The sequence below is a fragment of the Poromitra crassiceps genome (assembly GCF_964638095.1).
Source record: "Poromitra crassiceps genome assembly, chromosome: 1".
NCBI lineage: Eukaryota > Metazoa > Chordata > Actinopteri > Beryciformes > Melamphaidae > Poromitra > Poromitra crassiceps.
The window spans coordinates 47,426,096-47,539,833 of NC_139623.1; the positions used below are offsets into that span (position 1 = coordinate 47,426,096).

At 43.5% G+C, this 113,738-nt stretch overlaps 2 protein-coding genes across 2 annotated transcripts; one reads left to right on the plus strand and one right to left on the minus strand.

Annotated features, from left to right (window-relative positions):
- Positions 1 to 6,995: 6,995 nt before the first annotated feature.
- Positions 6,996 to 74,652, plus strand: rsf1b.1 (remodeling and spacing factor 1b, tandem duplicate 1; the record flags this gene model as incomplete). Its single annotated transcript, XM_083646141.1, has 19 exons — positions 6,996 to 7,149; positions 20,310 to 20,401; positions 22,077 to 22,169; positions 41,137 to 41,342; positions 42,955 to 43,073; positions 51,101 to 51,267; positions 54,208 to 54,271; positions 54,427 to 55,232; positions 56,013 to 57,197; positions 57,311 to 57,601; positions 59,907 to 60,011; positions 60,127 to 60,206; positions 60,294 to 60,348; positions 60,435 to 60,550; positions 60,680 to 60,747; positions 60,861 to 61,074; positions 66,598 to 66,806; positions 67,118 to 67,297; positions 74,024 to 74,652. 19 exons carry the CDS (start codon positions 6,996 to 6,998, stop codon positions 74,563 to 74,565), a joined length of 4,746 nt encoding a protein of 1,581 aa, XP_083502267.1. The 3' UTR covers positions 74,566 to 74,652.
- Positions 74,653 to 85,191: 10,539 nt separating this feature from the next.
- Positions 85,192 to 98,213, minus strand: LOC310783572 (aquaporin-11-like). The gene is made up of 4 exons (XM_083644465.1): positions 98,029 to 98,213; positions 97,028 to 97,436; positions 87,239 to 87,355; positions 85,192 to 86,522 (listed from the first exon to the last, which is right to left on the minus strand). Exons 1-4 carry the CDS (start codon positions 98,197 to 98,199, stop codon positions 86,416 to 86,418), a joined length of 804 nt encoding a protein of 267 aa, XP_083500591.1. The 5' UTR covers positions 98,200 to 98,213; the 3' UTR covers positions 85,192 to 86,415.
- Between the last annotated feature and the right edge of the window lie 15,525 nt (positions 98,214 to 113,738).

Consider the following 113,738-nt stretch of genomic DNA (forward strand, 5'->3'; position numbering starts at 1 on the left):
AGAACCTAGCACAGTATTAAATACTGAGTATCTCATGAAAAACTATTAATATTGCATCTTTTGTGTTTAGCTAACGTCACAGCATTGTAACATTTAGTGCAGCAAGAAAGGAAAACTACTGTAAAAATTGTAACCATTCTTGTTTAGAACTAGCTACATCACACATCTCCTGAAAAACCATTTATAATGCACTTTCTTGATTAGCTACATCACACCGCCATCTCCTGAAAAAACATTAATATTGCACCTTTCTTGTGGCTATACATCACAGGAAAACATTTATAGTGCATCTGACTTGTTTATTGATGTAAATTCCCTGCACATTAATGCCTATTTAACTTAGCCTGTAAATTTCATGTACATTCAATGTAAACTCTTATTATATCTAACTCTGACTGTAAATTAATGTAAATCCACTGCCTATTTAAGATATATTTAACTCAGTCTGTAAATCTCATGTAAATCCAACGTAAGGGTTAGGGTTAGGCATTCATATTTATCATCCACAGAACACTTCACCACTCATGTACATATTGTATATATTGACTCGATTTGATTTGATTTGATTGCACTTGCAACCTTGCGATTGCCGTTAGTGATCTTCCTACTTCTTATCCCTGTATATTGATGTAACCGCTACGCTGCATACAGTTTGAGTTGAGACAAATTCCTCGTATGTAACTTCCATACTGTGGCAATAAAATTGATTCTGATTCTGATTCTGATTCTGATTTAGCTCACTTTAGCTACATCACATCTGAAAAACAACCAGTCGGGTGTAATAAGTAAATTAAGTTTAATTATTATTATTGTTATATTTTTATTTTTTAAGAACTCATCCAGGGGCCGGTCTGACTTGATTGGCAGGCTGGATTTTGCCTGCGGGCGGCCAGTTGAATATGTCAATATACAGCATGTCCTGCATTCAAATGTATTTTTTTCCTGATATATCTCAATTTAGACAAATTCAATTTCATTCTATTTTCACTTTTCACTTGAGCAGATCTGTGAATCAATAGCAATTCCTAAGTATTTGAGCTCATGTAGGCCTACCCCTTCCAGCTTCCACTTCCAATACAAGCAGACATCATGTTGGAAAATAACATTCCATCCAGTTAGACAAATTAACCACAGCATACTGTTTTAGCATGCACATGCACAACTGCATACTGTACATCTGACAAGTCACATTAGATGGACAATTAGCTGACAGGTTGTTTAAATATAAAGACTAAACAACAAAAGCCCCACAACTGAACATTGAGGTAGACTATCACAAGTTACAAATGTGGTGCTGTTTTCTCTACCACACTGCCCCCCCCCCCCCCCACACACACACACACACACACACACACATACACATACACACACACACACACACACACACACAAAAATTACAGGAGGATTTTTTTTTAAGTTTCCAATAACAGGAGGGGGAAAAAAATAGTTTCCATCTTGAGAAAAGATTTTCGCGAATAAAGTCGAAATTTCGTGAATAAAGTCGAAATTTAAGCACCAGGCAGAAGAAAAAATAAATCAGGAGCAAGTTTTTATTTATTTATTTAAAGAATAAAGTCAAAATGTTGAGATTAAAGTCGAGATTTTGTGAATAAAGTTGAAATACTGTAACGAGAATAAAGACGAAATGTTGAGAATAAAGTCTAAATGTATCATTGCCCCTGGAGCATTATCTCCAAAGACCAGACAGGCTAATAGCGCACTCAATCGCGTTCTTAGTAGTTCTTAGCCTCTCTGGTCCATTTGGATTACCAGGGGCACAACATGTCTTAAGACCAGAGAGGCTAAAAGCTAGGCTAGGCTGGGCCTAGACACCCAAGCCAGCCACCCCCACCACCAGGCTGCCACTACCCAGGCTAAGAGCCCCTCTCCCGGCCCCAGACACCCAGGGCAGCCACCCCCACCTCCAGGCTGCCAAAAAAAAAGAAAAATCAACTCCATCAAAAGAAGTTATAGGAGAGCACCGCCCACAGTGTATAGTCTATATACTGTACATAGCTCAGTCTCCGACTCAGTCAGTGGTAGGCTATATCCTGAGTTTTTGAAGTGTTGCTATATTGATCGCAATGCCATATGACTTCAGTTTATCGTACCCACCCATCCATATGCCAGAGCGCATTGGGACCTTTGCAGTGACAATGCATGTGTCTTACTAATTAATGCTACGTTTTGTACGTTAATAGTAACGTATAAAACGTTATGTTAGGAGTAACATATCTCCTGAGCTTATAATGGTAACGTTAACATATTACTGTGAGAATATTGCTGATAATCAGTTGTTCAACCTAAGATATTGCAATAACATAAGCCAAATGTTGGCTTATGTTATAAGTTATATGTTATAAATATAATGCTGACAGATTTGAGACTTTGAGAGATTTACTTTGAACCATTTGGTATGTCTATCTGCCAGCGTGTTTTTGTCAATAAACATTGCCAACAAAGAACCTTGTTGTGTAGGCTATGTACTAAGGTAAATCATGTACCCGAATGTACCGCAAATATCACAGAACAAGCCCATTATAGTTGTCTGGTCAGAGAAGGCAGGTAGTTAATAAGATGTGATATAAAGATCTTTGATGTCGAGTGAACCAGCTTGGACCAAATGATGAGGAAGAAGAATGTGAAGATGGAGAACCAACCGACTGCTTCAAATCAACAAATTATTTATATTGATTGAAATATGGTTATCTGTAACAATTCGGCATACACAAAGGCTACACCATGCAACATATATTTCGATATAATTCAAACTTTAAGAATGGTTTATTTTCCACCATGGTGGGCTGGACTGCTGTGCGGTTACCTATATTTGTGTCAAGTGTTGCTTGGTAGATTATCTATATATGCCTAATTTACCAGAAGACATATTCATGCAAGACCTTAGGCTATGTTGAGTTCTATCGATCCAATAAAGTATGTTTTCAAATAAGGATGACATATTAAATTGCTGAGCTTGGCGGATGCCTCAAGACAAGTGTGTATCATCTTTAAATGTCCAATACCATACAGAAGAGCAAATTGAACAAACGACCAACAGCATTCAAGTCTGCAAAAACTTGTGATTATGTCACGTTAACATAACCTTATGATGCTTACTGTATAACATGGGCAGACCATTTAACGTTGCTTTACATACATACATTAGATAACGTTAAATGGTCCGCCATGTTATGAGCGTCACGTTACATGTATGCCATATATACAGTTACGTGTGTCTACTAACATTATTAAAATATCATAAAGTAACGCTATTTTCTGATAATTTTCTAAAGTATGACTTGGCACACCGGCCCGTTTCCCGTGTGGTTGGGACATATCCTCGCATCCTCCTGGAGCTCTCTCTCCCTCGCTTCTCTCTTCTCGCAGTACTGACACCTCCCTTCAGTGCAGGGGCGTCGTGACAGGGCGTCTGCGTTGATATGGCGTGCTCCGGCCCTGTGCTCGATGGTGAAGTTGTAGTCCGCTAGCTTTTCCAGCCAGCGACACACCTGCCCCTCTGGTTGTCGGAAGGACCACAGCCACTGCAAGGCTGAGTGGTCAGTCCTGATGGTGAATTGAGGCAGACCCAGGAGGTAGTAACGGAAGTGCTGTAGTGCCTCCACGACGGCGAGGAGCTCCCGGCGGGTGACGCAGTAGTTCCGCTCCGCTTTATCGAACGTTTTGCTGAAGTACGCCACCACTCTCTCCCCGTCTGGCCCCACCTGGGACAGCACGGCTCCCATACCCCCGTTGCTGGCGTCAGTGTCCAGTAGGAACGGCAGGGTGCGGTGTGGTGCTCTGAGCACAGGGGCCTCCGTCAGCGCCTTCTTGAGGGAGTCAAACGCCTGCTGGCATTCTGACGTCCAGTGGAAGTCGTTGTTCTTTTCTTTCAGTCGGAACAGGGGCTCTGCGATTTTAGAAAATCCCTTTACGAATCTCCTATAGTATGAGGCGAGCCCCACGAAGTTCTCGAGCTGTCCCTTGTCCCCGGGGGTGGGCCACTCCCCTACCGCCCGTGTCTTCTCCTTTAGTGTGCGGATGCCCCCTGCGCCAATGCCGTGCCCCAGGAACTCCACCTCTCGCTTCATGAAGTGGCACTTATCTGGGTGTAATTTCAGGCCCGCCCCCGCGATCTTCTCCAGCACCCTCCGTAGTGCCTCCAGTGCTGTCCGGAACGAGCTACCGTGTGCCAATATGTCATCCAAGTAGACGACACATTCTCTCTGGGGAATCTCCCCCAGCAGTTTCTCCATCAGTCTTTCAAACGTTGCTGGGGCGTTGCACAGCCCGAAAGGGAGGACTCGAAACTGCCACAGCCCTCTCTCAGTGCAGAAGGCAGTTTTCGGCTTGGCTTCATTACTGAGGGGCACCTGCCAGTAGCCACTGCGCAGGTCTAGTGAGGAAAACCAGGAGGAGTCCCCCACCACATCTAGCAGTTCATCAATGATGGGCAACGGGTACGCGTCTTTCTTCGTCACTTTGTTCAGTGACCTATAGTCCACGCAGAACCTCATTTTGGAGCCCTGTTTCTTTTTTACCATCACCACCCCTGATGCCCACGGGCTGTCGGACGGCTCGATGATCCCCCCTCGCAGCATTACCTCAATGGCCTCATTCGCTGCTTCCTTATATGCTGCCGGGAGTCGACGGGGACGTGATCTGATGGGATACGCCCCCTCAGTATCTATCTGGTGCTGCACGAGGTGTGTACGGCCCAGTTCCTCGTCCGAAAGGGCGAAACTCTCCTTAAACTCTAACAGCAACTCTAACAGCTCCTCTTGCTCCTCGGGCTCTAACCCGCTACGGTTGCGTTCCCACATCTCTCTTATCGCCGCCACCCTCTCTTCCCCCCCGCTCGTCTTTGGCGTCTCTATCGACGGGGGTCCCAGTGGCGTAAAGGGGGCTGCCGTTGCCGACAGGGGCTGGCTAGTGGCCGGGGGAAGGGGCTGATCGTCGGGGGAGGGGTTGAGGGGAAATGAGGCTGGTGGCTCGGGGGCATAGCCCTGCGGGATGCTAGGGCCGGTGGGGGAGGAGCTATCACTGATGGACGGGAAAACTGCAGCGTCCCCGCATGTCTCCATAGCTCTCACCGTGAGTGGGTCTGTTCTCGGGGCTTGTGGGAGGGGCATTAACTTGACTGTGGGGCCGCCAGGGAAACACAGGGTGTTTTCCCCTAGGTTCATTATGCAGCGAGTAAACTTAAGAAAGTCTAAACCCTCCCCTTCATGGGAGCCAACTCACCGGTCACTGTCCGCAGTTCCTTCACTGTAGACTCCAACTGCACTCCCACCGGAACGAGCTCAGGTCTCAGTATCGTTGCAGTGGACCCGGTGTCCACTAGGGCCACATGCTGCACCCCCGCCAGGCTGACAGGGACGTAGCAGGACCCCAGAAATTTCCCCACCCTTGTCCACCCCACCACCATGTCCGATTCGGCGTTGTTCTCCGCTCCGGGGGAAAATGGAGCCTCACTCCTCCAGCTGTGCCATCAGGCTCCTTCTGCCGATGACCGGGCAGCATGGGACATGATACCGGGGGTCCGCTCCGTCCCTTCTACACGAACCCCGCGTCGTTTCCCCGCCCCCTCCCTCGCCTGCGGCATTCCCTTGCCAGATGTCCGGGGCGGTCACACTCCCAACAGCGCCTCACTTCCCGTTGCGGTGGTGTTGCACTGGGCGGAGATTGCAGCGTCACAGCCCGTATCAGCTCGGTCATCTGTTCTGTCAGCTTGTTCGCCCATGCTGGTTCGTCCTGGGCCGGGTTGTACTCCACTGTAGCCCTCACGGTGGGGTTGCCCCCCCCCCCCCCCGCGCTGTCCTCCACCGCCGCCGCCCCCATGATCTCTCTCTCTGATGCCAGCTCCAACGCCTCCGGCAGCGTCCTTGGGCGTGCCAGCTCGGTCTGGGCGCGCAGCCAAGGCGGGGTCAAAGCTCGGACAAACTGATCCCTGGTGAGTGCACTCTGCACCTCTGGTGACATTTCAGTATATGCCCTTCTTGATAGAGTCTCAATGTCATTAGCCAAACCACGCAGTGACTCGCCAGGCTGTCGGCGTCTGTTGCTCAGTTCGGCGCGTTGTATACTCGGCAGCTCACAACGCCCGAATCTCCTCTGCAGGGCCCCCACCAGTGCTCCATAGTCACCTCTTTCCCCATGGGCTTAGCATTAGCAAGCATGATGAGGCGTCATCCGCTAGGCACCTAGCTAGCTTCATTCCTTTCTCTTGCTTTGTCCAGCCCTCATCAGCCGCTATCAGTTCGAATTGGGCCTGAAACGCCTCCCAACTATGTTCACCGGTGTACCTCTGTGTCTTGGCGGGGGCCCACCCACTGTTCCTCGCTGGCGCTGGCTGCCCATGATCTCCACCGGCCTCCGCTGCTCCACGCACGGGCCCCCGTCCGCCCGCGGGGTCCGGCTCGGTGCTGAGTGCTGCCCGCTCGAAATCCTCCATCGTACGTCTGTATTCCTTCTTCACCCGTCTGTATTCCCCCTTTATGCTCGCCAGCGTATCCTTCCCCACGGACACCGAGGTTGTCTTAATCTTCGGTTTGGCTCCGTTCCCCTCCATCTCTCTCTCCTTTTTTTTTGTTACCGCGCGAGCAAGCGGCAAAGTTCGTAAATCCCACTTCTGGACACCAATGAAACGATCCGCTCCCGGGACCGTTACGTGAGGAAGAGAGGAGGCAACAGGCTTCGGTACAGGCTTTTTATTCACAGTTAGTTAACACTACAACTCTAGGCGGTTGTCACGCTCTAGCTAGCTACCGGCCTCCTAGCTTATCCAGACTCACGCAGGCATGCGCAGACCCGACCGGAAGAGGAAGTTTTCGCACTCATTCCCTTCCCCCCAGGAACCACCCTCCACATCAGTTCCTACCTAAACCCAGAGTCGCCACAGTATTATCAGCCAAAACAGGTAATCTGTTTTACTTTGAAAGCTGTCCCCGGAAGTCTTATATTTTGTTCCGGCTAGCTTGACACTGGTGTGGAAAAAGATGGCTGCTTCGGCGGCAACGGCGAGTTCTTCCCCCGGGTTGTGTCCAAGTTATGCCGTTATCTGCTCTTTCCTGGAGCGTTATGGAGCTCTGCTGGACCTACCGGAGCTCACCTTCCCTCAGCTGGAGCGATACCTCCGGGACACATCCTCAGGTAGGGCAGAGAAACACCACACCGCTAACGGGGAGGAGAGACTTCACCATTGCATTAACGATAGTGCTAACGTTACCGAGCTAGCAGGCTAGCAGCTAGCTAGTTGTGTGTGTTATTGTGTGGTTTTCTAACCTCGTTGTTTACTTAAATACAATTTACCACTGCCCCAGAGCTACAATTCGAAGTGGAAAATGTGCACATGCATAATTATATTCTTTTTCAGGTGTCAAGTGGCCGAATTATCCGAGCTTTTCTCGCAGCTTTGAGCTTTTAAATTGTGTTTAATTTTTTTTCGCCCAAGCAGCCTTTATCTGCTTTTGGACTCGTTGTAATACAACGCAGAAAGAAATGTGCATTGATGACAGTAATGACAGAGAGGAAGATTTTCTCATGGATTTGGTGAACACATTGTGATTTTAGATAGGCCTACTCAATCGAGAATTATGGCATTGCGTGAGATATGCATGCAATTGTGCGCTTTATTTACAGTTACAATATTTTGGCATAGTGGTTTGCTTGAGCTGTGTCAAGCCCTACAGAATTATATAGATAAAAAAATCGAACTTCCGGTTATACGTTTCAAAGTAATACTTTTTGAGGAATGCAATCTTTCACATAACATTATAGTTTTTGTATCTTGAAATAGTTGTAGTTTCACTATTTATTGAATCTGATTATACCTGAGACATTTTTCTTGTTATGTTTATCACTCAACTGTTATTTGTTTTTCCGATAGTGGGACATTTCCTACCTGTATTTTGAAAGCAAAAATCTCTTAACTTCCGTTTTTTTGTCGCTGGCACTTGCTAACTTGACTGAGCTTTTCGCTCTCGGTGCTTTGCGCATGCGTCCCCATTTCCCCATTGTGAAGTCTTCCTGATCGAGTATCTTGTAATTTACAGTGCACCTTGCATTCAGCTGCTCCATTGAAATGAACTGGCACAACAACCTGTTGATATTATTTTGTTTCATTCAATGTTTCAATGATATTATTTTATTTCAGTCGTCACATTAAAGTAGACTACTGCTGGGACTACTACAGCTCTTTTGCTTGTCGTTACGTACCGTTATGTCAAACTTAAAGAGCATGGTGCAGCTTGTCGTTACGTACCGTTATGTCAAACTTAAAGAGCATGGTGCAGGTTGGAGACCACATTGGGACTGGTATGTAGCAATAGGATTCTCTCTCTTAGTTTTTTCTACCCCTCCCCTCTCCACACTAGTGCTGCACGATGTGGGGAAAAGGTGCGATTGCAATTATTGTGGACAATATTGCGATTGCGATATAATAAAGAAATGGTATCTGGGGATGTGTCGGTATGAATTTTTGACGGTATGATAACCATGGACAAAAATACCACGGTATCGCAGTCGCAGACTAGTGTTGTCACAATACCAAAATTTTGACTTTGATACCGATACCAAGTTTAGTATCACGATACTCCATACCGATACGATACTCGATACTAGGGGTGTCACGGTACACTCAGTTCACGATACGATATGTATCACGATACTGGGTTCACGATAACGATACGATACGATACGATTTTAACAATATTTTTTTAAACTTGAATAATGACAATATATGACTGGAAAAGTAGTATTTTATTTGAAATGCACAAATACAAAACATGCTGTTGTGGGAAATTGTTATTACAATAACAACTAGAAAAAACATGAGATTGGAGATAAGGCTTATCTTGAAATAGAATGAGTTACACCGTCACTTAGATTTACTTTGAACTAAAAGGTTTCTCAGCAGTATAAATTCTCATTATGCATCTTCAAGACTTTTCTTAGTCTATTTTTTATGCATCTTCAGTTTTTCCTGTCAAGTAAACAGTTTTGCCAGAAACTCAATTGAATGGTTTCTCTCCTGTATAACTTCTCATGTGTCTCTTCAGAGACTTGTTCAACTGAACTACTTTCCACACATTGAACTTCAACAAACAAAGACGTTTCTTTGTCTATTTTTGAAGAAAAAAAAAAGAAAAAAAAAAATTGCGATATGAGATTTCATCTCAACAATACATATCGTGACGTTTTACTATCGCGAAATTTCGTGGGACGATATAATGTGACACCCCTACTCGATACTGATTCAATACCAAATAAATCAGAAACACAATTAAATTGTACAGGCCTGAACGAGGCCCCTGCCAGGCATGTTTTTTTTTTTACTAATCCATAAATGACTAATATGAATGAATAATGACATCACAGTCATTATTCTGTGATGTTAATATGATCCAAATCTGGCTTCAAACGGCCAAAATTTTGGTCGCCAGCGAGGGTCCCCCCTGCGGTCGGTTTAGGTTTTGAAGTCCCTCCAGGCCTGAAAAAATTTCTAGGGGAAACACTGGATAGTGTCACTTAACAGACATTTACATGAAAATCTTTGAGATGATCACTTTAATAAAAAAAAAGATATCAGATTTTTTTTAGTATGTATTAACAAATTCGAAATACATATCTGAATGAAATAAAAGTCTCCCCACACAAATATTGCTTTTTCACCCACAGCTCTATATTTTCACAACTTTAGAGTGACACCTAACGCTACTCTTCATAACTGATTGCAGATGTAAAAGTGAAACTCATGAAATGCCAAGATTCCCCCATGACATAAATGCATCTTAAATCTTGTCTCAAAAGAAGCAAAAAAGTAAAGCAAGACCAATCACGATAAATAAAGTAGGGTTGGGCGATTGGAGGAATATATTGCAGACTGATGATAGGCCTTTTTCACAGTGGCCATTTTGTGTCGAAAAGGCAGAGTAAACACAGGTGCAAGCTATTTTTCGGATCAGCAATAAATAAATAAATAGGCTATATCAGATTTTTTCTCTCAAAATTAGATTTTCGATTTGAATTTTTAATACTATTATACTTCTCTAACCATTTGTTGCCCTGCACAGCTCAAAAAATATTTTTTTCTCATGACACAATTTATGCTTTTACTCTGAAGGCAAAACAACCCAACTTCCTGTTTTAGGTGGCACTGCGCCTAACTTCCTGCCTGTTGCTTGCTAACGTAGTCACATGACACGGGTACAGACCAGACCGGGTGAGTCTGGAAACATAACGTTGATGCTACGTTATGCTACTCGGTGGCCCCACGTGTTGTTTTGTTGTTATGCGTCCAAGGCAACATTTCACCGTCCGGTGATAATGTGTTCGTGAAACGTGTGCGTGTGTGTGTGTGTGTGTGTGTGTGTGTGTGTGCGTGTTGTGGCTCGTGCTATCTTGTGCAGCGCGCAACATGCTGCTCGCATTCCTGTGCTTTTTCAGAGGTGTTGAAATAAGTTTGTTGTCTTTAGTAGCCACTAGCCACAGCCTTCAGAGAGACTTTACAGCGAAGGGATGAGGAAGCTCACTTGTGCTTGCCATGATGATGCCTGTCTGTGTCTGGCTGCGCTGCAGGCGTTCTCATACACTAACGTTAAACGTTGAATGAAACGAAGGGGGGGGGGGGGGGGGGGGGGGGGGGGGGGGACCAAGACGTTCCGAACCGTGTGCCGAACCGTGGGGGCTGATCCGTACGGGTCACGGATTATCCGTGATCCGTCCCAGCCCTAGTGCAAGCAAAACGGTAATGAGGGGTTCCAACTTCCATGACGTTGGCTGAGTCCACCGACTGTTGATTTTTGGGGAGATTTTTTCAGGCGATTGTTGTCATTTTAATTTACTGATTTAATTAAAGCGTGCACGAATATGACGGAGCGAGAGGGAAAGAGACAGAGCGAGAGAGAGACATGCGGCTCAGCTGTACACACACACACACACACACACACACACACACACACACAAGCGCCACACAGCGTCGAGCTGCACAGCAATGGGACTGGGACAGTCACAGAGAGCTTGGGGGACATTACACATTACTAAACTACAAATGCTCAAAGGAGCAGGAGCAGAAACAAGCGTTTGACACCGGTGCGCTCACCTGGGGAATACGACATGCAGGATGATTAGGAGCGATGCGTCCTCGCATTTAAAATAACTGACGAAGTCTGACTGAAACTTAAACGCAAAGTAGCCTGTAGAACAAATACCCGAGCTATGCGTCCTCTGATTTAAATTAACAGCCAAGGTCCGTCTGAAGCTGAACTGAAGCTACTCAAAGGAAGTAACACAAGCAGCCTGTAGATACTGAACATTATTTGACTGTTAGATTCATACACCTTTTCCGCTTAGCTCCACTCTCTCTGCCTGCCCGTCTGTCTCTCTGCCTGTCTGTCTGTTAGGGCTGGCACAGATCAGAAAACCCACAGTTCGGATTGCGTGACGGATTTTGAGCCACGGATCACGGGTTTTTCGGATCAGCAAAAAAATCTCAGATTTTTTCTCTCAAAATTAGATTTTCGATTTCGATTCGATTTTTTAAAGGGCCCATATTTTGCTAATATAATGTATTATTATTTTATTGTTGGCCTCCAGTAGAGTAACTTATTGCATCATTCATAGTTGAAAAAACTCAGTTTATCTTGTACTGGCTCTCACTGCCACCTTCAGTTCAGCCTCTGTATGAAACGCTCTGTTTTAGGTCCTGTCCTTGAACCCCCACCCTCCGGAAAATACTCCAGGAGGGCAGCGCGAGGAGTTTTTGTGTTTGGCCGCGGAACGTGATGCCCTGCTCGGCCAGCCGCCGAAGGAAATGTCCCGGCACAGCCCGGGCCGAGCGGAGCTAGGGGATAGATAGTAGGGCTGTGGCGATTCACTTATCTCCCGATTCGATACTATCACGATTCTTGGGTGCCGATTCGATTTATATTGCGATTCTTAAGTATTGCGATTCTACGATTATTGCGATTCGATATTACGATTTATTGCGATTTTTGTTTATTTTTTTCTTTTCTTTTTTCAGTTTGTTTGCTTTTTTACACTAGATTAGAACATGGGAAAAGTTGAATCATACACTAGAGACTGTATATTATATATCATGAGTAGGGCTGGGCGATATAGTTAAAAACAGGGGCGGACTGGGATCATAATTCAGGCCGGGCATTAGATACCAAGCAGGCCAGGCCGATATGGGCCAACGCGCGTGAAATTTGGGCCGTTTGAAGCCAGATTTGGGCCGTTTGAAGTCCAATTTTACAATGAGATGCACCCACTTTAACCCTGAAGTGTAACTAATAAAGTAATAAAACCACTAGTAAACCAGTAGGCGTCGCCTAGCCTGCTGTTCAGTGAGTGGCCTGACTGCAAGCACCCAAAAATTTTTTTTTTTTTTTTTTTTTTAATTTGCGATTATCGATTCTGGAATAAAAGATAGATCCAAAAAATCGCAATACTTAGGTGAATCGATTTTTTCCCCCACCCCTAATAGATAGCTAGGGGGATGTTGATATATCAATTGATAGCCTTGCTTGTTACGCCCAAGTCACGTTTGTTATCGATTAGGGATGCACGATATATCGGCAATCATATCGGTATCGGCCGATGTTAGTCATTTTTTAACATATCGGTATCGGTCCGATGTTGCAATGTTAATATCGGTTATCGGTATCAGCCAAATTCTTCACATTGAGATTAAATAATGCAGTAAATCTATGACTTATGGGCTTTTACAAATGTTTTTGAAATAAAGAAATGCATTACTTTTTCAAATTCAGTGTTTACATGTGTTTTTCAGTATGTACAACATTTTATTATCATAGAAATGTGTTTTTATACAGATCATATCGACATCGGTAAATATCGGTTATCGGCCATAACAGCAATGTTAATATCGGTTATCGGCATCGGCCAAAATTTTCATATCGGTGCATCCCTATTATCGATGGTCAAATTCGTTTTGACAATCCCTTGCTCGTTTATATAATTGTTTTACAGCTCCCCGCCCTGCCCGGGGAGCTTCACTCAAGCCACAACACAACAGCTAATGTAGCTAGTTAGCTAACTTCCCAAATGCTTGTGACTATAGTGTGCCTCTCATAGCAAAGGCTACACGGACCAAACCAAAATGAGGACTTGGAGAAGTCAGCAAGTTGGACTAACGTTACAAGTTCTGAAAATGTGTGCCTTCGTCATTCATCGGTTGTTCATGTCTATAGCCGTTTTCCCGCATGCGCTTTGTACCGCTAAATGACCGGAACGTGGTCTAATGCCTGCATGTGTGAAAGTTGTCGTGCCGGTATAAGCGCGACCCCGTCATCGCGGAGATTTCACCAGTTTCGAGCCAGTCAGAAGAGCGGTATGCGCGATAGTGGACTCAAGTGTAGAACGGGTCCAGTCATTTCCCGCGACACTCTCATGGGCGAGGTGTACACACGTTGCTTAATGTTCCAGCGGGCATAATCTAATCATTCGCGCACATTAAAGCAAACTGGCGAAAGGATCTTGTGATAATAAGAGCAGTAGCCTATGTCAGCTTCATGTGTGGGTGTGCTGATTTTCCCCTCTCCTCTCTGCTGCCTGCTCGCTCTCTGGCCACAGTCCGTCCTCCTCCTTCAGTGACAGCCCGACAGGGACACAGACGAAGCAAATGCACGAAGCGAAATGTGGAAGTATTTTGCTTACGTTGCCGACAGCGAAGGCAAGCCCGGACACATCAAACGAAGCCAGTCTGTAAAAAGTGCTTCAACGCGACGCAGGTGAACAGATAAACAAGCAAACTTATTTCACCATCAATCTGAAGAAATTTGGGCTAAGGCCAGAAATCCTTAGTGACTTCTACAGAGGCACCATTGAAAGCCTGCTGACTGGCTGCTTCATCACCTGGTACGGGAACTGTACCACCATGGACCGCAGGGCGCTATGGAGAGTGAGACGCGCGGCCCAGCACGTAACAGGACGTGAGTTGCCAGAACTGCATGAACTATATAAACAGCGGTGCCTCAGGAGGTCCCTGAAGATCATCAAAGACACAAATCACCCCCACAACAGCCTGTTCTCCCTGTTACCCTCAGGGAGAAGATACAGGGCAGGGCTCGACATTAACGGCTGCCCGGTTGCCCCGGGCAACCAAAAAAAAAATAGGGCAACCATTTATTGGCCTTTGGTTGCCCCAGGGGCAACCACATTTTAACATGCAAAAAAATATGTACAGCAGCAAACAGCAAAATATACACCAAATAAATATGTTTTAATAGGCTACTTGTTGTGAGTGACATATATGTGACATTTTATTTAGAGATGCTCCGCAATCGATTTGGCCTCTATTGGCTTTGATCGGTGTTCTCAAAATAGCCGATCAAAGCAGGCCGTCAGATGCATTCCAGACAATTAACTGTGCGCACCTAAAATGACTAAACTCCTCTCCATTCCACAGTTTGGAGCCCGCTAGCATACAGCAGGCTGCTCTAACTCAACATGTCCGTGGAGTGGAGATATTTACTCTTGAAACACCAAAAAGCAAGACAGCAACTTGTAATGACAAGAAAGGGGAAAGTGATTACTGAGAAGCTGTCTGTGTTGCCGTGTGCATCTCTCTCTCCCCCTCTCTGATGTTGCATCAGATGATAGTGTTATGGAGTTAATCATACATAGCAACAGGTTGTATTCATTTACACAAAACATTTCAGTGAAAATAAAAAGACAAGAGACATATCTCGGCAATTAAATGTATATTTATTACTTTTCACGGATGAATTGTTTGTAACCTGTCTGCTGCATGTGAAACGGTACATCCTCGTCTCTCTGTAATGCAGTGCGGTCTAGATAGACGAGCCGTTCCAAAACCGGAAGTCTCCAGATGCGGAGCGTACCACTTGGTAGTTTCTGGAGGGGGTTTCCGGGGGATCAGACCAAGTGTTCAAAGTGGCAGGGGTGTTTAATTGTTGGTTTGTTGAAACGATGGTTGAAATGTTATTTAATACATTTGAGTGGAAATGGAAATGTCTAATGACCTAATTGTTCTTGTTTATGAACCAGGTAGCTAATGTTATGAGATAATTAATTGCCAAATACTAATTATGTCTCTTAGCAGGAGCCAGCTACAGGCAGAGGGTCCTTCTCTAAAGCAGCAATGCCTAAATAGTTCAGATTTGATTCATAATAATAATAATAATAATCCTTTTTTGCCTTGTATATTTCCTTCATTTTGTCTGCTTTTTTCAAGTTGTATTTTTCTTTCCTATTTTCTTCAATTGGCCAAATTTGTGTCTGTACTGTATATTCAAGAAAAAATAGCTATGGTATCGGAAAAATATCAGTATCGGCAGATATCCAAATTCAGGTATCGGAATCGGATTGGAAGTGAAAAAAGTGGATCGGTGCATCCATACTTATGACTGCATAGTATCTTAATTACTCAAAATATAAGGCGACTAAAATTGGGCAACCATATTTTTATTCGGGCAACCAAAAGCTCTTGCCAGGTTGCCCCTCCGGCAACCACTTTTAAAAGTTAACGTCGAGCCCTGCAGGGTTCCAAAAGCACGCACAAATCGCTTGAGGAACAGTTTCTTCCCGCAGGCCACGAGACTCCTTAACATACACAAATAGTGTAGTAGCCGTACTGTACCGTACTGTAGCTGCTACCATTACGTATGTCTAATGTTTAATTGTATGTTTAATAAGGAATATGCTATTTGCACCTGTATGTCAAATACGCCGAATTTAAAACGCCGAGTTTAATTGTATGTTTAATAAGGAATATGCTATTTGCACCTGTATGTCAAATACGCCAAATTTAAAATGTTTAAGCACATCTAAAGTATGCACATGACATGTGCACCTATGTGCAGTGAATATGCCACTGTCTCTGACTTGTCTTATCACTATACTGCCTTATTGCTTGTTGTGTCTCTTGTTGTTTTTTTGCACTAATATGCCCTGCTATATTTGTACTATGTTGTAAACGGAGTCCACAGCACAATAATTTCACACGTGATACTTGTACCATGGAGTGACAATAAAAATCTTGAATCTTGAATCTTGAATCTTGAGTTTTGCCTACACGTCACTCCCCACCCGCTCTGCAGTGCCGCCCCGCCCCCCAACATACAGGCAATTTCGCTGCTAGATTCCGACATGCAGAGGAGAGGTGTGAAGGGAAATGTCCGATATTGACTTACAGGTAATTTTCCGGTATGCATGTGGGAAAACGGCTTATGAAAGGCAGCTGTGCTGCTAGGCTAATGGCAAGTGCTAACGTTACCCAGCCGGTGGTAAGTAACGTTAGCGCTTCCTAGCTGCTAGGTACAACCGATGCTGGAATGAGACACATATTTTCAGAACTTACCACTTCAGTCCTACATCCTGGCTCACTTCCAAGTCGTCCCCTTGTTCTGTGTGAAAGTGAAAGGCAGATACGGCCGAGACGAGTGGAAATTAGCAGCGCTACTGTCGGTCGGCAGTGTACTGGAGCAATGTCAACACAGGGAAGGGTGGGGGCTAGAGGGTGTGCACGCGCTGCGTGCCGGCCGGCCACAACGCTTTGTTGCCAGGGTAACAAGTCCTGCCTGACGTCACCAAAACTATGGTTCTCGCACAAAATCGGCATAAATCCATGTAATCTCGTCTACGAGAGTTCATGGGCGGGAGGGGGGGTTCATGGGGGTAACATTAAAACACTTTCACATATTTATTTGAAGCTTAGCCCATGTTTAATATGACCATCCAAGATTGTAACAACATATATATGATGCAAAATTAAGAAATGCATAATAGGGCCCCTTTAATACTATTATACTTCTATAACCATTTGTTGCCCTGCACAGCTCAAAAAATATTTTTTTTCGGGGGGTACGGTGGTGCAGTGGTAAGCGCTGTCGCCTCACAGCTCGAAGGTCCTGGGTTCGATTCTCACCTGGGACGCTGTGAACGCTGAAGGAATGCGTGCCCGTCCGCATGTCCTCAAGTACCCACCGCCCGGGTGGAGTCGTCAAAAGGGCCCTTCTGTGTGGAGTTTGCATGTTCTCCCCATGCCTCCCGGGGGTTTCCTTCATATAGGAACCCCCTTCACCAAAACATGCAATATCCTGGTTGCTAATGTGGTTCCTCCTCTGGTCGTTAAGGGCGCCTGTTCGGAGGGAGGGGAACCGGTTGGAATAGCGTGAACCTCCCACGTGCTATGTCCTACCGGTGAAGCTTCACCTGTCAGGTGAAAAGAAGCGGCTGGCTAACTGCCCATGTCTCGGAGGAAGCATGGAGCCAGTTTCGGCTCTCCCCAGATCGGCAGAGGGTTAAACCAGGATAAATAAAAGTAAATGAGCAGCAATGGGGGTTAAAAATGGGATAAAAAAATCGAGGGGGGGTATATATATATATATATATATATATATATATATATATATATATATATATATATATATATATATATATACCGGTATATATATATTCTCATAAAGAAGAGTCACTTTTTCAACTTGATATTTCACTTCCACACTTGCCACCCCCCCTTTCCCCTTCCCTCTCTCTCCTGTCCCTCCTACACGCTCCCTCCCTCCCCTCTGTTTTCCTTATACCCCTGATTAGACATGTTAATTGTCATTTGTATCTGTTGTAGGGTTGTGCGATGTCATGAAAATACCCATCGTGATTGTTTTACAGTGAAACATCGTTTTGGACGATGGCATCGTCGCGGGTGGGGGGAATAATGAATTATTCATTAAGTCGCTGCGTTGCTGTAATTCCATTTGGCTAGCCGCTGCAATGCCTTCACGTTAACAACACAGGACAGCTGAGCTCTTTGATACCAGCGGGCTTGGATAGGCTATTAGCCTCTGCTCTGTGCTACAGCAGAGCAGAGGCTGTGTCTGAGTTAAAAACTTTGGCACTTCCATGTGAATAATGGCTCGGTATTGGAAACTGTGTATTGATAACATGTACTGTATATCGCGTGAAGACATTAGAGCTGACCTCCCATTGGTTAGAGCAGTGGTTCTCAAATGGGGGTCCGCGGACCTTTGCCAGGGGGTCCGCGAAAAGTTTTCAAGTAATGCTTGAATGCTACATGTTAATTATTCCTTCTCAAACTACTTCCTACATGGTGCTAGTCTATCAAAATATCTTGGCTGTCATTGATTGTGTTGCATAGTGGTTTTCTGTACTGTTGACAAATTGTGATATTGTAAGTCGCTTTGGACAAAACAAAAGTGTCTGCTAAATGACGTAATGTAAATGTAATGTAATAAATAAAAAAATAAAAAATTGTGCAAAATCTTCATAGTTCAATGAAAATAGAGAGCCGCAGGGATGACGTATTTTTGTAGGCTGAATGCGGAAGTCCCGAACTTCCTGGTTCTTCACTGTTTCTGTCTATGGGATTTTTGAATGGGTTTTTGGCGCGATGCTTCAAATAATGTCTGTGGGCAACGCAAGTTTAATCAAACGCGAACCAAGGTTCAGCGGGATAATCTTCACACATGAGGACCACTTTCATGAGTTTTGTAGCGTAAATGCGAGCCCTAGAAGTAAAATGCTCGAGCTAAGCTAATCCAGAACTACACACTGTCGCATAGGCTTCACGTCACGTCAGCACTCAACCTGGACTGTTGTTGGATGTGTGCACTGATTACCCCGGGCTGAACGGGGCTGAACCAGGTGAGGGAAAGAGAATTTCCCTGTTCGCCCTTAAGTGGTGACGTTATTGACGTATATATCCCCATCGACTCAAAAGTGTAGTCTCATTTAGCCGTTTGCTAGCTAGCCGTCCTTTTAACGGCACGTAAAAGCTTCAAAACTCACAAAAGTGGTCTTCATGTGTGAAGATGATGTTACTAAACACTGGTTCGCGTTTGATTAAGCCAGCGTTGCCCAGAGAGATTATTAGAAGCATCGCGCCAAAAACCCATTCAAAACTCCCATAGGCGAAAACTGTGAAGAACCAGGGCTGTTAGCATCGATGATTTCCGGACTCGTTACTGCGGCTCTCTATAGTTTATGCTTTAAATCTAAAATGGTTTATGGATTACATTCTAATAACAAACCTATCAAATTAAAAGTCATGCACGTTACCGTGGAAACAATTAAGCTTAGCCCAAAATCACAAATCAGAATGAGGTGGTCCCCGGTATATTTTCTATCTTGTAAGGGGTCCTTGGCTGAAAAACATTTGAGAACCTCTCGGTTAGAGGACCCGCGCATCCGAGACGAGTCTCGCGCTAGAGCTAGCTCATCGCTCATCACTCATTCTTCCTAGCTGCTAGCTGGCTGCTAGCTGGCCGCTAGCTACTTTTAGGTGATCGCTCGCCTCAAACTCGATGTACTTCGGTGATATTCTAATTCCGTTTTACACAAGGTGCAAACTACGGCTCTCTACTTGTCCACTGTGTCATTCGGGGAGTTTTTTAAAGTAAAACGAGCCATTTAGAAGCGTATTGCTGTCGTTCTCTTCCATGCCTGCACAAGCAGGAGACAGGAAACCGAACGGCTTGACCACAAGTACGGGTGCGACGAAGGGACAAAATAGCGGCATGCGATTAATGCGATTAATAAAAAAAAACGCGTTATGGTCGGCCCTTAATCGCATCGCGATTAACGCGTTAGCGATGACAGCCCTAATCTATATATATATATATATATATATATATATATATATATATATATATATCTATATATTAGATATATATACTTTACTTTACTTTATAGACTAAAGAAAAGAAAAAAAAAAAAAAAAAAAAAAAAAAAAAAAAATATATATATATATATATATACCGTATATATATATATATATATATATATATATATATATATATTTTTTTTCTTATTAAAAAAAAAAAAAAAAAAAAAATATATATATATATATATATATATTTTTTTTTCTTCTTTAGTCTATAAAGTAACCGGTAGGCCAGAGGCCAGTAGGCAGAGAAATCACCGGCCAATATAATGTGAATGTAATTACAGAATGTAATACACATTACCAATGGAGCTTGTTAACGCAATATCTCAGTAACACCTTGACGGAATTTCTTCACATTTGACTCAAACGTCAAAATCTGGACAGACATGGATGTCGACTGCTCACTTGTTGGTGGAAGCATATATCATTGGTCATTCTAGTTGAATTAGTTGGTGTATTTTTTTTATTTTTTTTTAACTGATTAACTGTTTAAACGCTTATCGGTTGACATCCCTGACTGAGATAGTTTGACTGGTACTAGCAAAATGAAATTCCATGCATGCTCAAGTGACACATGGCTGTCCCTAAAGTGTGTTTTAGAGGGTTGTAGTAACTCTGCATGTTGTTCCTCATCTACCCTCAGTTCCCAAGCTCCTGGTGGATCTTCACGTGAAGTTGCTGAGGAAGATCGGCAAGTCGGTGTCAGCAGAGAGATGGGAAAAGCATATAGTCAAAGTAAATGTTTACAGTTTTGTTTTTGTAATTATACATGTGCAAGTGCTGCTATTGTGCAAACATAGGGTTTTGCCGATATTCTGTAGCTTTACATTTGACCATCTCCATACCATGCCTCCGCCGGCGATAGCCAGGCCGAAGGCATTATGGTTTTGGGTTGTCCGTACGTACGTCGAATGTTCGTTAACGTGATATCTTAGGAACGCCTTGACGGAATTTAATCAAATTTGCCTCAAACGTCCACTTGGACTCAAGGATGAACTGATTACATTTTGGTGGTCAAAGTTCAAGGTCACTGTGACCTCACGAATGCCATTTCCAAGCTCATTAACACGATATATCAGGGATGCCTTGACGGCACTTCTTCCAAATTGGCTCAAACGTCGACTTGGACTCAAAGATGAACTGATTCGATTTTGGTGGTCAAAGTTCAAGGTCACTGTGACCTCACGAACACCATTTTCAAGATCGATAACGCGATATCTCACTAACGCCTTGATGGAATTTCTTTGAATCTGCCTCAAACGTCCACTTGGACTCAAGGATGAACTGATTAGATTTTGGTGGTCAAAGTTCAAGGTCACTGTGACCTCACGACCGCTCGTCGTTTCATGCTCGTTAACGCGATATCTCAGGAACGCCTTGACGGAATTTCATCAAATTTGCCTCAAACGTCCATTTGGACTCAAGGATGAACTGATTAGATTTTAAGTTCAAGGTCACTGTGACCTCACAAACGCCCTTCTCTAGCTTGTTAATGCGATATCTCAGGTAGAGAGCTGCAGGCCCGAGGGTACCCTTGCGGGCCCCTCGGGCCTGCCCAATACGAGCCGGGGCCGGGCTTTTTTTTTTTTCTTTTTCTTTATTAATAGGTCCGGGCCGGGGTCGGCCCGTTTCAATAATTAAATGAAATAACGTTGTTAGAGAGACAGTCAAATAGAGAGATATGCAGAGAGACTGCAGGAGCAGGATGGCTGCGCCGCAGCACACAGTTGAGGAACAGACAGAGAGGGAGAGGTGTGTCATTATATGGTCATATTGGCTTCGGGCCTCGCAGCGGGCTCAGGCCAATTCATTTCATAACTCATCCGGGCCGGGTCGGGCACGGGCCTGCATGTCACGGGCCGAGATTTCAGGCCTGCGCAGCTCTCTAATCAATAATAATATTTTCGTGGTCAAAGGTCAAGGTCACTGTGACCTCACGAATGCCATTCCCAAGTTTGTTAAAGCGATATCTCAAGAACGACTTGATGGAATTTCTTCGAATTTTGCTCAAACGTTCACTTGGACTCAAGGATGAACTGATTACATTTTGGTGGTCAAAGTCACTGTGACCTCACAAACGCCATTTTCAAGCTCGTTAACTCAATATCTCAGTAACGCCTTGACGGAATTTCTTCACATTTGGCACAAACGTCAAAGTCTGGACAGCCATGGATGTCGACTGCTCACTTGTTGGCGGAGGCATATATCCGCGGTGCGGCCGTTCTAGTTCCTGAAATGTTGTTCTTGTCAGTATTTGTGTAAAAATGTGTTGAAAATGTGAATACTTTGCATCACGTGAACACATCATGGCTGCATTGCTAACCCTAATAAAGAATTGGACTTTGTAGCGGATCTGCTCATGCAGTCATTTGTTGATGTAATTGAACTTCTAATGCTACATTCATTGCAGATATGCCAGGAGATCAACACTACCTGGGCATGGGAACTCGAAAAAAATGGATACAAGGAGATGACCGTGGAGTGCAAGACAGGAATCCTTAAAGTAAGCACACAAAGTGTTGTTGAACTTGAGAATGGCCAGTCTGCCTTCTCTAATTTAGCATTTTAAATGTTTTTATTAAGTTGAAGTCACAGTACACAGGGATTGGAAAGTGGGGAGAGAAAGATGCACCAGAGTAGCCGAACCAAGCCAGAGTTAGGCCCTGTTTCCATGGCAACGCTCCCTGCATAAAATGGCAAACTTTTTTTTTGCGTTAGTGCCTTCCTTTTACACAGCAACGGCGTTCTTGGTGCCTCAAAACGCAAAAAAGGGAAAACCAGAGTGGAAGTTCCAGAGTGGGATTCTTTGATAACGCCGCCCGTAGCCGTGTTAAGTGGCGAAACACAATTCAGGTGACGACACAGCCCCCCTTCACCATGGAAGACAATGATAGACAAGGAGCATTCAACTAGCCATCAATACAGTCTTATGGTACAAGTGAATCGCATTGGCATTCAACAAACATCAGTCTGATGAGTTGCTATGCGGTTTCAGCAGAGCTATCCTCTGCGCAAAATGATAAGACGTGCTTTTTCTAGTTCCTTAATTCCATGCACATTCAGCAGGTAGAGAGGTAGTGAGCTTAAAAAATCAAATAGCAAACAGTTGCAAACTAAAAAAAGAAAAAGAAAAAGGAAAAAAATTGCCATACAATGAAATAACCAAAGAAAATGGAGGAGAAGAACTGGTTGCTGAGATACATTCAGTGTGAATAACAGTGAAACTTCTGGTTATAATTCCTACAATTTATTGTGGCAGAACTCATGCCATTTTTGGCAGTAATTTCATCAGAGAGGAAGGGATTTTATTGGACACGCTGGATAAGAGTAAGTAATTGTTGTGATTTTTAGGAAGAGTGAGGCCGGAAACTGGAAATCCTCAGGCCAAAAATTACAGCCCTTTGACTGCTGACTGATGCAAGCTCAGATGTAAAGAATATATATACATGAGCCATTTTAGTGCAGAGTCAGACATTATGAAATCATAAGGTATTTAATGTACACTTCCTGATTTCCACGATGATGGACAAATGCAATGGAAGATTATCAGGGCTCGACATTAGCGGAAGCCCGGTTGCCCCGGGCAACCAAAAAATTGCAGCCATTTCTTGGCCTTAGGTTGCCATAGTGGCAACCACGTTTTAACATGTAAAAAATAAGCACAGCAGCAAACTGTAAAAAAAAAAAAAATGCACCAAATACATATTTTTTAATACTTGTGAGTGACACACTGACATTTTATTGCTGTTACAATCGGAATTACCAGAAGGAACTCAGTAGACACGTGCGGTGGGTTTACTCAGGTCAGACGCTGCGCACACCCCGGCTCAGCTGCAAGCACACGTTTGATATGGCCAAACGTTAACCTGGTGTGGTGTCAACATCACAAATGAACGAGCAAGAAAGATGATTCGACTGACAAATAACGAGATGAACCGCTTGCACGAAAAAACAATGGCATTTGAGAAAAAGAGGACAACCGTGTCAGGGGAAACAGACCTACTCGTAAACTATGGACTATTTCAGAACGAACAAACCGCGTGCTCCGAGACAACAGCCGTGGCTCAAAGGTGTGTACTTTCATTTGAGATTGGTGACTGTAGGAAGAAGAAGTAAGACCGCAGACTGTGCGGAATTTCCTGATTACAGCGGTCGGGTTGATATGGGGCCTGTAGAATGGTAGGGGAAACACTGCTGTGGGCAGAAATAGCTTCAAAATGAGTGTTTAGTTACTCTTAAGTTACTTTAAGTTAAAATACAAATTTTGCTTGGATATGAAAAAGATTCTCAGAACAAAAGCTGTAAATTGTACTACGAACTCTAACCTGGTGCATAATTAAAACATATTACATTAAGAATTCACCCCAAAGCAGTTACAAAATACAAATATAGCCGCAAGCGGCGATGCGGGGTCCAAGCTTCCGGTGACTTGGGGGGTATATGTCAGATAGTGCACATTTATTCAGACTTGGTATGTGCACAAGTAAACAAAGTTTGGTTGAGATCCGGTGACCTGACGGTTTCCAAGCAGTACTAGTAGTAGTAGTAGTAGCAGTAGTAGTAATAGTAGTAGTAGTAGTGTTGGTAGTAGTGGGAGTGGTAGCAGTAGTAGCAGCAGAAGTACTGTACTAAGAATAGTAGTAGTAGTAGTAGTAGTAGCAGCAGTAGCAGTAGTAGTGGTGGTTGGCTGTTATAGCGCCACCATCTGGTGGATTGGTGTAATTTTTTCCTCTGAGTAGTGGGTGATGTCTTGAAACTATGTTGAAAGGTGGGTGATGTGGGGCGTATGGTTTCTGAGATCCACACACTTTTAGGGAAGGAAAAGAACAAAAGCAAATACACACAAGTTTAGACATTTATCATTTCAAAACGGTTTCACGTATCCAAAATCCTTTAATAACTTTAGGTCGGGGTAGTCCATAGATGACCCAAAAACGGTTTCGTGTGATTTGGCCAAACGGTCTAGGAGGAGCTAGCAAAAGTAGGTTTTTGATCAAATTCAAAATGGCGGAAAATCTACTAGACAGAAAGGGGTGTGGCCTAGTAGGTTAGATGCATGATGCTCCAGGGAAACCAGTAGATGTGGAATTTTGATTCTACAGCTCATGGTTCAGAAGTTATGGACTGACAAATGTGAAATTGGCTGTTATAGCGCCACCATCTGGTGGATTGGTGTCATTTTTTTACTCTGAGTAGTGGGTGATGTCGTGAACCTGTGTGGAAAGTTTGGGTGATGGGGGGTGTATGGTTTCTGACATCACACACTTTTACGGCAGGAAAAGAACAAAAGCAAATACACAAAAGTTTAGACATTTATAATTTCAAAACGGTTTCACGTATCCAAAATCCTTTAATAACTTTAGGTCGGGGTAGTCCATAGATGACCCAGAAGAATTTCCGTGTGATTTGGCCAAACGGTCTAGGAGGAGTTCGCAAAAGTAGGTTTTTGATCAAATTCAAAATGGCGGAAAATCTAGGCACACGCAAATGGGCGTGGCCTATATGGATAGATGCGTATTGATCCAAGGAATCCAGTAGAAGTGACATTTTGAGTATAGGACACACGGTTCAGAAGATATGGACCATAACGCGAAATGGTCTGTTATAGCGCCACCATCTGGCCGATATGGGTAATTTTTTGTTTCTGAGTAGTGAGGCACATTTACAATCTATGTGCCCAGTCTGGCTACGCTGAGCCTTACAGTTTCTGCTGTACATACAGTTTTACCAGAGAAGAATAATAATAAAAAAAAAAATCGGAACAGATACAATAGGGATCCACGCACTTCGTGCTTGGACCCCTAAATATAGCCGCAAGCGGCGATGCGGGGTCCAAGCTTCCGGTGACTTGGGGGATATATGTCAGATAGTGCACATTTATTCAGACTTGGTATGTGCACAAGTAAACAAAGTTTAGTTGAGATCCGGTGACCTGACAGTTTCCAAGCAGTACTAGTAGTAGTAGTAGTAGCAGTAGTAGTAATAGTAGTAGTAGTAGTGTTGGTAGTAGTGGGAGTGGTAGCAGTAGTAGCAGCAGAAGTACTAAGAATAGTAGTAGTAGTAGTAGCAGCAGCAGCAGTAGTAGTGGTGGTTGGCTGTTATAGTGCCACCATCTGGTGGATTGGTGTAATTTTTTCCTCTGAGTAGTGGGTGATGTCTTGAAACTATGTGGAAAGGTGGGTGATGTGGGGCGTATGGTTTCTGAGATCCACACACTTTTAGGGCACGAAAAGAACAAAAGCAAATACACACAAGTTTAGACATTTATCATTTCAAAACGGTTTCACGTATCCAAAATCCTTTAATAACTTTAGGTCGGGGTAGTCCATAGATAACCCAGAAAAAGTTTAGTGTGATTTGGCCAAACAGTCTAGGAGGAGCTCGCAAAAGTAGGTTTTTGATCAAATTCAAAATGGCGGAAAATCTAGGCACACGCAAATGGGCATGGCCTATATGGATAGATGCATATTGATCCAAGGAATCCAGGATAAGTGAAATTTTGAGTATAGGACACACGGTTCAGAAGATATGGACCATAAGGCGAAATGGTCTGTTATAGCGCCACCATCTGGTAGATTGGTGTATTTTTTTTTCTCCGAGTAGGGGGTGACCTCTTGAACCTATGTGGAAAGTTTAGGTGATGTGGAGGGTATGGTTTCTGAGATCCACACACTTTTAGGGCAGAAAAAGAAGAAAAACAAATAGACAATATAGCCGCAAGCGGCGATGCGGGGTCCAAGCTTCCGGTGACTTGGGGGGTGTATGTCAGATAATATAGACACTGAATTGCACATTTAATCAGAGTTGGTATGTGCACAAGTGCACAAAGTTTGGTTGAGATTTGGTGACCTGACCGGGTTCAAGCAGTAGTAGCAGTAGTAATAGTAGTGTTAGTGTATATGTGTGTAAGTGTGTATATGTGTGTGTGTATATATGTGTGTGTGTGTGTGTGTGTGTGTGTGTGTGTGTGTGTGTGTGTGTATGTATAGGTGTATATGTGTGTGGCAATGTGCACTGGAGCTAGCGGCTGAATTACACCAACTAAGGTACAACCTTGCTACAGTGAACATTTAAGCTAGAATCAGGGTGTAAATGACATTTTCAAGTCAACTTGGCATCTCAGGGCTTGTGGAGAGTTTGATTACACCAGGTGAGCAGTATGGAAGCATTCTATGTATTTGTTTTTTCTATGTTTTTGCTCATGGTAAACTTCACTCAGCAGACAGCTCTGTGCCTGTTGTGGTTAGAGTACAGTTCTATCTCTGTGTGTGATGCGTCCAGAGTGCTTTACCCAGTACACCGACTGCATGCAAGTACCGCATAGTACCCCACTTCAAATAAACCAAACTATACCTTTCACAAATCAACTCAATAAGTGTCAAACTAAATGAATGCCTGCTAAACTGTTTTCGGATGTGCGACATGTGCAAAATAAATAAGCATTGTTTCCGTTTTCGGTGGAGTGTCCCTTTAAGGCCAAAACTAACATCTCAGTTGGCTTTAATTAAAACACAAGATAGGAATACATTTCAAATCACAACACATTGCCGTCACTTCAAATTACCTTCATACCTCCCTTTACATAACATTGAAAATATATTTCAGATTGTGTAAACCTCCCTTTAAACTCACGGATTTGGCTTTTGGAGGTTTCATTCAGCAGGTTTCAAAGATAAGTTGAATTGGATGTTAAAAAACGTTCCCTCTATACTGCCAACTGTCTTGCACCATCTCCATTCATCAGTGATTCAGTGCACCTGGTACAGAGCCTGACCACAGCCCAACTCTGATTGGCTCAGAGTGATGTCAGTCACACTGCAGGATTACAAGCCCGCCAACTTCTGTTTCATGTAAAATACATTGGTGATACATTTTGCAGTGTAAACATTGGTGAACTGGGTTTACAATTATCAAATTATGTGTTCTTAAGTTAACACATTCAGTGCCAAGGACGTCTGTGCACGTCCTAAAAAAAAGTAACGTTCAGTGCCAAGGACGTCTGTGGACGTCCTAAAATCATAATTCATATTATTCCATAATTCTGCTGTTTAAGGTCGTACCCAGCCAGTGAGCATGAATCCCTTCAAGGGATCACACGGCGCCACCTTAAACATCGTCACAGGAGCTGCTCCACCCACCTCAGATCCTTTACTTTGTACAGGAGACAGCGGAGAAAGCCGTGGAAACCGATGCATGCTTTCTGCCAGAGCCGTATATATTGCTCCGTCTACAGCGAGAGTGGGCTCGGCTGCATCCGCGCTCACAACTGAGCTCTTATGCTTCTATCTATCTCCACACGATTTCCTAGAAAGCCAGCATCCGAAGCCGAACGGGCCAAGCCTTTTCGTTCAGTCGCGTTTGCCAGCGCGCATCATTTCCTTGATGCCCATCAAGGAAATGATGCGCGCAGCAAAGCTGGGATCTGTCCGGGGCAAAAACAGAGTCGAGAAAGCAAACTCTGTGCGTGTGGGAGGAGCCCGCAGCTCAGAGGTGGAGAGGGGGGGGAGAGGGGTGTGTGGCTGCACAGAAACCACACCACACGCCACCACATCAGAAAACACCAGCCAGAGTCAGTGAATGTGCTCGAAATTAGGGTGCAAAAGGTATTCATAAAAGGGGCTATATCTTGGAAAGAAAAAAAAAACGACAGAAAACCCTTGAAAGTGCACTTTTTTGAGAGGCTGTAATTTCATAATGGAACTGTCTAGAAACAAAATTTCTTCTTTGGAAGAAGCAGGAGTGTTCAATGTTTCATTAAAGTCCAGCCCCGTTAATATAGCCATAATAGAAAAAATTCTATAGCTGTTTTCAACTGAATGGAAGTGAATCTGGCACAGGCTCCAGACAATTTTACTGAAGCGCTGTGGCACTGAATGTGTTAAAGCAACTCTGCTCAACATGTGGTAAAATATCAGCCAGGATGAGCAGTTAATGAGTGTCACACCTATGAACAGGTGAGGGCAATGTGACCCCTCAGCACTGGACCCAGATAAAACCACAAGGAAAGATGGCAGGCACACAGCAGGACAAGGTGCAGGGTGATTTTATTTTCCCAACATCAAAAGTGACAGTGAGGCAATCAGCATGTTGTCTGTGGATAAGAACACAAACAGAATTATTTACCCAAATACACAATGTTAACAAGCAATCCAAATGACATCAAATTAGCAATAAACAAACAATGTAGCAATCAATTACAGCAACAATAAACAATATATTTTAACCATGCTAAAGAAAAAAACATATGCAATTCACCTTTAAGGTCAGCATGAGTTGGACTGGCTCACAGCACCTCTGTAGCAGCAGACTGGGGTTTGGGGCAAGTTTTGCACTTCTTTTATAGCCATAGCTCCACCCATCTCCCCACCCACGTGGCACAATCCACAAGTGAGTGAGTGAAGCACTCTGGGAGATGAAGTACACCAGTGGTGGCCATTTTAGTGTGCGTGTGCGTGTGTGTGTGCGCGTGTGCGTGTGCGTGTGCAAACAGACAAAATAGTCATAGGAAGTAGTATGTTTAGCAATAAAAAACAATATAACAATCAAACAAACAATAAACAATATATTTTAACCATGGCTAAAGAGAAAAACATATGCAATTCACCTTTAAGATCAGGATGGCTTGGAATGGCAATTCAACAATGGCTAACAAAACTACAACTTACTTAATAATGCATCTGAAGGGAGGATAAACACCAAAGGACCGAAACACCAACACAGCCTCTACTGCAGTAACGGACACACACTGAGTGTAGAGGCTGATTAGCGTCTTAAGTGCAGGTGTGTGGTGATCAGTCCAGAATTAGGTGCAGGTGTGGTGTATATGTGTGTGCGTGTGTGTAAGTGTGTGTGTGTGTGCGCGTGTGTGTGTGTGTGTGCGTGTGTGCGTGTGTGTGTGTGTGTGTGTGCTTTTGATGACTATAGCCAGCACCCTGCATTGCAGCTTGTCATGCAGTCCATTTACCATTAAGGACATGTCTGTATTACACACATAATCCACCACTTTACATTAAAAGTCTGCCCTGAATGGAGATGTTTGAACTAATTGGTGTGGGTTGTGCTGTTACAATGGAAGTAAAGTAAAGGTAAAGTCCCACTGATTGTCACACAATGTGTGAAATTTGTTCTCCGCATTTGACCCATCCCCTGGGGGAGCGGTGAGCGGCAGCGTGCGCCGCGCTCGGGAATCATATGGTGATCTAACCCCCGAATTCTAACCCTTTGATGCTGAGTGCCAAGCAGGGAGGCAAATGGGTCTCATTTTTATAGTCTTTGCTATGACTCGGCCGGGGATCGAACTCACGACCTCCCAGTCTCAGGGCGGACATTCAGACCACAAGGCCACTGAGCTGGACACATGAGTGACAAGGATAATTCAGATTTAATTCTCTTTTTGGACCTTTCACATCTGAAGACACAATAATGTATTGGAATGTTTTTCCTTTCATATATCTGAAAGAAGGCTCCCAGCAAACACAATTACATCATGATGATGTTCTGATATCATCTTTCAGTGACGTCCAGGACTAGGCCAAATCACAGCCGATTTGGGGATCATTTAGACATCTACACAGGAATGTCAAGAGGACGTCGAAATATGACGTTACCATAAATAGGCATATTCAGTTATTCTGCTATGTACACAGTGTGTATTCAGCAGCGTTATACATAATTATATCCAGATTAACCTTTATTCTACATTTTCAAAAAATAAAACAGTTACCTGGCCGTGGTTTGAACCCAGGACCTCCAGCTTTGGTGTCTGCTACTTTACCCCTACACCATCCTTCCACAGCAATGACAAGGCACGGATATAACCTTATTATGGCATAAACTTGTTTTTATTCAAACGTGGGTGTCAAGTCTTTGTGGATCGGGCATTACTGTGTGACATCTAAACCAACTATGTATTATGCTACAGCAGATGCAGAACCCCAAAACACATTAACCTCACCCAAAATGCTACATTCCAACTTCCAGTAGTAGTAGTAGTAGTAGTAGTAATAGTAGCAGAAGTAGTAATAGTAGTAGTAGTAGTGTTGGTAGTAGTGGGAGTGGTAGCAGTAGTAGCAGCAGTAGTTGTAATTGACCGGTTAATGAGTTGTGGGCAATTTAGTGTTGGCGTGTGTTTCATTAAAAGTTTCGAGATTTATAATTTCAAAACGGTTTCACGTATCCAAAATCCTTTACTAACCTTAGGTCGGGGTAGTCCATAGATGACCCAGAAAAAGTTTTGTGTGATTTGGCCAAACGGTCTAGGAGGAGCTCGCAAAAGTAGGTTTTTGATCAAATTCAAAATGGCGGAAAATCTACCACACAGAAATGGGCGTGGCCTAGTGGGTTAGATACATGATGCTCCAGGGAAACCAGTAGATGTGGAATTTTGATTCTACAGCTCGCAGTTCAGAAGTTATGGACCGACAAACGTGAAATTGGCTGTTATAGCGCCACCATCTGGTGGATTGGTGTAATTTTTTTACTCTGAGTAGTGGGTGATGTCGTGAACCTGTGTGGAAAGTTTGGGTGATGGGGGGTGTATGGTTTCTGAGATCCACACACTTTTAGGGTAGGAAAAGAACAAAAGCAAATACACAAAAGTTTAGACATTTATCATTTCAAAACGGTTTCACGTATCCAAGATCCTTTAATAACTTTAGGTCGGGGTAGTCCATAGATGTCCCAGAAAAATGCCCGTGTGATTTGGCCAAACGGTCTAGGAGGAGTTCGCAAAAGTAGGTTTTTGATAAAATTCAAAATGGCGGAAAATCTAGGCACACGCAAATGGGCGGGGCCTATATGGATAGATGCGTATTGATCCAAGGAATCCCTGAGAAGTGAAATTTTGAGTATAGGACACACGGTTCAGAAGATATGGACCATAGCGCGAAATGGTCTGTTATAGCGCCACCATCTGGCCGATATGGGTAATTTTTTGTTTCTGAGTAGTGAGGCACATTTACAATCTATGTGCCCAGTCTGGCTATGCTGAGCCTTACAGTTTCTGCTGTACATACAGTTTTACCGGAGAAGAAGAAAAAAAATAATCGGAACAGATACAATAGGGATCCACGCACTTCGTGCTTGGACCCCTAAATATAGCCGCAAGCGGCGATGCGGGGTCCAAGCTTCCGGTGACTTGGGGGGTATATGTCAGATAGTGCACATTTATTCAGACTTGGTATGTGCACAAGTAAACAAAGTTTGGTTGAGATCCGGTGACCTGACGGTTTCCAAGCAGTACTAGTAGTAGTAGTAGTAGCAGTAGTAGTAATAGTAGTAGTAGTAGTGTTGGTAGTAGTGGGAGTGGTAGCAGTAGTAGCAGCAGAAGTACTGTACTAAGAATAGTAGTAGTAGTAGTAGTAGTAGCAGCAGCAGCAGTAGTAGTGGTGGTTGGCTGTTATAGCGCCACCATCTGGTGGATTGGTGTAATTTTTTCCTCTGAGTAGTGGGTGATGTCTTGAAACTATGTTGAAAGGTGGGTGATGTGGGGCGTATGGTTTCTGAGATCCACACACTTTTAGGGCAGGAAAAGAACAAAAGCAAATACACACAAGTTTAGACATTTATCATTTCAAAACGGTTTCACGTATCCAAAATCCTTTAATAACTTTAGGTCGGGGTAGTCCATAGATGACCCAAAAAAGGTTTCGTGTGATTTGGCCAAACGGTCTAGGAGGAGCTAGCAAAAGTAGGTTTTTGATCCAATTCAAAATGGCGGAAAATCTACTAGACAGAAAGGGGCGTGGCCTAGTAGGTTAGATGCATGATGCTCCAGGGAAACCAGTAGATGTGGAATTTTGATTCTACAGCTCATGGTTCAGAAGTTATGGACCGACAAACGTGAAATTGGCTGTTATAGCGCCACCATCTGGTGGATTGGTGTCATTTTTTTTACTCTGAGTAGTGGGTGATGTCGTGAACCTGTGTGGAAAGTTTGGGTGATGGGGGGTGTATGGTTTCTGACATCCACACACTTTTAGGGCAGGAAAAGAACAAAAGCAAATACACAAAAGTTTAGACATTTATAATTTCAAAACGGTTTCACGTATCCAAAATCCTTTAATAACTTTAGGTCGGGGTAGTCCATAGATGACCCAGAAGAACTTCCGTGTGATTTGGCCAAACGGTCTAGGAGGAGTTCGCAAAAGTAGGTTTTTGATAAAGTTCAAAATGGCGGAAAATCTAGGCATGTGCGTGGCCTATATGGATAGATGCGTATTGATCCAAGGAATCCAGTAGAAGTGACATTTTGAGTATAGGACACACGGTTCAGAAGATATTGACCATAACGTGAAATGGTCTGTTATAGCGCCACCATCTGGCCGATATTGGTAATTTTTTGTTTCTGAGTAGTGAGGCACATTTACAATCTATGTGCCCAGTCTGGCTACTCTAACCATTACAGTTTCTGCTGTACATACAGTTTTACCGGAGAAGAAGAATAAAAATAATCAGAACAGATACAATAGGGATCCACGCACTTCGTGCTTGGACCCCTAAATATAGCCGCAAGCGGCGATGACGGGGTCCAAGCATGGTCAGTAAGGGTGTAGTGGTCAGTAAGGGTGATGGGGTCAGTCAGGGTGTTGTGGTCACATAAGTACTTGTGACTTGAAGTAGTACTTGGATAGAAAGCAGTTTTTGTGTACAATATCCCTTTAAGTTTCTATCGTTGTTTTATGGTATGTTTGTTTTAATCTCAAGTTCCATTTATCCCTTGTCTGATTTATATTGTTTTATCTGATACTCTTATATTACTGTATGTCATGTTCTTAAAGATCAGGGACCATGATGGAAATAAGTGTACACACTTTTCATGTTATCCCTTGGATATATTTCTGCATTATCCAAAATAAAATTCATTCATTCATTCATTCATTCATTCATTCAAGTATCTGGACAGAAAGTGATATTTGGGTAGAACATACTGTCAATACGACAAGTACTTCTCTGGCTCTGCAGATACATATAATATGGTCTACACAGTTAAATACAACAGTCTGGATAGCTCACTTGGTAAAGCTCATGACTTATGCTAACTAAAGACCATTGCGGCTCAAAGTTCAAACCCCACGTGGGATGAACAACTTTCAACTTTAGACAGTTAAGACAGTAACAGTAATTAAAACCCCACATGTTGTCTCCTTATTTTGCGGTGTCTCATGAACTTTTACAATATCTTGGAAATGTTAGCTGGAGATTACGTGGCTGTGTTCAAGAATGTGTTTTGCAACAGGAGAGGTTAGTTCTTGTCTCATGATGGAGCTTTTGTGTTCTGAAATCAGAATTTTCAGTTGTCATTGTGTCTTTCCCACACACACATCAAACCATAGGGCGTAGTGGCGTCCACTACAGAAGGTTGATGGGTTTTATCCCTGAAATTGCTTTTGGTGACTATAGCCAGCATGGCAGTTTGTTATGCAGTCCATTTACCATTAACTCATTGAGTGCCAGCCACTTTTGGAGAACGGACGCTCCCAGTGCCAGAGTTTCAGAGCGTTTTCAGTGATTTCTCGAGGCCCACAGAATATTGTGTGATATTACTATGTAAACACCGAACACGCAAAAAGAACAAGGAGACTCTATTGTATCATCAGCAAAAAAAAGTTTATTGATTCCATTTTCCGTTCTTTAGTTATCAGCCGGAGAAGATAGGTCAAAAACAGCAAATACAGGCATTTCTATCTAGAAGCTGAGATATTCAGCCTTTTGTGAAATGCAGCATTTCAAGCACATTCACTGACTCTAGCTAATATTTTCTGATGTAGTGACGTGGTGTAGTTGTGTGCTGCCCTGGGTCCCCCACCCTCCTCTCCCCCCCTCAGCTACAAACTCCTCCCCACACTAGTAACACACAGCCTCACGCACCCAGCGTCTATTTTCGGAGTGCTTTTTGTGCGCCGCCTCCCAGGCAGCGCGACAAGGAGCATTTCCTTGTTGCGCTGCCGGACTGCAGGGAAAGGGTTGGCACTTCAGCGTCGGGTGCTGCCTTTCTGGCGGCTAATCGTGTGAAGAAACTATGCAGACAGACAGACAGAGGCAGAGGAGCTCAGTTGTGTGCGCGGATTGACTGCTGTTGCCAGGCACCGTCAGTTGCAGCCAGAGCAATCTACATGGCTCTGGGCTGCAGCATGAGCGCTTTCTCTTTGATCAGGGGGCTTTTTCAGGCTATATTTCGGACATTTCTCTAATCTGGAGAGCACTGTCGCCACCTGATGAGTCCGTAAAATAGGTTATACAGCTTCAATAGCTACAATATTTGTACAGGACATACATAAGGCTTTGATCCACGTCCCACCGTCAAAAAAGGCAATTGACGACAATCGTCGTCTTTGGCACTCTACGTTAGTATTCGAATAATCGAAAATCGTTTTTTTTTTTTTTTTTTTTTTTTTTTTAATCGAATTGACGACAACTGTCGTCATTGGCACTCAATGAGTTAAGGACATTTTTGTATTACACACATAATGCACCACTTTACATTAAAAGTCTGCCCTGAATGGAGGTGTTTGAACTAATTGGTGTGGGTTGTGCTGTTACAATGAGCACATGAGTGACAAGGATAATTCAGATTTAATTCTCTTTTTGGACCTTTCACATCTGAAGACACAATAATGTATTGGAATGTTTTTCCATTCATATATCTGAAAGAAGGCTCCCAGCAAACACAATTACCGTAAATTCCGGACTATAAGCCGCGGCTTTTTTCCCGTTTTTTGGCCTTTTTTGCCCCCTGCGGCTTATATAACGGTGCGTCTTATCTATGGATTTTTTCCAAAAAAAAAAAAAAAATCTCTCTTTTTTAGCACTCTTTCTAACTATAAATCCACTTCTGTTTTAATTTCCTCTCTTGCCCTCTTTTAACAACATAACATAACATAACATAACACAACACAGGTAAGCAGAAAGAAAAAGACGAAGCAATCACGCCATGAATGAGGAAATGACTCACCTGCTGGAGGCTGGAGATACACGCTTGGGCTAAACTTTTACTCCGTGAAACACTATCGATTAAGTCCGACATCGCTCAGAGGTTTTGAGCAGCTTGAAAACAAGTTTGAAAACGTGCAGAAGTCCATCCACTCACTCACTAAAGAAACTAAGGCAACCGTGAACAGAGTTTATAATGCGGAAAAGCGCATCCGCGCACTGGAGGACAAAAACAACACAGTGAGTCCGAAAATGGATAAAATGCAAAATCGAAACCCTGCACACGCAGGTTGATGACTTAATCAGCAGGAGTAAAAGAAATAACATTCGCCTGATCAATGTAAAAGAGGAGCTGAGATTGGTGACATGGACGCTTTTGTGGCAAAATCCTGTGTTACATCCTGGACCTGAAGGAAGGCGAGAAACCACCAGAGGTGGACAGGGCACACCGGGCGCCTCGGCCACGTCCAGACCCCGGCCTGCCACCGAGGGCCATCTTCATCTGCCTACTCCGCTGGCCCGACCGTCAACTCATCCTCCAGGCTGCGGGGAAGAAGCCCCTCACCTGGGAGGGTACGCGCTTTTTCGTCGGCAGGACCTCTCCGCGTTGGTGCAACAGAAACGCGCAACATACAACAGCATCATCGAGTCAATGGATATCGCTTTGGCGTACTGTACCCAGCGAGACTCGTCATAACCAGACCGGACTATCTTTAGCACTCTTTCTAACTATAAATCCACTTCTGTTTTAATTTCCTCTCTTGCCCTCTTTTCACCACACCGCGGACACTGTGTGCCCAGCGGCGGAACAAGAGCTCAAAGTGAAACTGCCGAATATCTTTTGAGTTGGACTGGTCAATAGTACTGTGAGTAACTAAAATAAAAAAATAAAAAACGGAATTCTCTCTTCTTTAGCACTCTTTCTAACTATAAATCCACTTCTGTTTTAATTTCCTCTCTTGCCCTCTTTTCACCACACCGCGGACACTGTGTGCACTGTAAAAAAAACAAAAAATACCACAATGTGTGATTTTGTCTGGGGATTAGTGACCTGACTTTTGTTTTGTTGAAATGTTAATAAATGGGAGCTTCCCCAAACAGCCTCTCTTTCCCGACAATCCCCTCTGTGCACGAAGCCTTACATATGGTAATTAAACATCAAAACACCCGCGGCTTATAGACCGGTGCGGCTTATAGAAGAAAAAAATAGTCACCTTTGAAGGTGCGGCTTATAGACCGGTGCGTCTTATAGTCCGGAATTTACGGTACATCATGATGATGTTCTGATATCATCTTTCAGTGACGTCCAGGACTAGGCCAAATCACAGCCGATTTGGGGATCATTTAGACATCTACACAGGAATGTCAAGATGACGTCGAAATATGACGTTACCATAAATAGGCATATTCAGTTATTCTGCTATGTACACAGTGTGTATTCAGCAGCGTTATACATAATTATATCCAGATTAACCTTTATTCTACATTTTCAAAAAATACAACAGTTACCTGGCCGTGGTTTGAACTCAGGACCTCCAGCTTTGGTGTCTGCTACTCTACCCCTACACCATCCTTCCACAGCAATGACAAGGCATGGATGTAACCTTATTATGGCATAAACTTGTTTTTATTAAAACGTGGGTGTCAAGTCTTTGTGGATCGGGCATTACTGTGTGACATCTAAACCAACTATGTATTATGCTACAGCAGATGCAGAACCCCAAAACACATTAACCCCACCCAAAATGCTACAATCCAACTTCCAGTAGTAGTAGTAGTAGTAGTAGTAGTAGTAGTCGTAATAGTAGCAGAAGTAGTAATAGTAGTAGTAGTAGTGTTGGTAGTAGTGGGAGTGGTAGCAGTAGTAGCAGCAGTAGTTGTAATTGACCGGTTAATGAGTTGTGGGCAATTTAGTGTTGGCGTGTGTTTCATTAAAAGTTTCGAGATTTATCATTTCAAAACGGTTTCACGTATCCAAAATCCTTTAACTCATTCACCGCCAAAGACGTCTTTGACGTGTTATCAGAAATAGCCCTCCCCGCCAATGACGTGTTTGACGTGTTTTTGTTTTTATTAGTGCAGCGCGTAGTTCAAACACTTCCCCAGCCTGTGACATGTTATCAGGTCCCTAGCCTCAAAGACAAGCCGACAACACGCGATCAAACACATACCGCAACTGTTGTTTTGAAATGAGCAGGAGCAAAAACAGAAAACAGAGAAACGCGCTTCCTTGTGCACAGAGGAGAAACGCCATTGAAACACACCCATCGGCGCGCTGCACGAGCTGATCGGCTTGCTGCAGGGCAGCGGACATCGATCGTTCGCGGTAGTCAAACCCGTGACCAACATGATCGATCCTGGTCCCTGGACCCCGTTACTGTGTCCCAGCCCTAAAGAGACGAGACGGAGTCACAACTGTGTGAGGAGGAGAACAGCAGCCTCGCCACAGAAATGGCTTTCACACAGAGCAAAGCAGCACGGCCACTTTCCTGTCGAGGGCGAGGAAGACTGGATTCCAATGCGACAGGACCCGGATGATCTCGCGGTAAGGAGTGTGTGTGTGTGTGTGTGTGTGTGTGTGTGTGTGTGTGTGTGAGAGAGAGACTACACTGATCTCTGCATTCTATTCTATGATCACACTCACTCACACTGAGTAAACTGTATTGTTGAATGTAAAAAAAGCACTTCATGTATGTATATATATATATATATATTTGTCATTTGTGTCATAACGAATCATATTTACATGTCTGATGTCAATACAGTTCAAAATAAAAGAATTGAGAGCGAGTTCTGCCTGAGATTGTGTGATTTACAAAAATGCCATTTTCTGCAATTTCTTTCTCAGAGAGACCTTTTTGGTGAAAACAGGGTGTATATAAATGGCTATAAGTAGAGTACAGAACATGCTAAAAGCTCACTTTTTTTCCTGGTGAACCCAGAGATGTACATCTTCATTTTGAGGTATTGCAAATCACTTTGGTGCTAATAGATAATTTACTGTGGGTCTTGAAAGATGACCAACAATTATGAAAATCTTTGGCCTGTGCTAAATATTGGCAGTCCTAAACTGGCCATGAATGAGTTAATAACTTTAGGTCGGGGTAGTCCATAGATGACCCAGAAAAAGTTTTGTGTGATTTGGCTAAACGGACTAGGAGGAGCTCGCAAAAGTAGGTTTTTGATCAAATTGAAAATGGCGGAAAATCTACCAGACATAAATGGGCGTGGCCTAGTAGGTTAAATGCATGATGCTCCAGGGAAACCAGTAGATGTGGAATTTTGATTCTACAACTCGTGGTTCAGAAGTTATGGACCGACAAACGTGAAATTGGCTGTTATAGCGCCACCATCTGGTGGATTGGTGTATTTTTTTTTACTCTGAGTAGTGGGTGATGTCGTGAACCTGTGTGGAAAGTTTGGGTGATGGGGCGTGTATGGTTTCTGAGATCCACACACTTTTAGGGCAGGAAAAGAACAAAAGTAAATACACAAAAGTTTAGACATTTATAATTTCAAAACGGTTTCACGTATCCAAAATCCTTTAATAACTTTAGGTTGGGTTAGTCCATAGATGTCCCAGAAGAATTTCCGTGTGATTTGGCCAAACGGTCTAGGAGGAGTTCGCAAAAGTAGGTTTTTGATAAAATTCAAAATGGCGGAAAATCTAGGCACACGCAAATGGGCGTGGCCTATATGGATAGATGCGTATTGATCCAGGGAATACAGCCGAAGTGGAATTTTGATTCTACGCCTCCATAACGCGAAATGGTCTGTTATAGCGCCACCATCTGGCCGATATGGGTCATTTTTTGTTTCTGAGTAGTGAGGCACATTTACAATTTATGTGCCCAGTCTGGCTATGCTGAGCATTACAGTTTCTGCTGTACATACAGTTTTACCGGAGAAGAAGAATAAAAAAAAAATAATCAGAACAGATACAATAGGGATCCACGCACTTCGTGCTTGGACCCCTAAATATACTTTTTTATTTATTTTTGTCATGACCATTTGGCCCACAATCAAGTGTTACAGTGTAAACTACAACCCTGAACAACACAATACTGTGCTATGTGCTGCAAGTTGTGCAGACTCTCCAGTCAGAGTGACTGACACCACCAGTGCTTTCTTTAGTAATGCAGTCAGTCACTACTCGATATCAAAACAAGAGATGAGGCTCCACTCGTCGTTGTTTATATAGTGAGAGGTAACAGTCATGTACGATTCCATTGCCATGGATTTTCAGGTGTCACAGGTGATGCCGCCGACTCCCTCTGCTGACTGCAGTTTCATTTTGATGCTTTGTTTCACAGATGTATACATGTTTGGGATTATGTCTACAGTCAGATGTTTGCGTCGCACCATAACATAGTTCAAGTTCGGGTACCTTCAGGAGCCTTTTGAAGCCTTCATTTTTCACAACGGAATACGGGCGTATATATATATACATACGAAAGTTGCTATAGCCTCGGTTATTTTTAGGGCACGTGGAGAGTTGGCTGCTAATTCTAATGAATCCTTCAGTTGATTTTGTTTCAGTCCGGACGAATTGTCTTCAGATAGCAGGAGACTGGCTCGCTGGGTGATGTCTCATCAGGTCACAGGTGGTTTCGGATATTTGTTGTATTCCTGCAACACTTCACACACCGACCCGGTCGGCTGATCTTGCAAATCGCTTTGCTTTTGTCAAGCTCGTTTTTGTCTGCCTAGTGTTGCCGGCGTCCGCCATGTTGCATGTTTTTGTTTGCGCATGCACGACGAACGAGAGGCAGAGGCTGGTGGTGCGTTCACGGGTGAAAATAAAAAAAATTAAAAAATCAATCTCTGGACATATGAATTGATATCAAAGGATTAAAATAAAATCATAGATTCAAAATCGGAGAATCGATTTTTTTAACCCAGCCCTGGAGAACAGTGCAGTCATTATGCTGCAGTGGAATAATGAGTCGAACAAGATATTATCTTAGGTTCTTTATCTAGGTTATTTGGCGCAAATGATGACGTGTGTTGATACAGCATACGCACATGTACGTTTTCATAGAACAACGGTTATACAGATAGGAAAAACTGAGTGGGGGGGCTTTAAGAATCACATTTTCAATCACACCCGTGTCAATTTGCTTGTAACTATCTAGCCTGCATAAGCAGTAACAATTAGCCTTTTCACTTCCCACCCAATTCACCCATTTTGTATCTAAAATGCAGGAATTAAATGGATTGAAAGTTGGAAACCCTCATTAATGTTCTGCTTGCACGTGTTACTTCCTGCCTTTTAGACACAAAATGGGTGAATTGGGTGGGAAGTGAAAAGGGCAAATGGCAGTGATCTCTATCAGTCATTTCACTCCCAGAACTCAGGATGCATTTCTACCTGTTGGTACTAGTGGAGATGATTATCTACCTATAAACCTATGAAAGTCGCTTTTCCAACTTGCTTTCAACTTGCTTTTGTGCGGCAGTAGCGTAGTACTTTTTCTCTGGAGGACATGTTGGGAAAAAACAGTATCGTGTAGCATTTGATGCCATTTGTCTTTCTCCAGTATCTGTGCGAGTGCCAGTTTGATGACAATGTTAAGTTCAAAACTGCCATCAATGAGGAGGATCCAGATAAGATGCGGCTGCAGCCAATCGGCCGGGACAAAGACGGCCAAATGTACTGGTTCCAACTGGACCAAGACAACAATGTGCGGGTCTATGTGGAGGAACAGGACGACTCTGACGGCTCATCTTGGAAGTGCATTGTCAAGTAAGCACACAAGCTATTTTAATTCAAGAAAGTTGTTGTTGACACTGAGTGTGAGATGAAATTGAAATGCTGATGCTCTCTAGCATGGCAGGTAAACAAGAGCAGGGTTCGTACGGTCATGGAAAAGCCTGGTAAATTATGGAAATTTAAATTCAATTTCCAGGTCAAGGAAAAGTTTTGGAAAAAAATTAAATCCGACAAGGTTTTGGAAAAGTAATGGAAATTTGTTTAATAAATATTTTCATGACGTTCATTTACACCGAGTTCAAAGCATAAAAATAGTATAGTGTAAATTGGCAGGGCACGTAACGTTGACCGTCGCTGTGTTTCTGTTGTGTGTTTTGTGTGTGAGACGCCCACTAGCCTACATCTGCCTGTGGCTGCAGCTGAGGTAACGTTAGCACTTAACTGTTAGCAAAGTCGTACTATGCCGCCGGACACAGGCCAGGGGAAGTGCAGCTTCAACAATACCTGGCATTTCAAAGATAAGTACCAATTATGGCTCGCGAAAGACAGACGATGCGCTAAATGCAATCTGTGCTGTAAAATTCTGCTGTGAATCGGAAAAGCACGAGAGCGCAGCTGCTGTTGCAAGCAGCCCAATTCATCAGTGAGTTTATTGACATCCACCGACGCTAACGTTACCGTCCCTTACCACAGCAAAGAAATAGACAAGTTTGGACGTTTCAACAAAAGATGGGGTAAAGGGATTTTGACAGTCAAACTACGGTAGCGTTAAATAAATCCACAGTGAACCAGAACGTCGGCTCCATAATGAACGCCAGTCAGTCAACACAGCATCAACGAGGTGCATGTGTGTGTGCGCGCGTGTGTCTCAAACAAAGTAATTTATCGTCACTATACCATTTAAAGAAGCAGATTGATAATAAATCAACTTTAATAATGTTTTTCTGCAAATTGTGTCTCAGTGTTTCTGCATGGCACTCAAGGTTAGGGCTGGCGAATATTGTGACTAGATGAGACCTAGATCTCGTTTTAGATTTTGTTATGGTAATATCGTGATACTGCATAGTCGTCTTTTCCTGGTTTTAAAGGCTGCAGTAAAGTGAAGTCATTTTCTGAGCTTACCAGACTGTTCTAGCTGTTCTATTATTTGCCGTTACCCACTTAACGTTATTCATTATATGATTATTCACTGATGATTATTGATCAAAAATCACATTGTGGAAATATATTTTGTAAGAGTCCATATCGCCCAGCCCAATTTACAAAATCTAGCTCACTTTGTAGAAAATACCGAGATTAGATATATCATCTTTCGCCATTCAGCCTAAAAATACTGAGATGTGATTTTTGGTCCATATCGCCCAGCCCTACTCAAGATCTTTGTTGTCATTGTTGGGGCTAGTAACGTGTTTTAGTACTAAATGACCATGTTAGTTTTTCAATTATTGTCATCCGTTAGTAGTTACATTACATAGAATATTTTTACTCACTGACTTTTCCATGTATACACAGAGACTTTACAAAATGTTTGGTCATGGAAATTTGCTTTAAAGTCATGGAAAAGTCATGGAAATCCATTGGTCAAAATGTGTATGAACCCTGAAAGAGTGAATGTTTACATTCATCCACCCTTTTCCCCATGTAGAGACCGAAATGACTTGGCTGAGATCCTGGCTCTGCTCAAGACACAAATTGACCCGGCACTCTTGACAAAGAAAGAGGAAGATCCTGATGGTGAAGGGAACACAAAGAACACGGAAGAAGGTAATAATGCGATGAATTATAGGCATTACATGAAATGGAGTTAGACCAATGCTTCTAAGTTGTTCTTACACACATTTTTCCAGTTTCCACATTTTTCTTTTGTCATAATGTGCCATTTATTTGGGTAGTTTCTTCCTCCCAAAGAATCATACAAGTACTAGTTCATAGATTCTTAGTATGGTTGGCCTCTGTGACAATCACACTCCCAATCATTGCAGCATTGGTGTCATGATGTGGCCATCTATCCATGCTCGACACAGAGTTACACAGGATCATAAATCACACTTTTAGTTTTAAAGTCCCTGGAAACCAAAATCCACAAAAACCTTCTAACTATTAAATTTAGGGTCTTATGTGAGTAATTGTGTGCCTCAGAAAGTGGTTTACATTACTTTCAACCCTAACCCCAAAAATCTACACTTTCCTACAAGGTCTGGATTAACATTTCCTCATTGAAGTGCTACAGTGCTAAAATGCAGGAGCTTATCACGTCATAAGATTTAATCGAAACACACACACATGCACGCACGCGCGCACACACACACTGACACACACACAGTAGCGCTGTGCACTCGCGGCAGAGATGTCTTCCTCTCGCCGAGCAACGCGCGAACACACACACACACACACACCATCTCTCTTTCCTTCTCTCTCTCTCTCTCTCTCCGACGGAGAGGGAAACGGAGAGTCTCCGTTTCCCTCTCTCTCTCTCTCTCTCTCTCTCGGAGACCTGCTGCAGACGGGACATGCCCACACAGTCCGCGGGAGAAAATACACTCTAAAATCAAATTGATTCTCATGACTTTTGCCATGACTGTCAAACCTAGATTTATATACTTTGCGACGTTCATCATTGTTCAAATTTGGCTGGTGGCTTATTAACATAGGTTCCTGTGATGTGATGAACTCAAAATGCTAAATAATAAAACAATATTTCTGGTTTCCAGGGACTTTAAGCCTACATGTCTTCTGAAAATAGTGGTATATTGTGGAGCAGATAAGCTCGTGTTTTGTGCATTTTATGACTAAAGCAGCATAATCATCTACATACCTCAAGGTTTTATTATGCCTCCGCCGGAGATAGCCAGGCCGGAGGCATTATGGATTCGGGTTGTACGTCCGTCCGATGTTTGTTAACGCAATATCTGAGGAACACCTTGACGGAATTTCATCAAATTTGCCTCAAACATCGACTTAGACTCAAGGATGATCTGATTAGATTTTGGTGGTCAAAGGTCAAGGTCACTGTGACCTCTTGAACGCCATTTTCAAGCTTGTTAACTAGGGGTGCACCGATCGATCGGCACGCAATCTGTATCGGCCGATTTTGACCTCAAATATGTGATCTGCTGATTGCAGATATTACTTTATTGTCGCCGATTGCATAGCCGATCATGCTGCACGTGAGAAACATGAGGCATCCCATTTTCATGTCTTCAATGTCTATCGTTTAACTTTCATATTGTGCTCTAACGTTTATATCATTGTGTTGCAAAGCACACGCTTTGCTTTCGTCAGTGTACTCAGCTCCACACACCACACCAGACTGTCAACACACCCCTTGCGTCTTTGAATCACACAAATCAGCTGGTGATTAGAGCAGACTCAGCAGAGAAGTTACCTCCAGTCCTCCCGCCTACCGAGGCATTTGCATGCTGTTAAGTCCGTGTTTGATCCATATTTGCGTGTATCCTCCTAACGTTAATAGCTCCGGTTAGCTTTAGCCGCTTTAGCTTAATCGATAAAATAGTTTCCTTGGGTCAAAGTTATTTTTCTTGTGTAACAGCGCAATCCCGGAAAATTGAGTATTTTTGTTGAGTGAACTGAACTGCATTGAACTGGTAACATGGAAATCCCGAAGTGGAATTATTTTTGTTCTTTTATAAACTGAACTGAGGGAACTGGACTACTACTAGCCATTTAGTTCAACACAGTCTTGTGCTCCAATTATCTCACACACAAAAAATCATGTTGGCGGTTTCCTTTAGCCTACACAGTATAAAATATTGATGTAGAAAAAAAAGAAAATGTGCTGCACTTTCAATTTGATGCATGAAATGTAGGCCTATATGTAAAATGGAAACTGTTCTATAATAGACTGCTATAGCTGCTTACAAAATAAATAAATAAATATATATATATATATATTGGTAATCGGTGATCGGTCGATGATCGGTTGGGCAGATATTTCTCATAGGTGATCGGCAATCGGTGATCGGTGGCAAAAAACGTGATCGGTGCACCCCTATTGTTAACGCGATATCCCAGGAATGCCTTGACGGAATTTCATCAAATTTGCCTCAAACATAGACTTAGACTCAAGGATGAACTGATTAGATTTTGGTAGTCAAAGGTCAAAGGCCAAGGTCACTGTGACCTCTAGAATGCCATTTTCAAGCTTGTTAATGCGATGTCTCAGGAATGCCTTGACGGAGTTTCATCAAATTTGCCTCAAACATCGACTCGGACTCAAGGATCAACTGATTAGATTTTCGTGGTCAAAGGTCAAGGTCACTGTGACCTCACGAATGCCATTCCCAAGTTTGTTAAAGCGATATCTCAAGAACGACTTGATGGAATTTCTTCCAATTTGGCTCAAACGTCGTCTTGGGCGCAAGGATGAACGGATTACATTTTGGAGGTCAAAGGTCAAGGTCCAATGCCATTTTCAAGCTTGTTTTGATAATCGATCAAAATCTCAGTAACGCCTTGATGGAATTTCTTCACATTTGCCTCAAACGTCAATGTCTGGACAGACATGGATGTCAACTTCTCACTTGTTGGAGGAGGCATATATCCGCGGTGCCGTAGTTCTAGTTTCAGATTAGAAGGAGTCTCTTGTGCTTCAGCCCCTTCACAGTGGGAGGTCGGTCCTCTCAGAACAGGACAGTATGATTTGGTTTGACTCTAATGAAGACGCTGTGCATCCAAACGGTAGTCACTGCACCTTATTTAAAAAATCACTTTCCAGTGAATCGAGTGCTCCAGGATCCTCCTTTGTTTTTCTCCTTTGTATCTGACCTCTGGTGACCTTGAGAGGTCATTGACCTCAGCATTGCATTTTTCCACTTTTTGCCCCATCACTCTGCATTATAATCATGTATATCTGCTATTTTCTGCCAGGTGCCTCAGCTATGGCCCCATCAGATGGTGGTTTTCAAAGTGGGGTCTGGGGACCCCTAGGGGTCCTTGAGGAGCGGGGATGCAAACTAGTCACCTTTAGGTGACAGTGACCTTTTTCATCCCAAAATCGGGCACTTAATGAATTATTTTGTGTCTGTCTGCCCTGGTATGTCACCTTTTTCACTATCCATGACTTTGCATCCCTGGACGAGGTTCCAGGGGCCCAGCAAAAAAGGGGAATCATTTATTATGGCTCCGCCGGCGATAGCCAGGCCGGAGGCATTATGGATCCGGGTTGTGCGTCCGTACGTACGTACTGTCCGATGACAGAATTTCATCAAATCTGCCTCAAACAGCGACTTAGACTCAAGGATGATCTGATTACGGTAGATTTTGGTGGTCAAAGGTCAAGGTAACCGAGACCTCTCGAACGCCATTTTCAAGCTTGTTAACGCGATATCTCAGGAATGCCTTGACGGAATTTCATCAAATTTGCCTCAAACATCGACTTGGACTCAAGGATGAACTGATTAGATTTTCGTGGTCGAAGGTAGGGGTGGGACAAAATATCGATACTCACGGTATCGCGATATTTCCATTTGCGATACGTTATCGATACACTGGCACCAAGTATCGATATGTTTTTTTTTTTTTTTTTTTTTTTTTTAATAAACAGGCTAAAATATTATGCTGTGTGTGGTAGTTGAAACATAGTTTCAAGTTGACGTTTATTTATGTTTGTAGTTGAAACAAAAACATAAATACTGTAGGCTACATGAATGGAAATGTTTGATCATTAATATCTACTTTTAGAAATTATATAGGTAGGTAGGTTATATAGGTTTTCTTGTTTTAATAATAATAATAATAAAAAGACTTAATGTGTAACTTTTCCTCCGTGGTATCGAAAATGGTATGAGTGAGTGAGTGAACTCTGAGAGAGTTAATGTCAATTCTGCTAATAAATACATAATACCTGCTTCTTGCCTTTTAGGGGTATTTTTTTCTCTTCAGTTACACAGATATCGTGATGTATCGTAGGTTAAATTTCTTCCAATATACCGATTATTGCAGAATCGCTGTATCGTGATAATATCGTTATCGAGGGCCAAGTATCGTGACCATATCGTATCGTGAGTTACTCCACGATTCCCACCCCTAGTCGAAGGTCAAGGTCACTGTGACCTCATGAATGCCATTCCCAACTTCGTTAAAGCAATATCTCAAGAACGGTTTGATGGAATTTCTTCCAATTTGGCTCAAACATCGACTTGGGCACAAGGATGAACGGATTACATTTTGATGATCAAAGGTCAAGGTCACTGTGACCTAGGGGTGTCACGGTACACAAAAGTCATGGTTCGGTACGTACCTCGGTTTTGGGGTCACGGTTCGGTACGAATACGGCACGGTACGAAAACGGGGAAAAAAAGCAACAAATCCCAAATTCTGTTTTTTTCCCTTTGAATATGTCTGAATTCTGCTTTTTACGCTATTTTTACCATCAGAAATAGTGTCTAATATGTGGGAATGAATAAATGTCCACTATTTAATAAGATCTAGGCAATCCACACAAAAAGGTTTTACTCTAGAGCAGTGATTTTCAAAGTGTGGGGTGCGCCTCCCTCTCATAGGGCTTTCACACCGGCAGGGCTCCGTGCCGGTTCCGGTTCCAGAACCCTAATCTGAACTGGCCGGCGCGTTCAGACCGAAAAAATAATTGGTTCGGAACCTGAAAAGTTGGTTCTCAGCGGAACCAAAAAATAGTTGGTTTTTCTTGGGAACCGTGACATCATCAGTGGGCGTGTCTCATTCTAGGCTGTGAAAACGAGCAGGAAGGAGAAGAAGGCAGTGACAACATGGAGAAAAATAATTTGCAGTGGTCTCTTGAGGAAACCAAATGTTTAGTGGCGATTTAGGCATCTACCGAATCTCAAGAAAAGCTAGAAAGCAGTACAAGAAAGAGCAAGTCATATGCCGAACTTGCAGAAGAGAGGGCCAAGGCTGGGTTCACTCGAACGCCAGACCAAATAATTAATAAACTTAAAAAAATAAAAAATAAACTGAAGAAGGACTACCGAATAATGTCCTCCCACTTTGGTTCCGCTTAAACTGGTGTGAACACGGGCTGGTTCGCCAGAAAGCACCAAGGTTCTGAGACTCCAGAACGGAGCCGGAGCCAGAACCAGAACCGTGTCTGTCTGAAAGCGCTATCAGATGTCTGTATTCCAGCTGTTTGACAGGGCAAAGGCATTTCCCCCCACTTTAAATCTTTATTGTACACAAGTTTGTAAACAGAGCGCATGTGTGGAGTAGCCTAATACTCCCACCAACCCCCCCCCCTGTTGTATTTGTTTTATGTAGCATTTGCTATTGATGTGTTTGATGTAAGCACTAATTTGGAATCCTATCTAAAAGCGACCACTAGGCGGCAGTATTTCTTTAGTCAACGTCAAAATACCTACTTGTTCAATAGAAGAAGAATAAAACGGCAGAAGAAGAAAAACTTCTAAACCCTGTTGAAAGATACCCCCACTGTCTGACAGACAACGGGGTGGGTTTCACTTTCCCAGTAAGTACGGGAAAGAACCCTGTCAGCGCCTTAACGTTATTGGATGTGAGTTTTGTTTAGCATAATATGATTACGTTCGGTCATCTAATGGATTATTGGAACATGACAAGGAGTCATCCCCTCTTCCTTGCTTGTCTGCATCCGCAGATGTCTGGTTGAGTCTGCTTGACCGCATCACTCATCCCACGCGATGTAAGTTGCTTGTTTACAAGTTAACAACTTTGTCAGTGTTATGTAACGTTTAGCCGCAACGCGCAACTATAAAGGACTTTGTCGCGGCTACGTAACGTTACATTGGCAAGCTTACCTCGTTGGCTTGATGTTGACAGAATTTGCAAAACAGCTTATCGCCACAAAACGTCCCATTCTGTGAACGCGGATTTCTATGGCCCTTGTGTTGTTTTGGTGTGTCTTCTTCTGTGGTGTTTAATTCGATTCAATTCAATGCCATTCAAACAGCGTTTAGGTGCTTCTGGATTTGACGGATTCGTCGTGTCGTTTCACATACCGTGAAACGACGTACCGTGAGGCTCGTACCGTAAACTCACGGGACGAATACATGTACCGTGACACCCCTACTGTGACCTCTCTAGTGCCATTTTCAAGCTTGTTAACGCCATATCTCAGGAATGCCTTGACGGAATTTCATCAAATTTGTGTCAAACATGAACTTGGCCTCAAGGATGAACTGATTACATTTTGGTGGTCAAAGTTCAAGGTCACTGTGACCTCACGAACGCCATTCCCAAGTTCGTTAACACGATATCTCAAGAACGGCTTGATGGAATTTCTTCTGATTTGGCTCAAACATCGATTTACACTCAAGGATAAACGGATTAGACTTTGATGGTTAAAGGTCAAAGTTCAAGGTCACTGTGACCTCACACACCCAATTTCCAAGCTCTGTAACGCAACATCTCAGGAGCGCCTTGACGGAATTTCTTCCAATTTGACTCAAATGGCGATTTGGACTCAAGAATGAACTAATGGCGGAGGCATAAATCCGCGGTGCGGTCGTTCTAGTTATCATTATAATTCCACCCATATAAGTAATACAAAGACACAATGTAAGACTATTTTGGTCATGGGTTTCATACACTTTCTGTAATCAAATATTTATACGCACAAATCTTATCAGATTGGGGGACCCTGGGACAAAATCTCATCAAAAGGGGGTCCGTGGTCTAATTCGCGTAGCCGTCATGGGTGGGACGTTTTCCAGAGCTCTGAATTTCTGCCTGAAGAGCTATTTTCTTGCTTCATTCACCTCCATGGTGTCGCTCGTCCTATTGTACATCAGCACCATAAGGCGCTTTAACAGTAGCCTGGTTAAAACCATCCAGATCCTGTAGTGGTAGATTCCCTGCCTACCAACACGAGGGTTGCAGGTTCGCGCCCCCGTGTTAGCTCCGGCTTCGATTGGCTGTGTCTGCAGGCGGGAAGCCGGATTGAGGGTATGTGTCCTGGTCACTGCACTAGCGCCTCCTCTGCTCAGTCGGGGCGCCTGGTTGGGGCAGATTGAAGCTCCCCGCTGTCAGGTGAAAAGAAGCGGCTGGCAACTGCGAATGTGTCTGAGGAAGCATGGTGCTAGAATGGCTCTCCCTAGATCGGCAGAGGGTGGAGCAGGGGGAAATTGGCCAAGTACAATTAGGGAGAAAATGGCGGGAAATCAGAAAAAAACAACTACATCTGGATCTGTGAACTCACATCCTGTTTGGTTTCGTCGATCTGTCGGCACTCTGTGCTGTGCAGTGTGCACACTCATTTCAGTGGGTGGAACTTGGAAATAGCCAGTCTTTCGGCCAATCAGCATCGGATCAAGACGAATACAAATCCACTCGGAAGAACAGCGAAATAACGTCTTTTCCGCCAAGAAACTCCGCTGTTGCATACTCCCGTTCTTGTTTAATTGTTCTTATTGAGTCTGTTTCTGCAATAACTGCACTTATGGCTGTTTAACCTTGACAAAAGTTGGATGTTACTGAGGCAGCCATTGCTGTTTTTCCAGCAGCGTTCCCGATTGGCCGGTTACGATGTCAACTATGAGGTCCCTGATTGGCTAGTGAACTCTGCAATTTCTGAACATGCCCGCCCAGGGCTGGAGGCCAGACGGAAACACAGAACGAAACGGAGTGTCAGCTCATTGAAGGCCTCGGCTAACCTTGCAAGCCAGCTGGATTGTCTCGCCAGATCTCTTGACGAGACTTTGCGCCAGAGGTAGTGTTGTGAAAACAATGCCATTACCGCCCCCGTCTGGCAGAGTCAGGTTATGCCTCGGCTACTTCAGGGAAAGCCTTCCAAGTCGCCCATGTCATTTTCTTTCCTCTTCCAGCAAATGCTGGGATGTGCGGGAACAATGGGAGAATGGCACACTTTGGCACAGGTCCTTGGATCCAGCTTGATGGCCACTTCATGAATACAAATGTATCTGAAGCTGGTGCCTTCACCTTCACCATCACATGGCTCCAACTTCCTAAACATAGCCACGGCGAGGACAATGTCAGTGTCTACAATACTACTAGGGATGCACCGATATCAAAAATGTCCCTGATACCGATAACCAATATTAACATTGCTGTTATGGTTGCTCACCGATATTTACCGATGTCGATATGATCTGGATAAAAACTAGTTTCTATGATAATTATTTTTTACATATTGAAATGTAAACACAGTGAATTTGAAAAAGTTATGTATTTCTTTATTTCCAAAACATTTGGAAAAGCCCATAAATCATAGATTCACTGCATTGTTTCCTCTCAATATAAAATGTTTGGTAGATACGAATAACCAATATTAAAGCAGCTACGAGCAACTTTTTCGATTGTTATTAAACAGTATAAATTTAATATTAATGCATCACATCTTACCTCTAATAGTCGACGAGACCAACGCAGAGTAGTCTCGCTTGAACCCCGAGTGAATCGGCCAGTGTAGTCTGTCTGTGGCCAGGGAAGATCAGGAAGTGAAATGAAACGGTTTGCAGCAGCCACTTCGGCCATAACCACAAAATAACTTCCAAAAAACCTGTTAGAATATAACGAGAGATGTTCCCGAGAGTATGCGTGGCGTTCACATTGTTTATGCTATGTTGCTAGGCAGCGCGAACGGGGTAGGCAGGCAGCTGCGTTTCACTTCCGGGTTTCACTTCCGCGTTTCACTTCCGGGTTAGCCGGTCCGGCGGTAACGAGAGAGAGAGAGAGAGCCCCCTGTTGACGCGAGTTTAGACAGACACAGACTTAATGACTGACGTCACATGCCAATTTGCATATCAATAACTACAGTCTCCGCTCGCAGGGGAGGGAGGGGGGCTATGCTGTGATGTGATTCAACACTTTTTCCCGTGTTTATTTAAGCACGGTGATCGGCCTGAAGGTCCAAACTCCGCCCAGCCGCTAAACTAGAAGCCATCTCACGAAGCGACATCTCTGAATTACACACAATAACACATCACGGTTGTGGCGGTTGCTTGCCATCCACCACCGCAGTTGGCTTGTCTGTAGCACTCTATTGCAATCTTGGTTATTGTGAGCGTAAGAAAGTAGGTGGCTGGAAATGTTTTAATGTCCGGCCAATGCGGCCATTTAGCTAGCTGCTGGCGTTTATGGAAAACCTCTTGCAAGCCTTCTGAACAGCATCTGACACATGCAGAAACAAATGTGTGTCTGCTTCCTCCTGAGAACATGGAGTGAGGTTCATTAAGTCAGACTGGGAAGGAGAACAGAGCACCATCTTCCCGTGAGTTGCGTAGACTTCTTTTCCATCATCTACTGCAGGGATACTCAACTTGCTTTGCCCCGGGGGCCACTCTCGTGAAATGATAGAAGGCCAGGGGTTAGTTAATAAACAAACAATATACATTTTTCTGTAGCGTATTGTAGGTTTTTGGGGTGTCAGCCGGAGTTTAGTCTGACAATGTTGTGCACACCGGATAGTTAGTTAGGTTAAGTTAATTAGGTTAAGTACATACATAAGTGCCTGGGTAGCGAGCAGACGGCAGTATTTGACAATTTAGCAGCTAAATTATAGATTATTGAAAGATATTCCATATTCCAGACTGAAATGCTATAACAGAAGTAGAGTATTGGCAAGAATGACATGGACATTTGGACACTTATTCAGCGGGTATCTTGTATGTTGCGTTCAGGTGCACTGTAACAAATGTCTTTATTTTTTTTGCAATTCCATCACAGGCCACACAGGGGGCGCCCGCGGGGCGCATGTGGCCCGCGGGCCGCAAGTTGAGTATCACTGATCTGGGACGCAAGTGACTTGCTGGGAGATGAATCCTCCAAAAATTCCAAACAAATCTGTTTTGTTCTCGTCAACATGCAGGACGTCTGTCCGGTGCTTTGGCAGTGCAGTGGTTGGTATCGGCCGTCTCCTGATTCCCTTCCCTCTCTTCTGTCAAGTGGCGCCTTTCAGACTTTATGATGTAGACATTCCAGGCAGCTCATTTTCTCAAGATGGGATGTTGAATACGACACAAAGACTAGTGTCTGCATATTTCTGGAAGGTCTTTGCTGTGCCAGGATTCAACCCTTGGACCACAGCTGCACCATCAACGAACACAGCATCAACCACAGGAGCAGGTTGTGAGTCAGTGTCATCAGTCATTATGTAGTGCAAGAGGTCTTTTGTACCAGTTGCATCTTCCCTCGCTGAGACAAAGATGGTGGTGCTGCCTGTTGTTTTGTTTGTTTGTTTGTTTGTTTTCTTGTTTTTAATCCAGATTGCCATCACATATTTGGCAAGACACATACAGCCATGTGAAGACACGCTTCAGCGCTTCAAGTTGTATCTTCTGCTTTGACTGTTTTCACTGGTGGCTGCCTGAAGAGAGGCATCTTGTTCCCGGGCAGGGCATGTGTGACTGCCTTTGTTTTGCTGCTCCAGCCACAAATGTCTTGTACGGTTGTGCACCCAATGACTCTACCTCCCTCACTATCTGCAACTGATGAATACATCATATCTTTGGAGTCAAGCAGCAGAAGATCCTCACTCTTGACCAGAAACGGGTTCCCCATCTCTTCGATCACTGACCTAACATGCTTCACAAAGGCTTCTTGCACCGCTGCCTGCTGCTCATGGTGACTGTTTTCACTTTGTAGGGAGCTTCAGCTACTGTCATTATGTCTTCTACATTCTTACTAATGTAGCTGTCAGTCAGAATAGAAGCACTTGATTTCTCAAATGAGGTCCAACGAATAATAGTCATCTAATTCAATCTATATAACATACAGCAGAAGTTACACCTGGAAATAAACACACACAGCCTACTTTTACATGTATATGGTCAGGAGCCCCTTGGCCAAATTGGTGCTCTAAGCAGAATTTTGTTTAGGGGCCATTATCTGAGGCACCTGGCAGCAAATAAGCATGTTTATAGGAAACAAAATGCTATTTCGTCAAAGATATACATGATTATTTATATTGTAGAGTGATGGGGGGAAAAAACTGGAAAAATGCGATCCTGAGGTCAATGACCTCAAGGTCACCAGAGGTCAGATACAAAGTGCCTCCATGTCTCAAATTGAAACTTGCGGTATGTAGATGATATGCTGAAACGTTCATGCTTTAGTCATAAAATGGACAATTGCTTTGCTCATCTGCCCCACTATATAACATTTTTCACTGTGTATCCTCGTTTTCTTACAGATGGAGTTAAAAAGACAGAGGATACAACAGATGAAGAAGACAAAGACTCAAAAGATGCTGCTCTCTCAGTCTCAACAAAGACGGAGAGCGATGAAAAAGTAGGAGCGAAAGATGGCTCAAAATCAGACGCTGCTGACGCCAAATCAGCACTGAACGGCATCAAAGATGGCAAAGTTGAATGGGAAGCTGCCCCCCAATCAGAAAAGCTTGTTGTGGATGACAGTGTCATTACAAATGCCCAGACCATCAAAGAGGAGCCAATGGATGTATCAGACAATACAACAAGTGCAGCAGCAAGTGAACCAGCACCCATCTCAGAGAAACTTTGCATATCACTGAAGGCAGAACAAGCAGAGGAGGCCAAAAGAAAGACTGCAGAGGACCTCCAGCGCGTGATGAATGACCAGCAAGCCAAAATTCCCTTGAAAAAAAGAGGAATGAAACTTAGTGAGAGCTTTGACAAAAGTAGTGCTGGCAGCATTATTGTGCAAAATCCTTCTGTTCCTCAGGTCAAGGAACCCCCTAAAGTTATCGAGATTTCTGAAGATACAAAGGAGGATACAAAAAAAGGTGTGAACGATCATGTCAATGGAGAGGCGCAGCACACAATGGAGAAAGGTATCCACAGTACTCTCTGCGAGTCAAAGAAAGAGAGTGACATACAAGGGAAGTCTGCCGATGGAAAAGAGCAGCAAACTAAACAGCCAACTTATCTAGTTACAGATGAAAGTAAAGCGGCAGAAGCCAGCGAAAAGAAAGTGCCGTCCATAGAGGAGGATGGCATAAAAGATAAAAGGTCAGTGGAGGTAGTCATGTCACATCAAGCAGACCTAAAGAAAAAAGCCCTAGATATGAAGGTAGAAAAGGAAAGCACTACTGCACCAGTGGGGAGAGAAGCACCTGTCAAAGTTCCAAAGGCATCCTCGCCTCTAAAAACGGAGTCGGCGCCTTTATCTAAGGATGTAAATAATGAACGTGTGACGTCACCGGATCACACAGACCACAGAAAGATCAACAAATCCGAAACAATAGCTGCAAAAGTGGATTGTACAGTAGACAAGACATCCACATTAAAAGAAACTGATAAATCCTCAAAGAACCTAGATTCAAATCGTGAAATTACGCTCAAAGAGGTTACATCAAATGACTCAGAAAAAATGGATGAAAAGCCGGGCTCTAAAGACGAGGATAAATCAAAGGCAAATCAGACTTCAAAACCAAACTCGGCAGAAATCACAGAAAATGTAGCAGAGCCTAAACGTGGAGAAACTGTCAATGCGAAAGAAACGGGGACACCTGACAACTTTACAATCAAAGAGATGCAAGGAGTCATTAAAAAAACAGAGACGTCGTCTGTAGACCGAGGTCCCGCAGAGAAGTCTGATGATTCTGAAAAGATCGTATCGCCATCTGTCATTAAAAAGACAGAGATACTAAAACAGAGTAATGATACAGTGAGCCCAGACCTCCCGGGAGAGAGACACAATTCTTCAGTCATTAAAAAGGTAAACAAACCATTAATCAATGAACATTCAGAAAGAACATTAAAAACTAAAGAGACAGTGGAATCCTCTGTTATTAAAAAGGCAGAGAAACCGGAGTCATGTAAACCTATGGAGAGATGTGACAGCCTCAAAGGTGCAGAGAAGTCTCCCACTGTGGAGGAGAAAACCGTGGCAGCTGGTGTCGACTCTGAGATAGTCAACGCCAAAGATAAGGAAAAGCATGCCTTTAGCGAAGACATCGCGAAACCTGTCAAGTGTGACGACAGCGAGGTAAATGATGTTGCTAAGATAAGCGACTGTGCACCCAGGCCTGTGGAGGCAGAGGCGACAACCGTTACAGACGATCCAGCAAAGCCACAAGAGGATGACAAAATCCAAATGAAATCGACTGCACATAAGAAGACAGAGGCATCTGAAGAGAAAGATAAACCACCCAGCCCTGTTGAGAAGAAAAATGACTGGGGAAAAAAATATAAGAAACCTGAGAGAGCAGAAAAAGAACAGGAAAAAGTGTCTGAGGAGCAGCCTAATAAAAATGAGCCAGAGTGTCCATCTAAAAAAGAAAGCGAAATGGATGTGGGCAAGGATGCAGGCAAGGAAAGCAAAAAGGACATTGAAAAGACAAAGGACAAAGTAAGCCACAAGAATGAAAGTGAAAAGCATCCACGTCAAGACAAAGAAAGTAAAGAGGATATCACAACCGGTGAATACACTAAAACAGATCAAACAAAGGAGGACAAACACACTCGTAAGGATGGCAAAACCAAAACAGAGAAATCTGGCCATCCGAATGCAAGCAAAGAACCAGACGTTGATATGCTGACGGACAAGGAGGAGACAGAAGAGGAGAGCAAAGACAAGAGCGAAGAAGGGGATTCTGCTGCAACAAAGGAGAAGGCGGCAGATGGTGACGATGCTCCACCTGAAGTCCAGGATGAGGGTCTTCGTCTGAAGATCAAGGCCCTGGCCCACCGAAGGAGAGCGGAGCTCCTGAGAGTGGAGAGGCAAGGGGATTCGGAGTCTGACACAAATGCAGGAAGATCCCTCAGACGGTCACCAAGGATATCCAGACCAACTCGGAAAGCAGTGGAGATCCAGGACAGGAGACTGGAGAAATTGCAGGCTGCACCACCAGTTGAGGATGACCTAGGTGAGAAAGAAAAGGAAGAGGAAGATGAGGAGCAGGAGGAGGAAGAGGAGGTGAAACATGTTCAAAAGAAACCAAGAGAGAAAAAGGTTGATCAGGAGGGCCAACCTAAATCTAAGGTAAGACTGCTCAGTAGGTGGTAATATTTATACCCTTTTCAAAGCACCTTGTATCAAAGTAGTAGTTGGCTATCTATTGGGGGTATTAAGCACTTGTTTGGTGTTGTGCTCAGGGGAGAAAACGACGGAAGACCCGGTGGTCCAACACGCGAACACGGCATAAAAAGAAAGGCTCTGAAGATGATGATGAGGAGAGCGACGACGAATCCAGTTTTGACGAGGAGAGCGAGGAAGAAGATGACAGTGACGAGGACTACAAGGTGGAGGAGAGAAGCAGCAGCAGGAGGAGGAGGAACCAGCACAGAGAAAGACGAAGCTCCGCCTCTTCCACCTCTTCAGATGATGACCTACCTCCAAACGACGACCCCTGCAAACATTGTGGCCTCCCCAATCACCCTGAGCTGGTGGGTAAAATCACATTCCCCATTAACATTGTAGAATCACATTAGCCTGTGTGTGATGTTGATTTAAAGTGTTAATATAAATCACATAGACATTGTGATGCACAGTAAACCTTTACTTCTGCCCAAGTAGTATGGAGCCAAATAACAGCGTAAGGGCATGTGTCTATAGTCTTTTTCTGCGTTTTTTTTTATGTGGAAAAAGCGCTGCCTGGAGCGCTTTTTATGAAGAGAAAAGCAGATCATGGCAACGTCACCGGAGAAGCTGCTAGCTCAGTAATCAGCTGGTTAGCACTTTTAGCAGACAGTACAACAATCAGTTGTTATTATATCCACCTTGTCGGCTAAATGTAGCTGCCCCTTAAGCCCGTCTTTATGTTTCGTGTACCCAGGGGCGGAGCGACCCTATCAGCCCAGAGGGGGCGAAGGTCTTAGGGGGGCCCCATCAAAAAAAAAAAAAAAAATTTTTTTTTTTTTTTTTTTTTTTGAAGGCCAGGCCAGGCCGCAGGGCCGGTTCCAGAACAAGATGACTAGGGGTGCATCCTAGATAGGAAGGGGTGCAGATGCCAAAGGCTGGGCCCGAAAAATTTGACATGTTATTTTACTAAAAATAATGCATTTGACCATCATTTCAAGTAGAATGATACCACCCAAGCAAGAATATTTCAAGTGTTTCAAGTGCTTTACTGAAATATTTGGACCATATAATGATAATACAATTATCTCAACCTTAAAAGGTTACATATAGGTGCCAAAAAGCCATAAAATCACATCAAAGAACAAAGAAAAACAACAACTATAATTCAAGTTTAAACAGTAAGTGTGCAGCTGTAGCATTTATAAAAAAAAAATTTTTTTTACTTTTCAACTGAGCATGCAGACAAATAAGGGTGCAATGCATGCTTTTGCACCCACGTAGAACCGGGCCTGCCAGGCCGCGAAGAAAAATGTGCCTTTTTTGCATGTTTGAATCGGTTTTAGCCATATTTAGTGGAATATCTCATTTTAAACACACCAATGTTATTGTCTATTGATTGAATTCCTCTCAGACTCACACCACTGACTTTATTAAATAAAGTCATTTTAAGTCACAACTGTAAAATAGCTGATAGCCCCTATATCCGAAAACACAATTTGTCACTCATTGAGCCAAGTAATATTATGTCCAAGAAAGACTACAGTGAAGCCACTTTACAGACAAGCTTGTTCTGAAGAAGAAAAATAAAAACACAGGTTGCCAGCCAGGTGGCCTGGCCTGCAAATTTTTTTTTTTTTTTTTTTTTTTTGATGGGCCCCCCTGACGAGTGGGCCCGTGGCGGCCGCACCCTCTGCCCCGGCGTACGCTCCGCTACTGCGTGTACCCCTTCTCAATACGGGTAGTTATTGTGCCTCTCGACGGGATGCTGTAGCCTGGTTCAATCAAGCCAAGTAGCTCGCAAAATCCCTTGCCCTCCACCACGCTTAATGGCAGCAATGTCCTTTTCCACCATAAAGCAAATCTGTGTTATTTTCTCTGCTCGGACATCACTACAGCTTCTCTTGGCAATTAGAGATAGGATAGTTTGCTGGGAGGACGATGTTCCATCTTCGCCTGGCAATGCAATTGTCGGGGGGCTGAGTTTTAACGTGGTATATTATTGATGAGGTACTAGAGGTGTACTTGAGAACGGCGTCGCACTATTTACACTTGGCATTTTCGCCTGTTAGCGTGAAATGCTCCCACACTGGGCTGCGTTTTGCTCTTTTGTTGCTAGCACTAGCAGGCGCGCTCCTCTTGCTATTTGGTCTCTCAGTCTGTTTGTTTCCTGAATCTCAGTCCACCGATCATGCGACTACTTCCTCACGTGACCACTCCTTTTATTGTTTGGGTGAGGTAGCCTATGCCCTCTGCTGGACTGGTGGAATAACACAGTGTACGCTCTGGACATTGAGGTGATACATACAACCATGAATCTATCGGTCAAAACAGTTAATTAATTTTAATCGGTTACATTCTTAACGGCAGTTAACCGACTATCGGTTAATCATTAACATCCCTACTTTGAATTGAATTAAACTTAATTGTAACGTATCAGAGATTAATAGAATCATATCGAATACATGCTATATTGTTTTGTATCAAATTTTAACTGTGCTACTAAAATTCTTTATGTGCTAATAACTTTTTCAACTCAGTAGCACATGTGCTCCTTGGGGGAAAATGGTAAGCGTCGAGCCCTGTGTACAGCAGGATTATACACAGATGGAAAACTGACAGGAGTGGGGCTTTAAGCACCAACATAAACATTCTTTAACTTCTCCTTCCTAGATCTTACTGTGCGATTCGTGTGATAGTGGCTACCACACAGCCTGCCTGAGGCCGCCTCTCATGGTCATCCCTGACGGGGAATGGTTCTGCCCGCCGTGTCAACATGTACGTAGCAGCCAAACATTTAGAGACATCACATGAAAAATTAACTCAAAAATAACCTGTCTACAGCGATAATGCCTCATTACTTTCAATAATCTCTGGTGAATGCCCTCTGTAGAAGCAGCTCTGTGACAAATTGGAAGAGCAGCTCCAAAACCTGGACACGGCGTTGAAAAAGAAGGAACGTGCTGATAGAAGGTGAGATCTTTTGACATGGAAATTTCGCAACTTTAGTGCTCCATATCCTTCATGATATTGAGTTTCCTCAATGTTTACCTTCTCCAGGAAAGAGCGCCTAGTTTATGTTGGAATCAGTGTTGAAAACATCATCACGCCTTCGGTAAGTGTGGTGCGGGTGTATGTTCATGTTCAACTGGGCACACATTTCTCTTCTGGAGGGTTTGGAGTGACTTGTGTTTCTCATAGGTTGAGGAGGTAGAAGAGGAAAAGCCAAAGCCAATATTAAAAGAGAAGAAAGAAGTGAAGCGAAGCAAGAGCTGGGGCCGAAGATCTACGAGGGCGAAGAAAACGATTAGCTACAGGTCTGTGCACTGAAAGAGACGTCGTTGAATGATTTGATTGTTTAATGACACAGTAATGTGGGTATTAGAAGTACCTGGTCAACCACCCAGCAAAGTGGATTCTAATCTATGCTAATATCATTTTTACAGATTTGATGAATTTGATGAAGCTATTGAGGAGGCTATTGAAGAGGACATCAAAGAAGCAGAGGGTGGAGGTAGCACATGAAATCTTACTCTGTTGTACATGTGAAAATGATGACGACATTTATGATCTGTTCCGTTAAAGTTAATAATGAGGGTTGTCTCTTCTCCCCCCCCCTTCCTGCAGGAGCCGGTCGGGGAAAAGACATGGCCAACATCACGGGCCACAGAGGAAAGGATATTTCCACCATTCTCCAAGGGGAGGAGGGCAAGGAGAATGGCCGTCCGCCGGGACCCAATGTTGGCCCGCGCCGGAAAAAACGCCGGCGTCTCAACGACCTTGACAGTGACAGCACCGTGGACGAGGACGAGAGCGAGGACGAGTTTCGCCTCAGCGACAGGTAGGACTAGACATCACCTAGCCTCAAAAGCATAATTCACGATGCATACTCAGCTGTCTATTGGTAAAATCCACTGACACCTCCCTTTATATCGACCCTACTTTTCCATACATGTACATATCAATCTAAAAAAAATGACTGGGGAAAAAAATATAAGAAACCTGAGAGAGCAGAAAAAGAACAGGAAAAAGTGTCTGAGGAGCAGCCTAATAAAAATGAGCCAGAGTGTCCATCTAAAAAAGAAAGCGAAATGGATGTGGGCAAGGATGCAGGCAAGGAAAGCAAAAAGGACATCGAAAAGACAAAGGACAAAGTAAGCCACAAGAATGAAAGTGAAAAGCATCCACGTCAAGACAAAGAAAGTAAAGAGGATATCACAACCGGTGAATACACTAAAACAGATCAAACAAAGGAGGACAAACACACTCGTAAGGATGGCAAAACCAAAACAGAGAAATCTGGCCATCCGAATGCAAGCAAAGAACCAGACGTTGATATGCTGACGGACAAGGAGGAGACAGAAGAGGAGAGCAAAGACAAGAGCGAAGAAGGGGATTCTGCTGCAACAAAGGAGAAGGCGGCAGATGGTGACGATGCTCCACCTGAAGTCCAGGATGAGGGTCTTCGTCTGAAGATCAAGGCCCTGGCCCACCGAAGGAGAGCGGAGCTCCTGAGAGTGGAGAGGCAAGGGGATTCGGAGTCTGACACAAATGCAGGAAGATCCCTCAGACGGTCACCAAGGATATCCAGACCAACTCGGAAAGCAGTGGAGATCCAGGACAGGAGACTGGAGAAATTGCAGGCTGCACCACCAGTTGAGGATGACCTAGGTGAGAAAGAAAAGGAAGAGGAAGATGAGGAGGAGGAGGAGGAAGAGGAGGTGAAACATGTTCAAAAGAAACCAAGAGAGAAAAAGACATCACCTAGACACCAAAAAAAAAACTGCCCTCGGTAGGGCTGGGCGATATATCGAATATACTCGATGTATCTCGGCTTGTGCCACGTGAGATGTAGTAAATGACTATCGTGAACATTCGAGTATAATTGTCTCACTACTGTCAACGACCCGTCAACGACCCTACTTAAAGCTGGGGCAGAACAGAAGACAAATATTCAAATATCGAACGTGTTTCGCGTCCGAATCGCACGGAAACAGGAAACACTGCACTTCGTCTGGTCGCCATCAGCGCACTCCCCGAGTTTCAAGTCGATCCGACCAACGGTTCTCGAGATACGCGAAGAACAGAGAGACAGACAGACGCTATCTTCATTATAGTATAGATGAAGGACCCCTAAACTGACAAAGATTAGACCACGGACCCCCATTTGATAGGATTTTGTCCCACGGTCCTATATGATAATAAGATTGATGCTTTTAGATGTTTTATTACAGAAAGTGTATAAAACCCATGACCAAAATAGTCATTGTGTTACTTATGAATGGAATTATAGCGAAAATAAATTACCCCCCTTTTGGCTGGGGACCCGCTGGAACCCCCTCAAGGACCCCTGGGGGTCTCCAGACCCACATTTGAGAACCACTGGCCTAATACTCCCACCCACCCCTCCCCCACTGTCTGACAGACAGCAGGGTGAGTTTCACTTTCCCAAGTAAGTACGCTAACGTTATTGGATGCGAGTTTTGTTTACCATAATGATTATGTTCGGTCATCATAATGGATTATTGGAACATGACAAGGAGTCATCCCCTCTTCCTCACCGCATCTTGCTTGTCATCTCACGCGGTGTAAGTTGCTTGTTTACAAGTTAACAGCTTTGTTAGTGTTATGTAACGTTTAGTACATAACGTTACCTTAGCAAGCTTACCTCGTTGTCTTGATGTTGACAGAATTTGCAAAACAGCTTATAAAGATACAAATGGGAGTGCTGCATTGGGTCGTTGACATTTGCGTTGACATTTCGGTCTCTTGTGTCAAGCCAAAGCGCTGTCGGCTGCGGGATGCTGCACAGCTGCTGTGTGCGGCTTTTGCATGGCAGTTAAAGAGCGTCTGCTGTATTTTTTCCCTTTTTCACTCAACATAACAGCGGGGCGAAAATATATAATATATATTCAAGTCTATATTTAAGTTGTACCTAATGGCAACATCATTGGTCACACAATATTGGGCTATTTTATATAATGAATTAATTTATTTGCCATTTCCAACCGGCTACTTGAGCCGGTGACGTTTTAATTTGCCGGCCCACGGCAACAAATACCGACTAAAAGCCGGCAATTACTGGCTAACGGAATCCCTGGGCGGCTGAGACTAAGCATCGAGATTCATCCTTACAGTCCGTTCACACCATATGCAGAAGCAACGCTCAACCTACCCTAAACCCACGCTGAACCCACAAGTTTAATTTCGGTGTCCTTGTTAACAGGCGAAGGCTTCGAAGCCGTTCACACCAGCCACGCACGTGCCTTGCTCAACACACGCTCAAGCGATCGTTCAGGATTCAGTCCTATTTTCCAAGAATTGCGCATGAAGCTGCCAGGCATGAAGTTGATGGGAGTTGTGGGCGGGTTCAAGGCGTGCTGAGCGAGGCGCTCAGGAAAGGAGAAGGCTTCTTGTGTGACCAGTTAAGCGTCAGCTTAGCTTCAGGGGCCCCTTTACACGAGGACAGTTTCTGGAAGAAACAACACAATAGCGTTTCCTTCACACCTTCTCCCTGTTTACATGAGCGCTGTTGAATTTTTAAAATGCCGTAATGTACATGCCAGGTCGCTAGGTGGCAGTGTGATGGTCAACGGGGCGTTGCTTGTCGCTCCACAACTTGGAGAGTACCGGGTCAGCCTATAAATATTTCTGCGACTTCCTTTTAAAACACTTCTCTCACAGCAGCGGGAAACATTGAACAGAATTACAACCATGGCGAAAGAAAAAAGCAAGTCCGACTACCGTAAATTCCGGACCATAAGGCGCACCGGTATATAAGCCGCAGCAGCAAAATTGACTGTTTTTTACATATATAAGCCGCACCGGACTATAAGCCGCGGGCGTTTTGATGTTTAATTACCATATGTAAGGGTTCGTACACAGAGGGGATTGTCGGGAAAGAGATGGCTGTTTGGCGAAGCTCCCATTTATTAACATTTCAACAAAACAAAACAAAAGTCAGGTCACTAATCCCCAGACAAAATCACACAACAAATAGGCTATATGTGCAGCAAACGGCTGTAACCAGAGAAGTCAAGTCACTAATCCTCGTCTTCCTCTTCTTCCTGCGTACTGAAACCACCAAAGTCCTCATCTTCAGTGTCGGAAACGAACAGGTTCAGGGTGGCTTCGTCAACCACTCTCCTCTCTCCTTCATTGTCACTCAAAACCAACGAACTCCTCTTCGTCACTGTCGGTGTCGGCATCGAACAGCCTCTGAAGCCTCTGACGGCCCTCAGCGCCAGCTGTGGCGGCGTCATCTTCTTCATCCCGCAGCAGTCCAGCCTTTTGGAACCCGTTGGTGATTGTGGATGTTTTCACACTCCTATAATATTCCGTGATCTTCCTTTGTGTGAATTCGCCGAAGTTTGTGATTTTCTCCTGGTAGTCGGGAGGGAGTTGTTCAGTAGTTCTCGCCCGGACGGACAGTCCCTTTCGTCTCATGAATCGGAAGCACCAAGATGGGCCACCTATGAAATGTTCAATTTTCATTTCGGTGGCGACTGTTTTGGCCTTCAGTCGGATCTGCACCGTGGAAACGCCTCGGCCGTCTGCTCTCTGGGTCAACACCCAATCTTCAAGGGAATCTTCAAGTTCGGGCCATCTGCTTTTATGACCTCTGAAGGACTTTTTGGTCTTCTTGCACTGAGACAGTTCCTCCTGCTGCACCTTCCAACGCCTCACCATTGACTCGTCGATGCCCAGGTTACGCGCTGCTGCTCTATTTCCCTCTTTTAATGCGAGATTGACTGCTTTCAACTTGAAAGCTGCGTCGTGTGAATTTCTGCGTACCTTCCCCATGGTAAGTGAGAGAGAGTTGCTTCTACTGCTCGTCTTGTTGTGATTCCGGGCTGCTGATGAACTTTGAACCGGTAGGAGTAACCGGTTGATTTCCGCCAATGATGTCAAGTCTTTCATACACAAAGGCAATTCAAGGTGCTTTACAAAAAAATAATCGAAAAAACAAGCAGCAAAGCAATGCACATAAAATGTGCTGATGAAGCTGTGTAACCTGTAAAATCCATCGATTTTGGAGGTCACCGAGTGGCCGTTTGCTTACCGTAATTACCATATGTAAGGGTTCACGCACAGAGGGGATTGTTGGCTGTTTGAGGAAGCTCCCATTTACCGTATTACCGTAACATTTCAACAAAACAACATAACACAACACCACCTTTGTTTATTTTTACAGTGCACACAGTGTCCGCGGTGTGGTGAAAAGAGGGCAAGAGAGGAAATTAAAACAGAAGTGGATTTATAGTTAGAAAGAGTGCTAAAAAAGAGAGATTTTATTTGTATTTTTTTTTTTTCCCTGAAAAAATCCATAGATAAGCCGCACCGTTATATAAGCCGCAGGGCCAAAAAACTGGGAAAAAGCCGCGGCTTATAGTCCGGAATTTACGGTACTTTGTTTGGACGGAGGAAGAGGTCGAGTTGCTGCTACGCACAAGTCTGGCCTACAAGACCACCAAAGAGCATGAACTCCTGACTGATGTTGTGTAACTCGCGCACGTCTATGACGTAATCGCGTGTGTCGCGTGTGCAGGCACGTCAGAGTTCCTGAAATGAGCCGTGTCAAATCGATTACATGGAGCGCTCAGCGGGGAGCGTCACCAAGAATTCCACTCTGGAGGGTGGTTTCAAAATGTGTCGTTTCCTAAGCGCAAATTCGCTATCGCCGTCTAAAAGGGAGGCACTAACGATAAAATAATTCCCCGTCACCATAGGAAACCGTCCTCGTGTAAAGTGCCCCTGAGCCTGCCTCAAGCTCAGTTCTGCTTATGTTAAGCGTCAGGCGTGAACAAAGGCTTAATTAATTAATTGATTCCATTTATATAGTGCCTTTCAAGAGACTCCTCAAAGCCCTTCACATATCAGGGGGGGGAGGGAACTCAACTCACCCACCACCGATGTGTAGCACCCACCTGGCTGATGCACGGCAGCCAGTTTGCGCCAGAACGCTCACCACACATCAGCTCTCACCACACATCAGCCTATCACGGTGGAGGGTTGAGGACTGAATGTGCCAATTAAGTAACGAGGGATGATTAGGTGGTCAAGATGGAAGGAAGGCCTGTTTGGGAATTTAGCCAGGGCACCGGGGTTACACCCCTACTCTTGTGAAGAGTGCCGATGGGATCCTTAATGACCACAGAGAGTCAGGACCTCGGTTGAACGTCTCATCCGAAGGCTGATGTCTAGCCTCTGTTGAGGCTAGACGTCAGCCTGCAGTCAGACAGACGAGTTAAATTACACTATGAAATGAAAGTTGGCGTGACGGTTAGATGGGAGAAGATAAGGTTTTATTTGTTTATGTTGGTCGTACATCTTTTCACAACAACCTTTTCTTGACTGGATGCAGCTCAGAAGAGGAAGAGTTTGTGGTATCGGAGAACGGCGGCGAGAGTGAAACGGAGGCAGACTCCAACGACAGTGGTGGGCATCGTAAATCCTCGCGCACCAAGAGGCCGTCAAAACGACGGAGAAGCACCCGAAAGCGACGCAGAGCCAGAGGGTACTCTGATGACGAAGAGGAAGAGAGCGACGAGGAATCAGATGAGGACGAAATAGGTACAAAGAAATATTTATTACAGTTGGAGCTTGCTGTGGTAGTGGGTGTTACCGGTGTTACACGATGGCTTGCTGTGTTAGTGTGGGTGTTACCGGTGTTACACAATGGTTCGGCACACCCAACCCATTCCAAATACATGATTTGACCACCCCCCTTCAAAAACCCACATGGGCCAGATCCTAGTCTTTATATTTTCAAAGAGGACTTTGTTATTTTATCTGATATTTGTAGCTGTTGCTGTGTGTGTGTGTATGTGCTGTGTGTGTGTGTATGTGCTGTGTGTGTGTATGTGCTGTGTGTGTGTGTGCAGTGACCGAAGGCTCCAGTGAGTACAGCGACAGTGATCTGGATATGAGTCGACGGCGGTCTCGGCGGAGTCAGAAGAAGCAGGTGAACTATCATGAGACGTCCGAGTCAGACGCCTCTCAGGTGGAGACCAACCGGGACAAAGTGAAACCCCGGCGCCGCATGGACAGCTCCGACAGCGAAGGTTTGTTCTGTTCTGTTGACTGAATATGTACAGTATACAGTATATATATATTTGTTTTATTTATTATCCCCCCCCCCCCCCCCCCCCCGCCCCCATTTTCTCCCCAATTGTACTTGGCCAATTTCCCCCTGCTGCCCCGGTCGATGCTCCACCCTCTGCCGATGGGGAGAGCCACAGACTAGCACCATGCTTCCTCCGACACATGCGCAGTTGCTAGCCGCTTCTTTTCACCTGGCAGCGGGGAGCTTCACCAGCAGGATGTAGCACGTGGGAGGATAACGTTATTCCCACCAGTTCCCTTCCACCCCGACCAGGCCCCCCGACTGACCAGAGGAGGCGCTAGTGCAGTAACCAGGACCCCCGATCCGGCTTCCCACCCGCAGGCACAGCCAATCGTGCCAGGATGGACACCCTGCAAACCCGGACGCCCCCCTGTTGATTAAATATTCAATCAGAATTATTTTTGCCACCGGTCAACATGACAAACGCAATACATATACGTCTGGATATTGTCAAGAACCTTACAATACGATTTGATGTCAATACGTCACACATTATCAATACAGTAGGGATTAGGGCTGTCACTTTTTCCCCAAAATAAAATTCGAACGAACTTTAATTGCCCGATATTCGTTCGAATCTATTCGAAGTTTTTTGGTTAATTTAATTTTTTTTTTTTTTTTTTCCAGTCCAGCAGCCTGTTGCACCAGCTGAACGTAAGTTCTGTCTTAAGTTAGGGTGTAAAGTCCACACTAACTGCTACGTTCAAACTAGTTAGTTTGACACTAAAGTTGTGTCTTTGTTTGGTTGCACCACGGAGACGTAAGGTACATCTTAACTAGTAGACCCTAAATCCATACTAACCAAAATAGTGTCGCAGACAATGACGTGTACAGTATCTGTGACCAATCAGTGAAAAGCACGGTGGAAACTGTGTTTATTTACGGTTGTTTAAGTAAGTGGAGTGAAAACAGGAATGCCATGACATTATTTCCACACTTCATTTTATTTTTTCCGTTAACAGAACATACTTCAATGTATTTATTTTCGTTAATACAACATACTTCAATTTATTCTTTTCGTTATTTTTGTTAATACAACATACTTCAATGTATTCGTTTCGTTATTTTCGTTAATACAACATACTTCAATGTAGCCTATTCGTTTCATTATTTTCGTTAACACAACATAGCCTACTTCAATGTATTTATTTTCGTTAATACAACGAACATACTTCAATTTATTATTTTCGTTTAATACAACATTTGTAACATTCTTCCAGCAATAACCTTTTTAGCTGCTATGTTTATCTGATGAGTAGGCCTATGTTCTTTCCAACACTTCAAGTAGGCTCTAAAGTATCAATTAATGTGCTATAAAACACACAACACAAAGGGCTTTGAAGTAATATAGATATAATTCTTTCCTTGTTTTGTTTGACATTTTTTAGCATCACTCCAGCTCCATTTCGTGCTTACCCAAAAGTAGCCGATTTATTTCATATTATTTGTTACAAACACAAGTCTGTCGACATTTTCGGGATCGAGTGCGGCTCTCTTTTTATTTACGATATTACCTGCCGTCGAGAACACCCGCTCAGAGCGGACAGACGTTCCAGGCACGCACAGGTATTTACGTGCCAGCTTTGCGAGTTGCGGGTATATGCACTCTCTATCTCTCCACCAAATAAGTGGGTTTCGGTCTGCATCGAGAGGAGGCTCCTTCTTGAACGATCGCATCTCCTCCTGCACCCCGCGTTCCCCTTGCTCATCGTCCTCCTGCCGGGAGTCACCCTCGGCCTCGCCCGATGTGTACAAGTCCCCAAATAGGCTTCCCATCGCACCCAGGGCATCTTTGTTTCTCCCCCGTGCTGCTTGAGGTGGAGAATCGTCTTCATCTTCCTCTCCCTCAATTTCGCTCAGCTCTCGTAATATACTATTACCGACTACATTTCTCTTTCCAGGTGAAAGATGGACTAAGCGCGAGAACCGGGGGTCCAGGAAAGACGCTTTATTGAGAAGCATCCACTCGCTGGTCGTCTCTTTGTAGCGTGGTTGCAGATTTTCCGACATCTTGCCTGTGAAAATAATAATGAAATAAATTTAGCTCTATATCACAGCCTTTTTTTTTTTTTTTTAGCAAACAATGTTTCTAATCTTGTTCATTTTGAGATAGGCTATCAGTATTTTATTCGTCTTGGAAAATACGCATTGTTGTAATGTAATAAGGCATTGACTTATACATGTAATAATAATTAAAAATGATAAGAAATAAAAGTCAAATAGCTACTCACTTCTCACTTCTTTGATAGCTGGTTTGTGTGATGGGTCAACAGTCTTCAGCTCAGATAGCATCACGTGCTGGAGAGGGAGGACAGCAGATGCGGTGGGATAGGACTCTGTGGAGAGGGCCTTAGTTGCGGTTTTAAAAGGATGCAGTATATCTTTGAGTTGATCAACCACAGTCCACTCAGTTGAGCTGAGTTCCAGATGAGACAACTTCTTTTCAAAAATGATGGCTGCCACTGGTAATTGCTGTTCAGACGCACGACATATCATGTCATAGGTGGTATTCCATCTGGTGACACAGTCATTTATTAGTTTGTTTTTGGGACATTGAAATTGTTCCTGCTTTTCTTCTAGCAGGCATGCGTGTGCTGGAGACCTTCCAAAATGAGCTGCAGTTTGCTTTAGTCTGGAAAGCGCTGTATCAACTGCTCTCACTTGAAGTCCCTTGCGCACGGCCAGGTTTAGCGTGTGGGCCATACAGGGTACATGGATGAACCCCAAGTTGTGTATGGCGTTGATGTAGTTCGCAGCATTGTCTGCGGTAACAGCTACAACCACTTCATCAGAGATGCCAAAGTGATCCAGTGTGCTGCTGATGCAGTCGGCAACATGGTCTGCATCGTGGCTTCCTTTCAACTCCTTAGTAGAGAGAACACAATTTTCAGCTTCCCACTTGTCTGAAATCCAGTGAGCTGTGACGGTCACATAACTATGTGTGGCCAGCGACGTCCACCCATCTGTAGTAAGAGAGAGTGTTTTTATGTCCTTGAGTATGGTCTTCACATTTTCCCGTGTAGTGTCGTACAGTTTCACTATGCACTTTGTGATTGTGGCACGACACGGGATTTTATACCGAGGCTCAAGTTCCTCCACGAGTCCCCGAAAACCTGCTCCCTCAACAACACTAACTGGCCGCATGTCTTTGCATATGAACTTTGCAATCTTCTCTGTGATCGCCTTTTTACGACCTTCTGCCAACACCCCTGAAGACGGGTAGTAGGCAGTGAGACGGGGTTGCACCGGTTCCACACTTGCAGATCCATCTCCGCTTTGTAAGAGTAGTTCTGCTGCCTGAGTCGGGTGACTCCCTTGCAGGTGTGCCCGCAGATTTGATGTCGTGCTCATGTAAATCAGCTGTCTTTTACAAAGTCGACACACAGCCTTATCTTTGTTTGTTTTGCCATCTACGGTGTAAAATCCAAAATGTTTCCACACACTGCTCCTCAAATGAGTAGGTGTTGTGATTGTCCGCTCCTGGCTTTCTTCCTCTGCTGCATCTTCGTCCGCCTCCATTTTGTCTTGTCTCTCTCATCAAACCGCATCAAACGGATCAAACAGCCTGTCATGTCATGTCAAGTCAAGACAAGTCAGGTGGTCCGCATAGGTCAAGCTGTTAGAGCGGAGCGCCCTCTGTTGGATCATCAATGAATAACATAAAAAATAATCCCCAACGCCAAAAAAAAAAAAAAAAAAAATTTTTTTTTTTTTAATATATAATAATTCGAATAATCAAATTACATTTCGAAAACGAACCCTTCCCCCCACATTCGAAGTTGCATTCGAATTTCGAATGAAAAGTGACAGCCCTAGTAGGGATGGGACGACATATTGAGATTCAATATATTGCAATACAAAAATGTGACAATAACGTATCCTGGGGCATAAAATGTTGATATTAGCTCAATTTTATTTTCCTGTAGTAATCACAAATGAGATGGCATTCCCATTTCAAATTCTCAATCTCTCCCAAATTAAAATATTTGCACTTTGTAATGACATTTTTAATTTGTTCAAATTCTACAGCAGGGGTTCCCAACCTTTTTTGGCTTGGACCCGATTTTGACGTCACAAAAATCTAGGGACCCTAGACATTCAAATTCCGGTACACCATCGATAATATCATCAGTGATTTTACATGTAACAGTATGCTTCTTTTTCCCCTCAGAATTGTGACTTTAATCTGAGAATTCTGACTTTAATCTAAAAATTCTGACTTTATTTACAGAATTCTGAATTTATTCTCAGAATCATGATTTAAAGTTATAAGAACAGAAAATCTTATTTTAGAGATTATCACTTTCACTTTAAACTCAGAACAAACAGACAAAATTGCAAATGACCCTAATCATCTTTGCTACTTTAAAACTGTGGTGTAATTTATTTTATCTCGTTTATTTATTTATTCTATTTTTTAAAGAAATTTCAGGCGACCCTATTTGAATTCCATGTGACTCCACTTTGGGTGGCGACCCTAAGGTTGGGAACCAGTGTTCTACAGGGTTCCCATGGGTCCTTGAAATCCTTGAAAGTTTGTGAATTTGAAAAATAAAAATCAAGGCACTAAATGTTTTTGAAAATAGATGTCATTGAAAGTGCTTGAATTTAGGGTTTTTCATGCTGAGAATTACGGTTTCACTGAGCCTCCAGCTCTCGACAAGTGAAAACAAAATATTTTCTAAGAATCGTTGCAATCAGTGGATTTCTGCCATTTGCAATTGCAACTAACAGCACAGTTGAGCATGTTCAAGCCTCTCTCTTTTAGATGTCTGTGAGCTTCTACTTCTCATTATAAAAATTCTCAGTGTTCTAACAGTAATTCACCTTGATCCATGTCTCAAACTATGCTGTGTTCGGTGGGTCCTTGAATTTGGGGAATTGGGCCTTGAAAAGTCCCTGAATTTGATGTTGAACAAGGTGTGGGAACCCTGATTCTAGCAAGCCAATGCCATTGCTAGAGAAAGATTTGTGGCTCAGAAATAATTATAATTATAATAATTCTGTACAGTCACACTTGTCATTGTATCGAATCATCAAGCCCATGAATTTAAATATGCTGACTAGAAAACAGGCTGAGTTCTGTCAGATTTCTCCTGCTGTCTATGTCCAGTGTACATACATTTCCTATTGCTACAATATCTGAATGACAAAACATGACTTCTATCTAATTATTAATTTTGCTGTTTTAGCTTTTTTGTTCCAAGATGCACCTCAACGTCTCACTTGAGATGTGCTGGCTGGTGCCCGAATAAACTGAATAAACTTAAAGGATAAGGCCATGGTTTTTAATGCATTGCTTACCGTCAACAAATCCTATAAAAATAACAAAATCTGCAATGATTTTGTTTTGCAAACAATTCTTGTCCATGTCGCCGGTGCCCAATGAAGCTATATAACTATTGTATTAAGAAAACAAATAAAAACACGCCGTTTGTTCCATGCCGCTGCTCAGGGGCAACATATTTCATCATCACGTTGCACCGGGCCAGTCCACTCTTTCCTCAAACAACGTAATAAGCCGGCTGTAGAGACGTTTGCCATCTCAGGAAAGAAGTTCCATAGCACCAAAAATAGTCCTGGTGTAATTAAGAGTTTGTTCCCATTTGATTTGGTAATAACTACAAGTCTGACTTGTAACAGTTGCATCCACAGATGTTTGATGGCTAAAACGGTATGTGGGAAGTCAGAAAGTAACGGGAGTAGAGCAAACTCATTGTTGATTTTTTTTTTTTTTTTTTTTTAAGATGAGTTTTTTGGGGGCATTTTGCCTTTATGCGATAGGACAGTTAGCAGACAGGAAAGTTGGGGAGAGAGAGGGGGGATGGCATGCGGCAAAGGACCACGTGCCAGATTCGAACCCGGGCCGGCCACGGGAATGACTAAGCCTTTTATGGTACGTGCTCTACCAAGTGAGCCACTGCGGCTCGGGCCTGCGTCGGGCCTGCTCGGGCCTCGGGTCTGATTTTCAAGACCCGGCCCCGCGACATGCAATACCGACCCCGCTCCGCAAACCCGCACATATGACCACTCGGTACCGCAACCCGCCCCGCAAACATGAGACCCGCACCAACCACAAACTATCCACTTGTATCCATGTTGTTGCCTGTTGCTATGAAAACAGCCAGTGTGTATGGTTGTAGTGGAGGCTAACGTTAGCCTACTACAGTATCTGTCCGACTCGTATTGTCGTGTCTCCAATCAATCACCTTGACCCCGCAACTGAGTTTTGAATGTTTTGTGCAGTCCATATAGCGTCACACAATGCACGGTATGCGCATACTTGAAACGATGCCGGTTATGTAAACAAAGCGGAAAACGTGCGTCAGAAACATTTCTCCTCTTCCCTCTGCCTGCATCAGAGTCAGACCAGCTGCCAGACACACCCCCTGCCTCATGCAACAGAAAAACATACATTGCTCTACGTTGTTACCCGCCCCCCGCCCGCATTTAATACATTTTTACCCGCGCCCCAACCCAGTAAATTACAGAAGTGTATTTTTTACCCGCACCCGTGTTTTTTTTGCGGGTACCCGGCGGGGCCCCGCGGAACCCCGACCCGGTGCAGGACTCTGGGCTCATTGATGTTGTTTTCGTAGGATTTTGGTGACGGAAAGCAATGTCATCGCCACACTGATTCTGTATGTTTTCTTTTTGCGTTCAGCAAGTTCATCCAGAGACTCGGAGGAGGAGTCGAGGGAACAGACGGTGAAGAGGAGAGCCGCCGACTCCTCGGAGGAAGACTCCCGGCAGCGACGCAGGCGGCTCGCGCTGAAACGCAGACGAGCCTCCGAAGACGACGACGACAACAGTGACAGCGACGAGGACTCGGACGATTCGGAGGAGGAGGACCGGCCCGTCCGCAAACGAGTCAACCGCATCGACTCGGACGACTCGGACGACGACGCAGAGGACGAGAAGAAAGAGGAGAAGAAAAGTGCAACTGAAAAAGCGGAGGAGGGAGGTGGAGTTGCGGCGAAGGGAAAAAACCCATCAGACTATAATCTGGCGGAGTTGCCCCCCACCAATGGACAGAGCCCGATCACCCACTTGGACCCGCCCAAAAACATCAGTACCACCACAGCCGCTGTCATAGCGCCCAACGGCCTGGTCGCCCCGGAGATGGCAGCGCCGGACGAGGACGAGGATGACCTGTTAGGAGTCACAGACCTAGTGGACTATGTCTGCAGTAACGAACAATTGTAAAAACAAAACAAAATGGTGTCCGTATAATTTTTTTGTTTTGTTTGTGGTATTGTATTTTTATATTGCTTAACTTTATTATTCCCTCCCCGTCACTGACTCTCCTTTTTATTCGTGTCATCTGGAGCTCGATTTATGTCGAGCTCTACAATGGTAGGACCTGGATCCCTGTCACCAGTCTACTGCTCTCCCTGTGGGATTTGTACAATGAACATCAACATGTGGAACATCACTCAACCGAGCACTGCTTTACCAGGAATAGTCGATAACGATCAGATGACTTGTAAATCCGGTCATCATCCCTGAAACATTCTCATTTCCTTTCTTTCGCCTGTTATTTTGTCAGATTGACGATTTCTACAAATGTTGCCCACGTTTGTCTAATCTAATCTCAATGGAAGCTGTGCTCTAGTCGACTTTTCCAATATTGAACCTTTTATTGTGTAGGAAATAGTTGAAAATTGTCTATCTGAAGGCTTAACGTGACTACAATTTAAAACATATAATATATAAGTGGAATATGGTGGCACTGGGCGCCATCAAAGTCATTCCATATTTGACGTGAAGCTCAGTTGTTAACTAGAGGGCACTCGGTAGAGTGCATACCTCCGCCAACCTTTCAACAACGTTTTGTGGTTTTTACATGAATCTGGAACTTAGGCACCTTTTTTGTGATTGGCTACACTCATTGCCACGCCCCCTTTTGGTCACTGGGCATGGAAGGTTCTTCCTTGGCCCATGGCCAGCCTTTCTACCAAGTTTAGTGGTGTACCGCGAGCTCGTGTGGAAGTTAAGCACCTTTTTGTGTTGGCCATGGCCGTTGCCATGCCCGCTTTTGGCCAGTGGGTGTGGAAAGTTAATCAGTTCGTCCGTCTTGGCCCATGACCAAACTTTCTACAAAGTTTTGTGGCGTTACGTGAATCCGTTTGGAAGTTAGACACCTTTTTGTGATTGAACACACCCATTGTCACGTCCCTTTTTGGCCAGTGGGTGTGGAAAGTTAATTGGTTCTAATTTGGCCCATGACCTGCTCTTCTGGCAAGTTTTGTGCAAATCCATTCGCAACGTTTTGAGATGACAAACAGACAGACAAACGGGGGCAGAGACCGCGAACCGCGTTAACGCGGTTCACGGTCTTAAAGGGATACGCACACAAATGCTGCATCAGGTATCAATGGCTTAAAGAGTACCGTAATCAGACACTCAACTGGTCAACTGCTATAGACCTGACTGGAAGTTGGAAACCCTCATTACTGTTTTGTTTGCACCTGTTTACCCTGCCTTTCGACACAAAACGGCTGCCGTGAAAAGGGTCTATTGGCTAATCTTTGGTGCCAGGTGATGTCACCACTAGTTCTCCACCTGCACTCTATTCACCTTGTGTTCCAACACAGGGGTCAGCCAGTTACTTCCTATAGACCTTGGGTGGGCAATTATTTTCCATGGGGGGCCACATGAGAAACCCAGATTGTTGCCGGGGACCGAACAAATATTGTCATGTCGTAACCCAGGAACTTTGATGATTGAGAGGACCACAAAAAAATGTTCTCGCTACCAGAGCGCCAGATTTTGCTGAGGGTTGGGGGCTAAACGGTGCTGGCACATTTTTTGGGGGGCATTTGAAGTCGGGTTTAGAGAATTAACTCATTTTAAATTAACAGTTGTGATGTCATTATTCTGTCTTAAACACCAATATTTGATCCTTTTCTCACTCACTCCTATGTCACCACCTGCTCTCGCTGCAGGGCTTGAAATTATTTTTTTTGACCACCTGCCAATATGGCTGTTTTTAAAGTTACCAGCCAATTAGAATTTCCACTAGCCAAAATGTTTTTCTTGAAATAAACCAGAATATGAGTGGGTTAATTCAAGCATCAATTATCAATTATCAATCAAGTATCAGTAAGTGGCCCGGGATTCTCAAAGCCTGTGTTGAGGGTCACACGAACAAAAATGCACTCTTGAAGCTAAATTAATCCAAAACCAACAAGTTAATTATTTATATTTTTACTTCAATGTAGAACAGTCATTTCTTACACATGAGATTACTTTTAGCCTTTTAGTCATAAAGATTATTGAAAGATATTCCATATTCCAGAATGAAATGTTATAACAGAAGTGGAGTATTGGCCAGAATGACATGGTGCACTGTTTCTTTTCTTTTTTTGCAATTCCAGCGTAGGCCACACAGGGGCGCTCGCGGGCCGCATGTGGCCCGCGGGCCACCAGTTGCCCAGGTCTGCTATAGACCCTTTTCATGGGGGCCATTTTGTGTCGAAAAGGCAGAATAAACACAGGTGCGAGCAAAATACTAATGAGGGTTTCCAAATTCCAATCAAGGAAGTTTGAAACCCTCATTAGTGTTTTGCTTGCACCTGTGTTTACACTGCCTTTTCGACACAAAATGGCCCCCGTGAGAAGGGTCTATTGTGTTTACACTTCCTGTGACAGAACAGTACTAGTGTGACCAGGTCAAACAGACGGTGTTTTGAACAGGAAGTCATAACACAACTGGATCAAGTGGGCGGGGCTACATAAGGTGAATAAAGGGACCTCACCTGGCACAAAGACCAGCCAATAGAAGAGGTTCCAGTTCAGTATCCTACATTTCACCATTAGATGTCTGATGTCAGCCTTCACCACAGATCTGCGTTTGGGGTTCAGTTCCTCTGTAAATACTTCTGACAAGACTATTCATTCTCTGACATGATCCGGTCCTGTCGGATCACGTGTATGATAAAGCTCAAAGAGAATCCGACACCGTTCCCGAGGACTTGCCCCAGTCGTCCTTTCCTTTGTTTTTATACTCCACATATTTAATTGTCGTGCTGTCATGGGTATACATACCGTACATATTCCACTCCTTCCCATTGTATGAAGGTGTGAATGTATAAATGTCACCTCACCTCTAATGCGAGAGCATGCACCCCCGATCCTGTCCCACACACCTTGTCTTTTATTTTGTCTTGTCTTTTTAGCTTTTATATATTGTATACATATATAATTATTTTAAAATATGTGTGCTGCCATCAATATCAGTGGTGAAATTCCCCAGTGTTTAGACTCCTTAAAGGGAGTGGGGTAGACAAAATCATTCAGAGAGTAAAGATACTTCCGGCTCTCAACCTCCTGTCCCTTCCGATTATTTTGAGATCTCGTCTATAACATTTATTTTTACCTTTTTGTGTTTGTTTTCTAATGTGTATTTTTATTTTTATTTTTGTATATCCAAACCTCTATTTGTGGTCGTCTCTTCTAGCGAACTGTAAAGTGGCTTATCTCCTCCTGTACATTGTCCCTCTGGGCACGCTCCAAACCTGCGACCACATTTTATTAACAAAAAAAACAACAGTGTGATACTCTCCAATGCACCTGCATCTGAGATAGTTGAATGTGCAAATATCTCATTGGAAAAAAATAACTAAAATACCCCCCCACACACACACACACTTTTTTCCCTTATTCTAACCCACTGCCATCCATATGAAGCATTGACCGGTTTACTTCCCTACTAGATCTTCCTGCATATATTTAGTATATGTACAAATCAACCTCCAATCTTAATGAAACCATGTTTCCGTTCACACAGATTTTATTTTTTAAATCTCTAGTTTATTTTCAAGGCCTCAAACCAGATGAATAATTTCTTTTTGGAGTGATATACCAGGATGCTATTTTTGGTTTGGGGGCGGGGGGGATATGGACAACAACAAAAATGAACCAATGACTACACCGACCTCTGCTGGAACCAGTCTGTGTGTATATCTGTAGTTTTTTTGCTGTAAAATATATTTAGAGGCATTTTTTTTAATCATGGAAAAATATATTGGGCAATTCTTTGGGATTGCATGAGTTTCTAATAGTTTTTATTTTGTAGGGAAAGTAATATTGGCACAAGTGTTTTTTTTGTTTTTTTTTGTAACTGGCATGTTCGATGGATGTCTTTCTACATCTCCTACCTGGTTGTGGTATTGCCGAAGGACTTGTGAAGTAGACAAGATGATCTCATCTTTTTGCAGTCAAACTGCGTAGGTAAGCATGAGCTGACCTACTGAAGGCATGTAATAGAAGCCCGGGAGGAATGGGAAGTGATTGCAGAAAAAAAATAGGACAGTTGAATCTGAAAAAAATAAATAAAATAAGCCCGTTTGTAAAATATCTTTGTAGACTTGTCTCGGCATGGTTTTCACAAAGGATGAGCCACTCTATTCTTTGTCTATCATCATGTTTTGATAATCACTATGGCCAAATCATTACTGCCAAGGCAACACAAAGTCCTACGGGTGATGTTTGCAGTGTGTGCACATCTTGGATAGAGGCTTCAACACAGTGAACACACAATAGTACTTTTTATTCGATGAGTCGGACAGAATATGGGATTCACTAAAAACGTATTTCACCGCAGAGGAGGTGGTTAGCTTTAGGCCTGGGGTCACTGAGGTTAGGGTTTGGTTACGGACAAAGCTGTCATAAAGTAATGAAAAAGTGACCCAATGCGAGCCAATGAGAACACGAATCAGGCGCACAAAAGGCATGAAATACTGTGTTTTTATGTTTTTAGGCCCTAAAAACACAGTTTCTAAAATTTAGGGGGTCCCACCAAATATTGCAAACACAATTCTGCTAATCGAAAGAACTGACTTCCGTTGTCGGCAGGTTGAGGAGTCTGGATGTCTGTGCCATATGTAACCGTTGTTTTCTATTCTCCACAAAGACGAGAACACGTGTCTCATGGTTATGAAATAACCAGTAGCAAGAGCTGTATAGGAATGAGCCCACGTAATGGCCGGGACGCAGTGGCTGCGTGAGCAGCGCGTGTGTGTGTGTTGGAACCTGTTGGTTTTCATTTCGCCGCCCGTGTTATTAAGCGGTTAGAGCAGCATGGCGCCGATGTGGCTCATCTAGAGATTCGCCTATTTTTACCACGTGGCGTGCGGTTCCCAGCAAAAATAGACCGCTGTTGCTCTGCTGCGTCTCTGGTTTTGCTCTGCTGGAAGGCTGGATACACTGCGTCTACCTGCGTGTGGCGGCTACCTTGTTGAAGTGCTGCGGCTCGCACACCTGTGCTGTCCACACAGACAGTGTTGCTGCTGCAGCGTTGCCTTCCAGCCAACCAATCCCGCACGCATCTCGCGATAAAGTAAAAATAGGCGAGACTCTGAATCTCCGCACTCTGATGAGCCGCAGCAGAGCCGCACTGCTCACAGTGCTCAGGCTGTCTGTGTGGCTGCTCGAACCTACTAACATGGGCGAAATGAAAACCATCAGGTTCCACCACACACAAGCGCTGCTCATACAGAGAGTGTTGCGTTGTTATGCCGAATTCTGCATCCCCAGCGAGAATTGCATCCCCACCTCGTGGGGCATATACACGGCAATGTACCGTTTAAAAATGATATCTTCTTTGTGGGTGTTCATCAATTATGAGAAATGATCTGATGTCTATAATTATGCACCATATTTTGGCCTGTTTTTACTTACATCGAGGTAGAAGTGAGGTGGATGGTGGGGGCCAACTTTGGTGCTTAAAATGCGGGTGACCTCCAGGCCAGGGGGGTCTGTCCCTGCTCATGGATGGAGGCCGACTTTGGTGCTTACAATCCGGGTAGAGGAGACCTGGCCAGGCGGGCCTCTCCAGGGGGATGCAAACCTCAGCGGTTAGTACCTGCCAAGTTTGCATCCACCTGTTTTTAAACCAAAACCCAAAATATCAGTGGATGCACTTCTCGCCAGGGATGCAGAATTCGGCACACCGGCCCATAAACGGGGAATGATCTAAATGGCGAGAGAAAGGCTGTGATTATGGGGGGGGGGGGGGGCAGCAGCATTTGTGCCAATGACTGAAGTGTATTAAAGAGCTGCCCATTTACCTCATGAACCTGGGAGGAAAGACAACTTGTTCGCTGTGTATAGATTCTTGTAGATTGGTCTTTCAGTGTTTCGTCTGCTCCTTACATTTTTTGTTAACTTTGCTGTTATTTCTTATGAATCTGATCTTGTACATTTGTCATAATAAAATGGGTTTTAATCCTGACGTTATTTTCGCCTTGTGACCTTTGACATGGGAATCAGGCCACTTTGTCATTTGTCATTTTAGAGATCCCCGCAGCCTGCTTCCAGTGAGTCGAACCTCAGTTGAGTCATGTGTTAAATTGCATGTAAAAATTAAGCATGAGCACGAGGAAAATAAATGAATAATGGTTCAACTAGAAACAATCGCCTAACAAAAAAAACATTTTACAAAAAAAAAAGAATGGTGATTACCCACGATTGACGTGGATAAATTGTGTGCGGGACTACTGCTCTACTGGGTGATGCACGGCAGCCAGTTTGTGCCAGAACGCTCACCACACATCAGCTCTCACGGTAGAGCGTTGAAGACTGAAAGAGCCAATTCATATCAAAATTAATTAGGTGGCCATGGCATGATTGAACGAAGGCCTGTGTGGGAATTCAGCCAGGGCACCGGGGTTACAGCGCTACTCTTGCGAAGAGTGCAGAGAATCAGGACCTCGGTTTCACCTCTCATCCGAAGGATGGTGCTCACTAACAGGACAGGGTCCCTGTCTCTGTACTGGCGATGGGGATATTATTCATGGGACCAGAGGGAAGAGCACCCTCTGGGTGCCCTCTATTGTAGCGTTGCGGGTGGCTAACTAGCAGGAGAAAGTAGGCTGGAGACAGTTCTTCTCTTTAGCTCAGCAGAGCGTATTTATTACCTGCCGCAGCGTACAGGCTAACCCGGAGTCAGATGTGTGCCGGGAGAATGTGACAGCTGGCCGGTAGCTGTCATTATCGTCAGACCTGCTTCTATTAGCTCACTTCCAGCTCAGTAGCTAACGAAGTCGTGCATGTTGACCAGAACATCCTGTCTCACACTCTAACTCTTCCCCCTATTCCCAACCCCGTTCCTATCCGGCCAAATACCCGTACGGACACACCTCTCTCCAACCAGAACCACACAGTAACGTCACCCACACCCCTCGCCAATTCCCCAAGTCCACATCCCAGCGTTACAATATTGAAAGTGAGATTTTATTACATTTTGCAATTTTATTACATAATGTGCAGTTATTACATAATGCGTCGTTACACACCCCCTACTGGACCTCAACACCAGGTTTCAAGCACCAGTGGTCTCCCATCCAAGGATTGAACACAGTCACACTGCTTAGCGTCCCTAGCGATTTAACGCAGGAACCATGGTGCCGCAGGGGCGTTTCTACGGGTGGGCCCGGGTAGGCACAGGCCCACCCACTTCTTGCCCTGGCCCACCCACACAAAAATTTAATTGGTTGTTTTCTAGAGGCAAACTTGCTGCTGCCTTGCTAGCTAATCGTTTTGTAGCTTAAAACCGCAGCGCACATCATCTCCAGAGTCTAATGCATGACGACTTCATGACATCTAGGAATTTTGCGCGCTTCCCGCGCAAAATTCCGTCATGCAATTGCCCCACCAATTTTATCCAGGCCCACCCAATTTTATCCAGGCCCACCCATAATTGAATTTCTGCCTACGCCCCTGTGGTGCCGGGGCACAATATTTTGCAGTGCTTGGAAAAAACTCCCTTCATGTTGAAATAACTTATGCACACTGACAAATATTTGGTGATATTTTATGTCCCGTGGGAAAGACCGTAGAGACAAGCTTCCTGGAGAGTATCACCTCAGTTTGCAGATGTAAATAGTAACCACTATACAGTTGTTTTCAGATGGAAAATACTACTTGGGACTTCTCGGACTTCACAAAACAAGGAAATACCTCCAATCAAATGATGATATTCATTTCAAATAAACAAACCAAATAATCAATGTAATTTTGTGAAAACAAAAATAAAATAACAAATTGTTAAATTGTCATACAATGTCTGGTTTCCTGTAAAACGCTAACTCAAAAGTGTCATCACAAGTGTGTGTGAAAAAGCTGATCAGGAGCAGCCAAAGTCCACAGAAAACTTAAATCACTGCGTCTTCAAACACAAACACTTTCGAGTCTAGGGCTGCAACTAATGATTAATTAACTAATAACTAATCATTTTCATTATCGATTAATCTGTCGACTATTTACTCGACTAATCAATTAGTCGTTTGGTCTATAAAATGTAACAAAATGGTGAAAACTGTTCACTTTTTCACCAAAGCCCAAGGTGACATCCTCATATGTCTTCTTTTGCCCTGACCAACAGTCCACACAGGCCAAGAATAATCAGTTCACTGTCCTAGAAAAGTAAAGAAACATTTAAGAGGCTGGAATGAGAGAATAAAAAAAAATGAATCTATTATAATAAAAAAAAAGTGTGTTTATAGTGGATAAATAAATAGTGGTTAATGTTTTGTCAATCGACTAATCGTTTAATCGACTAATCATTGCAGCTCTATTCCAGACATCGATCACTTTTCCCCCAAAGCCCAAAATGACATCCTCAATGTCTTATTTTGTTCTGACCAACAGTCCCCAGCCCAAAAATAATCAGTTCACTGTCATAGAAGGAGAAAATATTCAATTTAAGAAGCTAGAATGAGAGAATTTTTGTATTGTGTTCTTTAAAAAAAGAAAAGGAAGAAACTCTAAATTGACAAATTGTTTAAAAAGACTAATGGTTGATGAGAGCAGTAATCCCAGTCTGTCAGATGAGGGCAGTAATCCCAGTCTGTAAAATGAGCTGGGATTGGACGGCAGATATGGCCCAAAGCGAAGGCCACCACCGGCCTGACATGGGGACAGACATGTTCCCCAGATGCCTTTCCATTTCCAGCCAGCATCAACACCACTGTGCACAACTTGTCACTTTTGACTCACTGAGGTGGCTTACATTACCGCCACACAGGGCTTGACTCGAAGCACACTGACCCCAACATCTCATATTAGTAAACTATATAAGATTCTAAATCTTGTCTGCTCAGAGTGCTCTCTGAACTTCCCTACAGCTGTGCAACAATCTCTGACACTGGGGACAACTGTCGCCAAAAGACTCATTCTGAAGGAATGGAAGCCCTCCTCTTCACCTTCTTTTCAGGTGTGGCTGACGGACATGATCTCTGTTATACAGATGGAGAGACTCAGGTTCCTGAGAGCCAACTCATTCAGATTGGCCTACTTTGGGTTAGGTTAAGGATGACAAGTGACTCGCCCATCTGATTTTTCATGGCCGCCTTGCGTGAGAGCCCATGCACATAAGCACTTTACGCGGCTGGTAGCCCATTTTTGTACACATGTATGTACCGTATATATGTACTGTATGCATTTTTTTCTTTTTCTTTTACTGTCCGAGCTTTTTGTGGCGCTCTCAGTAAAGTACAGGTCGGAATGCACCCAACAATCAATAGCTATAAAAAAAACTGCATGAATAAGGTATAGCCTAATAGCCTTAGTATAGCCTAAGGTATAGCCAGGCCCGGTTTAATGCACAGGCTTACCGGGGCTAAGCCCCAGGGCCCGCCGCCTAGTGGCCCCGGGGGCCTGTAAAAAAAAATATATATATCAGTGGCGGCTCCTGAGCTTGAGCTTGAAAGCTCAGGAGCCGCCCGCCACTCCAGCTCTACAGTCCCTTCCTTGCAGCACTAAGGGGGGCCCTTAGAAACTGAATAGCCCCGGGGCCCATGGTACTATTAATCCACACAGCCCATGCGACGGTTCTGGAGAGACGTTTCTCATTCCTTAACAGTTATATATGCTGTATAGTTCATTCCTATAGTAACTGCACCGTGTGACCGGCGCCTGCCGAGTGGAGGACTGTGTGAGAGCGGAGCTGAGTGGGCCAGAGACGACGACGTTATCAAGCCACAGTGCGAGCTGGAGCTGGGAGGTGGTGGACCAGATGACGATATAGCTGTGGCAGCAGCAGCAGGTAGGCCCTAAGCCCTGCTATACCTACACTGCTGTGGCCTGATGCTAATTGCTAACATTGACCCATTAATTAATCCACATGTTCATGGCTGGTTGCTTTTGATGGTAGTTTTTAAACCCCACTAGACAAAGAAATAGCCAGGATGGTATATGGTAATAGACCAGAAGCACATGCAAAGCCAATCAGGTTGTGACACGTGAAATCAACCTCATGTCATTGTATTGATCTAGTATGTTGAATGAACAGTGAGGCTGTTTGGTATCTGGCTCAGTCACGTGCAAACTGATCAGTCAGAGTTGGAGTGGGTGAGAGGAGGAGGAGAGGGCACAAAGGTCACATTGTGTAACAGATGCCATGCAGGCCAAAGTAGTAGCTCCTCTGGAGGCACCAGCTTCTAGTCTATTTTACCTAGCTCCGCCCCTTTCCCTCACCACGCCACCTCCCACCACCCACCCCTTGAATCTCGACTCTCTACGACCTTCCTATCCCTAGCTATGTCCCCTTTTACCTAGCCCCGCCCCTTCCTTCATGGAACGGAGGGACATGAGGTCACAGTGACCTTGAACTTTGACCACCAAAATCTAATCAGTTCATTCTTGAGTCCAAGTGGACGTTTGAGCCAAATTTGAAGCAATTCCGTCAAGACGTTCCCTGTGACATATTGCGTTAACCAACATTGGACGGACATACAGACGTACAGAGGGACAACCCGAAAACATAATGCCTCGACAGGGGAGGCATAAAAAATTTGTATTATGTCAGTAATTCATGTGATGATCTAAATTCAGGGTTTATTCAAACCTAAATGGAAATGAATCAGTATAAAACACAAATGATGCAACAGGATATAGTTTATGGAGGACCACAAGTGTCACAGAAATCATAATAAAGCATTTGATTAATTAATAACTAATTGTATAATAAAAATAGACAATAAATTGGAAATTCAAAAAATCCATATATAACATGTTTAAGGCTGGAATGAAGCCAACCTATGACCTACTGAATCGTGAGTGACCATAAAACATTTCAGTTGGAGCAAAAATAAAAAATAACAGGGGGGAGAGTTTTTTCCCCGTCTTTATTTTTTGTTTTTGCTCTTATTGTTTTGTTTTTTCTGTATGCGCACATCCACGGAGAATTGCATCGTGTTAATGACCCATACCAGCTGACGGGAGCAGAGTTTCTGCAGGCAGTCAAACATGGATTACTCTATGCAGAAGACATATACCAAAGGTAAGCACTGTCAATCTGCTTATATTATATTATTATAATATTATGATACAAAATGGGTTGAAAATCAGCAAAGCCTTCCTTTAAATGTCAAGTGACAACAAAGAAAAGAAAAAAGTAACAAAAGAAATCCCATCTGAACAATGTGTTTTTTGTTCAATTTTGTACACCACAGAAACTATAACAGACCAAACTGCTGATTTGCTCTGTTGATTCACATTTACAATACAGGCCTTTTCTAGGTTTACTCCAAAATGTAGTAGTGCAGGTTTAGATGACTTTCATCATTCAAAGTCTGGCTGTGTGCGTATTGGGCCATATCACTAGGCTTGGCATGAGGGTAGCAGTAGATTCCAGTCTTGTACAGAAATACATTAACTCAATCCAATCCATACAATGTAATGTAATCTAACTCAATCCATGAATCCAGTTTATCTTGTGAGGTATTAATAAAAAAATGCATAGTCCTTCTATACTGTTGTGCTGATTGACAAAGAAGACTTCTCGTGGGAAAAGTGAAGTCCCACAAAACTTCCAGAGGAGGTGGATTTGTTAGCTTACCTATCCATTCTAAGAAGTATTTAAAGTCACATTTCAACATCAGTGAATGGTGTGTCCGTTGTATCCGTCACTGAGAGTCCGAGAATTAGGATCCATGGTGTCTTAGCAGCAGGACTTTGCATTTGAATGTGGATCATTTAAGACATGAGTGTTGTAGTCACTGTAGTAGATGACTCGTCCTGTCCCAGTGTCCCAGTGTCCCAGTGTCCTTGCTACTGAGTCTTCTCTTTCTGGACAGCAGGGACGTCCAGCGCCACGGTGCTCTTCCCAGAGAGGAAAGGGATGATTTTCTCAAAGAGCAGTATGCAACTCACCATGCCTGGCAACAGAGATAGAAGATAGAGGGAGTATTTCTTCTTTATTATTCTTTTTTTATCATCATCATCATCATCGTCAACATCATCATCATCATCATCATCATCAGTATATAAATGGGAGCTAGGGCTCTGTCTGTTTGTTTGTTTGTTTCTCTGTCCCACTGTGATGTCATAAATCCCACTGTGATTTATGACATCACAGAGTGATGAGTGACTGGTGCAAATGTGGCAGAGCTGTTACAACATGTAGAAGAAGTGATTCAGAATATGCTGAAGTGGAGTTAATTTACTATAGGATTCTGCTACAGACACAACTGGCACACTTGTTTTTTTTCCTGTTGGTTCTTTGCAATGCTGAGAAATATGTTGGCAAATGTAACCTTCCAGTTGACACATCTCTTCCATTTGCTTTGTTAATAAAAGATAATGGAAGTAAATTCATCTGTTTATTTTAATTATGGATCATTACAATGCAATTTAAATTCACTTTATTTTAAAAGTAGTAACATAGTGAGAAAAAGAAAGCATGTATTGAAAAAAAAGTTGCATCAAGATGCATCTATAACCGATGCATCTCAAGCATCGATAATCGTTTTATAATCGAATCGTAGCCCTCTGAATCAAAATCGAATCGTGAGGTGCCTAGAGATTCCCACCCCTAGTGCAATGTGTTTCTGATGTTTTAGAATACAAAGGAAACTTTCGCAGCATTCCTTACCTAAGACTGGGCCCAGCCAGTAGACAAAGCAGTACTCCAGGTAGGTGTGTCCGCTGCAGGGGAACTGGATGGAGAAGGCCAGGACGGGGTTGAACACAGCCCCTGAAATGCTACCGCCTGCACAGAGGAGGACAAACACCACGGGGTCAAGACACATGGCACACCACAGGGTCAAGACACATGCCACACAGTCTCTAATTGACATTCTCCAACTGCAGCGTAACAACCTAATACCAACAAAGACCCACTGCTCCTCTTGAACATACATTACACAAGACACCTGCCTATAGACCCATTTCACAGCAACCATTTTGATGTGGTAAAGCAGCAAATAAAGCAGGTATATAGCCAACAGTTATGTAAATGGTAAAATGGTAAATGGCCTGCATTTATATAGCGCTTTTATCCAAAGCGCTTTACAGTCAGTAGTTACATTCACCCATCTTATGTGTCTACTAACATTATTAAAACATCATAAAGGTAACGCCGTTTTCTGACAGTTTGCTGCTTCTTCTTCTTTTCTTCGACTTGAATGTAGGCGTAGTTGCTGCCCTCTCGTTGTGGACTCCAGTACTAAACATAGAGGCATGCGCATGCCCAGTGTATTTAAAGCATCGTATTGCGGGCGTCTCGCATGAGCTAATATGGACGCAGACTGCTCGGAGCCTGCTCTAGTGTAGACTGGGAAGGCTTCAACTACGGGGTCTTTGAAAACGGCTTAGTGAAGATGTAGCCCAAGTCACCAGATGGTCATTTGGTTTTTATTGTTTGATTAATGCTGGAAGATGCAGCCTAGGGGCCCTATTCTCCCACAGGCCTTCGGCGCAAAAACTGGCCTTAAACGCAAAAAAACGTGCCTTGCGCCTGCCTCGGGAAGATATCAACATGGCTTTAGGCCCCCAAATGCGCTTTAGGTGAACTGGGCGTGGCGCAGTCCCAGAATGGGCGAGAATGGGCGTTTCGGCCTTAAATACCGGCCTAATGATATCTTCCCACCTGGCGTAAATTTAGCGCTTTGCGCTTTTGAAAACCAGGCCTATTCAGTGTGCTGGTTGCGCGGAGCCCTCCTCTGCTCTTTCCTCTATCCCTTCTCTCTGTGTCACTCCCTCTCTCTTACTCATCAGTCTGACAGGCACAATACGGACAGCTTGAAAAAAAGTTTGCCGGTTCTCTCTCTCTCTCAGAAAAAATAAGTTGTTCTACCGTACATAGTATAACAACGTGACAGTTTTTTCTAACATGACAGTTTTGAGCCTGTGACATTCAGAGGCTATTGCATCATCCTACCTGTGCAGTGAAGGCAAGAGAAAACGAGATCATTCTGGGCAAACATTCACTGCGGCTTCCCTGCAACAGCCAGACATGTGAAATCTCCCAGCATGCATTGGGCTAATCCATTTCGATAATAAATGGCATCGAAATTAGCCTAAATAGATAGAAAGGTACATCGAAATAGATCTAAATAATGTGTAATGTTCCCACAACATGGTATTGTAGAACATTTCAATATTGGACAAAATAAAATCGCGAAATCCAAACACAACCCTATGTGAAACATATATGTCATCCTGGGCCTATATATATCCCTCGTCGATTTAACGTGATTTAGATAAGTGACAGCGTAACGCGGTTCTACTGTCATGTGCTATACTGTGATGTCTGCTCCAATAAATTGGCCCTACTTCACATTTAGTTTTACAATAAAAACTCATTTCTGCAATGACTTTACATAATGTAGGCTATATTTATGTGCATCATCCTACCTGTGCAGCAGGGGAGAGAAAACGATATCATTCTGGACAAACTTTCACCAATCTAATTAATCTCATCATGATAGGCTATATTTTTCTAGCTGATGCGTTTAGAACATTCTTTTCACTTTGATCTTGCTATAGTGTAGCGTATTCAGTGCTGTAGTGGTAAAAAAAAAGTGGGTAAACTATACTTTTGACTCGAGACAGCTTTCTCACTCGGCACCGGCAGTGTTATAACGGCGGATAAATAAGCTTCCGTGACCGATATACAAGACAAAATATGAGAGTATATAGAACAACTTAATCTGAATCATATAGCCCTATAAGGTATATCAGGGGGTTCCCCCACATTTCTGAGTAGCCAGCCAGATAGAAAAAGTAGCTGGCTATGGGATGGGCCTTGCCCCTCAAGGGGGGTCCAGGGGGATTCTCCCCCGGAAGATTTTTTTTTTTAATTTTAAAGTAAAATTCATCAACCTGGTGCATTTGAGAGCAAAATGAACTACACACATCTCTAATGTGTTGTGACTTTACAAATAATTAGGCCTACAATCAATATAAAATGTATTTATTGAACATTTGTTGAATTTCTCCAGGTATGAAAAGTTAAATTATACAGTAGGTAGCCTACTTTAAAGGACCTTGTATGAACCCATACAGTTTGAAGAGTAATATAGTTCTCTCTCTCACACACACTGTACCTGTGATTGTCAGCTTCAGCTTTATAGCTAAAAGTATGTGGACAGATTGAATCTGTGATTCTTGAATACCAATATATAATTCAAACTGTCGACAAACACATTGGGCAAGGATAGGTAGACAACACACTGTACAGTACATGGAAATAAAAGTGGTTCTGCCACTCTGGCCACTAAATTTTAGTCAGCCAATATTTATTTATACAGATCTCGGCACAACAAACACCAGTATGTTTCTAGATAGTTTTCAACATGGTCGTATTATATTGGCTTTATACAGTAGCACCTGGACTATTCAAGTCGACTCGCACGCACCTAATGTTACAAACTTTACTTGATCAGAGGGAAATCAATCATGTTTCTTACACCAGTGATTCACTCTTCAGTTGTAAAACGGTGAGCCTATATGATTTTCCCCACTCCGGACACACATTTTTAACCAACCTTACCTATGTTCAGCTCACGATGAGCTGGTCTCCAAATGCGCATTGCGCATCGCTGGCACAATGGCACCGTTAAGTTGTTTGAAGGGAGCGCTGTCTGGGCAGGCAAGCACAGCTCGATAAAGGCACCAACGTGACCGGGGCCGTGTACCTTTCCCGCGGAGCGCTCCACAAAAATAGGCTACGGTTCGCGGAGATCCTGGTCAGTGCCATGCCCATGAGTAATCTTTTTTCTTTTCTTTTGGTGTGTGACGTGCTTGGCGTGGTCTCCGCATCAACGGAGTTTACGCAAACATGTTAAAACTTGTGCAATAATAAGTGTGCATAAACGATTTAAACATGTGAGTAAACGATCTTAAAAGGTGCCTAAACGCTGCAGAGCATTGAAAAAGGTACGTAAACGCCGTTTACGTGCGTTTAGCCACCACTACAGCCCTGAGCGTATTTAAATGCTTGCAGTAATTAAACTGCAGTTAGATTGGTTTGAGAATAATATGGAATAATAGCCTATATATGGAGACAGACAGGGGGATAAAAGGGGGGGGGGAGATCAGAGCCCTCGGCTTTTCTGAAGCCGGACTGGATCGCTCCGTGGAATTGGAGCTGAAAAGTGAAGCATGTGATTCGTTTACTGCACTTACCCAATGAGCAGATAGTGCATAATTTTACGCTTAAAAGGCGTGGTTGTAATGCTTTAGGCTGCGTGTAGCGCCAACACCAAGATATCGAGTGGGCTGGTCCACGCCCACTGATCTGCGCTGCGCTGGGCGCTCAGCGCAGTTTATAGGCTGATGCAACGATAGGGGCCTAGGTCTATAACAAAGGGCGGTCTCAAAATCAGGATGCTCAATAGTATAATTAACACATTGACTGCCAGACGTTTTTTTCTTGCTGTAGGTAGCTTCTGCCAAGCCGTTTTTTGAGGATTGTGGCTCATTTTACAAGAGCCGAGGATTATTTTCTGCTTGGAGTTTGTGAACATACAATATCTCAAAAGTACTAATAGAATGTGTACTTTCTCTGTCTAAAAGAGTTAGTTTGTAGAGTTAGTAGTTATGTAAGCATTAGCAGTTGAATACAGCATGGTTTTAGCGTCAGAAAAAATATTCAGAGATAAACGGCTTTTTGTGAAATTCGATAGAACTGTCACTTTAACCATTCATTTTTGGCATCAGTAAGACCTAAACAATAGTTTTGAACAGTAATTTCCTCCATAACAGCAGTAAACTTCCCTCTGCTCAACTCCTCCCTCCTGTGGGCGTTCTTTTTGGCTGCAGCGCCATGTCACATAACCTCGCGTCACCAGGCTCTTCTCGGCGAGAAAGAGCCTGGCTCCCGCCCACAATTGATTTTGTCACCCTACTGGGTCCGGCCTAGAGCCCGCCCTAGACCGGATGGCAGCGTTTCTAGCTCGTCAACTTTCACGTTAACTTGACAATTTGACCCAAGTATCAGAATCCTCTTTCACCGTTTTGACCGGTGTGTCAGGCGGTGGTGGCGGAGATGCCATATTGCATGAACGTTTTGTTTTATGTAACGCTAGCTTTGTTTTGATCAGACTCTAGTTTAGGTAACATCACCGCGTCAAGCTAACGGCAACAAAGACGTTGTTAGGCGCATTGCCATCCGGTGTTAATTCTGGGTCCGGGGTTTACGCCCCCATGACAAAAAGCGGGGTGGAAGGTGCCCAGACTAATGTCACAAGCACTTTCCTACCTTTGCAAATGCACTTTCTCATACTCTCGACCTCTCAAATAAATTTCTGAATAGAAATTAAATTACTCTAAATTATAGCGAAAAAGAAACAAAAAAGAATGGGTTGAAAATCCCATTCTAAAAGCCTTTTAGAATGGGATTTGTTTCCAATTTGGTGTCGGACTAGGGGGCAGTCCCCGCTTGTCACCAGTTTGCTTTGCTGCTGCTGTGCGGGTGTGAGCCTGTCTGTGCGGCCGCTCTTTGAGGAAGCCCGGCTGGACTCGCCCGCCTCCCGGAGCCCTGGCCGAGAGCTCCGATGAAGCCCCTGCGACTCTGGTCATATTTACGCTGCGTGCCTCAAAGTGTGCTCCATCCGCAATCCACGATGCAAGTTTGCAATCCCGCACCGCCAGCAATCAACGCGAAAACGAAAGCGCCTCCGCCAATCCATTTTAATGAGAATGGAAATGGATCACACTGCTTTTTGCTTGCCTTCCTACTTCCTTGTCGCCAGTGGGTCGGTGGAATGGGTTGTACACGTTGTACACGTCCAATACTTATATAAGATATGTAAAAGGGTTAGATGCACAACCCCCCGTTAAAAAAAAAAAATCGATGCCAAAAACGTGTTTACACGTTGTTGGCAGTCAACAGCTGGATTCTGAAAACGTGTTTACACGTTGTTGGCAGTGAATGTGTTAAAGAGATACTCAACACTTTTTCCACTTTTTTCTGCTGTAAATCAATATATATTGGAAATGAACTGTGTTCTTGAGGAATCCAGGTCGAAGTCCTGACATTTACTGTACATCTGAGTAATTCCTCTTCTCTTCTCACATACCCATGCAGTTCCATGCAAACCAAAAAGGCAAAAAGGCCAGCTGTAGACTCCCAATTTTCCTGGCTTTCTATTGGCTGAGCTCTTGATCTGTGACGTAGCTTGATCAGTGACGTCACCAAACCCAGCCCGCCCATCTCTCGTGCCTAGGCCCCTCCCAGCCAAAGTTTATAAAAGTGGCTGCACACCATGCTGGGACTATGGAGTGTGGAGAATTGTTGAATAGGGAGAGAGAGAGAGAGAGATTTGTGGAGCATTTTGATTAGACTGCATAGTGTAAATTGTAGCATTTAGTAGTCTAGGTTTAGTTTTAGAGTACGTCAGATAGCCTAGGTTGTGTTTGTTTGTTTGTAAAAAAAGTTAAAATAATAAATGTTCGTCTGTTTGCATAGGTATGTGAGAAGATACAGCCGAGCAGCAGTGCTCTCATAGCCGAGGCGAAGGCTTTGGGATGGGGGTGAGAACAGTCTGACATAACGTAACGTTAGCGTTACTTTATTCTCGTCAGAAACCACTCCAATTTGCATGTTAAAACAAGCCTAGGAATAACTGGAAAACATTTTATTGATTTATTCACATCAGATGAAGCCAGGATTAAACAAAACGATATCTGAAATACACAGCCCGTCTGCCGTGTGTCTTTTCCGGGTTTCCTGCGTGGGGGGGGTACAGACGGTGGTGTTGGCTCGCTCCCCCAGTGGTCCCGATGCATCCATATACTTCTACACCTTCAGATAAAGGTTGTAAGCTCACCTGTAACTATCGGTGACGAATAGGCTCGTTTGGCCTCGCCTGGAAAGCAGACGAGAGCAGGCGAGCACAGTCAGGCGAGGCGTCAACAAGTCGAACACCCCGCAGCACACTCACTACACTTTTACAACAATGAACAAGGCTCATTCAGGCTTAGTTTTATAACTTTTACCTGCTGCTCCTGCAGATCACAGCACAGGCTAAATGGTGCGACATAAATATACATTATGTAAAGTCATTGCATAAATGTGTTTTTATTGAAAAAGTGGCGTTGTTGGAGGGGATATCACAGTGTGCAACCATGTTACGTTACATGTTACAAACTACCCATTTCCCTATTCACATTGTATTTGCGAGGGGTATATATACACCCCACCGGTGGATGTGTGTTTCTCTTAGGGTTTCAATTCATTTCATTTTATTTTGCCCAATATTCAAATATTCCTGAATTGCATTTTGTGTTACAAATAAGGATTATTTTTATCTAACTTTTGAGCCAGATTTGATGGTTTTCTTGTCAAAAGTTAGCCGCCGGTAATATCCAAACAATAGAGAGGCAAAGTGACCGCCTACTTCCTGCTTCAGCACTGAACCAGAGATTTTCATCCGCCATTTATTTTCCCATACACATTTCGTAAAATGCTTATAAAAAGTTTTACTGGTTCAAACCAAACGGTACAGATATATTTAAAAACAGGGGAGATCGCATAACATCTCACTGGGACCAAAACGTAAAAAAATGTGTGTTTAAAGAAAATAGCGTTAGCTGAACCGTTTGGTTCGACGAAGTAAAACGGTATGCTGGTGTTTGGACTGAGAGAGCCTGGTGACGCGAGGTTTGGACAGGAACATCAGCAGCAGATCCATTCACAGCGCTAGCTGGCTTTAACTGAAACTACACATGCGTGAGCAGGAACTGCACAGAGGTCTGCCATTGGCTCTGAAATTTGCCCGCCCCACAAAAGTTCATCCTATCCAAATGTGGAGTGGGCGGATTCAAAAGCCTGAAAACTCCCCGCCCTTTTTTGAAAAACGGACAAAATCTGTTTGGCTCAAAATCAGTCTGGCTCAACTGTTGAGTATGTCTTTAAGATTGGTCTCTAATTAAGGGAGGAAGAGTATGATTAAGATGATAGATTAGATAGACAGATAGGCTCATTCAGCCTAATTAAGAGCGATTGACATTTTCAAAATCAATCCTTAACACGTTCACTGCCATCGACGAGTTAACTCGTCAAAAAAAACCAACGGTTGACTGCCGTCGACGAGTTAACTCGTCAAAAAAAAAAAAAAAAATTTGACGGTGGGACGTGGATCAAACCCTTTTACATCTCCTATAAAAATATGGGAGCTATTGAATGTGTATAACCTATTTTACCGACCCACTAAGTGGCGACAGTGCTCTCCAGACTAGAGAAAGCCGAGCAAAAACAGCAGGAAAAAGCGTGAGGAATCCATTCTCATGAAAATGGTTTGGCGAAAACGCTTTCGCGCTGGCGCTGGGAGCTGGCGCACAACGGTGGGGGATTCCAAAAATAGACTCTGGGTGCAACACACTTTGAAACACACAGCAGAAAGCCCAGAATCGCACGCAGCTTCATCCCAGCTCACAACAAACGAACGAGCCCCATCCAGACTCGCCCGACGAGCGGCCGCCAGCAGCCAGGCAGCACAGACAGGCAGCAGAGACTCGCCTGTGACACACGCTGCAAAGCCACCAGAGACACACCCACGGAGGGAGGAGTTTGAAGGAGAGGGGGGTGGGGGTGCTGTTATGGAGGAAATTACTGTTCAGAACTATATTGTTTAGATGTCTGATGTCTCACTGATGCCCAAAATAAATGGTTAAAGTGACTGTTCTGCCTGTTCTATCGAATTTCACAAAAATGCATTTTTCTCAGCTTTCCTTCTCAGACGCTGAAACCATGCTGTATTCAACTGCTAATGCCTACATAACAGAACATGATAAAAACTAACTCTTTTAGAAAGAGAAAGCACACATTCTATTAGTTATTTTGAGATATTTTGTGTTCACAAAGTCCTAGCAGAAAATAATCCTCGGCTCTTGAAAGATGAGCCAGAATCCTCAAAAAAACCCTTGGCAGAAGAGTTGTGTCTCACTGACCCGACAGGCGAAAATGGGATGCCTGTAACTACCGGTGAAAAGAGCCCGGGGGAGAATTGCAGTCTGATCGTTCCTTAGGGAACAGTTTATGATGATATGCGTCGAAAACGGGAATAAAACTGTCTATTTAGATGGAGGAAAAGCACGCTGCCACTTGGCCCCCACGGAGCTCCATTCTAGGACTCGCTTGGACACTATTGATCTCAAAACAACGCCTAGGACAGACAAAAACGCTGCGGAGAACACTGGGTGAGTCGTCAGATCATAATTAATGTGAGGAGAGGGCTGCAGGTTAAAAAAAAACGAAATTCTCCTTTAACTCATTGAGTGCCAATGACGACTTTAGTCGTCAATTCAAATAGTGACGTAGAGTGCCAAAGACGACTAAAGTCGTCAATTGCGTTTTTTGACGGGGGGATGTCGATCTAAGCCTCTTACATCGCCTCTTACAATATGGGAGCTATTGAATGTGTCTAACCTATTTTACAGAACCCTTAGGTGGCGACAGTGCTCTCCAGATAACAGAAAGGCAAGGAAAAAACAAAGAAGAAGTCGTTGGGGAAACGGAAATCGCATCGCATCCGTATGCATCGATATGCATGAAGCATAACGTTACTGTAGCTGTGCCTGCAGCAGCCAATCTGCTCCCACAATTGAGCCGCTCCGTGTCCGTTGCGACAGCACATCCGCATGATCAGCCGTGGAGTTGTTATTATTCTCAACTGGAAGCATGGTTGCCGGTGACAAACACACGCGGAACGCTGTAAAAAAGCTGGATGTCGCGCACCCTTCACTGTGCACAGCAAACTCAGCAGAGAGCCACCAGAGACACTCCCATACGGAGGAGGAGTGTGCAGTTGAGGCGGGGGGGGGGGGGGGGGCACGCAGAGCAGCACACAACACCCAGACAGACCCAGACAGCAGGACAGGATTGGCAAACGCTAGCCAGAATATCCGATGCCCACCAGCAGCAAATCAAGACCAGCAAGAAGCTGCAACCAGCAGCGCACGCAGGGGCCAGCGCTGCTGGTTGCAGCTAAAAAATATTATTCTGCCAAACAAAATTCCCTGGCCTTCACTGTTTTATTGAAGGAAATTATTTTTGAGGTGTGACTACATTAGAAAATATTAGATTCAGAGTCAGTGATGTGCTTGAAATGTTTAATTTCACAAAAGGCTCATTATCTCAGCTTCTAGAAAAAAATTGCTGTTTTTGGTTAAATCAAGCTATCTTCTCCGGCTCATAACTAAAGAACGGAAAATGGGATCAATAAACTTTTTTTTGCAGATGATAGAAGAGAGTCTCATCGTTCTTTGTGCGTGTTCAGTCAGTGTTTACATAGTAATATCACACAATATTCTGTGGGCCTCGAGAAATCACTGAAAACGCTCTGAAACTCTGGCACTGGGAGCGTCCGTTCTCCAAAAGTGGCTGGCACTCAATGAGTTAATTAGGCCAGCACTTCAGGCTGTGTACCTCACTGACCTGCGTAAATCACAGTTGTGATGACGGCAGCGATGGCGTATGCTCGCAGTTTCTCCTCCACTTTGTGAACGTGCAGGACAGCGGCTTGGACGGTGAAGGTGCAGGCCAGCTCCACGGCGGCTGCCTCCACCAGAGTCCCGCCGAAGGGGTCGAAGCACCTGAAGCCGAACCTCTGGTGCCGCAGGTGGAGGGCGGACAGACCCAGCGACCACACGGAGGCAGCAGCTTTCTGCGCGGCGACCGCGGCAGCGAACTGTACGACTATGATGCTAGCGGCGGCTTTGGCGCTGCTGCTGCCACGGTACACTCTCTCCACAGCCCCGATGGGGTTGCACGACGTGCCGCGGAAAGACAAGATGTGGATGAGCGTCATGGTGTAGGTGAGGGTCAGGCTGACTGCCAGGTCCACCTATAATAATAATAATAATAATAATAATAATAATAATAATAATAATAATAATAATCAACTTTATATATCACTTTTCATACAAACGATGCAGTTCAAAGTGCTTTACATCAAATAAATACAAATATAGAACTTTTTTTTTTAAACAAGGGCAAATGGAAAGGAGTAGCAATAAATACATCAGTAGATGGTAAAAGGGACAGTAAAAACAGAAACTGGTACAACGAAAAGAAAACAAAATTGTAAAAATGGAAACTTCAATTAAAAGGCAAGTTAAACCTGTCATTTAAAAATGTTGAGCTGCTTTATTTTGTATTGTAACTACATGATCTTATAGCCTACCATTCATTTAGTTTGACAGTTAGCTATTGATGGAGTTAAACTAGACTTGAGTTGCGTGTCGCGGCTAGAGTTAAACTTTGAGTTACTCAACTCTCAATAACTCTCAAACTAAATGAATGTCTGCCAAACTGTTGACACTTTTCGGATAATGTGATCATGTGCAAAATAATCAGCGTTGTTTTTCGGTTTGTAACCCAGCAGCAGAAGATTGATCTAAACGCTCGTGAAGGATTATGTAAGCTATGTCACTGACCTGGCCGGACTCGCCCAGCAGCTTGAGCTCGTGCGTGCAGAGGCAGAGCTGGAAGGTGGACGCCGCCTCCAGCACGAGCAGGTAGCAGGGGCCCGGGGCGGCGCGGCGGGCCGCCTCGCTCAACAGCACGGTGGCTCCGAGCAGCGCTAAAGACACCGCGAGCTCTGCCATGTCTCTGCTGCTGCCCCTTCTCTTCACAAAGTGATCAAAAGTCCACGCTGCACAACTGCGTCAAGCGGTAAACGGATTTAAAACCAGAAGTACCGTTGCCTTCAAAATAAAAGCGCATTGGCTCTCTGGCCATCTGCGAGCTGTCTGCTCATCACAGTTGCACACACACCACAGCAATATTTCCCAGGAATCAGAATCAGAATCAGCGTTATTGGCCAAGTTAGTATGTAGACATACAAGGAATTTGACTCCGGTATACATTGCTCTTAATGTAGCCTACTTAAGGGGAAAATAAAAGGCAAAACAAGCTAAGACAAAGGTGCATAAAGCAAGCTGGCTGCTATTTACATTATACAATACAATAAGTAGCCTGTAAGGTGATCATTATAAATATGTATATAGGATAATACCTAATATGTACAAACTAATTATATGTAAACAACACTGGGTTGTAAACAGGCTATAGCTTATAGGTTAGATACTGCACAGTTGTTTATAGATAAGCAATGCTTTGGAACAGTAATTGCAGTTATTGGGACAGTTACACGCTTATTGCAGTTACTTAGGCTACATGTTACGCCTTAGGGTAGTGTGTGTGTGTGTGTGTGTGTGTGTGTGTGTGTGTGTGTGTGTGTGTGTGTGTGTGTGTGTCGGCGGTGTATTTTGTGCATGAGGTAGGTACCACAGGTAAGCTAATGTGATTCAGGGTAAAGTGATGAAGTGATTAAAGTGTACAGCGAAGTGTTCGAATAAGTGATCAAGTGATGGGCTGATTTTTTTTTCTTTTTTCTGCTTACTTTTTTGACTCTGGCGGGGTACAAGTCCTGGATGATATCAATCTCTCGTCTTAGATTTATCCATTATTTGCTTGTAGCCAATTCTCCAATGGACCTGCATGATGGAGCCATCTGTGGATGCTAGGAGATTGTGAAAAATATTGAGGCACATTATTGCTTTGAAAGTTGTGACCGGAAATGTCTTTGTCCAAAATATTTTTGGGACGCTTGACACTTGTGCAGCAGCAGTGGTCGTACACGGAAGTTGCCGTTTTATGAAACTTTAAAAGGAGATCTGGCCAGTAGGAGTAGTATCAGCTACTTTATGACTTTTCCTCAAGTAATATTCTAATGAGTGACTTTGACTTTTACCAAAGTCTTTTTCTGGGAAGATAGCTGTAGGCTACTTTTACTCAAGTATGGCTTTCGAGTAGCCTACTTTATACCCCACTGGTGACTTGTACCATTATTGTGATGTTTATTGTTGTATGTGTCTTGTAAACGCATGGGGTTGGGCACCTAGAGTGCATGGCACTTAAATAAATAAATCACTATGCAAATCATTTGCAACTTATTCACCTCAGTTTCAACCAGCCTCAGTTTTGACCACCATGGAAAAAAGAATATAGGCCTAAACCAAGGATGCATTTCATAATTTTTGTTCCAGCGATCTCATCTGAGGCTTTTTGTTAAACCTGTTCAGAATCGGTATAGCCTACTACATATTCTCTCCATCCATTGTGTGTGTGTGTGTGTGTGTGTGTGTGTGTGTGTGTGTGTGTGTGTGTGTGTGTGTGTGTGTGTGTGTGTGTGTGTGTGTGTGTGTGTGTGTGTGTGCGTGTGCGTGTGCGTGAGTGTGTGTGTGTCTGTGCGTGTGCGTGCGTGCGTGCGTGCGTGCGTGTGTGTGTGTGTGTGCGCGCGCGTGTATTACATGGTGCATCACTGTGGCAACAGGTCACACAGTCGGTGTCCGAGATATCAACAGGAACCAGTGTCAAGTTAGTCAGAATAAAAAATACCGCTTCCGGCGAGAGAATTCAAAATAAAACAATAGTTTGCGATTATTATGTCACAAATTATGTCTGTAAATATATTTTTCATTAGTTTAGTTCATTTTACCAAAGTAATTTAACCAAAGTAAATTCCTTGTATGTTTCTAAGGTGGAGACTCTGGAGATGATGTGCCATGGGTGCAATTTTGTTTGGATTGTGACCAAACATAACTCATGCCACATCATCCACATCATCATTGGGTATGACATCAATTGACGATTCTGGGCATGACATGATGACATCAGTGGTTATGACATCCTTAATGCCGCTCAGTGTTTTCCAGTTGACCCTTGCTCCGCTGCCTGCTGACCTCGTCTGTGTCAGGGGTTGGCTGTTTAGAGCGTAGGTCTAAAATACCAGGGCCCAGTTGCACAAAGCACCTTAGGTTAAGATATCCCTTAGAGTCAGAGTTAAGGTGTCCATAAACTAGAATTGGCTGCACAAAACACCCTTAAATCTTCTCCATAAGGTTACAACATTTTAAGGAAAACATAAGCACAAGATTTAAGGGTGTTTTGTGCAGCCGATTCTATTTTATGGACACCTTAACTCTGACTCTAAGGGAAATCTTAACCTAAAGTGCTTTGTGCAACTGGGCCCAGGCCCTCAGTCGAAAGGCCTCAGGTATCTCTGGGTTGACCATGACTGCTGAGCTGAACAAAGCAGAGAGAGATCTGCCCCCAAAATCAGACAGACAAGCTCCTTTGATGGCGACCACATGCAGATTATAGCCATTGGACTTCTCTGCCTACTCACAGTGTGGCTGTCACCACTTTGCCAGTGGTGTCCATTAAGTGGAGGGTCCTCTTCGAGACTTATCTGCTGGTCTTAGTGGTGATACAGAAAACCTCTTCTGCACGCTTACACTCCAATAACATCGATGATGCCATGTCTCTGTTCTCCAGCTCGGCGATGGGCACAAAGTTGCACTGCATGGTGGCAATACCCTGGCTGGCAATGCAGGGCACGCACGATGGAGCTATTAGCATGAAGCGTCATCTAGTCATGGTTCTTCAGCGTCATGTACTCCTTGTTGGCCAGCTTCAGCGTGGCCTTACTGATGTAGTTGAGACCCTGCCTTGCTCCACTAAAGGGAAAAATGTGTCCACATCCTTGTTGAAGGCTGTGATCCTGATCTCCCCACTCTCATCCACAATCTCAAAGGAGAAGAGCTTGCCCTCTCCACTAGAGTTACTCAAGGTGCGGATGCTGGACAGGTTAGTGATTCGGGCTCTGATCAGGGGTCGAGACTCACGATAGGAACCATTTTTACTGGAGAGCTTTGATAAATTCCTGATGCAATAAGATTTAGTGAGCAACACACACACGGCGTGCCAATAGGGCAGGCGAGGATAAGCTACGGGCGATGCCTAGTATATACTAACTCCCATACATGCAGAGAGAGGAGACTCCTCCTCTCCCTCCCTCTCCCTCTCTCCTCCCCTCCCCTCATATATGAGGGATCAGCATAACATCATGACATCGCAAAACTCCCGGAACCGCGGTAGTTATAACTAGTATGAGTCAAACGTTAGTATCTCAAAAACTATACATCACATCGCTTATATTTTGACATTCTGAGTGAGAGCAAAAGTAGCTCAAGAGTGTGATGTATATATGCATGTCGTGTTAAAGTTGTGTGAACTGTCACAGTTTTTAAAATGTAAACAACATAGCCGGGGCTACAGTGAGACAATCAAGGCTGGCTCAATAGGGTCCCATTGCCGTTTCCACCCATTGATGCCGTTTGTTTACCAAAATGCTCATCGGCTGATCCCTCGTATAAACTCACATTGCTTATGCACATTGCACACTTTTTGTCCACATAGCACACTTGTACTTTGTTATGATAGTAATAATATTATTATATGATATGATATATGATATGATATGATATGATATGATATATGATATGATATGATATGATATGATATGATATATGATATGATATGATATGATATATGATATGATATGATATGATATGATATGATATGATATATGATATGATATGATATATGATATGATATGATATGATATGATATGATATGATATATGATATGATATGATATGATATATGATATGATATGATATGATATATGATATGATATGATATGATATGATATGATATGATATGATATATGATATGATATGATATGATATGATATATGATATGATATGATATGATATGATATGATATGATATATGATATGATATGATATGATATATGATATGATATGATATGATATGATATATGATATGATATGATATGATATGATATATGATATGATATGATGTGATATGATATATGATATGATATGATATGATATGATATATGATATGATATGATATGATATGATGTGATATGATATGATATGATATGATATATGATATGATATGATATATGATATGATATGATATGATATGATATATGATATGATATGATATATGATATGATATGATATGATATGATATATGATATGATATGATATGATATATGATATGATATGATATGATATGATATATGATATGATATGATATGATATGATATATGATATGATATGATATGATATATGATATGATATGATATATGATATGATATGATATGATATATGATATGATATGATATGATATGATGTGATATGATATGATATGATATGATATATGATATGATATGATATGATATATGATATGATATGATATGATATGATATATGATATGATATGATATGATATATGATATGATATGATATGATATGATATGATATATGATATGATATGATATGATATATGATATGATATGATATGATATGATATGATATATGATATGATATATGATATGATATGATATGATATGATATGATATATGATATGATATGATATGATATATGATATGATATGATATGATATGATATGATATGATATGATATATGATATGATATGATATATGATATGATATGATATGATATATGATATATGATATGATATGATATGATATGATGTGATATGATATGATATGATATGATATATGATATGATATGATATGATATATGATATGATATGATATGATATATGATATGATATGATATGATATATGATATGATATGATATGATATGATATATGATATGATATGATATGATATATGATATGATATGATATGATATATGATATGATATGATATGATATGATATGATATATGATATGATATATGATATGATATGATATGATATGATATGATATATGATATGATATGATATGATATGATATGATATATGATATGATATGATATATGATATGATATATGATATGATATGATATGATATGATATGATATGATATGATATATGATATGATATGATATGATATATGATATGATATGATATGATATGATATGATATGATATATGATATGATATGATATGATATGATATATGATATGATATGATATGATATGATATGATATGATATGATATATGATATGATATGATATGATATGATATATGATATGATATGATATGATATGATATGATATGATATATGATATGATATGATATGATATGATATGATGTGATATGATATGATATGATCCAAGTGGACAGTTACTAGTAGTTGTGTAAAATATGTAGGCCTATATGTAGGCCTATATTGTTTTTTAAGTATGTAGGCTACTGTATTATAGTAGCCTATGTATTAGCCTTGTACCAAGACGCTGATTACATTACACTGCATTACATTGCATCAGCGTCTTGGATACTAGTCCCCTTTTCCGGTCGCCGGTTGGTTTGCCGGTTGGTTTTCCCTGATTTACGTGTCCATAAACATTCAAATCCAACATGTAATGTACTCACCCTCAAAGCCACAGATGTTAGGAAGCTCTACGGAAGCGTCGCCGGGTCTTTGTATATTCCTTATTGTTCAATAAACGTGCATTTTATCCCAGATGTCCGACTTTTTCTCCTCACTTCTTGCAATACACCTCCCAACCGCTATAGCGGCGCTGTGGCGCTGTGGCGCAGTAGAAAGCCGGTGCACTCATTCATTGCGGGACGAAGAAGTGAGGAGATTGGTGTCATTGGTGTTACCATAGCTAGATAGCTTACCCGCGCTGCCGGCCAATGGAGAGCGACGTCGTCGCATGGCGGCCATCTTGCTACAGGGAGCTACTAGGAGTTATGAGCATCTGTTGTTGGGTTAGTATGGCAACATCATATGATCATAACTCCTAGGGAAATGGATGAAACGGCATGAAACTTTGTGCCTGAATCCCTCTCATGGCATAGATGCTTCGGTTTAATTTTGGTGTAATTTGGAGCCCATCAAAAAAATAGTGTTTTTAGTGTTTTTTTTTTTTTTTTTGTCTATCTCGGGAACGGAATATGCTTGTAATAAACCAAACCGTTTGTAAATCCGTCAAGATTTCAGCGAGTTATGAGTATTTTTGTCTGTGCAGGTCACCAGCTACCATAGAACGTACCAGAAAGGCACTGTAGCAAGATGGCGGCCGTTCAACGACGCTGCTGACTCCGCCTTAAGCCATCTAGCCTTTATATATATCTATGGGTGTTACTGCTGCAGTAACACCAAGATAAAGTATTCTGTCTGTCTGTCCGTCCGTCCGTCTGTCCGTCCGTCCGTCCGTCCGTCCGTCCTATCGAGGTCAATTAGCGCTTTTATTTTGAAGGCAAACCAGACTTGCTCCCGGTCTCTGTGTAACTCTGGCTAGCTTCACACAGCTTCATCAAGCGAGGCTACCTGCCTGGCCTGCCATGCACGCAACGGTTTACCGACAAAGCGCACTGCGGCTTCTTCCCTGCAATTTCCCGAGGGACTTGGCTGGGTTTGCATTTTGTGTCAGTGCTGAGGTAGGATATCATCTGGGAACAGTATGTGTTGTTGTTTGTTACATGTCAGGTCTGCTATGTGTGTATGTGGTTTGGTGGATAATATTGTTGGCAGCTAACCCGATGGGTTCTCTAACGTTATTGTATGAAGCTAGACAACAAGACGTCAAACTCCATCGAAAAAGCTGACAATTTAATATTGATTATCTTATCGTCCAAGGTGCCTACCTAATAGAGCATGACTTAACACGTAACATAGCTATTATAACGATTCTTGCTTCAATTCGGCATACACCCAAAACATCAATAAGCGCTTTAAAAATAGAATTTAATGTAGAGGCAATATTAGAATGGGAGATTATTGCATAGAGTTTTGGCGTCACAGTCTGTCTCTCCCTGTACAGCAAAACGGTACAACTGAGTTTAGGTGACACTCACACGATCGAGCGGCTTTGCTTTCATCACTGAACTGCTGCTGACATTATTCCGAATATTCCCATAGAGGACATTATTATATACCACTTCATAGGCCTAATTTCACAATGAAAAATCAACTAGGCATAGCCATTATCCCTGTGATATTCCTATAATAAACAACAATAATGAATGGTATTTGTTTTGTAATAACCTGTAATTTAAAGGGTCACCTATACTTTTATTTATTTATTTAAATAGGCTAACTATAACACTTAAAATGTTAATGCTATATTAATTTGATTTGATTTGGGACAATGCAAAATTAATGAACACAATAACCATGGAACAGATAAAAACATCTGGAACATAATAAAAGTGTAAAAATTGCCGGATTTAGCACAAGGCTAGTTTCCATCCGTTGTCCCCGAAACATAAAACACAAAAACATAAAAACAGAATATATAAAACAACAAAACATAGGCATCAAAGTGCTTTACACCCGTAAAACAAGTATACATGTGCAAAACAGCAAAACACAAGCAGCAGTAATACACTTAAAAAACACAACAGTATACATTAAAAAGAAGAAAATAAAAAAATAAAAAAGTAAAAATCAGTTCAGAAATTGACCTTTTTACCTGTGGCCACAAGACTGGTGGCTTTTCAGCCATTCCTTCAGTGAACCCTTAAAAATGGCAAGTGAGGGACTTTCCCTTATGGGGACTGGCAGACTGTTCCACGTTTGGCTGCCTTTAACTGAGAGGACGTTCTGACCAAACGTGGTCAGTCTGCGCTGGACCTTGCAGTCGCCTCTAGTTTCAGACCTGGTGCCAAGTCCACTAGTTCTGTTTCTGTGAATTAATTCATTTATGGGCGGGGGAGCTAATCCATGAAGGCATTTGTAGAAAAAACATGCACTCTTTAAGACCTTGATATTCTCAAAGGTCAAAAAGCGGTGTTGTTCCAGAATGTTACAGTGGTGGTATGACAATGGTTTTCTAGCAAATACCTTGATGGCTCTATGGTAAAGTTGTTCAATGGGTTGTATGACAGTGGCACCTGCGAACGACCAGTTTGTGAAACAGTATTCAATGTGGGAGAATATCATGCAGTGAAGAAACGATTTTGCGGCATCAGTGGTTAGGAAAGGTCGAATTTGTCTAAAATTAACTAGATTGAAATTAATTGTTCGTTTAACTTTTTTGATGTGTTTCGTGAAGGATAGGTTCGAGTCCAAGATGACCCCGAGGTACTTGAACTGGGAGACTAGTTCCAGTTCCTCCCCCCCCAGAAACACATTGGACCGGGTGATGCCAACTGGTCGTTTGCTGAACATCATACATACCGTTTTTTGTGTGTTTAGCAGCAGGCACGTATCTTGCAACCACTGTTGGACCTTGCTTAGCACATTTGTAAGGTTACAAGAGATCTGATCAGTTTTTTTACTGTGTACAAAAATGACCGCGTCGTCAGCATACATCTGTACATTGAGATCAGGGCATATGTCCGGCAGGTTATTGATGTACAGGGAGAACAGTAGTGGTCCAAGGATCGATCCTTGCGGCACACCGACTGGATTGTCAAGATAGGGGGATCTGACACCGTCAACCATGACACACTGTTTTCTGTTTGTTAGGTAGGACCTGAACCATTGTATAGTGTCTGCCGAGAAATTGAAGTGGGACAGCTTAGCCAGGAGTACTTGATGGTTGACGGTGTCAAATGCCTTCCTCCAGGAACACAGCACCTACGTATGGATTTTTGTCAAGCATGTACTTAACCTTTTCTATGAAAACACAGTTTGCTGACTCAGTGGAGTGATTAGCACGGAAACCAAATTGTAATGGGTGGAGTGGGGTGTGACCTTTGTCCAGGTGTGTGATCATGAGTTTCGACACCCACTTTTCAACAACCTTCGATAAGGTGGGTAAAATGCTGATTGGCCTGTAGTTGGCCACCGCTACCTTACTACCAGATTTAAAAATTGGCGTCACAATCGCCACCTTCCAGGATGCTGGCACCTCTTTTGACCTGATGGATTGGTTCACTAATATGGTGATGGGTTTTACTAAAGCGTCAGAGTGTGTTTTCATAAAGTCAGTGTCAAGGCCATGAGTGTCCTTGGCCTTGGAACGTTTCAGCGCCACAAGGATTCTTCTTACCTCAGCCTCTGTTATTTCCTCCAGCTCAAAGAGGGGCCCGTCAACCACCGTTGGGCTGGATGGAGCACCAGAGGGGGCGAAGAGTTTGGTTATTTCAAATACACTATTTAAAAAATAATCATTAAACGTACAGGCCAGTACAGAGGGGTCATTAATCAGAACATCGTTGACTTTTAGTTCTAGGGTGTTGTTTGCCTGTTTGTTCTGTTTACCTAGTAGTTTATTCAGGATGTCCCATACTTTTTTACCGTTTCCTTTTGCACCTTTGATTACACTGATAAAAAAGTTGGTTTTGGCCTTTCTGAGGGTCCGAGTCACCTTATTATGGGCATGGGTGAATTTCTGCCTATCTGTCGGCAGCCCAGATTTCAGGCTTTGTTTGAGGAGAGAGTCCCTAGACCGCAGAAGCGAGATGCAGCTATGGTTCAACCAGGGAAGGTGTTGCTTTTTACTGGCCTTTTGGCGCCCCCTCCTGGAGAATGAAGAAATTGTTTCGTTAATTTTATCTGTGAACAGACCACAGTTCGACTCCAAATTGTCAGACAAAAGCGTCTCATCCCAGTTGATGTTTTTAATAGCATCCCCAAAACATTGTTGCATGTTTTTTGGGATGAAATTAAAAGAAGAGCAGTTTTTATTGGGTGCATTTACGAGCCGTTTTTTGTTTAGTTTCCTAGCGAAAAAAATGAAATTGTGGTCAGAAAGACCGGTCAGCAAATTGTAGGTTTTAGCGATTCTATCAGCTTTGTTTGTGAAAAGTAGGTCTATCCTGGTTTGGGAGGTATTAGTTACTCTGGTCGGTTGTTCAATTAATTGTGTTAAATTATGGGCATCCATGGTTTGTTTAAGGTTTTTTCTACATTGTTTGTCATCCCAATTTACGTTAAAATCTCCTAAAAAAATTGTCTCTTTGTTAGGATCACAGGATCTCAACAGGAGCTTTAACTGGTCATAGAAATCCACTTTAGCGGCTGGCTGTCTATAGAGGCAAATCAGGGAGAAGGACATTTCATTTGATAGGGTGATGTCTACACCAACACAATCAAAATTTACATCTGTTGACCAAATAATCTCTTTGCAGGCGAGGGTGCTCTTAATGTAGAGTAATACATCCCCACCTTTACCCTTAATCCTGTCCTTCCTGAAAACATTGTATCCTGGCATAGATACAAGGGCTTCTGGAGAGGACTGTTTCAGCCAAGATTCTGATATACCTAGACAATCAATATTGGACTCATACAGGAGATGCTCTAATTGTTCACGTTTGTTACCAAGACTGCAAATGTTTATGTGTCCACACAAAAGTCCCTTTGGCTTGCACCGTGGATCCCAGACAATTTTAGCTTGGTTAAGAGTACGAAACAGTTTTCGTGTTATGTGTATATGTGTATAGTTATGTGTTATGTGTATAGTTATGTGTATAACTGTAGCAGGTGGTACCTGCGGCTTGCCGTACATACCGAGTGCAGATAGGGAGCGGTATATAGCAGGGTAGGTGTGTCCTGCATTAGACTCTCTTCCGGGTAGGACAGTCAAAAAGTTTGGCGTGTCCGTGTCAGGTTCGGGTGTTTGTTCATTCGACACTCTTCCGCATAGGACAGGCAAAAAGTTTGGCGTGTCAGGTTCGGGTGTTTGTTCATTCGACTGTCTTCCGAGTGGGAGGACAGAGGAATCGTTCGTTAGGTTTGAGTTGGCTCATTCGTGATACTGCAGCGTTAGCGGCTCGCTTTCAGCTCACTTCAACAGTGTTAGGCCTGGTGTGGGAAAGCATTGCCGACACGTCAGTGATTGCAGGAGTGGCATCACTGCTCTTGCTGACCTATTTTCTTTATTTGTTTATTTGTTTATTTGATTCAGTTAGTCCGCCCCGGGGGGCTGTCTGACCCATAAAGGACGAAAAGAGTGATAGTTCGTCTTGTAAGGCCGGGCTAAGCAGTTTTCTATATTTTGTTTGTTTAAATGTTTATTTTTGGTGTGCATTCTCCCGGCCCTCTGATCGCTACCGTAGTTTTAGATCCTCTTAGTGAACCGAGAACCTATAGGAGTGTCTCACTTGTTTGCTTTCTACTTCCACGTGTGATTTGGAGTGTCCCCAACACTAGTGTGAAACGTTGTAGTGCTGTGTACCACTGTGTGGATCTTATCACCGTGTGAAATTTTGTAGTGTTGTGTATTCCCGTGTGGATACCACTAGTGTAAACTTCTTGGTTCTAATAGACTAATAGACTGGATAATTGTATTGTCAAATCCCTTATTGTTGCATTGTGTTTTTTTTATCTTGTTGTGAATAAACCTGTGAAAAGCCTGTGGAAATGTGGAGCTCCAACCCCCCCCCCCCCGTTCACCCTCGCCCTAGACACCTGTGGATAAGACTCTCTGGTCGAGGCCGTCACCATAGCGACCCGCTGTGTTTTCGCTCACCATCCGGGAAGAGACGGCTCCCACTATCAGACTATCAGGCTTACAGCACACACAAGGACAATTTCTGGACACTCCTGACCACACATTTTACACACTCTCAAACATACACGCACACATGCACACCCCCCACCCCATCCTCCCCGTCCAATACCGCCGCCTTGTTCCTGCCTACAGCTCTTGCATCCCTTCCCACCACGCCCACCCCCCCCCTCCTTTCCTCGGAAACATCCTATTGGAGCTGCTATTAGCCTGCATAGCCTCTAGTGGCCTGTGGACGAGCTACTCCCTCCACTACCCGCTGCAACCCCCGTCCCCCGCAAACCCACTCCCTCCCCCCCCTCGTATTTCTTGTTCTTTGTGTCTGTTAACTCCTTACATTTAACAACAAATGTTTATGTATTGTATACTATTCAAGTGTGCCTTTATTCCTATTCAATCTAGTAATAATGTTAAAAATCTTAATTTGAGTATAGAAGGTGATACCCATTCGTGTGTTGTGTTTTGTCCCTTTTATGTTGTTTGTTTAGAGGACCGCAATGGAAACAAGCTATGCTTTATGCTACGGCTTTATTGTGTTTTTATCCTCGGTGATTGTCTGTATTCCCTGTCTCTGTGTTGACATTCACCAAATAAAGTCAATCAATCAATCAATCAAACCCTGGCATTTGCATTTGTATACCGACTGGTTTAGTACATTATTTTGGATTGGGCCCCACCACACCTTGCCTTCAGAAAGTAGCCAGTACAGAGCGGGTGTAACATTTTGGCGTTGTCGACAGGTTTGCCTTCCAATTTTGTTTTCTCAGTTTCTTTGCATGCCAGGGTATATTGCATAAGGGATTTGTAAAAAAAAATTCTTCCATTTTTTTCTCTTTCATTTATTTTTGTTTGTGTCAGCAAGAGCAGTGGTGGACCACTACACCAGCGTAATCTCCTCTCTAGACCGAGCCAGTGTGGGTCGGGGTGATGGCGGAACAGGAAGCAATGGCACAGTGGATAAAGGAGCTGGAGAACGAAGTACGCAGTCTGAAAGCCGGAGCTGCACCAGCAGAGAATAATGGGACTTTGGCGGGAGCTGCTGCGGTTGGACCAGACATGACTGGCAGAGACAACCCAGTGGTTTATGTCCAGGAGGACCGTAAGGTACCCAAATTATCTGGGAAGCTGGACAGAACAGATGCACTGACTGTGGATGAGTGGATCGAGGAGATGAGAGACTTTGTACAGACTAGAGCCAAAACTGACAGAGAAGGAGCCCAGATTGTCTTTAACCATCTGGAGGGTGCTGCACGCACTGAGATAAAGTTCCTGCCTATTGAACAGAGAGTGTGTGTTGATGGTCTGAAGGAGGTTTATGCCTGTTCACATTCCCATATTTCAGTACAACGTCGATTTTTCAACCGTAAACAACAAGAGGGAGAATCAGTGCTTGATTATTCCCATGCATTGATGGCACTTATGGACCAAATCGTAAAAACTGATGGGCAAGCTAATACAAAAGCACAAATAGATTTGCGTGATCAATTTTGTGATGGTATTAGAGACCAAGCTCTGGGAGTTAGGCTAAGGGACATGGTACGTAATAAGCCACGATGGAGCATCCGTGAGGTGAGGAGTGAAGCTACAAGGTGGATAGCACAATGTGAAGCCCAACCCTTTATGCAGAGATACAGCCAGCCGCCTCCAGTGTCTAATGAAGCCCAAGTGTCCTGTGAAAGTGTCAACACAAGTTCATCTGATTTTGCAGAATTAACAGCTTTGCTAAAGGCTTAGCAGAGTCAATTAGAATTGGTTATTAAGGCACTAGCCCCTACCAAGTTGGCTGGTCCTGGTAACCGGAGCATGCAGCCCAGAAGAACTGCAGATGGGAAACCAATTTGTTTTAGGTGTAACCAAGCAGGCCACATTGCCCGATTTTGTTCTGTTTCAGCCCGGAGTGAAGGAGCCCCAGATAGAGAAGTGGAGAACAGTGCCAACCCTCAGGTGCCCAGGCCGTCGGAAAACTAGGGCCCACCAGCGTGCAGAGCCACACACTGGAAGGGGGCTTACTAGGCTCTAACTGTAATGGCCACTCAGACATCAGTCATCTAGTGGGTGAGTGCCCTGAGGGAGAGGTTAACATGGGTGGGGTTACTGTCCCATGTTTGTTAGATACAGGCTCTATGGTTACCACTGTTACTGAGAGTTTCTTTAAGGCAAATTCTTCTCATCTTACAGACAACGACCTCAAAGACTGTGGGTGGTTGGGACTGAAGGCGGCCAATGGGTTGAGAATCCCCTATGAAGGTTATATTGAGTTGGAGGTTACATTACTAGGGGTGTGCATACCGCATAGAGGTAGCTTGGCTGCAGCGTGGGATGTAGGGTGTGCAGAGCAATTTCCTCAGCTTAGAGACGCCCTCATTTCTGCCCCTGTGCTTGCTGCTTACGCAGACTTTCAGAAAGTGTTTGTGTTGGAGGTGGACGCAAGTCACGGAGGATTGGGAGCAGTGCTTTCACAAGAGCACAGGGGTAAGTTACGGCCCATTGCCTTTGCTAGTCGAGCAGGAGAAGGACCCTATTATTGGAGCTTTTCTTAAGTTTTGGAAGGAAGCCAGGATGCCAGGGCAGCAAGAGAGGCAGGGTCTCATTAAATACACAATCCCTGGATGTTTCATTTCGGGTAAAGGGGTTTCCATTAGTTTCTATAAGTTTACGCCAGCTCTGTGAGTATAAAGTGCTTTTGCGGGGCTGTTTGATCACAAGCCACAGACTGTAAATGGCACAAGCAGTTTGTCTGCCAAGCGGACGAGCTTGACGTGTAGGCTGCGCTACGAGCTAATTCTAACGGTAACACTCGCTAACAAAAACAAGAAACATATCCGCTGCATCATCGCCAGCTTTGGTTTAACGTAATGCCAGCTTAGAGGTTTCCCCTCCTCTCGGAACCTGTGTGGGACATGGATTCCAAATTACAATAGTGTTGTGATCTGAAACTGTGAAAAACAGCAACATACTGCCAGCAGCCATGTTTGGCAAGGCAGAGCTGCCGTCGCAGCTGTGAACAATAGGTCCACTTCCAAGGCAAAAATAAAGCATGATTATCGGCTGATCATTTATCGGAAAAATGCCATTATCGGAATAATAAATAATAACGCAAAATGGCCATATCGGCCGATAATTTATCGTTCCGATAATTATCGTGCATCCCCTCTCGAATCCAAGTGGATGTTTGAGGCAAATTTGATTAACTCATTGAGTGCCAGCCACTTTTGGAGAACGGACGCTCCCAGTGCCAGAGTTTCAGAGCGTTTTCAGTGATATCTCGAGGCCCACAGAATATTGTGTGATATTACTATGTAAACACCGAACACGCACAAAGAACGAGGAGACGCTATTGTATCGTCAGCAAAAAAAAGTTTATTGATACCATTTTCCGTTCTTTAGTTATGAGCCGGAGAAGATAGGTTGTTTTGAGCAAAAACATGCGTTTCAAATTACAAGCTGAGTTATTCCGCCTTTTGTGAAATGAAGCATTTCAAGCACATTCACTGAGTCTGAAGCTAATATTTTCTGATGTAGTGACATGGTGTAGTTGTGTGGTGCCCTGCGTGCCCCACCCCCCTCCTCCCCCTCAGCTGCAAACTCCTCCCCACACTAACACACAGCCTCACGCACCCAGCGTCTATTTTTGGAGTGCTCCGTTTTTGTGCGCCGGCTCCCAGCGTGACACGGAAAAGCCAAACCGGACTGCTGAGAATGGTTTGGCCCTTCGGCGTCGGGTGCTGCTTTTCTGGCGGCTAATCGTGTGCAGAAACTATACAGCAGAGACAGAGAGGCTCAGTTGTGGGCGCGGATTGACTGCTGTTCGCAGCCAACGTTAACTCCAGCCAGA

Bases quoted from the DNA above. Each gene is read 5' to 3' on its own strand.
- LOC310783572 (XM_083644465.1), bottom strand. From the start codon at position 98,199: ATGGCAGAGCTCGCGGTGTCTTTAGCGCTGCTCGGAGCCACCGTGCTG. The intron at 87,356-97,027 runs GTCAGTGAGGTA...TCCTCTGTGCAG, and splicing joins CACAACTGTGATTTACGCAG to GCGGTAGCATTTCAGGGGCT. The intron at 86,523-87,238 runs GTAAGGAATGCT...CTCTGTTGCCAG, and splicing joins CTGGCTGGGCCCAGTCTTAG to GCATGGTGAGTTGCATACTG.